Source organism: Hyperoodon ampullatus, assembly GCF_949752795.1.
Source record: "Hyperoodon ampullatus genome assembly, chromosome: X".
NCBI lineage: Eukaryota > Metazoa > Chordata > Mammalia > Artiodactyla > Ziphiidae > Hyperoodon > Hyperoodon ampullatus.
The window spans coordinates 68,430,499-68,570,299 of NC_136913.1; the positions used below are offsets into that span (position 1 = coordinate 68,430,499).

Here is a 139,801-nt window from a genome sequence, read left to right on the forward strand (position 1 = left end):
TGTTTGGAATTCCAAGAGTACCTGGTACTCTGTTTTAGCAAGCATGTCTGAAAACTTGTTCCCGCCTCTAGACAGTATCTATACCTGCCAGCTATGTTGTCCTACATAAATCTTTGCTGACTCAATTTATGGGGTAGAGGATAGATACAGAGCATGGTGAGCTAAGAGAAAAGGGCCCTCCAACCAAGGGACTCATCTATGACATGAAAGGGATTCTATGGTTCTATACACAACCATATATGCATACATATACAACATATACAACAAAAACTTCACAGAATAATTATTTTTTAAATGGCATGTCTTTTTATATTTCTTACTCCATTCTGTTCTACTTCATTTTATAAAAATACTGTTTGTGACCTGCTGACTTGATTTCACTACTTAATGGGCTATGATCTGCAGTTTCAAAAATATTCTTTTAGGGTAACTAAGATTTACTTTAAGAATGACATAATTTGGAAGTAGTCAGTCAGGTATTATGCCAAGTGTTTCACTGATCTATGCAAGGGAAATAGAATCATGTGGGATTGTTTTACACATTTGACTTTTCTCAGAGGATCAACAGATATTTGTGAGAGCATTAGCAATGACTCCGATTATTAAAAGAGAAAAGACCTTAGAACTAATTTGGACCTGGATTTTCTTTTGTTTTGTTTGCCAAGGGTGACTGAAGGCATTAAATCCACTGTGAAACTTCTGCATACTTCAAAAGATGTCCAAATTCGACAGCCTATCTGGAAACAATCCATAATGGCAAGCCATAGTATTAATGAACTAAGATATCTTGTTTTTAAAACCAGAGAGCAGAACTCGTAGGAACGGATTCCTGGAAACCAAATATTTTACTCATGATACCTAAAATTAAAGGGCTCTAATCATGGTTGCTTAGATTTCATGGAAGACCTGTTTCACTCTACATAAGATATTCTGCAAAATAGTCCAGGTGATGGGCACACAAAAATTCAGAACCACCCCATCATGACTCTCAGGAGATTCACAACTTAAAATATTTGATTACCTTGCTGTGAATGCCAGGAAATGGGGAGTGGTGGCAGATCAAAAGGGTTAAGAGCCAGACATGTCATTCTTAGCACTTGGCTACAAAGACTCTAAGAACAACGTCACTTTCTTTACCCTTCATTTTACATATTTAGCAGGTATCCTGATGTCCACAGATGACCAACTTAGAATGGGTGTTGAGGCTGGAAATTCAGTAAGCCTGACCTATCATGTAGATAGATAAAGTGAGCAAAAACAGGAAGTTACCAGATGAAACATTAATGTGGCTCACAACAGTGGTGGCAATGCTGAAGTGTGGTGCCAGGGACTCCAATATGGATGATGAGTACTGTTGTAGACTTTGGGCATCCTTGTCCAATATAAAATTAATTACAGGTGAATACTTATATCCCATCTAATGAGACTAAAGTTTGAAGCAACTACCTGTGTAAAAAGAGCTGGCAGAAAATGGGGTGTATACCCGAGGGTGGACAAATATGATCTATTGCCTAAGGATGAATTGGGGAAAGATAATTTTCTTCCATCTGTGAGCCCAGTGCTTGGAAACTAAGGCAATAATATGAAGCATCTGTTCTTTGTCTAGGAAAAGTTTAAAGTTGACTGTGTCTGATTTCCATGAGAAACAAAAGAAGCTAGGATAGAGAGTGGGTCAGAAAATGAGGTTGGAGTGGTTGCCTTTATAAGCTAGGGAATCAGTCTACTTACAACCATAGGTTTTCTAATGGGCAGTGTTTTTTGAGCATGTGGCTCCTCCAGGGAGGTCTCAGGAAGTTCCAGAAGACACAAAGAACCTGAGGGCCTACTCTCTAGGGTGGAAGGGATCAGAGATAGAAAGGAAAATGCTAATCTTTAAAAAGAGTATTAATTCACAGCAAAGGTAATTTATAATCTGCATTATAGCCCAGCTTTATACAATCACCTTGTTTTCTGCCAGGAGAGGATGTCACAAAGTCCAGGGCTGTTTAGTATGTGAGAATCTGGGCCTGTGAGCCAAGCTTAGAGTGCTTAGATAAAAAATTGATTACTCTGCTCCTGGGCCTCTCAGGGGCCACCCCCATGGACACATGCACTTGTGCTGCTCTTGCTCTGTGCTCCCTCCCTCTGCCTTTCACTTCCCAGCTGTCAAGATATTGGAAGCTTTGAAACTCAGCAAAGAAGGGATACTTATTTAGAACAGTCTGTTAAGTGTCAAGCAATATCCATCTATTACCTATACTATGCTTGTCCCCTGTCCGAAGCTGGGATTCTTCCACTGGGTGAGTGGTCCGTGCCCCACATTAGCATTACTCATTTGGTTGATGAGGACATATTTGATGAGGACAGTTGTTGCTGGTATCCCAGGACTGCCTGCTTGCTGAAACCCTCTGTAAAAGCTCTGTGCACCCTGCAGTTGAGTGCTCCAAAGAGGTAACAGTATTCAGAGAGGAAAAGTAGTGCTGCACAAAATTAAAATAGAAAGGCCATGGTTCTACCAATTTAAAGAAAAAAATAATACTTATAGTTAGAAGACCATGCTTGGGGCAGAGTCAAGATGGCAGAATAGGAGGACATAGAATTCGTCTCTCCTTAGAAGCACATCAAGAATACATCTACAAATGAAACAGTTCTCATGGAGCACCTGCTGAACACTACTGAAAGACCTCAGACACCTAAAAGGATGAGAAAAATCCCCACTCAAATGGGTAGGACGAAAGAAAGAAAAAAAGCAAAGAAGAAACTGGAAGGGACCAGCACCCCTGGTGGAGAGATGAAGTTTGCTCTCATTCAGATTTGATGGACAAATCTAAAGCTTTAAAGACAAGCAAAAGCTAAGAGAATTCAGCACTACCAAGCCAGCTTTACAACAAATGCTAAAGGGAACTTCTCTACGTGGGAAACAAAAGAGAATAAAAGAAGATTATGAAAACAAACTCAAAACAATAAAGAAAATGGAAATAGGAACATGCATATTGATGATTACCTTAAATGCAAATGGATTAAGTGCTCCAACCAAAAGATACAGACTGGCTGAATGGATAGAAAAACAAGATCCGTACATATGCTGTCTACAAGAAACCCACTTCAGATCTAGGGACACATACAAACTGAAAGTGAGAGGATGGAAAAACACATTCCAAACTAATGGAAATCAAAAGACAGCTGAAGTAGCAAAACCAATAACAGACAAAATAGACTTTAAAATAAAGACAGTTACAAGAGACGAGGAAGGACGCTACATAATGATCAAGGGAAAATCCAAGAAGATATAACAATTCTAAATATTTATGCACCCAATAGAGGAGCATCTCTATACATAAGACAAATTCTATAGCCATAAAAGAAGAAATCAACAGTAACACCATAATAGTGAGGGGTTTGAACACTCCGCTTACATCAATAGATGTAATAGATCATACAGACAGAAAAATTAATAAGGAAACACGAGCCTTAAGTGACACATTAGACCAGATAGACTTCACTGATATTTATAGAAAATTCCATCTGAAAGCAGCAGAATACACTTTCTTCTCAAGTGCACATGGAACATTCTGCAGGATAAATCACATTCTGGGTCACAAATCAGGCCTTGGTAAATTTGAGGACAAAATTGTGTCACACATCTTTTCTGAACACAATGCCATGAGATTAGTAATCTATTACAGGAAAGAATAGTAAACACCACAAACACATGGAGGCTAAATAAGGTGCTACTAAATAACCAATGGATTACTGAATAAATGAAAGAGGAAATCAAAAAATGCCTAGAAACAAATGAAAAAAAAAAACAAACAAACAAACATGAAATGACCCAAAACCTATGGGATGCAGAGAAAGCAGTTCTAAGAGGGAAGTTTATAGCAATAAAATCCTACCTCAAGAAGAAGAAAAATCTCAAAAAAAAACCCTAACCTTACACCAAAGCAACTAGAGAAAGAAGGACAAACAAAACTTAAACTTAGCAGAAGGAAAGAAATCATAAAGACCAGAGCAGAAATAAATGAAATAGAGATGAATAAAACCAGAGCAAAGATCAATGAAACTAAAAGCTAGTCCTTTGAGAAGTTAAACAAAATTGAAAAACCTTTAGCCAGACTCATCAAGAAAAAAAGGGAGAAGACTCAAAAGAACAGAATTAAAAATGAAAAAGGAGAAGTTACAACTGACACTGTAGAAATACAAAGGATCATGAGAGACTACTGCAAGCAACTCTATGCCAATGAAATGGACAACCTGGAAGAAATGGACAAATTCTTAGAAAAGTACAACCTTCCAAGCCTGAACCAGGAAGAAACATAAAATATAAACAGACCACTCATAAGCAATGAAATTGAAACTGTGATTAAAAATCTTCCAACAGGGCTTCACTGGTGGCACAGTGGTTGAGAGTCCACTTCGCGATACAGGGGACACGGGTTCATGCCCCGGTCCAGGAAGATCCCATGTGCCACGGAGTGGGTAGGCCAATGAGCCATGGCTGCTGAGCCTGTGCGTCTGGAGCCTGTGCTCCACAACAGGAGGGGTCACAACAGTGAGAGACCCCCGTATCACACACACACACACACACAAAATCTTCCAACAAACAAAAGTCCAGGAACAGATGGCTTCACAGAAGAATTCTATCAAACATTTAAAGAAGACTAACACCTATTCTTCTCAAACTCTTCCAAAATATTGTAGAGGGAGGAGCACCTCCAAGCTAATTCTATGAGGCCACCATCACCCTGATACCAAAACCAGACAAAGATATCATAAAGAAAGAAAATTACAGAACAATATCACCAATGAACATAGACACAAACTTCCTCAACAAAATAGTAAGAAATAGAATACATCAACACATTAAAAGGATCATACACCATGATCAAGTGGGATTTATCCCAGGGATGCAAGGATTCTTCAATATACCAAATCAGTCAATGTGATACACCATATTAAAAAAAACCCTGAAGAATAAAAACCATACGATCATCTCAATAGATGCAGGAAAACTTTTCAAAAAATTCACCACCACTTTACTATAAATACTTTCCAGAAGTGGGCACAGAGGAACCTACCTCAACCTAATAAAGGTCATATACGGCAAACCAACAGCAAACATCATTCTCAATGGCAAAAAACTGAAAGCATTTCCTCTAATATCAGGAAGAAGGCAAGGATGTCCACTCTCACTTCTTTTATTAAACATGATTTTGGAAGCCCTAGCCACAGCAATCAGAGAAGAAAAAGAAATAAAAGGAATCCAAATTGGAAAAAAGTAAAACTGTCACTGTTTGCAGATGACATGATACTATACATAGAAAAGACTAAAGATGACACCAGAGAACTATTAGAGCTAATTAATGAATTTGGTAAAGTCGCAGGATACAAAATTAATGCACAGAAATCTTTTGCATTCGTATACACTAATAAAAGATCAGAAAGAGAAATAAAGGAAATAATACCATTTACCATCGCAACAAAAAGAATAAAATACCTAGGAATAAAATTACCTAAGGAGTTAGCTTCAAGATGGTGGAAGAGTAACACATGGAGATCACCTTCCTCCCCATAAATACATCAGAAATACATCTGCATGTGGAATAACTCCTACAGAACAACTACTGAATGCTGGCAGAAGACCTCAGACCTCCCAAAAGGCAAAAACTCCCCACGTACCTGGGTAGGGCAAAAGAAAAAAAGTAAAAACAGAGACAAAGGAATATGGACGGGACCTGCACCAGTGGGAGGGAGCTGTGAAGGAAGAAAGATTTCCACAGACTAGGAAGCCCCTTTGCGGGCAGAGACTGCAGGTGGCAGAAGGAGGAAGCTTTGGGGCCACAGAGGAGAGCACAGCAACAGGGGTGTGGAGGGCAAAGCGGAGAGATTTCCGCACAGAGGATCGATGCCGACCAGCACTCACCAGCCCGAGATGCTTGTGTGCTCACACCCCAAGACAGGTGGCGGCTGGGAGCTGACACTTGGGCTTCGGTTGGATCCCAGGGAGAGGACTGGGGTTGGCTGCGTGAACACAGTCTGAAGGGGCTGGTGTGCCAAAGTTAGCCGGGAGGAAGTCCAGGAATATGTCTGGAGCTGCTGAAGAGGCAAGAGACATTTTCTTGCCTCTTTCTTTCCTGGTGCGCTAGGAGAGGGGATTAAGAGCACCGCTAAAAGAAGCTCCAGAGATGGGCATGAGCCATGGCTATCAGCACAGACCCCAGAGACGGGCATGAGATGCTAAGGCTGCTGCTGCTGCCACCAAGAAGTCTGTGTGAAAACACAGGTCACTATCTACAACTCACCTCCAGGGAGCCTGTGAAGCCCACGACTGCCAGGGTCCCGTGATCCAGGGACAACTTCCCCGGGAGAATGCACGGCACACCTCAATCTGGCACAATATCATGCCGGCCTCTGCTGCCACAGGCTCCTCTGCAATCCATATACACCCGCCCCCTGGCCTGAGTGAGCCAGAGCCCCCGAATCAGCTGCTCATTTAACCCCATCCTCTCTGAGTGAACAACAGATGCTCTCAGGCGACATACACGAAAAGGAGGGTCCAAATCCAAAGCTGAAACCCAGGAGCTGTGCGAAAAAAGAAAAGAAAGGGAAATCTCTCCCAGTAGCATGAGGAGCAGTGGATTAAATCTCCACAATCAACTTGATGTACCCTGAATCTCTGCAATACATGAATAGACAACAAATCATCTCAAATTGAGGAGGTGGACTTTGGGAGCAATGAGATATATATATATATATATTTTCCCCTTTTTCTCTTTTTGTGAGTGTGTATATGTATACTTCTGTGTGTGATTTTGTCTATAGCTTTGCTTCTACCATTTGTCCTAGGGTTCTGTCTATCTGTCATTTTTTAAGTATATTTTTAGCACTTCTTATCATTGGAGAATTTGTTTTTAGGTTTGGTTGCTCTCTTCTTTCTTTCTTTCTTTTTTTCATTACTTAAAAAATTTAATAGTTTTTTCTTTTGTATTTTAATAACTATTTAATTTTAATTTTAATTTAATTTAATTTTATCTTCTCTTTTCTTTCTTTCTTGCTATTTTTCCCTCTCTTTTATTCTGAGACATATGGAGGGTAGGCTCTTGGTGCTCCAGCCAGGCGGGAGAGAGGTGGGAGAGACAAGTTCAGGACACTAGTAAAAAGGAGACCTCCCAGCTCCATGTAATATCAAAAGGTGAAAATCTCCCACAGATCTCCATCTCAACGCCAAGACCCAGCTCCACTCAATGACCAACAAGCTACACTGCTGGACACCCTACGCCAAACAACTAGCAAGACAGGAACACATGCCCATCCATTAGCACAGAGGCTGCCTAAAATAATAATAGGGCCACTGACACCCCAAAACACACCACCAGAAGTGGACGTGCCTACCAGAAGGACAAAATGCAGCCCCATCCACCAGAACACAGGCACTAGTCCTCTCCACCAGGAAGACTACACAACCCATTGAACCAAACATAACCACTGGGGTCACACACGAAAAACAACGGGAACTACAAACGTGCAGCCTGCGAAAAGGAGACCTGAAACACAGTAAGTCATGCAAAATGAGAAGACAGAGAAACACACAGCAGATGAAGGAGCAAGGCAAAAACCCACCAGACCTAACAAATGAAGAGGAAATAGGCAGTCAACCTGAAAAAGAATTCAGAAAAATGATAGTAAAGATGATCCAAAATCATGGGAATAGAATGGACAAAATACAAGAAAGATTTAACAAGCACCTAGAAGAACTAAAGAGCAAATATACAGTGATGAACAACACAATAAATAAAATTAGAATTTCTCTAGAAGGGACCAATAGCAGAATAACTGAGGCAGAAGAACGGATAAGTGACTTGGAAGATAAAATAGTGGAAATAACTACTGCAGAGCAAAAAAAAGAAAAAAGAATGAAAAGAATTGAGGACAGTCTCAGATACCTCTGGGACAAAATTAGACACACCAACATTTTAATTATAGAGTAGGGGTCCCAGAAAAAGAAGAGAAAAAGAAAGGGACTGAGAAAATATTTGAAGAGATTATAGTTGTAAACTTCCCTATTATGGGAAAGGGAATAGTTAATCAGGTCCAGAAAGCACAGAGAGTCCTATACAGGATAAATCCAAGAAGAAACATGGGAGGACACATATTAATGAAATTATCAAAAGTTTAATACAAAGAAAAAAATATTAAAAGCAGCAAGGGAAAAACAACAAATAACACACAAGGGAATCCCCATAAGGTTAACAGCTGATCTTTCAGCAGAAACCCTGAAACCCAGAAGGGAGTGGCAGGACATATTTAAAGTGATGAAGGAGAAAAACCTGAAACCAAGATTCCTCTACCCAGCAAGGATCTTATTCAGATTCGACAGAGAAATTAAAACATTTAAAGACAAGCAAAAGCTAAGAGAATTCAGCACCACAAAACCAGCTTTACAACAAATGCTGAATGAACGTATCTAGACAGGAAACACAAGAGAAGGAAAACATGTACAATAGCAAATCCAAAACAATTAATAAAATGGTAATAGGAACATGCATCTTCATAATTACCTTAAACATAAGTGGATTAAATTCCCCAACCAAAAGACAAAGACTGGCGGAATGGATACAAAAACAAGACCCGTATATATGCTATCTACAAGAGACCCATTTCAGACCTAGGGACACATACAGACTGAAGGTGTGGGGATGGAAAAAGATAATCCATGCAAATGGAAATCAAAAGAAAGCTGGAGTAGCAATTCTCATGTCAGACAATATACACTTTACAGCAAAGACTGTTAAAAGAGACAAAGAAGGATGTTACATAATAATCAAGGGATCAATCTAAGAAGAAGATATAACAACTGTAAATATTTATGTACCCAACATAGGAGCACCTCACTACATAAGGCAAATATTAACAGCCGTAAAAGGGGAAATTGACAGTAACACACTCATAGTAAGGCACTTCAACACCCCACTTTCACCAATGGACAGATCATCCAAAATGAAAATAAATAAGGAAACACAAGCTTTAAATGATACATTAAACAACATGGACTTAATTGATATTTATACGACATTCCATGCAAAAAGAACAGAATACACTTTCCTCTCAAGTGTTCATGGAACATTCTCCAGGATAGATCATATCATGGGTCCCAAACCAAGCCTTGGTACATTTAAGAAAATTGAAATCATATGATGTATGGTTTCTGAAAACAATGCTATGAGACTAGATATCAATTACAGGAAAAACGCTGTAAAAATACAAACACATTGAGGCTAAACAATACATTACTTAATAACCAAGAGATCACTGAAGAAACCAAAGTGGAAATAAAAAAAAAATAACGAGAAAAAAATGACAATGAAAACACGATGACCTAAAATCTGTGGGATGTAGCAAAGGCAATTTTAAGAGGGAAGTTTACAGCAATACAATCCTACTGTAAGAAACAAGAAACATCTCAAATAAACAACTTAACCTTACACCTAAAGCAGTTAGATAAAGAAGAATAAAATACATCAAAAGTTAGCAGAAGGAAAGAAACCATAAGTTCAGGTCAGAAATAAATAAAAAAGAAATGAAGGAAACAATAGCAAACATTAATAAAATTAAAGCTGGTTCTTTGAGAAAATAAACAAAATTGATAAACCATTAGCCAGACTTATCAAGAAAAAAAGGGAGAAGACTCAAATCAATAGAAGTAGAAATGAAAAAGGAGAAGTAACAACTGACACTGCAGAAATACAAAGTAGCATGAGAGATTACTACAAGGAAGAATATGCCAATAAAATGGACAACCTGGAAGAAGTGGACAAATTCTTAGAAATGCACAACCTTCTGAGACTGAACCAGGAAGAAATAGAAAATATGAACAGACCAATCACAAGCACTGAAATTGAAACTGTGATTTAAAATCTTCCAACAAACAAAAGCCCAGGACCAGATGGCTTCACAGGCGAATTCTATCAAGCATTTAGAGAAGAGCTAACACCTATCCTTCTCAAACTCTTCCAAAATATAGCAGAGGGAGGAACACTCCCAGACTCATTCTATGAGGCCACCATCACTTTGATACCAAAACCTGACAAATATGTCACAACGAAAGAAAACTACCGGCCAGTATCACTGATGAACATAGATGCAAAAATCCTCAACAAAATACTAGCAAACAGAATCCAACGGCACATTGAAAGGATCATACACCATGATGAAGTGGGGTTTATTCCAGGAATGCAAGGATTCTTCAATATATGCAAATCATTCAACGTGATACACCATATTAACAAATTGAAGGAAAAAAACATATGATCATCTCAATAGATGCAGAGAAAGCTTTCGACAAAATTCAACACCAATTTATGATAAAAACCCTGCAGAAAGTAGGCATAGAGGGAACTTTCCTCAACATAATAAAAGCCATATATGACAAACCCACAGCCAACATCATCCTTATTGGTGAAAAGCTGAAACCGTTTCCAATAAGATCAGGAACAAGACAAGGATGCCCACTCTCACCACTATTATTCTACACAGTTTTGGAAATTTTAGCCATGGCAATCAGTGAAGAAAAAGAAATAAAAGGAATCCGAATCGGAAAAGAAGAAATAAAGCTGTCACTGTTCACACATGACATGATATTATACATAGAGAATCCTAAAGATGCTACCAGAAAACAAATAAAGCTAATCAATGAATTTGGTAAAGTAGAAGGATAGAAAATTAATGGACAGAAATCTCTTGCATTCCTATACATTAATGATGAAAAATGTGAAAGTGAAATTAAGAAAACACTCCCATTTACCACTGCAACAAAAATAATAATATATCTCGAAATAAACCTACCTAAGGAGACAAAAGAACTGTAGGCAGAAAACTATAAGACACTGATGAAAGAAATTAAAGATAATACAAATAGACGGGGATATATACCATGTTCTTGGATTGGAAGAATCAACATTGTGAAAATGACTATACTACACAAAGCAATCTACCGATTCAATGCAATCTCTATCAAACTACCACTGGCATTTTTCACAGAACTAGAACTAAAAAATTCACAATTTGTATGGAAACACAAAAGACTGCAAATAGTCAAAGCCACCTTGAGAAAGAAAAACAGAGCTGGAGAATTCAGGCTCCCTGACTTCAGACTATACTACAAAGCTACAGTAATCAAGACAGTATGGTACTGGCACAAAAACAGAAATATAAATCAATGGAATAGGATAGAAAGCCCAGAGTTAAATCCATGCACATATGGTCACCTTATCTTTGATAAAGGAGGCAGGAATATACAATGGAGAAAAGACAGCCCCTTCAATAAGTGTTGCTGGGAAAACTGGACAGCTACATGTAAAAGAATGAAATTAGAACACTCCCTAACACCATACACAAAAATAAATGCAAAATGGATTAAAGACCTTAAAGCAAGCCCAGACACTATCAAACTCTTAGAGGAAACATAGGCAGAATTTCTCTGATATAAATCACAGCAAGGTCTTTTTTGACCCACCTCCTAGAGAAATGGAAATAAAAACAAAATGAACAAATGGGACCTAATTAAACTTAAAAGGCTTTGCACAGCAAAGGAAACCATAAACAAGATGAAAAGAAAACCCTCAGAATGGGAGAAAATATTCTTAAATGAAGCAACTGACAAGCCATTAATGTCCAAAATTTACAAGCAGCTCAAGCAGCTCAATATCAAAAAAACAAACAACCCAATCCAAAATTGGGCCATAGTACCTAAATAGACATTTCTCCAAAAAAGATATACAGATTGCCAACAGACACATGAAAGAATGCTCAACATCATTAATTATTAGAGAAATAGAAGTCAAATCTACAATGAGATATCGTCTCTTACTGGTCAGAATGGCCATCATAAAATATATCTACAAACAATAAATGCTGGAGAGGGTGTGGAGTAAAGGAAATCATTTTGCACTGTTGGTGGGAATGTAAGTTCATACAGCTACCATGGAGAACAGTATGGTGGTTCCTTAAAAAACTAAAAATAGAACTACCATACAACCCAGCAATCCCACCTGTGGGCATATACCCTGAGAAAACCATAATTCAAAAAGAGTCATGTACCAAAATATTCATTGCAGCTCTATTTACAATAGCCAGAACATGGAAGCAACCTAAGTGTCCATCAACAGATGAATGAATAAAGAAGATGTGGCACATATATACAATGGAATATTACTCAGCATAAAAAGAAGCAAAATTGAGTTATTTGTAGTGAGGTGGATGGACCTAGAGTCTGTCATACAGAGTGAAGTAAGTCAGAAAGAGAAAAAAAAAATATCGTATGCTAACACATATATATATGGAATCTGGAAAAAAAAGAGGTCATGAAGAACCTAGGGGCAAGATGGGAATAGAGACAGAGACCTAATGGGGAATGGACTTGAAGATATGGGGAGGGAGATGGGTAAGCTGGGATAAAGCAAGAGAGTAGCATGGACATATATACACTACCAAGTGTAAAGTACATAGCTAGTGGGAAGCAGCTGCATAGCACAGGGTGATCAGCTGGGTGCTTTGTGACCACCTGGAGGTGTGGGATAGGGAGGGTGGGAGGGAGGGAGATGCAAGAGGGAAGAGACATGGGAACATATGTATATGTATAATGATTCACTTTGTTATAAAGCAGAAACTAGCACACCATTGTAAAGAAATTATACTCCAATTAAGATCTTTAAAAGAAAAACTTCCTAAGGAATTAAAGACCTGTACTCAGAAATCTGTAAGATACTGATGAAAGAAATAAAAGATGACACATACAGATGGAAAGATATACTGTGTTCTTGAACTGGAAGAATCAACATTGTCAAAATGACTATACTACCCAAAGCAATTTACAGTTTCAATGAAATCCCTATCAAATTACCAATGGCATTTTTCACAGAACTAGAAATAAAAAATTTACAATTTGTATGGAAACACAAAAGACCATGAATAACCAAAACAATCTCGAGAAAAAAAAATTGGAGCAGGAGGAATCAGGATCCCTGACTTCAGACTATGCTGCAAAGCTACAGTCATCAAGACAGTATGATACTGGCAAAATACCCCAGAAATATAGGTCAATGGAACAGGATAGCAAGCCCAGAGGTAAACCCATGCACCTATGGTCACTCAATCTATGACAAAGGAGGCAAGAATACAAAATGGAGAAAAGACAATCTCTTCAATAAGTGGTGTTGGGAAAACTGGACAGCTACATGTAAAAGAATGAAATTACACCAGTCCCTAACACCATACACAAAAATAAAGTCAAAATGGATTAAAGACCTAAATATAAGGTTGGACTCTATGAAACTCTTAGAGGAAAACATAGACAGAACACTCTTTGATATAAATTTCAGAAATATATTTTTTGACCCACCTCCTAGAGTAATGAAAATAAAAACAAAAATAAACAAATGGACCTAATTAAACTTAAAAGCTTTTGCACAGCAAAGGTAACTATAAATGAGACAAAAAGTCAACCCTCAGAATGGGAGAAAGTATTTACCAATGAAGCAACTGACAAGGGATTAATCTCCAAACTATACAAACAGCACATGCAGCTCAATATTAAAAAAAAAAAAAAAAACAACAACAACCCAGTCAAAAAATGGGCCAAAGACCTAAATAGACATTTCTCCAAAGAAGAGATACAGGTAGCCAACAAACATATGAAAAGATGCTCAACATCTCTAATTATTAGATAAATGAAAATCAAAACTACAATGACCTCATACCGGTCAGAATGGCCATCATCAAAATATCTACAAACAATAAATGCTTGAGAGGGTGTGGAGAAAAAGATATCCTGTTACACTGTCTGTGGGAATGGAAATTGATACAGCCACTATGGAGAACAGTATGGAGGTTCCTTAAAAAACTAAAAATAAGACTACCATATGACCCAGCAATACCACTCCTGGGCATATACTTGGAGAAAACTGTAATTCAAAAAGACACATGCACCCCAGTGTTCATTGCAGTACTATTTACAGTAGGCCAGACATGGAAGCAACCTAAAAGTCCATCAATAGAGGAATGGATAAAGAAGATGTGGTACATATATACAATGTAATATTACTCAGCCATAATTAGGAACAAATTGTGCCATTTGCAGAGACATGTATGGACATAGAGACTGTCATACAGAGTGAAGTAAGCCAGAAAGAGAAAAACAAATATTGTATAATATCACTTTTATGTGGAATCTGGAAAAATGATAAACTTATTTGCAAAGCAGAAACAGAGACACGGACCTAGAGAACAATCATTTGGATACCAAGCTGGGAATGGGGGTGGGGTGGGATGAACTGGGAGAGTAGGATTGACATAACTACACTACTATGTATAAAATAGATAACTAATGTGAACCTACTGTATAACACAGGGAACTCTACTCAATGTTCTGTGGTGACCTCAATGGAAAGGATATCCAAAAATGTCAGATATATTTATACAATTCACTTTGCTGTACAGCAGAAACTAACACAACATCGTAAATCAACTATACTCCCATACTAATTATTTAAAAATATAAAGAATTGATTATTTTTCCATTATTGCAAGAATTTATTCCTGAGTGAAGATAAAGGCTGTAGCATGTACTACAAAGTTTTTACTAGAAACAGAAAGTTGTAGGGTGTCTCAGTATGTACCCAAGTTTTAGGATCCATTTAGGATTTTGACATGTCTGGCTATACTTGGAGAACTGGTGGAAAAGCAGTTCCAGGGGCCAAGCTACCAGAGAGGCCAAAGAACCTCTCGGAATATAACTCATGCACAGGGAAAAGAAAGTCACAGAACTCAATATGAGTTCAAAGACAATGGGTCAGCCCCATTAGCAAAAGTGATTACAGTTACAGCACAGGTGTATATCACTCAGTTGGATTAGTCACTGACCCAGCTCCCTCAGAGGGACTCACATTTCAGTCCTAGTGGGATACCAAACATGAAAAAGAGTGAAAATTATAATGAGCTCTTTTACCTTATCACACAGCATGACACAGATGTTTTACCTTAGCTGTGCAATTTACATGGCACATTAAGTGTTTAATCCTTAACTCAAATTATCAGGACCATCAAAGTCAGCAACCTGACATAGAAGATGGCATCCTCAGTTCTTATATCCCTCCCAGACAATGGCAGTAGATATCACCAACCTTACTGTAAAAATGTCATCAGAGGCAAGAATCTTTAACAGTTAGCAGTAATTAGTGGTGCCTTCAGAGGCAATGGGTTCCATAGCTTTTGGGGACATAGTCAAGGACAGGAGACATTATTACAGCAAGGAGAGGAAGAAAGTGGGGGGCACCAAGTAGCAGCCAAGAGGACTGGTTCACACAGAATCTGAGAGTTGCCCTAAGGACTCTCAAACCTGTTTGTGATGCACTGGGGCCTGAGACAGTTGAAGTAGAGCAGGTACTAGGCTTTTTGTTGTTGTTGTTGTTGTTTTTGTTTTTTCTGTTTTTGAGGTACACGGGCCTCTCACTGTTGTGGCCTCTCCCATTGTGGAGCACAGGCTCTGGACGTGCAGGCTCAGCAGCCATGGCTCACGGGCCCAGCCACTCCGCGGCATGTGGGATCTTTCCGGACCGGGGCACGAACCCGTGTCCCCTGCATCGGCAGGCGGACTCCCAACCACTGCACCACCAGGGAAGCCCCGGTACTAGACTTTTTAAAGCAAATGAGTCCAGACTTATAGAAATACTTTTTGATGATTGTTAAAATAACTGTATCTTACATCCATGATGATGTGACCCAGGAAATGAAAGTCACTTATGGTTATATTACTATTGTAGTAAGAAAATAAATGTATAACAGAAAAAGAACTATGTTAAAAAACTGAAGAAAAATCAGGCAAAATCATTTTGTCTAGTGATGTTAATGGCTTAATTTATTAAACTAAAAGTGGATGAACTAGGGGCATAAAGAGTAAAATCAACAATCCCTCAAACACTATAAATGAGTGATTATCAATGAAATATATCAGTGATGAAATGTATCAATTATCAGTGAGAGATTATCAGCTAACTGGTAATATGTGTATACTGAGAAATGCTAATACATCTCAAATTCTCCAAATCTAACATTAAGAGTATATTAAATATCACAATACAACATCATAATTATATTGAGTATCTACAGTGTGCCAGATGCTTTATATAAACTAGTTCACTCAATCTTCACAGCAACTCTGAATGTTAGGTACTATTATTCCCATTAAGCAGATGAAAAAACTGAGACTCAGAGAGCCTGTGACTTGGCCAGATATACTACAAATATGTGGTGGAACTGGGATTGCAATCCTGTTTTGATTGACTTCAAACTTGATGTTTCCTCTGCTACAATATGCTGCCTTCCAAGAAGGTTGATTTTAAATATTGAAATGAGTATGGAAAAATGTATAGCACTGTCACAAGAATAGCACATTGTTATTGTGACTCAGGGGAATCTGCTTTTATTTAACATCTAATTTGTATTACAAGTAACAAGTCTCATTTGGTGAATATTAAGTGACTGACAAAGTGTGTTTTGGAGATCTGCTTATGAGGAAACTGGATTTTATAACTGAACCAACCAATGGTGATGAAACTGTAGCTTTCATCACAGAAAAAAACATGCATCTTATGTAAGTGGGAAGGGAAATGAATGACACTGAAGTAACATCTGAAAAGGTAATGACTGTACGATTTTTCTTTTTTCACAAGTATAATTTATTTTCTCTTCAGAAAGAAACTTTTGAACCCTGAATTCTTATATGTCAGGTAGCAGGTCAGTTCTAGTTCTGCATAAACTTTGGGAGCTGATGGAAATGTGAAGAGAAATGTAATGGCATGTTTCCAGTCTTGACAACATAATTTACTCAGTTTTGACTCACAGGTTGGTGGATGAGAGCCAGACAGCTTCACATTTCCTTGTAAAGTTTTTATGTGAGCTAGTTAATCAGCATACAAATATTCAGAATTTTCCTGAGCTGAAGATGTACAATTGAAAAATTAAAACTATTCAATGACTTCCCATTGTTCTCAGGATAAAAGCCAAAATCATTAATGGGCCTAGAAAGCCCTGCATGGTTTAGCATCTGCCTCTCTCTTTGCACTTCACCTCTAGTCACTCAAACCCTTGCTTACTACACTCTGCCCACATTGCTTCAGGGTCATTGTACATACTGTACCCAAATATGATACATTACTAAAATTATTTTGTCCTCCCATCAGAAAATATTTCAAATATAACAATAAGTATATAAAATGCTAACTGATAAATATGTTCACAAGGGAACTATTTGAGGAATTCTGGATTAATGAAATAAAGTTTACATTTATCAAAAAAAATTACTTTTTATGAATCACATGTCTTGATAAAATTAAACATGCTGGGCAAAGCTAAATGTTATTTGCTTTTTTAAATACAATATTATTTTTTTCTCCAAAGAATTTGAGGAAGCTCTAAAGCCAGTTTTAAAGAGCGACATTGTACTCTTCTCGTTCCCTTCTGTCTGCTACTTAAATGTATGTACATAACAGGGGGAAAAAGCAGGGAGATGTAGAATAAAACAAACTTAAGAGATCTAACAACCAAACGTGATGTGTGGAACTTATCTGGATACTGACAAGGAAAAAATAAATTAAAGTCATCTTTGTGGTAATCAGGAAAAATTTAATGTAGCCTGGGTATCAGATGGCTTTAAGGAATTACTGTTAATTTTGTTAGGTATGATAATGTCATGGTAGTTACATGAAAAAATAAGTTCTATCAGTTAGACATGCATACTGAAGTATTTAGGAGTGAACAGACATTATGTCTGGATTTGCTTTAAGATATTCCAATAAAAGGCAAAGGAAGAAACAGATACAAGGAGATTATACTAATGTACATTGAACACCCAGAATAAACTCTGAATGTTAGGAAAAAAAGAAGCTACAAAAAGACAAAAGGAAAACACCAGTGAATGTTTTTTTTTTTTTTTTTTTTTTTTTTTTTTATAATCGAGGTATAGGAAAGGACTTTTTAACTATGGCTTAAAATCCAGATTTTTTATAATCGAGGTATAGGAAAGGACTTTTTAACTATGGCTTAAAATCCAGAAGCCAAAAAAGAAAAGATTGATAATGTCAACTACTTAAAAAAATATCTTCTGGGGCCTCCCTGGTGGCGCAGTGGTTGGGAGTCCGCCTGCCGATGCAGGGGATGCGGGTTCATGCCCCGGTCTGGGAGGATCCCATATGCCGCGGAGCGGCTGGGCCCGTGAGCCATGGCTGCTGAGCCTGCGCGTCCGGAGCCTGTGCTCCGCGACGGGAGAGGCCACGACGGTGAGAGGCCCGCGTACCACAAAAAAAAAAAAAAAAAAAAAAAAAAAAAAAAAAAAAAAAAAAAAAAAAATATCTTCTGCATGACAGGGACAAAACCATGAAAGAATTTTCTTTTTCTCAAATGAGTAATGAAAGGCTGGAAAAATGCTTGCAACTGATATAACAGAAGAGAACTAATCTTCCTAGTTTATTAAGAAGCCTTAGAAATTGATATGAAAAAGACAAATAATCCATTAGAAAAAGGGGAAAAAGACATAAATGCACAGTTCAGGGAAAAAGGAATATGAATTCCCTATATATATATATATATATATATATATATATATATATATATATATAATGCTCAACCTCACTCATAATAAGAGAAATATACATTAAGATACAAATATAATTTTTACCAATCAGCTTTGGCAAGCAAGAATTCTCATATATTTCAGTAGGACAATTCCTATGGATAATTTGGTAATTATAAAAAATACAAATGAATTTATTCTTTGACTCAGTACTCCTAATGAGAATGTATGTCTACAGATATACTTGCATATGTATACAAGGATATTTATTGGTATACTGTTTATAATTAATAAAAGATTGGAAATAGCCCAAATGTCCATCATTAGTTTAATAAATTATGGGATACCAATACAATGGAATACTATGCATCTGTTTACAAAACAAAGGAACCTCTCTATATATACTGATATGGGAAGACCTCCAGGATACATAGTTAAGTGAAAAAAAGTAAGAAAAGGAATAATTCATACTTTTGAATAAATAAAGGATGGAAGTGATATGACATATATCTTCATTTTCTTGTATTTACATAAACACTGGAAGTATCCACAAGAGCTAATAAAAGTAGTTACTTGTAGGAAAGGGAAGAGTGGTGTAGATGAGGAGGGGATGGGACTTAATATAAACCTTGATTTATTGTTATATTTTTGAACCATTTGAGTATATTACATATTCAAAACAATATAAATAAATAAAATTTTAAAAGTTAACTCCTCAGCAAACCTTCCACATTTTATATCATACAGGATTAAGTCTTTTCCTTTACTGTGCTCCCACATTATTTTATATGCAGTTTTTTATAACACTCCACAGTTAGTACCATAATTTTTGTTTCTTTTCAGTCAATCCTACAAAGGTATGAACTTAAGTGTAGGAATCTTATGTTAATGCATCTCTGTCTGTTTCATAACGTGCACAGTGCCTGGCATGTGATAGTTGCCCAATAAATTGTCTTTTGAATGAATATAACCTTTTCAGGTACACCTTGTCTTAATGAATCTTTTCCTATAGCATCTTGCTTTTGCCTCTTTTATTGCATTTGTAACTCCATTGTAGTAGAATTATTTACTTAGATGTGTTTGTCTTTATGAGATTGTGAATCCCTGAAGTATAGTAGGTATTCAATTAGGATAGTGAACTTACAGACCTTGAAAAATTAGAAATAATTTTTCCATAATTCTTAACAAAAGATACCAATACTATCATAATATGTAGTGATATCTAAGATGAGCACTCTCCAGTAAAGTAATAGATTCTCGGTAGTGGAAAATAAGAATATAAACTTTAAGAAAATCTTTGTTCATTACACTGATGCCTTTATCCATGGAGACTTCACACATCCTACAGTCCTTTATTCAAGGGTATGCAGAAATCTATTAAGCTGTTTTAACAATCTCCTTTTGGTTTAATTTCCAGAATTTCAATGATTAATTTTGAAATACATTAGTGGCATTTAGTCGGACTTTATACAACAACATTACGTAGAACAACACTAATGAATTGGAATTGAAATTCCAAGAATGATAGGGATATTATCCTAGAGCACATAAAATACTTGAATGCATGAAAGCCCCTTGGCCTAGCTGAAATGTAGTTATTTATATATTCATTCATTCAGCAAATATTTTTTGAGCAACTACTATGCTAGGCATTCTGAAGTATCACAATATAATAAAATATGGTCTTTGTCCTCAAGGAGGCATTATAGCATAGTGGTTAAGAACACATTGACAAAAAAAAATCATAAATCACTATATTGTACTCCTGTAACTTATATAATATTGTACATCAACTATACATCAATCAATAAGAATGTGAAAAAAAACTGCACATGAAATCAAATAAACCTACTTTTGAAATATTGCTTCTCGCTTTACTAGTTACATTAACTTGAGCAAGTTACTTAAACACTGTGCTTAGTTTTCTGTCAAACAGGGACAATAATAGTTATTTCATAGGATTTTCATGAAGGTTTAAATGAAACAATGGACATACAGTGGTATACACAGTTGTTGGCACATAATAACTACTCCCAAAGTGTTTCTTTTCAGTCTTATCACCTAAAAATAGAAGTGTTATTGTCTGCAGTCAACATTTTCATAATATTAGAATTCATCTGCTTTATTATAGTATATCAACTCATTCCAAATACTTACAGGTAGACTTGGTATTCAAACATGGTATGCTTATCCTAATTCTCAGGCTCTATGAGGCATGGGGGAACAACTTCTTAGAGTAGTGAGGATGTTAGTGAATGAAATTGATGAATGATTATTAGTAATCTTAAGAAGAATAAAAGAGGTTCCATAAGACTGATGATGGGAGGATATCATGTTATTTATTTGAGTGAAACAATGGAATTCTAAGAAAGATTCTAAATGTACTAAAAGGTACTTTGAAAGGAAATGGTGATCACTAAAAGTCAGTATGGGTTCACTAAGAATATATTATATATATTATGTTAGTCCAGCAGACCACTGTTACCTAACTGATAACCCTCAGAACATTGAATGTTAATAGGATAGTGCTGCTAAAACAAACATACAATAAAAGCACACAAACACACACACACACACACACACCAAACTTTTCTATGACCAAATAAATTTAGGAAACATGAGATTAAGCAAAGTTAAACGTGCCTTCACATGTATCTACTGCAGGACTTTTCAGTGTTTTAATACACTAAAGTGTGTTATGTTTCCAATAGCATAACATATTACGTAGTCTTTCCCAAATGGTAACACAGAACTATTTTGTGGGGTTTGTGTGTGTGTGTGTGTGTGTGTGCGCGCGCACATTACTTATCAACATTACCCAAACTAATGTTTTTTGTTTTTTGTTTTTTGTTTTTTTCTGTATGCAGGCCTCTTACTGTTGTGGCCTCTCCTGTTGCAAAGCACAGACTCCGAATGTGCAGGCTCAGCAGCCATGGCTCACGGGCCCAGCTGCTCTGCAGCATGTGGGATCTTCCTGGACCGGGGAACGAACACATGTCCCCTGCATCAGCAGGTGGACTCTCAACCACTGCGCCACCAGGGAAGCCGCCAAACTAATATTTTATAAAATAGTTTTGGAAACACAGGTCTAGTTTGTTTCTTTATAGTTACTAGAGTAGTAGAAAGGATAATGAGCAGACATATTTCAGTTTTAGAGGGCTGAAAAAATTAATTTTATTAATCTAAGATGGAAAACTGTCTTCTAGCTGAGTCAGCTTTAAACATTTTTCTTGCATAACCCCTGAAAGAATTTTGAAAAAAAAATCCTCTCACACATTTTTAAGTTGACATCAAATGTTTTTCATCATAATTTAAAATTTAATTTTAGAAAAAGTTGGATCACAGGACATTCCTGGTGTTGCAGTGGTTAAGAATCCTCCTGCCAATGCAAGGGACACAGTTTCGAGCCCTGGCCCAGGAAGATCCCACATGCCGTGGAGCAACTAAGCTCGTGCACCACAACTAATGAGCCCACACGCCACAGCTACTGAAGCCTGCACGCCTAGAGCCTGTGCTCCGTAATAAGAGAAGCCACTGCAATGAGAAACCCGTGCACTGAAACGAAGGGTAGCCCCCGCTTACCACAACTAGAGAAAGCCCACGTGCAGCAACAAAGACCCAGTGCAGCCAAAAAAAAAAAAAAAAGTTGGATCACAGATGCTCAGAATTGCCTTCATTATAAACATTTTTAATGACATACTCTATTCATTGGTCTCATACATAGACTACTTTTAGTTATTTATTAGTAAATCAGTATTTATAATATAATAGCATGTACAAACCCAACACCCAAAAGGAAACATAAGTCTTGACAGTAATTTGACTTTTAACCATATATTTTCCCCGTGCTGTTCCATTCCCCTGTGTCACCTACCCTGAATCCTGTGTTCACTGTTCCCTGGCTTTCTTTTTTATTTAGCTTTATTGCATTTGTATGTATTGTGAAGATATATATCTTATATATTATATATGTTATATATAAATAATTTTAGATGTTTTAACTTTATAAAAAAGGCTTAATGCTATCTATAATCTTCTGGAACTTAATATTTTCATTCAACGTTATTTTTCTAAGGTTCATGCATATTTTTGGACATCTTTGTTTATTATTTTAAAAATATTTTATTGGGCTTCCCTGGTGGCGCAGTGGTTGAGAATCTGCCTGCCAATGCAGGGGACACAGGTTCGAGCCCTGGTCTGGGAAGATCCCACATGCCGCAGAGTGACTGGGCCCGTGAGCCACAACTACTGAGCCTGCGCATCTGGAGCCCGTGCTCTGCAACAGGAGAGGCCGCGACAGTGAGAGGCCCACGCAGCGCGATGAAGAGTGTCCCCCGCTCACCGCAACTAGAGAAAGCCCTCGCACAGAAACGAAGACCCAACGCAGCCAAATAAATAAATTAATTAAAAAAATATTTTATTCAAGTATATAACATATGTAAAACATATATACCCCCAAAAAGTGTGCAAATCATAGGTACAACTTGATGAATTGAAATAAACACACCTGTATAACTACTACCTACATCAAGAAATAGATTTATGTAGGTATTTGATATATTTTATATTATTTAAATTAATTTATTTATTTTTATGTTTTATTTTTGGCTGTGTTGGGTCTTTGTTTCTGTGTGAGGGCTTTCTCTAGTTGCGGCGAGCGGGGGCCGCTCTTCATCGTGGTGCGCGGGCCTCTCACTATCATGGCCTCTCGTTGCGGAGCACAGGCTCCAGACGCGCAGGCTCAGCAGTTGTGGCTCACGGGCCTAGCCGCTCTGCAGCATGTGGGATCTTCCCAGACCAGGGCTCGAACCCATGTCCCCTGCATTGGCAGGCAGACTCTCAACCACTGCGCTACCAGGGAAGCCCTATTTTTTATTATTTAAATGATGTTTCAAAAAGTTCAGACCCAAGTTTGTTGTTAATATGTTGGAATAGCGTTTTATTTATGTATTGATCTTGCAACCAGCTATTATGCTAAATAAATTCGTTTATTATTTAAAGTAGTTTATCCATAGACTTCTTGGATATTCTATATACATGTATATTATTTATAAATAATACATTTAGATTTCTTCCCTCCTATCATTTATGTCTTTTATTTTTAACACCTTTATTGGAGTATAATTGCTTAACAATGGTGTGTTAGTTTCTGCTTTATAACAAAGTGAATCAGATATACATATACATATATCCCCATATCTCTTCCCTCTTGCATCTCCCTCTCTCCCACCCGCCCTATCCCACCCCTCTAGATGGTAAGAAAGCACCGAGCTTATCTCCCTGTGCTATGTGGCTGCTTCCCACTAGCTATCAGTTTTAAATTTGGTAGTGTATATATGTCCATGCCACTCTCTCAGTTTGTCCCAGTTTATACTTCCCCCTCCCTGCATCCTCAAGTCCTTTCTCTAGTAGTTCTGAGTCCTTACTCCCATCATGCCCCTAGGTTTTTCACGACCATTTTTTTAAGAGTATATATATATGTGTGTGTGTTAGAATACGGAATTTGCTTTTCCCTTTCTGACTTATTTCACTCTGTATGACAGTCTCTAGGTCCATCCACCTCACTACAAATAACTCAGTTTCATTCCTTTTAATGGCTGAATAATATTCCATTGTATATTTGTGACACATCTTCTTTATCCATTCATCTCTTGATGGACACTTAGGTTGCTTCCATTTCCTGACTATTGTAAATAGAGCTGCAATGAACATTGTGGTACATGACCCTTTTGGAATTATGGTTTTCTCAGGGTATATGCCTAGTAGTGGGATTGCTGGGTCATATGGTAGTTCTATTATTAGTTTTTAAGAAAGGTCCATACTATTCTCCATAGTGGCTGTATGAACTTACATTCCTACCAGCAGTGCAAGAGGGTTCTCTTTTCTACACAACCTCTCCAGCATTTATTGTTTGTAGATATTTTGATGATGACCATTCTGACCGGTGTGAGATGATATCTCATTGTAGTTTTGATTTGTATTTCTCTAATGATTAATCATGCTGAGCATTCTTTCATGTGTCTGTTGGTAATCTGTATATCTTCTTTGGAGAAATGTCTATTTAGGACTTCTGCCCATTTTTGGATTGGGTTGTTTGTTTTTTTTAATATTGAGCTGCATGAGCTGCTTGTAAATTTCAGAGATTAATCCTTTGTCAGTTGCTTCATTTGCAAATATTTTCCCCCATTCTGAGGGTTGTCTTTTCATCTTGTTTATGGTTTCCTTTGTTTTGCAAAAACTTTTAAGTTTCATTAGGTCTCATTTGTTTATTTTTGTTTTTATTTCCATTTCTCTAGGAGGTGGGTCAAAAAGGATATTGCTTTGATTTATGTCATAGAGTGTCCTGCCTATGTTTTCGTCTAAGAGTTTGATGGTGTCTGGCCATACATTTAGGTCTTTAATCCATTTTGAGTTTATTTTTGAGTATGGTGTTAGGGAGTGTTCTAATTTCGTTCTTTTACATGTAGCTGTCCAGTTCTTGCACCACCACTTATTGAAGAGGCTGACTTTTCTCCACTGTATATTCTTGCACCCTTTATCAAAGATAAGATGACCATATGTGCATGGGTTTATCTCTGGGCTTTCTATCCTGTTCCATTGATCTATATATCTGTTCTTGTGCCAGTACCATACTTTCTTGATTACTGTAACTTTGTAGTATAGTGTGAAGTCAGGGAGCCTGATTTCTCCACTTCCCTTTTCCTTTCTCAAGATTGCTTTGACTATTCAGGGTCTTTTGTGTTTTGATACAAATTGTGAAATTTTTTGTTCAACTTCTGTGAAAAATGCCAGTGGTAGTTTGATAGGGATTGCATTGAATCTGTAGATTGCCTTGGGTAGTAGAGTCATTTTCACAATGTTGATTCTTCCAATCCAGGAGCATGGTATATCTCTCCATCTATTTGTATCATCTTTAATTTCTTTCATCAGTGTATTATAATTTTCTGCATACAGGTTTTCTGTCTCCTTAGGTAGGTATATTCTGAGATATTTTATTCTTTTTGTTGCAATGGTAAATGGGAGTGTTTTCTTAATTTCATTTTCAGATTTTTCACCAGTAGTGTATAGGAATGCAAGCAATGTCTATGAATTAATTTTTTATCAAGCTACTTTACCAAATTCATTGATTAGCTCTAGTAGTTTTCTGGTAGCATCTTTAGGATTCTCTATGCATAATATAATGTCATCTGCAAACAGTGACAGTTTTACTACTTCTTTGCCACTTTGGATTCCTTTTATTTCTTTTTCTTCTCTGATTGCTGTGGCTAAAACTTCCAAAACTATGTTGAATAATAGTGGTGAGAATGGGCAGACTTGTCTTGTTCCAGATCTTAGTGGAAATGGTTTCAGTTTTTCACCATTGAGGACGATGTTACATATGGGTTTCTCATATATGGTTTTTATTATGTTGAGGAAAGTTCCCTCTATGTTTACTTTCTTGAGGGTGTTGAATTTTATTGAAAGCTTTCTCTGCATCTACTGAGATGATCATATGGTTTTTTGCCTTCAATTTGTTAATATCATGTATCATGTTGATTGATTTGCATATATTGAAGAAGATTTACATTCCTGGGATAAGCCCCACTTGATCACGGTGTATGATCCTTTTAATGTGCTATTGGATTCTGTTTGCTAGTATTTGGTTGAGGATTTTTGCATCTATGCTCATGAGTGATATTGGCCTGTTGTTTTCTTTCTTTGTGACATCTTTGTCTGTTTTTGTTTTCAGAGTGATGGTGGCCTCATAGAATGAGTTTGGGAGTGTTCCTCCCTCTGCTATATTTTGGAAGAGTTTGAGAAGGATAGGTGTTAGCTCTTTTCTAAATGTTTGATAGAATTCACCTGTAAAGTCATCTGGTCCTGGGCTTGTGTTTGTTGGAAGATTTTTAATCACAGTTTCAATTTCAGTGCTTGTGATTCGTCTGTTCATACATTCTATTTCTTCCTCGTTCAGTCTCGGAAGGTTTTACATTTACATAAGAATTTGTCCATTTCTTCCAGGTTGTCCATTTTATTGGCATATAGTTGCTTGTAGTAATCTCTCAGGATCCTTTGTATTTCTGCAGTGTCTGTTGTTACTTCCCCTTTTTCATTTCTAATTCTATTGAGTTGAGTCTTCTGTCTTTTTTTCTTGATAAGTCTGGCTCACAGTTTATCATTTTTTTTATCTTTTCAAAGAACCAGCTTTTAGTTTTATTTATCTTTTCTAACGTTTCCTTCATTTCTTTTCTATTTATTTCTGATCTGATCTTTATTATTTCTTTCCTTCTGCCAACTTTGGGGATTTTTTGTTCTTCTTTCTCTAACTGCTTTATGTGTAAGGTTAGATTGTTTACTTGAGATGTATCTTGTTTCTTAAGGTAGTGATGTATTGCTATAAGCTTCCCTCTTAGAACTGCCTTTGCTGAATCCCATAGATTTTAGGTCATGGTGTTTTCATTGTCATTTGGTTCTACGTATTTTTTGATTTCCTCTTTGATTTTTTCAGTGATCTCTTGGTTATTAAGTAGTGTGTTGTTTTGCCTCCATGTGTTTGTATTTCTTACAGGTTTTTTCCTGTAATTGATATCTAGTCTCATAGTATTGTGGTCGGAAAAGATACTTGGTACAATTTCAATTTCTTAAATTTACCAAGGCTTGATTTGTGACCCAAGATATGATCTATCCTGGAGAATGTTCCATGAGTACTTGAGAATAAAGTGCATTCTGTTGTTTTTGGATGGAATGTCTTATAAGTATCAATTAAGTCCATCTTGTTTAATGTATCATTTAAAGCTTGTGTTTCCTTATTTATTTTCATTTGGGATGATCTGTCCATTTGTGTAAGTGGGATGTTGAAGTCCCCTACTATGATTGTGTTACTGTCGATATCCCCTTTTATGGCTGTTAGTATTTGCCTTATGTATTGAGGTGCTCCTATGTTGGGTGCATAAATAATTACAATTGTTATATCTTCTTCTTGGATCGATCCCTTGATCATTATGTAGTGTCCTTCCTTGTGTCTTTAATAGTCTTTGTTTTAAAGTCTATTTTGTCTGTTATGAGAATTGCTACTCCAACTTTCTTTTGGTTTCCATTTGCATGGAATATTTTTTACCATCCCCTCACTTTCAGTCTGTATGTGTCCCTAGGTCTGAAATGTGTCTCTTGTAGACAGCATATATACAGGTCTTGTTTTTGTATCCATTCAACCAATCTATGTCTTTTGGTTGGAGCATTCAATCCATTTACATTTAAGGTAATTATCTATATGTATGTTCCTATTACCATTTTCATAATTGTTTTGGGTTTATTATTGTACATCTTTTCCTTCTCTTGTGTTTCCTGTCTAGAGAACTTCCTTTAGCATTTGTTGTAAAGCTGGTTTTGTGGTGCTAAATTCTCTTAGCTTTTGATTGTCTGTAAAGTTTTTAATTTCTCCATCAAATCTGAATGAGTTCCTTGCTACGTAGAGTAATCTTGGTTGTCGATTTTTCTCCTTCATAACTTTAAATATGTCCTGCCACTCCCTTCTGGCTTGCAGGGTTTCTGCTGAAAGATCAGCTGCTAAACTTATGAGAATTCCCTTATGTGTTATTAGTTGTTTTTCCCTTGCTGCTTTTAATATTTCTTCTTTGTATTTAATTTCTGATAGTTTGATTAATATATTTTGGCATGTTTCTCCTTGGATTTATGCTGTATGGGACTCTCTGTGCTTCCTGGACTTGATTAACTATTTCCTTTCCCATATTACGGAAGTTTTCAACTATAATCTCTTCAAATATTTTCTTAGTCCCTTTCTTTTTCTCTTCTTCTTCTGGGACCCCTATAATTTGAATGTTGGTGTGTTTAATGTTATCCCAGAGGTCTCTGAGACAGTCCTCTATTTTTTTCTTTGTTTTTTCTTTATTCTGCTATGTAGTAGTTATTTCCACTATTTTATCTTCCAAGTCACTTATCCTTTCTTCTGCCTCAGTTATTCTGCTATTGGTCCCTTCTAGAGAATTTTTAATTTCATTTATTGTGTTGTTCATCACTGTTTGTTTGCTCTTTAGGTCTTCTAGGTCCTTGTTAAACGTTTCTTGTATTTTCTCCATTCTATTCCCAAGATTTTGGATCATCTTTTCTATCATTTTTCTGAATTATTTTTCAGGCAGACTGCCTGCTTCCTCTTCATTTGTTAGGTCTGGTGGGTTTTTGCCTTGCTCTTCCATCTGCTGTATGTTTCTCTGTCTTCTAATTTTGCTTAACTTGTTGTGCTTGTGGTCTCCTTTTCTCAGGCTGCAGGTTCATATTTTCCATTGTTTTTGGTGTCTGTCCCCAGTGGTAAGGTTTTTTCAGTGGGTTGTGTAGGCTTCCTGGTGAAGGGGACTAGTGCCTGTGTTCTCGTGGATGAGGCTGTATCTTGTCTTTCTGGTGGGCCATTCATGTCTGGTGATGTGTTTTGCAGTGTCAGTGGCCTTATTATGATTTTAGGCAGCCTCTGTGCTAATGGATGGCTTTGTGTTCCTGTCTTGCTAGTTGTTTGGCATAGGGTGTCCTGTACTCTAGCTTGCTGGTCATTGAGTGGAGCTAGGTCTTGGCGTTGAGATGGAGATCTGTGGGAGATTTTCACCTTTTGATATTACATGGAGCTGGGAGGTCATTTTTTTACTAGTGTGCTGAACTTGGCTCTCCGACCTCAGTGGCACAGCCCTGATGCCAATCTGGAGCACCAAGAGCCTGTCCTCCACACGGCTTAGAATAAAAGGGAGAAAGAAGAGAATGAAAGAAAGAAGAAAATAAAATAAAGTTATTAAAATAAAAAATAATTATTAAGAAATAAATTTTAGGTAATAAAAAAATAAAAATAACGGACAGACAGAACCCTAGGACAAATGGTTAAAGCAAAGCCATACAGACAAAATCCCACACAGAATCATACACATACACACTCACAAAAAGAGAAAAAGGGGAAAATATATATATATATATATCATTGCTCCCAAAGTCCACCTCCTTAATTTGCGATGATTTTTTGTCTATTCAGGTATTCCACAGATGCAGGGTAAATCAAGTTGATTGTGGAGATTTAATCCACTGCTCCTGAAGATGCTGGGAGAGACTTCCCTTTCTCTTCTTTGTTTGCACAGCTCCCAGTTTCAGCTTTGGATTTGGAACCCCTTTTGCTTGTAGGTCACCTGAGGGCGTCTGTTCTTCACTCAGACAGGGCGGTGTTAAAGGAGCAGGTGATTCGGGGGCTCTGGCTCATTCAGGCCGGGGGAAGAGAGTGGTACAGATGCAGGGCACATCTGCTGGGGCAGAAGCCAGCGTGTCATTGCACCAGCCTGAGGCGCACTGTGTGTTCTCCTGGGGAAGTTGTCCGTGGATCACTGGACACTGGCAGTGGCGTGCTGCACAGGCTCCCGGAAGGGGAGCTGTGGATGGTGACCTGTGCTTGCACGCAGGCTTCTTGGTGGCGGCAGCAGCAGCCTTAGCGTCTCTTGCCCGTCTCTGGAGTCCGCGCTGATAGCCGCGGCTCCCGCCCATCTCTGGAGCTCCTTTAAGCAACACTCTCAATCCCCTCTCCTCATGCACCAGGAAACAAAAAGGGAAGAAAAAGTGTCTTGCCTCTTTGGCAGTTCCAGACTTTTTCCCGGACTCCCTCCCGGCTAGCCGTGGTGCACTAGCCCCCTTCAGGCTGTGTTCATGCTGCCAACCCCAGTCCTCTCCCTGAGCTCCGACCGAAGCCTGAGCCTCAGCTCTCAGCCCACGCCCGCCCCGGTGGGTGAGCAGACAAGCCTCTCGGGCTGGTGAGTGCTGGTCGGCACTGATCCTCTGTGTGGGAATCTCTCCGCTTTGCCCTCTGCACCCCTGTTACTGCGCTCTTGTCTGTGGCTCCAAAGCTTCCCCCCCCCGCCACCCACATTCTCCGCCCGAGAAGTGGCTTCTAGTGTGTGGAAAGCTTTCCTCCTCACATCTCCCTCCCACTGGTGCAGGTCCCGTCCCTATTCTTTGTCTCTGTGTTTTCTTTTTCTTTTACCCTACCCAGGTACGTGGGGAGTTCCTTGTCTTTTGGGAGGTCTGAGGTCTTCTGCCAGCGTTCATTCTGTGTTCTGTAGGAGTTGTTCCACATGTAGATGTATTTCTGATGTATTTGGGGGAGGAAGGTGATCTCCATGTCTTACTCTTCTGCCATCTTGAAGCTCCTCCAATTGTGTTTTTATATTGCAGTTACAGACATTCTAACTTTTTAAAAGGAAATATAAATGACTACAAACAGACACTTAATGAAGGAGACCACAATAGGAGAACTTGCCTTACAAGTTTTCAAGATGCCCGTCTCTGAGGTCCGTGCCAGAGATGGGCATAGTAAAATTGATAGTAATTAAGATAGTGTGGTATTGACACAATGATATATAAATAGACAAGTGGAACAGAATAGAGATGCCAGAAGCAGACTCATGCATGTATGATCACTTGATCTTTGGCAAATGTGATACTGCAAAGTGATGCAAAAAGAATGTTTTTTTTTCAATTACTAGTGCTAGAATAATTTGATATCTGTTTGGAAAAAAATTAAATTTTATCTCTATCTCATACCTTACATGCAAATCAATTATGGGTGGATTGTAGCTCTAAAAGTAATTTAAAAACCACCACAATTAAGCTTTTTTAAATGAATATGAGAACATCTTCATGCCCTCAGTGTCTGGAAAGACTTCTTAAATAATTGACATAAAGCCAACTAACCATAAAGGGAAAGATTGATATATTTAAATAACAAAATTAAGAGCTATTGTTTATAATATGAAACTATTAAGTCAGGCTGGAAGACGTTATTTATAGTACAGATAAGGGACACAAAGCTGCTATTTGGGATAGAGACAAAGAAAGACAAACACATTTAAAATGGGCAAAAGTTCTGAACAGATATACTGCAAAATAAAATATCAAAAAGACAATAAATATATGAAAAGGTGCACAACTTCTTAGTATACAGGGAAATGCACAATAAGATTACCATTCCCCACTAATAGGAGAGCTAAAAGAGAAACACAGGGTCCAGAATGAGAATCCCATAGTACTCTACATGATGCTAGTCATACCGTGCTTGGAGCATGATATTCATTTCTGGGGATCACCCTTTGCAGAAGAGAGAAATTGACAAACCAGAGCATATTTAGAGGAGAGACCTCTAGACATCTATCACAGCATATGAACAATGGTTAGAAAGACTGGAAATATAAACTTGGAGGAGAGAAGTCTTCCTGTTATAAAGGCTTTCACAAGAATAGAGATGAGTTAATAACTGGAAATTATTAGTATCAAAGAAATATAAAAGAAAATAGTTCTCAGCTCAACCTCATAAATTATTTTCTAAAGTTTTGAGCTCACCCCAAAATGGAATGGGAATGCATCAGGAATTGTGAGTTCACTGTAACTGGAGGTTTTCACAAGAATTGTCTAGGCAACTACTTGATGGAGTTATTATTACTAGGGTGTGGAGGGAGCTAGGGGTTTAGACTGACTTCTGAGGCCCTTTTAATATTTATAATTACATAAATCGTGGTGTGTTTGCATGTGTATGTGTGTGTGTGTGTGTGTGTGAGACAGAGAAAGAGAGAGAGAGAGAGAGAGAGAGAGAGAGAGAGAGAGAGAGAGAGAGAGAGAGACCTTCAGAGCAGGCCACTCTTTGGAAGAAATAATACCTGAGAAATCATCCTCCACCCTAACTTCATCACATTTCTTCTAATGACAAATGAAGAGTCAACCTTCACAGGTTGACTCACTACTCTTCTGGAATCAATGATAACCAATGAAAGAATAAGGGTCCAGTGGCCCTAGGTATCAAAAGGTGTTTAGAAATAGTTGTTTCTCTTGCCAATGGAGTCCCATTGTTCCCTGAGATATTTTCTTGTTACTGTTCAGGGACAATGGATGAAATGACCTTCTAACTCTCTTCTGGAATTCTGTACAGTGCTAACAATGTTAAATCTTGCCTTTCCAAGCACAGAACATTTTTCCTATGGGTATGTGGCACCCTCTAGCGGCCACAATTATGGACATAATGTCTTGGGGGAAATCAGAATTCTAGACCCAACCAAGACAATTTGTGGCACCAAGTCCTAAAGTCGTGTCCTGCTGATGCACAACACCATGTAGCAGGTGACTGAGACAGGCTTAGAAATCCTAAGTACAACACTCTGTCATTGACTTACCCTATTTCCACTGCAGATATTGCCCTTGCTGCTGACACTTGGAAAGAACAACAGTAAGCCCTTCAGCTTGCAGGGGGGGTTTTTTTGGGGGGGTTTTTTTGGATTTAGATATTGTTGTAATAATGTGTTGTCTGCTAATAGAAGAAAAAAAAAGGTTATATTCCTAGTCTCCCATCTGCCAGAGCAGGCAGAGACGTGGGGACCAGGGAATCATTGAAAAACATTGTTGGTGGTTCCAGCTAACTATCAAGAATCTTTGAATACCATCAAGAACCCAGCCACTGGGACACCTTCAAGATGGCGAAGGACTAAGACGTGGAGATCAACTTCCTCTCCACAAATACATCAGAAATACATTTACATGTGGAACAACTCCTACAGAACACCTACTGAACACAGGAAGAAGACCTCAGATTTCCCAAAAGACGGGAAACTCCCCAAGTACCCGGTCAGGGCAAAAGAAAAAAGAAAAAGCAGAGACAAAAGAATAGGGACAGGACCTGCAGCTCTGGGAGGGAGCTGTGAAGGAGGAAATGTTTCCACACACTAGGAAGCCCCTTCACTGGCAGACATGGGGAGTTGCAGCGGGAAGCTTTGGAGCCACAGAGGAGAGTACAACAACAGGGTTGCAGAGAACAAAGTGGAGACATTCCCACACAGAAGATCAGTGTGGACCAGCACTCACCAGCCTCAGAGGCTTGCCTGTTCACCTGCTCACCTGCCGGGGCGGATGCGGCTTGGGAGCTGAGGCTCAGGCTTCAGAGGTCAGATCCCAGGGAGAGGACTGGGGTTGGCTGTGTGAACACAGCCTGAATGGGGCTAGTGCACCGCAGCTACTCTGGAGGGAGTCCGGGAAATAGTCTGTACCTGCCTAAGAGGCAAGAGACCATTGTTTCAGGGTGCGGGTTGAGAGAGGATTCAGAGCACTGCCTAAATGAGTTCCAGAGATGGGCACGAGCCACGGCTATCAGTGCGGACACCAGGGACGGGCATGGGAGGCTTAGGCTGCTGCTGCAGCCACCAAGAAGCCTGTGTGCAACCACACGTCACTATCCACACCTCCCTTCCCAGGAGCCTGGGTAGCCCGCCACTGCCACGGTCCCATGATCCAGGGACAACTTCCCCGGGAGAACACACAGCACGCTTCAGGCTGTGGCACCACAGGCTCGCCCCACATTCTGTACTCCTCCCTTCCCCCGGCCTGAGGGAGCCCGAGCCCCTATATCAGCTGCTACTTTAACCCTATCCTGTCTGAGCAAAGAAGAGACACCTTCGGGGGCCTAGCACACAGAGGCAGGACCAAATTCAAAGCTGAACCACAGGAGCTGTGTGAACACAGAAGAGAAAGGGAAATTTCTCCCAGGAGACTCAGGAGCAGTGGATTAAACCTCCACAATCAACTTGATGTACCCTGCATCCCTAGAATACCTGAATAGACAACAAATCCTTCCAAAATTGAGGTGGTGACTTTGGGAGCAACTGTAGACTTGGGGCTTGCTTTCTGCATGTAGCTTGTTTCTGGTTTTATGTTTATCTTAGTTTAGTATTTAGAGTTTACTACCATTGGTAGACTTTTTAATTGATTTGGTAGCTCTCTCCCTATATATATATTTTTTTCTTTTTTTTCTTTTTCTTTTTCTCTTTTTGTGAAGGGGCATGTGTGTATGCTTCTTTGTGTGACTTTGTCTGTACAGCTTTGCTTTTACCATTTGTCTTGGGGTTCTGTCTGTCCATTTATTTTCTTTTTTTAAATTACTTTTTAACATTTTAAAATTTTTGTTAATTTTTTTAATTTTTTGCTTTAATAACTTTTCTTTCTTTCTTTCTTTCTTTCTTTCTTTCTTTCTTTCTTTCTTTTTTCTCCTTTTTCAACTGAGCCATGTGGCTGAAAGGGTCTTGAGGTTCTGGCTGCACGTCAGGCCTGTGCCTCTGAGTTGGGAGAGCCATGTTTTGGACATTGGGCCACCAGAGACCTCCTGGTTCCATGTAATATCAAAGGGCAAAAGCTCTCCTAGAGATCTCCACCTCAGCGCTAAGACCCAGCTCCACTCAATGACCAGCAAGTTATACTGCTGGACACCCCACGTGAAACAACTAGCAAGACAGGAACACAACTCAACCCATTAGCAGAGAGCCTGCCTAAAATCATAATAAGGTCACAGATACCCCAAATCACACCACTGAACGTGGTCCTGCCCAACAGAAAACAAATCCATGCTCATCCATCAGAACACAGGCACCAGTCCCCTCCACCAGGAAGCTGACACAACCCACTGAACCAACCTTAGACACTGGGGACAGACACCAAACACAACGGGAAATATGAACCTGCAACCTGCGAAAAGGAGACCCCAAACACAGCAAGTTAAGCAAAATGGGAAGACAGAGAATCACACAGCCGATGAAGGAGTAAGGTAAAAACCCATCAGACCAAACAAATGAAGAGGAAATAGGCAGTCTACCTGAAAAAGAATTCAGAGCAATGATAGTAAAGATGATCCAAAATCTTAGAAATAGAAAGGAGAAAACACAAGAAACGTTTAAGGACCTGGAAGAAAAAAAGAGCAAGTAAACAATGATGAACAGCACAATAAATGAATTTTAAAATTCTCTAGAGGGAATCAATAGCAGAATAACTGAGTCAGAAGAATGGATAAGTGACTGAGAAGATAAAATATTAGTAATAACTACCACAGAGCAAAATAAAGAAAAAAGAATGAAAAGAATTGAGGACAGTCTGAGAGACCTCTGGGATAACATTAAATGCACCAACATATCAATTATAGGGATCCCAGAAGAAGAAGAGAAAAAGAAAGGGACTGAGAAAATATTTGAAGAGATTATAGTTGAAAACTTCCCAAATATGGGAGAGGAAATAGTGAATCACATCCAGGAAATGCAGAGACCCTCATACAGGGTAAATCCAAGGAGAAACATGCCAAGACACATATTAATCAAACTATAAAATTTAAATACAAAGAAAAAATATTAAAATCAACAAGGGAAAAACAGCAAATAACACACAAGGGAATCCCCATGAGGTTAACAGCTGATCTTTCAGCAGAAACCCTGCAAGCCAAAAGGGAGTGGCCGGACATAATAAAGCAATAAAAGGGAAAAACCTACAACCAAGATTACTCTACACAGCAAGGATCTCTTTCAGATTCGATGGAGAAATTAAAACCTATACAGACAATCAAAAGCTAAGAGAATTCAGTACCACAAAACCAGTTTCCAACAAATGCTAAATGAACTTCCCTAGGCAGGAAACTGAAGAGAATGAAAAGACCTACAATAAGAAACCGAAAGCAAATAGAAAATAGGAACATACATACAGATAATTAACTTAAATGTAAATGGATTAAATGCTCCAACCAAAAGACATAGACTGGATGAATGGATACAAAAACAAGACCTGTATATATGCCCTCTACAAGAGACCCACTTCAGACCTAGGGACACATACAGACTGAAAGTGAGGGGATGGAAAAAGATATTCCATGCAAATGGAAATCAAAATAAAGATGGAGTAGCAGATCTCATATCAGACAAAATAGATTTTAAACTAAAGACTATTACAAGAGACAAGGAATGACACTACATAATGATCAAGGGAACAAATCAAAAAGCAGATATAACAATTGTAAATATTTAAGCACCCAACATAGGAACACCTCAATATATAGGGCAAATGCAAACAGCCATAAAAGGAGAAATCAACAGTAATGCAGTCATAATCAGGGACTTTACACCCCACTTTCACCAATGGACAGGTCCTCCAAAATGAAAATAAATAAGGAAACACAGGCTTTAAATGATACATTATAAAAGATGGATTTAATTGATATTTATAGGACAATCCATCCAAAAACAGCAGATTACACTTTCTTCTCAAGTTCTCATGGAACGTTCTCCAGGATACATCATATTTTGGGTCACAAATTGAGCCTTGGTAAATTTAAGAAAATTGAAGTTGTATCAAGTATATTTTCAGACTGCAACATGATGAGACTAGATATCAATTACACGAACAAACCTGTAAAAAATAAAAACACATGGTGGCTAAACAATACACTACTAAATAACCATGAGATTACTGAAGAAATCAAAGAGTAAATTAAAAAATACCTAGAGACAAATGACAATGAATACGCAATGACCCAAAACCTATGGGATGCAGCAAAAGCAGTTCTAAGAGGGAAGTTTATAGCACTATAGTCCTACCTCAGGAAACAAGAAACATCTCAAATAAGCAATCAAAACTTACACCTAAAGCAACTAGAGAAAGAAGAAGAAAAAAAAAACAAAAAAAACAAAGTTAGCAGAAGGAAAGAAATCATAAATATCAGATCAGAAAGAAATGAAGGAAACAATAACAAAGATCAATAAATCTAAAAGCTAGTTCATTGAGAAGGTAAAGAATATTGATAAACCATTAGTCAGACTCATCAAGAAAAAAAGAGAGAACACTCAAATCAATAAAACTAGAAACGAAAAAGCGGAGGTAACAACTGACACTGCAGAAATGCAAAGGATCATGAGAGATTACTACAAGCTACTATATGCCAATAAAATGGACAACCTGGAAGAAATGGAAAAATTCTTAGAAAAGCACAACCTTCTGAGACTGAACCAGGAAGAAATAGAAAATATAAACAGACAAGTAACAAGCACTGAAATTGAAACTGTGATTAAAAATCTTCCAAAAAACAAAAGCCCAGGACCAGATGGATTCACAGGCGAATTCTATCAAACATGGAGCAAAGAGCTAACCTCTATCCTTTTCAAACACTTGCAAAATATAGCAAAGAGACAAACACTCCCAAGCTCATTCTACGAGGCCACTATCACACTGACACCAAAACAAGACAAAGATGTTACAAAGAAAGAAAGCTACAGGCTAATATCACTGATAAACATAGAAGCAAAAATCCTCAACAAAATACTAGCAAACAGAATCCAACAGCACATTAAAAGGATCATACACCATGATCACGTGGGCTTTATCCCAGGAATACAAGGATTCTTCAACATATGCAAATCAATCAATGTGATAAACCACATTAACATATTGAAGGAGAAAAACCATATGATCATCTCAATAGATGCAGATAAAGCTTTCGACAAAATTCAACACCCATTTATGATAGAAACCCTCCAGAAAGTAGGCATAGAGAGATCTTACCTCAACATAACAAAGGCCATATATGACAAACCCACAGCCAACATTGTTCACAATGGTGAAAAACTGAAACCATTTCCTCTTAGATCAGGAGTAAGAAAGTGTTGTCCACTTTCACCTCTATTAGTCAATATAGTCTTGGAAGTTTTAGCCACAGCAATCAGAGAAGAAAAAGAAATAAAAGAAATCAGAATTGGAAACGAAGAAGTAAAGCTGTCACTGTTTGCAGATGACATGATACTATACATAGAGAATCCTAAAGATGCTACCAGAAAAGTACTACAGCTAATCAATTAATGTGGTAAACTAGCAGGACACAAAATTAATGCACAGAAATCTCTTGCATTCCTATACACTACTGATGAAGAATCTGAAAGAGAAATTAAGGAAACTCTCACATGTACCACTGCAACAAAAAGAATAAAATACCTAGGAATAAACCTACCTAAGGAGACAAAAGACCTATATGCAGAAAACTATAAGACACTGATGAAAGAAATTAAAAGTGATACAAACAGATGGGGAGATATACCATGTTCTTGGGTTGGAAGAATCAACATTGGAAAATGTCTATACTACCCAAAGCTATCTACACATTCAGTGCAATCCCTATCAAACTACCACTGACATTTTTCACAGAAATAGAACAAAAATTTTTCACAATTTGTATGGAAACACAAAAAACCCTGAATAGCCAAAGCAATCTTGAGAAAGAAAAACAGAAGTGGAGGAATCAGGCTTCCTGACTTCAGACTATACTACAAAGTTACAGTAATCAAGACAGTATGGTACTGGCACAAAAAGAGAAATATAGATCAATGGAACAGTATAGAAAGCCCAGAGATAAACCCATGCACCTATGGTCACCTTATCTTTGATAAAGGAGGCAAATATATACAATGGAGAAAGGAGAGCCACTTCAATAAGTGGTGCTGTAAGAACTGGACAGCTACATGTAAAAGAATGTAGTTAGAACACTCCCTAACACCATACACAAAAATAAACACAAAATGGATTAAGCACCTAAATATAAGGCTAGACACTATAAAATTCTTAGAAGAAAACATAGGCAAAACACTCTATGACATAAATCACAGCAAGATCCTTTTTGACCCACTTCCTAGAGAACTGGAAATAAAAATAAAAATAAACAAATACGACCTAATGAAACTTAAGTACTTTTGCACATCAAAAGAAACCATAAACAAGATGAAAAGACAACCTTCAGAATGGGAGAAAATATTTGCAAATGAAGCAACTGACAAAGGATGAATCTCCAAAATTTGCAAGTGGCTCATGCAGCTTAATATCAAAAAAATAAACAGCCCAATCCAAAAATGGGCAGAAGACCTAAATAGACTTTTCTCCAAAGAAGATATACAGATTACCAACAAACCCATGAAAGGATGCTCAGCATGATTAATCATTAGAGAAATGCAAATCGAGACTACAATGGGGTATCACCTCACACCAGGCAGAATGACCATTATCAAAAAATCTACAAACAGTAAAAGCTGGAGAGGGTATGGAGAAAAGGGAACCCTCTTGCACTGTTGGTGGGAATGTAAATTGATACAGCCACTATGGAGAACAGTATGGAGGTTCCTTAAAAAACTAAAAATAGAATTGCTGTAAGACACAGCAATCCCATTACTGGGCATGTACCCTTAGAAAACCATAATTCAATTAGAGTCATGTATCACAATGTTCATTGCAGCTCTATTTACAACAGCCAGGACATGGAAGCAACCTAAGTGTCCATCAACAGATGAATGGATAAAGAAGATGTGGCACATATATACAATGGAATATTACTCAGGCATAAAAAGAAATGAAATTGAGTTATTTGTAATGAGGTAGATAGACCTAGATTCTGTCATACAGAGTGAAGTAAGTCAGAAAGAGAAAATCAAATACCGTATGCTAACACATATATATGGAATCTAAAAAAAAAAAAAATGATTCTGAAGAACCTAGGGTCAGGACAGGAATAAAGACACAGACGTAGAAAATGGACTTTAGGACACTGGGAGTGGGCATGTTAAGTTGGGACGACGTGAGAGAGTGGCATGGACATATATACACTACCAAATGTAAAATAGTGGGAAGCAGCCGTATAGCTCAGGGAGATCGGCTCAGTGCTTTGTGACTACCTAGAGTGGTGGGATAGGGAGGGTGGGAGGGAAGCGAAAGAGGGAGGGGATATGGGGATATATGTATACGTATAGCTGATTCACTTTGTTATAAAGCAGAAAGTAACACACCACTGTAAAGCAATTATACTCCAATAAAGATGTTAAAAAGTTATATAAAACAGGCACTCTCATTTTGGATACACTACTCCACAGTGTATCAAAATATAAAAATTCAAATGTACCTACCCTCTTACCTAGATATAAATATTTAAACAATTATTATTAAGAGATTATAGTTTGTTTTAATTTTAAAATCATTCAGCACCACACAATTAATTAAATTATGCTTGACAGTTATTCTCTGCAACTATTATATATACTTGGGAATTCTGCTGATGTAGAAAAAAATCTAAACTCCAAATTGTTTTCAAATGAAATGAAATTTTTATGAATACCAAATTTAATATTTACAGAAGTTGACATAGTAATATTTTGTAGATATTTCATTAAATATTTTCTAATTGTGATTTTATCATCTTCTTTCTGTGTTATAGGGTAAATAATATTTTTACTTTCTCACAGTTTAAAAATAGAGGAAATTTCTGTTCTGGCAATGGTGGACTGGGTAATCTGAACAACCCTCTTACTAAAGGTAATTTAGAATTTTAGAAGACACTTAACAAAGTCTTTTAAAAAAACTTCAAAGACCTTGACAAGAAAGTGAGGAATTACCAGTGTAAGAAAAGGGGATGAATTGTAACTTCAAAGAGCTCAGTGATGAGTTAGCACTGCTTTTGCCCAGAGTGGGCATTTGCTGAGCAAGATAATGAAGCTTCTAGGCAGACCTTCTCTTTCGGCATGCAGAATGAAAATAACCCACCTGGAGACAACTAACCCTGAGAGGGGTGTAAGAGCATAAGCAGTCTCCACTTGTGTAAGGAAAAAGCTGTCCTGAAGAAGTATCAGTTAAGGCAAGGAGATAGAAGGAAAATTTAGAGAAAAGGTTGATGTGGGAGAGTTTTCTCATCATAAAGCAGAACCTCTAATGAATACAACAAAAATGTTTCAGAGGAGTGAAGCATGGAGATTAAAACCTGAAGTAGAATTTCTGGATGAGAGACATCTTCTAGTTCTTATCCTATGTCATATGCACGACCCATATCTACCAGAAATTATTAGACACCTGTGTGGAACCGTTCCATGTGACAGATATCCTCAATTCTGTAACCTTCATATTCTATCTGTTCACCTATGCCCATGACATACACCCCAATTCTACCACTGTATGTACATCTCACTGAAACTGTCCTATGCCCTCCAGCTCAGCAGTTGGCCCAAAAATTCAGCACAGGGAACCAAAATGTATGTTTTTGGGTAGTGCTGTACTCATTCTGATGCCATTATCAGTATGAGTGCCTGGTGCATCAAAGGAGGTATGGGGCAGGGAAGTATATGTAGGAACTTACCTGCCACCTCAGAAAAGTTCCAAACGTTAGGGACTTATATCAGGAAAATCACTGAGGGAGAAGAGGAGAGTAAAACCTGCTAAGAACTGTCCTTAGATTCCATTCTCTACAACCATGGCTATAAAGCCTCTACTCAAACCTCCCCAACTGAATACTTGTTATTGGGAAAACATCAGCTAGTTTTTCAATGAAATCAACATTCTTTTCCTCTCAGATCAGGGCAATATTGGGTCCAAATTATAACATTATAACAATAGGCTGGTGTAACTATCCAGTTTGCTAGCAATTGCACATCTAGGAATTTACTTTGAAAAAAATTTTAGAGATGTGGGCAAAGATTTATTGATACATGCATACTGCAGTCCTAACTACATAGAATAATTGAAAACAAGCAATATGTTCAATAATACAGAAATATTTAAATACATTTGGTACATCTGTAAAATGGAATCATGTAAAGCCATTAAAATAATGTAGGATAATATTTTCCGTCCTGTGCTAAGTTTTTTTTTTTTTTTTTTTTTGTGGTACGCAGGCCTCTCACTGTTGTGGCCTCTCCCGTTGCGGAGCACAGGCTCCGGGACGCTCAGGCTCAGCGGCCATGGCTCACGGGCCCAGCCACTCCATGGCATGTGGGATCTTTCCGGGCCGGGGCACGAACCCGTGTCCCCTGCATCGGCAGGCGGACTCTCAACCACTGCGCCACCAGGGAAGCCCTGTGCTAAGTTTTAAAATATATTTTCTAAGTGACAAAGAGCCATTTACAAAATAGTAGGTATCTTGTAATAAATTTGAAAACTACATTCTCTCTCTCTGTTCCTCTTTACCACTTCTCTCAACCCCTCAACCCACCCTCTTCTATCTATCTTTGACTAGTTCAGAAAGGCTTACACCACCATATTAAAAGTAGTTATCTCCAGATACTGGGGGTGTGGGTGATTTTTTTCTTTTCAATGTTTGTTGTTTTCTGCACAAAGTATAAAATAATTTTATAATTTTTGAAAAATATTATTTCATTAAAAAATGAATAGATTTCCTGTGGCAATTGGTCACAAATACTGTTTGAAAACCCTTGATCCATCTTCTTTAGTCAGACCTTAACCTTTCCAGTTGAATTATATGAACTGATGGTTTTGGAGACTGCTCTATGAACTGTTAAAATGAAGCAAAGATGACCATTCTAAAATGTACATTCCAGAGATGATTAAATATAGTAAGGAACAAGTATGATATAACATACAATGTTATTTTCTAGGATAAAATCATTGGTAAAGCCCCCCTGCCCCTTGTATCCCAAGTATTGTTAATAAGGACCAATAGATTTTGTTTATATATGAATTTATGGGGAAATTTTTAACTTAGGTTAATACATCTGTATTTAAAAGAAATGAAACACCTGAAATTGTCTTCCCATTTCTCAAAGTTCCTGATAAGATCCACTGGACTCATTGCTAATCCTGTCTGCCACTCAGTTCTCTGGAGATATTAATTTTGTCATATGGGTATGTAGAATACATAGAAGAGTTTTTCTTTCTTTCTCTTTATTTATTTATTTTTTTCATCAATTCAAAATAAACTATAGGTCCAAATAGAATATATGTTGACCACTAAGAGGTGGTAGGTTAGATTATGTTATTTTATGGCAAATTATGCCCATTATGCCAAATCACAACCTGAGGGAAGATTTTCCTGTTCTGTGGTCTGGGAAGCCCAATAAGTCACCCTGACGTTGACCATGATGAGGGTGGCTAGGTCACCCTGACTTACTTCAGCCTGATCATTTGTATAAAGATTTTGATTTGCATCTAATAAAGGTAAGAGTTGGACAGATGGAGAAGGCAGAAAAGTATGACGATGTGGGGAAAAGGCAAAGAAAGGAACAGGAAGAGCAAAGGCATGGGAATGGTAATAATTATGGTTATTGCAGTGGGGAGTCAACAATGATTATTCAAGGAAGTTAGTTTGGGGGAGCAATGGGTAAGACTGTATGGATAGTGTAGAGCCAGATTATGGTGGGAGCTCCTTAGAAACATAATCTAGGATTGGTTTGATAGTCAATAGAAACCTTTTTTTTTTTTTTTTTTTTTTGTGGTACACGGGCCTCTCACTGTTGTGGCCTCTCTCGTTGTGGAGCACAGGCTCTGGACACGCAGGCTCAGCAGCCATGGCTCAGGGGCCCAGCCACTCCGCAGCATGTGGGATCTTCCCAGACCGGGGCACGAACCCGTGTCCCCTGCATCGGCAGGCAGACTCTCAACCACTGCGCCACCAGGTAAGCCCTGGAAACCTCTCTTAAGTATTTCAGCCTACATTGTCTTTAGTGACACATGAAACGATATTTTAGGAAGAAAAATAGCTAACAATTATTGAGTACTTTCCCTGTTACAGGCAGTGTATTAAAATGATATTCAAGAGGGTGGCCTTTGGAGTTGGTTGGACTTGAAGTCCAATCTTAACTCTGGAATTTACTAGCTAAATAACTTTAGGAAAATTATTTTCCTGGGTTTGCTTCTTCATCTGAAAAATTGATGTGATAATATCCACCTCTTGAGGTTGTTGTATGGATCACAGAGTTTGGAGAAGGGGGAATCTGGGAACAGGAAACAGTTAAGAAGCTGTTACAATTACTGAACCTAGACAAAGATGATAAACCACTAGAATGGAGAGGGAGGACAAACTTCAAAGTAAAGGCAAAGAAGTAGGGCAGGTGACTGACACCCTCTCTCCACTCTCATTCATCTTGCAAGTTCCTTATTTCTGTTCATTTGACATAATTTGGGAAGGTGAAATTACACTCTTGAAGTATATGGTCCCTCTTTGGGCATTATCAATTGTTTGCTCATTTCCCTAGAGCTACAAATAACCATTTGCACTCTCTGTTCACCATTTCCACATCTCCTGCAACATATGATCCAAACTCCCTTTCCACAGTCAGTTAGAAAGCAAACAAAACATAACAGAAATCATTCACATTCTTACACTGTATTTTCAGTTTTTTTGATTTGCAGTTTCTTCCTCCATTCTTGAGTTTGCCAGTCAATCAGGTTTTCTGCAAATTCTCACGGAAGCAGGATTCTGTAATCTAACAAAAAGCAAAACTCAAAAAGAAAACCAATCCTGCTGTTTCTGGGCTTTGGGAAACCTGACACTTTTCCTAAACCTTCCAAAGCAGCGCTCAGTGCTTCAAGGTCCAATTCCTGCCACCATCTAACATCAGAACAATCACTACGTAATAGGAGTCTTAAAATGCACAAGGCTTTGAGAACTTGGTCTTTATCACTAGTGTCTGGATTCAACGCAGAACTTCCTCTTTTAAAGAAGGCATCTTATTTGCATACATTTCTGAGCAGGAAGTTACACGCAGAAGTTTGAGTCTACGTGGGAAAAGACCCTTCATTGCAATCTAATTTAATTCAACGCTCCCTCTTTCTTTTTCTTTCTCCTTTCCCTCTTCTCAGGGAGGGAATAGTCAAAAATGAATGTTTCAACAGATCTCGCGGTGCTATTCGAGATTCCCAATTTAAAAAAAAAAAATTAGAAATGATGCAAACGAGCCTGTGCCTTCCGGGGTTTGGGGCTGGGACTGCCGCCCTCTGAGCCCAGTGAAAGCAGCCAAGAGAGGAGGCGGGGCTCTGGCGAGTTCCCCTTCCACCTTCCCCCACCCTTCTCTTCAAACCTCTGTAAGGCCCCTAGCTTGATTCCAGCCTTTGTTGCAGCTGCTCTCCAGGCGTTTGCAGGACTCAAACAACTACAGCCGCTGTTCCCAACCAAGATGGTGATCCGTGTGTATATTGCATCTTCCTCTGGCTCCACGGCGGTAAGGAGGGTGGGAAGCCCACCTTTGTTGTTTTTCTACACATCAGTCTCCTGCTGCCCCAGAACCGTTAAATTGCAGAAGCTAGTCTGGCAGATTCTCCTTCGGTAGACACCCGCATTTCCCACCCCACCCCCTTCTTCCCCTTCTTCTCTTTGTTGCATCGATTTCATTTTTCCATGGAGTTTAGCTTTGTTTGCCTAGTGATGTTAGTCCCACATTTCTTCTCTGAAGAAAAAAGAAAGCTACCGAGTTTTGGTAAATGGGAGATGGTGGTATAGGGTCTTTGGGGTTAGGTGAAGAAGTCAAGAAAGTCTCACACTGGTAAGTTTCAAGAGTGGGACATTTCACATATTTGCTGTAGGTACTGAGGCAGGGGCAGGAGTGCACATCTGTAAAGGATGTAAAACATGCTGTTACTGATGATGACTGAGTGGAGGCCTACTGAGGCACTGTGATTATACTTCACAGAGTGAGACCCTTGTAATCAGAGTTATATTTTGCCACTGTGTAGGAGGGAGTATTTAACTTCAGCCTAAAGAGTCTGTTAGAACTAGACAGAATGGGAGAGGACGTTGGGAACAATGATATAAAGTTGTGGTTTTTTTTAAAGCAATGTAACAAGGGACCTGTTTTTCCCTTCCATATTATCCCTTACTTTGACCTTTTCTTTTCTTTCAAAAGATGCTACTTCGAACAGTTTCTAACTGCTTCAAATACATTGAGAACTGGAAGGGAACTAACAAGTGCCTTCTTGTGTATTTGCAGATTCCAGTGGTGACTTCTTCAAATGATAGGGCAACCCTCTCTCATCCCCCGTGCTCTTAATTTTGAATAACAATTTTCAGCAGTTGTGGGGAGCAATAGGCTAAGCTGGGGTGAAAGCAGAGTGTATATCCATGGTAAATGAAAGTGTCTCTGTGTTTCACAGCTTAGGAGAAAAGCCAACAGTGGCAAGAGCAGATGTGTGGGATCAGAATGTAGAATGTATGAACCCCCTCCCTCTTCTGAGCTTCAGAGCAGCAGCTATCCCATGTTTTTTGTTGTTGTTGTGTTTTTGTTTTTCTTTTGCTTACCCCCTAAGAGGATTTGGAATAGAACTGAAAGGTGCGTGAAAGCACAAGGAGCTTGAACCTTCAACTTGTTTTCTCTGGCTACCACTTGTGGGTGTGTTTAGACAGTTTTGAAATAGAATACTTAAAGTTACACTTTTGGAGCAAGTTTAGGTTGAAAAAAAGAAAACTTTTTATATCGTCTTTGAACTTCACTTTATGAGTCTCTTGCCTTATTATTTTCCATATATATTATTCTACTTAAAATAATGTTCAAGCTGCCCAGAGTCTCAATTCCAATAAAATACTTGTAAAATTTAAAACATCAGCTTAATACCTTTAGTTAAATCCCTAATTAGGTTGGACAGATCAGGAAGCTAGTTTTGCTGGTTTCACTTTGGGGGACATGAAGTTCCAGTTCTGCTATTTATTCTTTGCTATCTTGCTCTTCTACTCCTCCCCGAAAAGCAGATTCAAGAAGAAACTCCTTTCAGAATTTCTATTCAAATAAGAACAACTATATCTCTCTCTTTGTTAAGACTTAAGTTTCTTAGGGCCTTAAAAATGACTACTGTCTCCTACTATGTACATTATTAGATTCCATTGTTGAAGACTATGCAAATAAGAAATATTTATGCTTTTTTTTTGTTTTGTTTCAATTGTTTTTCTTATGGGTAATTATAGATTTGTTTGTTGTTGCAGTAATTATAGTTCCTATGAACCTGTTATCAAAATTCTACTGCATATTGCCAAAATAAATTCTTATTTTATTATAATCTTATAGTACTTTTAAATAATATTAAAACAGGATAAAATGAGTATACTTCAGAAGAGCTCCTTTATAACATAAATGGGGACTCTTCGGTTTGCAATACTAAGGTTTTTCCTTTAAGAAAGTTGTCATGTTGTTTTTAACATACGGTTTAGAAATTTTGGGGCAAACATCCTAACACGAATCCAGCAATTGTACAAAGTGAGATGGTTCTATAAGTGACTAAGTGTAGTTTTCTGAAGAGCATTTAAAAGAAAGCTTTTGGTTTTGGATTGTGAATATTTGACTGTTTTCTTACTCCTGCTAGTGATTTTCATAAAAATAACCAGTATTAGATGTTTTATCAGGCAAGGGAGGCTCTATGATGATTGCAACTTAGTGTGACCTTAACTCAAGACTACCTTTCCTTCATAGACCAATTAAAAAAAAAAAAAACTTTTCAAACTTGTACTCAACTCTGCCCTAATACAGAGGTATAGCACTTGCTTCTCAAAAGTTTAGAAATGAGGGCTTCCCTGGTGGCTCAGTGGTTGACAGTCCGCCTGCCGATGCAGGGGACACGGGTTCGTGCCCCGGTCCGGGAGGATCTCACATGCTGCTGGGTCCGTGAGCCATGGCCGCTGAGCCTGCGCATCCGTAGCCTGTGCTCCACAACGGGAGAGGCCACAACAGTGAGAGGCCCGCGTACCACAAAAAAAAAAAAAATTTAGAAATGAAAGCAGGTATATTGGTTTTTGCAATGAATTTCTTGATAGTAGCCATAATAGTGTTAGTAAGTAGGAACACTTAAGTGTGTCGGGTACTATCCCATTTTTTCGTGGCAATTTCTAGTCCTATGAGTTAGATACTATGATTATCTCTATTTTCAAGATAAGGAAATACAAGTTCAGAGAGGTTAAACAACTTTCTCAAGGTCACACAACTAGTAAGCCACAGAGCTTGAATTCAACACAGGCTGTTTGAATCCAAATGGCATATGTTTAAAGAAATACATCCTCCCAGTGATGCATGACAGCTAGGAGGGATACAGAGATAAATGTGAACATGAGGTGAGAGGTACAGAAGGGAATAAGTCCTGTAAGTGGAATTGCTTGTGCATATACATACAGGAGAATAGAAAAAATGAGGAGCTAGTGTAGAGGAGGGATAGCATGTCTAAAGGTGAATGTCAGTAAATGGGCTAAATTCACTGAAGGCCAGGAAGATAGAGAAGACGCACATTTGGAACTGGTCTGGTATAGGTCAAGATGAAAATTCAGGTCTTAATACTTTTTTTTTTATGAAAACCATTTAGCAAAAATGCACCTCCCAAGTTGTCTGTCTGTAGGAAGTGATTTCTGCCTGTTCAGAACTGTTCGTGCATGTTTTGACCTATTGTAACACAATAATATATGCTGTACTTTTTTCCTTGAAATTGTAATGTCCTATAAGTTTGCAGTTAATGGAAAAAGAATAGTAAGCACAGAACCTATAATAAACTTAATAAATTTCAATAACTTTTAACAAAAATCAACATTGGCCTTTGATCAGGATTGCTAGAGAGGTGATAGCTTGGAGAATTATAACTGGTTTGGAGTTTTCTTCCCATACTTCTTTCTCTCAGATCCATAATAATCTGCATTTCACGGTCTCTATGCATTTTAGGTGTGCTTGGTGTAGAAATTTTAAGATTGTGGTAGATAGATAGATTGTAGATTTCTGAGGGTATTATTTATGGTCTAACTTTTGTAAAATGATCTCTTTTATGACTGCTAAAACATAAACTAGTTGTAGCTTGGATTGTCCCTATAGTAAATGAAATATATGCGATTTTCCTTTGTGGCATTATGCTGTGCACGAGTTATAGAAACAAGCAAATAAAATGAACACTTGTGATGGCCAAATCATTAGTCACTAGGCAGTATTTTCTTCATTGGGATAATATGGATATAGAACAACAAGCCACAGTTCTTCATCTATATGATTCAGAAGTAATTGCATTTAAGTGAAGAGTATTTTGCTCCTCTGTCTCTTTTTTTTTTTCATGAGAAGGCATTTTATTTTAAATATAGCAGTGTGTATATGTCAATCCCAAACTCCCAATCTATCACCTCCACATCCCCCCTGGTAGTCATAAGTTCATTCTCTAAGTCTGTGAGTCTGTTTCTCTTTTGTAAATAAGGTCATTTGTATCATTTTTTTTTGGATTCCACATACAAGCGATATCATATGATATTTGTATTTCTCTGTCTGACTTACTTCACTTAGTATGATAATCTCCAGGTGCATCCATGTTGCTGCAAATGGCATTATTTCATTCTTTTTAATGGCTGGGTGATATTCCATTATATATATGTACCACATCCTCTTTATCCATTAATCTGTCGATGGACATTTAGGTTGCTTCCCTGTCTTGGCTATTGTAACAGTGCTGCAGTGAACACTGGGGTGCATGTATACTTTCCAACCATAGTTTTCTCCAGATATATGCCCAGGAGTGTGATTGCTGAATCATATGGTAGCTCTATTTTTAGTTTTTTAATGAACCTCCATACTGCTCTCCATGCTCGCTGTACTAATTTACATTCCCACTAACAGTGTAGGAGATTTCCCTTTTCTCCACACCCTCTCCAGCATTTATTGGTTTCAGACTTTTTGAAGATGCCCATTCTAACTGGTGTGATGTGATATCTCAATGCAGTTTCGATTTGCATTTCTCTAATAATTAGCAACGTTGAGTGTCTTTACATGTGCCTCTTGGCCATCTGTATGTCTTCTTTGTAGAAATGTCTCTTTAGGTCTTCTGCCTATTTTTGATTGGGTTGTTTGCTTTTTTTGATATTGAGCTGCATGAGCTGTTTGTAAATTTTGGAGATTAATTCCTTGCCAGTTTCCTTGTTTGCAAATATTTTCTCCCATTCTGTGGGTTGTCTTTTCAGTTTGTTTATGGTTTCCTTTGCTGTGCAAAAGCTTTGGGGTTTAGTTAGGTCCCATTTGTTTATTTTTGTTTTTATTTCCATTACTCTGGGAGACAGATCAAAAAAGATCTTGCTGTGATTTATGTCAAAGAGTGTACTGCCTATGTTTTCCTCTAAGAGTTTTATAGTGTCTGGTCTTACATTTAGGTCTTTAATCCATTTTGAGTTTTTTTTTATGTGTGTCTGGTGTTAAAGAATATTCTAATTTCATTTTTTTTTATATGTAGCTGTTCAGTTTTCCCAGCACCATTTACTGAAAAGACTGTCTCTCTTCCACTTTATAGTCTTGTCTCCTTTGTCATAGATTAATTGGCCGTAGGTGTGTGGGTTTATTTCTGGGTTTTCTATCTTGTTCCACTGAGCTATATTTCTGTTTTTGTGCTAGTACCATATTGCTCTGATGATTATAGCTTTGTAGTATATAGTCTGAAGTCATGGAGCCTGATTCCTTCAGCTCTGTTTTTCTTTCTCAAGATTGCTTTGGGGCTTCCCTGGTGGTGAAGTGGTTGGGAGTCCGCCTGTCGATGCAGGGGACACGGGTTCATGTCCCAGTCCAGGAGGATCCCACATGCCGCGGAACTGCTAGGCCCGTGAGCCATGGCTGCTGAGCCTGCGTGTCCAGAGCCTGTGCTCTGCAACGGGAGAGGCCACAACAGTGAGAGGCCTGCATACTGCAAAAAAAACCAAAAAACAAAAAACAAAAAAGATTGCTTTGGTTACTTGGGTTCGTTCATGTCTCCATACAAATTTTAAGATTTTTTTTTGTTCTAGTTCTGTGAAAAATGCCATTGGTAATTTGATAGAGATTGCACTGAATCTGTAGATTGCCTTGTGTAGTATAGTCATTTTGACAATACTGATTCTTACAATCCAAGGACATGGTATATCTTTCCATCTGTCTGTGTTGTCTTTGATTTCTTTCATCAGCATCTTATAGTTTTTGGAGTACAGGTCTTTTGTCTGCTTAGGTAGGTATATTCCTAAGTTTGTATTATTATTATTTTTTGATGTGATGGTAAATGGTATTGTTTCTTTAATTTCTCTCTCTGATCTTTCATTGTTAGTGTATATAAATGCAACAGATGTCTGTGTATTAATTTTGTATCCTGCAACTTTACTGAATTCATTGATGAGCTCTAGAAATTTTCTGGTAGCATCTTTAGGATTTTCTGTGTACAGTATCATGTTGTCTGCAAACAATGACAGTTTTACTTCTTTTCCAATTTAAATTCCTTTTATTTCTTTCTCTTCTGTGATTGCCATAGCTAGGACTTCCAAAACTATGTTGAAAAAAGTGGATAGAGTGGACATCCTTGTCTTGTTCCTGATCTTAGAGGAAATGTTTTCAGCTTTTCACCATTGAGTTTGAAGTTAGCTGTAGGTTTGTCATATATGGTAGCTTCTCTGTCTTTGTATTTATAAATTGAACATCAGTTTGATGTATGCTATGGTCTTTGTCGTAGCTGCCAAGGTTTGTTTGAATGTTGTGTAAAGGTATTCGTAAACTAAGAGCAAAATTAGAAACTCTTCATGAGATGACTGTTTTGATATGCTTTTTGGATGCCCTGAACAATGGAAAATGGCAGCTCTCCCGTGGCAAATGCGGGAACTCAAGATCATTGCCTTCAGATTGGTGCCCTATATTTGGTGACTGATTTCCTTAAACTCACAGCAACAATGGCAAAACCTTTGGAATAATTTGGCCCAATTTAAAGAGGCTTGGGAAACACAGTTATCAATGATGGTGATTATTTGGTACTTGAAAGTAGAATGGTTATAAGAAAGAATATATTGCAGAAGTGTAGTAAAAGTTTCCTAATCTAGTAGGAGGAAAGGATAAAATAGATTCATTTTAGCTCAAAGACTAGTTACTCTATTGAGGAAAGGGTTTTGATCAATAAACCTTAAGGTCAACCCTCCCCGTGTGTTGAGCTGGAAAAAAAAAAAAAACATAAATTGAAGCCCCAGACACAATCAGATAGAATGTTCTAATTCTCTGTGGTTAACCTCTAAATTATTTTCTAAAATATATATTGTGCCATAAAACATATCTTTTACAGGAATATTTTCGCTTTAATTGTATTTTCAAGGGTGAATGTTGTGTTTCATTTCTTACCGATAAAATTAAACAGGTTGAGAATCTGTTGATGACTATCTGACCATCTGTTTGCTTTCAGCTGTAATTTGCAACCCACCAGGAAACCTTTTAAACCCAGTACTTAATTACTTCCTCTGATGCAGACCAAAATTAAACAAACATATGTTTAGAGAGAAGGGGCAGCTTATTTATGATGACTATTTTTATTGATATGAGAGCAAAGCTGACTTTTCACACTTGACCAATAGAGAAGAATTCTAAGCAGGGGGATTATTTTCTAGCTCAGTCCTTCACATTTTGGCTTTATTAGTTTGTTTGAGCTGTTTTAGGTTGCCAGAACATCAGGCAAAAGTTAAATATAAACTGTAAAATATCACGACAAATTAAAAATTATATATTTAAAATTATTCAGTATTAGCGCTGCTAGATTTTTGTTTCATTACTTTTCATTAATGTGACTAATCAAGATTTGACTTTAGTAATAGTAAAGCCTAACATTTATTTATGCATTGTGTATGTCAGGTACTGTACCCAGTGCTTTACATACTTTATCTCCATTAGTTTAGTACTTGTGATAACATTTTGAGGTAAGTACTAGTATTAGATCCATTTCATGTAAGTGGAAGGGATATCTCTAAGACCCAGAAACTAGGTACATTGCTCAAGATCAAACGGTTACAAATGGCAGAACTAGGATTAGAACCCAGGTTGTTCTGACTCCAGAACAGGCTCCTGAACACTGTGTTATTTATACTCCCTTTTAGAGTATAGATATTGGACAGAAATCGTGTCAATAATACATTAAAATCTTATCATGTGATTGGGAATCTATAACTGCCATTTAATAACTGGATGGTGCTTGAAAAGAAAGAGAAAGACTGGATGATGCCTAACTAGGCAAATGTGTCTTCATCCATAATCTGCATGTGAGAGTTATGTGGAAGTGAGGGAGATAGGTTAGTAGCAACATATTCATATACAATTTAGTTCTTTTTCAAATAAAATTGCCTAACCAAGGGCACATTTTTAAATAGCATTTGTGACACATATTGAACTTTTATGACTTTGGTTCTCTTCCCTGAAAAGTATCTTTGTGTGGTTATAGACCAACATAATTAAAATGTGGCTTTTTATGATTCTATGAATCTAAATTGATCAAGAAAGCCATACATCTATGACTTGTAAACTCTGATTCTGGACTCTAGTCTTTGAGTTCTGTCCTTTTGGCTTAGTCCTTTCTGGAAATAAGACCCTATCACAGAGTTGGAGCAGAGCCAAACAGTTTTGCTGAGAGAATTTCCATCAGTGGGTCAAGACAAAAAGAAATTCACCTTTTAAACACCAGAGAATGTTCATCCCAGTTAAGAGTTACAACATGGGAAAATTTTGTGTTTGTTTCACCACTACTCAGCCAATTGTTTCAACAGTAGTGCAGCATATTTCTCAACACTGAAATTAAAACAGTAAATATATATTTAATAATGGCTGTATTATATGAGAAACCATTCTATCCAGTGTGATTTGGAAGCAAGATGAGCGTAGACAAGTACTTAATATGTTAAAAATATGATAAAGCATTGCATTTTAATTTCTCATGCAAATAATTTGTCAGCTTTAGTTGATAATAATAAGAGCTATCATTCATTGAGCACTTAAAATGTGCCAGGCATAGTGATAAGAACTTTAAGTGTGTTATATCATTTAATTCTTGTGACAACCCAATGAAGTCAGTATTCCTATTATGCCCATTATTTTCTTCCTTTTTTCCTTCTTTTTTATTGTGATATAGTTGGTTTACAATATTATATGTTTCAGGTGTACAACTAGTGATTCACAGTTTTTAAAGGTTGTGCTCCATTTATAGTTAATATAAAATATTGGCTATATTCCATGTGCTGTACAATATATCCTTGTAGCTGATACATTTTACACATAGTAGTTTGCACCTCTTAATCCCCTGTTATTTCCCCTATTTTTAGGAAGAGGAAACAGGCTCAGAGAGCTAGCAATGTCAGAGAGCTAGCAAAGCACCCCTCGTGTCTGTCTGATTCCAGAGCCCATAATCTTAACCTTTATGCTGTTCTGCCTACTGAGTGTTATTTATTAACTAAGCAGTATGAATGTAGCTATGAAACTACTTTAAAAGTCATTGTAAAATTGCTTTTCTTCTGAACTTGGAAAATCATGAAAAGTACTCCTTAATTGGTCTATAGCAGTACCAAGAATAATTCTAGTGGCCTGTTACATCATGTAAAAAACTTAAAATTCTTTAGAGCAGAAAATTAAAGTCATAATAGCTTAGTGTATATGATTAGTTAGATTGCAGAACATATACTTTTATCCCAATATAAGAAAATTACCTTGTGTAAGACAGTCTAACTAAAAGTAAATAAGACACATTGTTTTGGGAAGGGAGTTTAAGATTTAGCTAGAGCATGTAGATTTAGGGTGAGGTATGTGTTATGGCCTGTTGTCTGTGAGATTTGAGTACGTCACTAAACCTTTTTTTGTTGCTCATCACCCTCACAAGTGAAATATAAGTGACATAAAATTAAGAGTATTATGGAAGAAAACTTCTGCAAGTATCATCATTGGAAATCTATTATTGAAAATTGTAGAATCTGACCTCATACTTTCAGAAACTTAAATGTAATTAATTGGTCTTGCACATCAACTAAATATTTTGAACTCATAAAAAGGAAGTGGTTTGAGTGAAGATATTTCAATGAGTTTCTACTTAAAAAATTTAGAAATAAAGGTCTTAAATTAAATCTTCAGAGCAATGTTGAGAGGGCACTCAGGCATGGTGGTGGTGATATAGAGACTGGGCCAGGCAATAAGACAAACACCTGGTGAGTTTTTTTAACATCTTTATTGGAGTATAATTGCTTTACAATAGTGTGTTAGATTCTGCTGTATAACAAAGTGAATCAGCTATACATATACATACAACCCCATATCTCCTCCCTCATGCATCTCCCTCACATCCTTCTTATCCACCCCTCTAGGTGGACAAAAAGCACCAAGCTGATGTCCCTGTGCTATGTGGCTGCTTCCCACTAGCTATCAATTTTACATTTGATAGTGTATATATGTCCCTGCCACTCTCTCACTTCGTCCCAACTTACACGTCCCCCTGCCCGTGTCCTCAAGTCCATTCTCTATCTCTGCGTATTTATTCCTGTCCTCCCCATAGGCTCTTCAGAACCATTTCTTTTTTTAGGTTCCATATATATGTGGTAGCATATGGTATTTGTTTTTCTCTTCCTGAATTACTTCACTCTGTATGACAGACTCTAGGTCCATCCACCTCACTACAAATAACTCAATTTTGTTTCCTTTTATGGCTGAGTAATATTCCATTGTATATATGTGGCACATCTCCCTTATCCATTCATCTGTTGATGGACACTTAGGTTGTTTCCGTGTCCTGGCTATTGTAAATAGAGCTGCAGTGAACATTGTGGTACATGACTCTTTTTTTTTTTTAAAAATAATTTATTTATTTATATTTTTTTGGCCGTGTTTGGTCTTTGTTTCTGTGTGAGGGTTTTCTCTAGTTGCGGCAGGTGGGGGCCACTCTTCATCGTGGTGTGTGGGCCTCTCATTGCTGCAGCCTCTTTTGTTGTGGAGCACAGGTTCCAGACGCGTAGGCTCAGTAGTTGTGGCTCACGGGCCCAGTTGCTCCACGGCATGTGGGATCTTCCCAGACCAGGGCTTGAATCCGTTTACTCTGCATTGGCAGGCAGATTCTCAAGCACTGTGCTACCAGGGAAGCCCTACATGACTATTTTTGAATTATGGTTTTCTCAGGGTATGTGCCCAGAAGTGAGATTACTGGGTCGTATGGTAGTTATATTTTTAGTTTTTTGAGGAACCTCCATACTGTTCTCCATAGTGGCTGTATCAATTTACATTCTCACTAACAGTGCAGGAGGGTTCCCTTTTCTCCATACACTCTCCAGCATTTATTCTTTGTAGATTTTTTGATGATGGCCATTCTTACCAGTGTGAGGTGATACCACATTGCAGTTTTGATTTGCATTTCTCTGACGATTAGTGATGATGAGCATCGTTTCATGGGTTTGTTGGTAATCTGTATATCTTCTTTTCAGAAATGTCTATTTAGGTCTTCTGCCCACTTTTGCATTGGGTTGTTTGTTTTTTTTGATATTGAGCTGCATGAGCTGCTTGTAAATTTTGGAGATTAATCCTTTGTCAGTTGCTTCATTTGCAAATATTTTCTCCATTCTGAGGGTTGTCTTTTTGTCTTGTTTATGGTTTCCTTTGCTGTGCAAAATGCTTTTAAGTTTGATTAGGTCCCAATTGTTTCTTTTTGTTTTTATTTCCATTTCTCTCAGAGGTGGGTCAAAAAGGATCTTGCTGTGATATGTCATGGAGTGTTCTACCTATGTTTTCCTCTAAGTGTTTATAGTGTCTGGCCTTACATTTAGGTTTTTAACCCATTTGAATTTATTTTTTGTGTATGGTATTAGGGAGTGTTCTAATTTCATTCCTTTACATGTAGCTATCCAGTTTTCCAAGCACCACTTATTGAAGAGGCTGTCTTTTCTCCATTGTATATTCTTGCCTCCTTTATAAAAGATAAGTTGACCATAGGTGTGTGGGTTTATCTCTGGGCTTTCTATCCTGTTCCATTGATCTATATTTCTGTTTTTGTGCCAGTACCATACTGTCTTGATTACTGTAACTTTGTAATAGAGTCTGAAATCAGGGAGACTGATTCCTCCACTTCCATTTTTCTTTCTCAAGATTGCTTTGGCTATTCGGGGTCTTTTGTGTTTCCATACAAATTGTGAAAATTTTTGTTCTGGTTCTGTGAAAAATGCCATTGGTAGCTTGATATGTATTGCATTGAATGTGTAGATTGCTTTGGGTAGTATAGACATTTTCACAATGTTGATTCTTCCAATCCAATAACATGGTATATCTCCCCATCTGTTTGTATCAGCTTTAATTTCTTGCATCTGTATCTTATAGTTTTCTGCATACAGGTCTTTGGTCTCCTTAGGTAGGTTTATTCCTAGGTATTTTATTCTTTTTGTTGCAGTGGTACATGGGAGTGTTTCCTTCATTTCTCTTTCAGATTTTTCATCATTAGTGTATAGGAATGCAAGCGGTTTCTGTGCATTAATTTTGTATCCTGCTACTTTACCAAATTCACTGATTATCCCTAGTAGTTTTCTGGTAGCATCTTTAGGATTCTCTATATATAGTATCATGTCATCTGCAAATAGTGACAGCTTTTCTTCTTCTTTTCCAATTTGGATTCCTTTTATTTCTTTTTCTTCTCTGATTGCTGTGGCTAAAACTTCCAAAATTATGTTGACTAATACTAGTGAGAGTGGACAACATTTTCTTGCTCCAGATCTTAGAGGAAATGGTTTCAGTTTTTCACCATTGAGAATTATATTGGCTGTGGGTTTGTCATATTTGGCCTTTATTTTGTTGAGGTAAGTTCCCTCTGTGCCTACTTTCTGAAGGGTTTTTATCATAAATGGGTGTTGAATTTTGTCAAAAGGTTTTTCTGCATCTGTTGAGAAGATCATATGGTTTTTCTCCTTCAATATGTTAATATGGCTTATCACATTGATTGATTTGCACATATTGAAGAATCCTTGCATTCCTGGGGTAAACCCCTCTTGATCATGGTGTATGATCCTTTTAATGTGCTGTTGGTTTCTGTTTGCTGGTATTTAGTGGAGGATTTTTGCATCTATATTCTTTATTGATATGGGCCTGTAGTTTTCTTTTTTTTGTGGCATCTTTGTCTGGTTTTGGTATCAGGATGATGGTGGCCTCGTAGAATGCATTTGGGAGTGTTCCTCCCTCTCCTATATTTTAGAAGAGTTTGAGAAGGATAGGGGTTAGTTGTTCCCTAAATGTTGATAGAATTCACCTGTGAAGCCATCTTGTCCTGGGCTTTTATTTGTTGGAAGGTTTTAAATCACTGTTTCAATTTCAGTGCTTGTGATTTGTCTGTTTATATTTTCTATTATTTCTTCCCTGTTCAGTCTGAGAAGGTTGTGCTTGTCTAAGAATGTTTCCATTTCTTCCAGGTTGTCCATTTTATTGGCATATAGTTGCTTGTAGTAATCTCTTATGATCCTTTTTATTTCTGCAGTGTCAGTTGTTACTTCTCCTTTTCATTTCTAATTCTATTGATTTGAATCTTCTCTCTTTTTTAATCAATGAGTCTGGCTAATGGTTTATCAATTTTGTTTATCTTCTCAAAGAACCAGCATTTAGTTTTATTGAGTTTTGCTATTGTTTCCTTCATTTATTTTTCATTTATTTCTAATCTGATCTTTTTGATTTCTTTTCTTCTGCTAACTTTGGGATTTTTGGTTCTTCTTTCTCTGATTTCTTTAGGTGTAAGGTTAGCTTGTTTATTTGAGATGTTTCTTGTTTCTTGAGGTAGGATTGTATTGCTATAAACTTCCCTTTTAGAACTACTTTTGCTGCATCCCTTAAGTTTTGTGTCATAATGTCTTCATTGTCATATGTTTCTAGGAATTTTTTGATTTCCTCTTTGATTTCTTCAGTGATCTCTTGGTTATTTAGTACTGTATTGTTTAGCCTCCTTGTGTTTGTATTTTTACAGATTTTTTTCCTCTAATTGATATATCGTCTCAGAGCATTGTGGTTGAAAATGATACTTGATACAATTTCAATTTTCTTACATTTACCAAGGGTTGATTTGTGACCCAAGGTATGATCTGTCCTGGAAAATATTTCATGAGCACTTGAGAAGAAAGTGTAATCTGCTGTTTCTGGTTAAAATGTCATATAAATATCAATTAAGTTCATCTTGTTTAATATATAATTTAAAGCTTGTGTTTCCTTACTTATTTTCATTTTGGATGATCTGTCCATTGTTGAAAGTGGGGTGTTAAAGTCCCCTACTATGATTCTGTTACTGTCGATTTCCCCTTTTATGGCTGTTAGCATTTGCCTTATATATTGATGTGCTCCTATGTTGGGTGCATAATATTTACAGTTGTTATATCTTCTTGTATTGATCCCTTGACCATTATGTAGTGTCCTACTTTTTCTCTTGTAATAGTCTTTATTTTAAAGTCTATTTTGTCTGATATGTGAACTGCTACTCTGTCTTTCTTTTGATTTCCATTTGCATACAATATCCTTTTTCCATCCCCTCACTTTCAATCTGTATGTGTACTTAAGTCTGAAGTGGGTTTCTTGTTTTTGTATCCTATCATCCAGTCTATGTCTTTTGTTGGGAGCTTTTAATCCATTTACATTTAAGGTCATTATCAATATGTATGTTTCTATTACTACTTTCTTAATTGTTTTGGATTTGTTATTTTAGATATTTTCCTCCTCTTTTGTTTCCTGCCTGGAGAAGTTCCTTTAGCATTTGTTGTAAAGCTTGTTTGGTGGTGCTGAATTCTCTTAGCTTTTGCTTGTCTGTAAAGATTTTAATTTCTCTGTCAAATCTGAATGAGATCCTTGCTGGGTAGAGTAGTCTTGGTTGTAGGTTTTTCCCTTTCATCACTTTAAATATGTCCTGCCACTCCCACTCCCTTTTTGCTTGCAGTGTTTCTGCTGAAGGATCAGCTGTTAACCTTATGGGGATTCCGTTGTATGTTTTTTGTTGTTTTTCCCTTGCTGTTTTTAATATTTTTTCTTTGTATTTAGTTTTTGATACTTTGAATAATATATGTCTTGGCATGTTTCTCCTTGGATTTATCCTGTATGGCACTCTCTGTGCCTCCTGGACTTGATTGACTATTTCCTCTCCCATATATTTTCCCATTTTCAACTATAATCTCTTCAAATATTTTCTCAGTCCCTTTCTTTTTCTCTTCTTCTTCTGGAACCCCTATAATTTGCATGTTGGTGCATTTAATGTTGTCCCAGAGGTCTCTGAGATTGTCCTTAGTTCTTTTCATTCTTTTTTCTTTTTTCTGCTCTGCAGTAGTTATTTCCACTATTTTTTCCTTCAGGTCACTTATCCGTTCTTCTGTCTCAGTCATTCTGCTATTGATTCCTCTAGATAATTTTTAATTTCATTTAGTGTGTTGTTCATCATTGTTTGTTTGCTCTTTAGTTATTTTAGGTCCGTGTTAAACGTTTCTTGTATTTTCTCCATTCTATTTTGGATCATCTTTACTATCATTACTCTGAATTCCTTTTCAAGTAGACTGCCTATTTCTTTTTTATGTGTTTGGTCTGGTGAGTTTTTACCTTGCTCCTTCGTCTGCTGTGTATTTTTCTGTCTTCTCAGTTTGCTTAAGTTACTGTTCTTGGGTTCTCCATTTCACAGGCTACAGGTTTGTAGTTCCTGTTGTTTTTGGTGTCTGCTCCCAGTGGGTTAGGTTGGTTCCGTGGGTTGCATAGGCTTCCTGGTGGAGGGGACTGGTGCCTGTGTTCTGGTGGATGAGGCTGGATCTTGTCTTTCTGGTGTGTAGGACCATGTCCAGTGGTGTGTTTGGGGGTGTCTTTGACACTATTATGATTTTAGGCAGCCTCTCTGCTAATGGGTGGGGTTGTGTTCCTGTCTTGTGAGTTGTTTGGCATAGGGTGTCCATCACTGTAGCTTGCTGGTCATTGAGTGGAGCTGGGTCTTAGCATTCAGGTGGAAATTTCTGGGAGAGCTTTTGCCCTTTGATATTACATGAAGCCAGGAGGTCTCTGGTGGACCAATGTCCTGATCTCGGCTCTTCCACCTCAGAGGGTCAGACCTGACACCTGGCCAGAACACCAAGACAGTTTTAGCCACATGGCTCAGAAGAAAAGTGAGAAAAAGAAAGAAAGAAACAGATAAATTAATAAAATAAAATATTATTAAAATAGAAAATATATTAAAAATTAAAAATAAAAAAGTAATAAGAAAAAAAGAAAGAGAGAAAGAAAAAAAGAGCAACCAAACCAAAAAACAAGTCCATCAATGATAACAAGCACTAAAAATCATACTACAAAAAAAAAATGAAAAGAAAAAAGGACAGTCGGAACCCTAGGACAAATGGCAAAAGCAAAGCTATACAGACAAAATCACACAAAGAAGCATACACATACACACTCACAAAAAGAGAAAAAAGGAAAAAAATATAGATAGATAGATAGATAAAAAAGGAAGAGAACAGCCAAATCTTTAAACAAATCTACCAATGATAATAAGCTCTATATGCTAAACTAAGATAAACATAAAACCAGAAGCAAATTAGATGAAGAATGCAAACGCCAAATCTACAGTTGCTCCCAGAGTCCACCACCTCAACTTTGGGATGATTCATTGTCTATTCAAGTATTCCACAGATGAAGAATACATCAAGTTAATTGTGGAGATTTAATCCACTACTCCTGAGGCTGCTGCAAAAAATTTCCCTTTCTCTTCTTTGTTCACATTGCCCCTGGGTTTCAGCTTTGGGTTTGGCCCCCCTCTGCATGTATGTCACCTGAGGGCATCTTTTGAGACGTCTGAGGTCTTCTGCCAGCATTCAGTAGGTGTTCTGTAGGTATTGTTCTATATGTAGATGTAGTTTTGATGTATTTGTGGGGAGGAAGGTGATCTCCATCTCTTACTCCTCTGCCATCTTGAAGGCGCCCCCACACCTGGTGAGTTTGAAAGGGTATAAGTAGGAAGTGTGACAAGATCCAGAATAAGGCCAATTCTATACCAGACTTGGAGTTTATGTGATTTTTTAAAAAAGAAGTCGTTGAAAGGCAAATATAAAAATATTGTAGGAGAATGTGACTGAACATTTACTTTTGTCCAGTTGCATTAGGACTTATCATTATAGTTTGAAGTTCAAATTGAAGAATGATTTTTGTTTGGTATGTATTTATATCCCTTTTATTGTATGGTTATGATCAGGGTCTGCATGGGGGCTTAAGAGAGGTGTATACATATATCTGTCTTGGCATTTAGTCTGACTCTACCAAAAAGGTGATCTTGAACTAAAGCTACACATCCCAGTGGATCCTTACACTGCCCAAATGTCAGGGACTGTGTGGGAGAGGTCCCACCAACCACACAGCATATGTATTCTTTCAGAAATTTGGTGGCTCTAGATTTCATGAAAAGTGATGTACCATGTGATGTTTTGAAATACAAAGCATCTAACACAATATTATCTAAATAATTCATGTCTGGATACCTAAGTAGATTTACTATAAATCAATGTCTAATTACTTTTTGCAAATCATTCATTTACAGAGATGGATTTTAGTTTTTCACTGCATAACGTGGTTGAATAGAGAAGTATTAGAATTGTACTTTCAGGTCAATGTATAAAACTAGGGTCACAGTGTGTAAACGTCTTATTGCTTGGAATATATAGAGAACATCTAAAAGGGGGCTATCATTATAAGAATTAACTACCATATTGTGCAACAGCTTATGTTAAGAGATTCTGTGGGAAGAAAATTGCATAACCTGAACTTTTGTGTTGTCAAAACATGTATTTCTCCAGTAAGCGATTAAAAGGAAAGGTAGTTAGACAATCTCCTAATGAGTGAGTTAATTATAACCTAATTCTATACCCATGTTTGCAAAAGGACCACCATTTGATGTCCTTATAAGGCTTCGTGAAAATATTTGAAGTTGCAATGGTGGAAATTAATTCACGTGTCCATTTTGTTTTAATAAAAATGTATACCACTTTTCATTTCATATGATTAGTTGTGAGCCTTTATTATATGTAAAAGAATATGATAAAATAGACAGATGCATGTTGCTGTATATAATAGCATTAATTGTTTTTTTCTAAATATTTTCTCAAGCTATAGAGATTGTTTCTACTATAGTAATTGTTTCAAGTTATGTAAGGCAGGTTTCTGTACATAAAATAACAGATATTAAAGCCAAGTCAAAACATTGAACAAACTTAATAGTATATGTATACATACATACTATATAAACACTTGGCAGAGATGCTCAAGTGCAGAGCCTTACATAGGGTAGACAGTTTGAATACATTATATGGGCAGGCCCTGCTAATGCTGGACCTATAGGCTGTGTTGGGAATTTTCTTCCTTTCACCCCCAAATTTATTAATTCATTGAGAAAACATTTATTGCCATCCACTGGGCTAGACTCTGGACCCACGTCCTCAAGGGAAAAAAGCCAGGAATAAAGATTCCTCAGCCTCTTCCCTGAGCCAGAGGAAGTGAGGTAGTAAGGAGATGTCAATTTTTGGGACTATGTTATACAGTCTACAAATAAGGAGTTGTATGTGAGGGGCTCAAAGGCAGAAGTACTTCAGGAACTACTTGCCTGAAAGTTGGTATTGCTATCTCACAGGAATCAATATTCTACCTCCCAACGAATGTCTCAAAGTACTTTGTCTACCTCTTCTAGTCACCCTGATGATGCTCTCCTCCTTGAATATCTATTCTGAAAACAGCAATAGTTTATTAGTTCAATTCAAGCTTTACTTATTTTTCCTGCCATTTCACTAGAGAAGTGTGTGGGAAGTAGATCCTAGGCACAATTTGCACTTTCTTCTTATATGTGAACATTTTTCACAGGCATGATTATTATACAGTTATGATTAAAGCCAAATGTAGCAGTGATGACAAATTAAAGATGTGTGGTATCACTGCCTAACTATTTCTATCAGTTGTCTTGGGATTCTGGAACAAAGCATGCTACGCCCTTTTTTCATTATCTGAAAAAATGCCTTTTAGACTTCTCTATAATCCCTTCACTTTGGGACCACCCTGACCTTGAGCTTTTGTGTAAACAATTATGCCTTACAAAAATCTGGGGTGTATTCATTAACTCTTTTATTTATAACACCCCAACCATTTTATGTTTGCTCTCCCTTCCTGTTTTCCTTGGCTGTTTCTTTTTTGTTTTCCAAGGATTATAGGATTAAACCAACAGTATGGTTTAATGTTTGGTTCAGGGTTCTACTTATCAATGCCCTCTATTTACTTTGGGTTTAACTCATGCCACTGCTATGTTAAATTTCATAAGGATCATCTCTTGAGCCAGACTTTCCAGTGTGGAGGCTATTCAGTGTTTGCCTTTGGTCAAGCATATAGCAAAGAGGCTAAGTGCTGAAATAATCAATATTTCTCCTTACATTTCCACCAAATCATTAGATAAATAAAGATAATTTTAGCTCCTCCTTCCCCCTCCCAAAATATTTCTAACTCTCCCCACCACAAGCATTTGAACTTGGTCAAAAATGGTTCCATCCATTACCAAGATTAATAAGCATCAAAATCCAGTTGGGCCTTATTGTTCTTGTGGATAAATTTTCTCCTAGTACCAGACTGCTCTTAAAATAGCATTATGGGGAATTCCCTGGAGGTCCAGTGGTTAGGACTCCACACTTTCACTGCAGAGGACACGGATTCTGTCCCTTGTTAGAGAACTAGGATCCTGCAGGCTGCATGTGGTGGCCAAAAAAAAAAATAGCATTATGGCTTTCAAATGTTTATAACAGTGCTTTAGTGGGCTAAAGCAACTATATCTAGATAGAAAGGGCATGGTAAAAATTAATCTATTTTTTGATTAATGTCACTTGTTATTAAGAAACCTAGAGTATAACACTGGAAGTCCCTTCTTCACTGTGGAAAAAAAAATGGCTTTCAGTCTTTTCCATTTTTCTCAGCATCAAACATGTTAAAAATAAAATATGAAAAGCATCTGGGTAGAAGGAATCATAGGAGGTCATCCAGTCTATACACATAAGGACTGCCTGTGAACTGTCCCAGAAAGATCGTAATCAATTTTCTCTTAAAAAACTCTCCAAAGAAGGAAATATACAACCTCCCTTGATAATATGCTGCAGCACTACTTTCTATTCCTTGTTGTTCTAGACTCTGGGACTAAGATTGTGGAAATCTGGGTGACCAATGAAGGTTATTTTTTACCTCTTTTTGTATAGTGAAGAGAAAGATTAGATTCTTGAAGCCATGGAAGCAAAGGAAGTAAAGCACTGTACAATACATAGAGATCCACCAGTAATCAATTCAACACATATTTCCTGAATACCTGCTGATAAAAATATTCAGCTCTGTGAGGGACAAGGTGTTCATCCTGAAAGAGTTTACAACCTACCTTGTTTTGGAAAGCTTAAAATAGGTCTGATTTTTTTTTTTCCTCTTCTCTTCTGCCCCTCTTCTTTTTTAGGAAGCATTCTGGGCCTTGTTCATGCCTGTAGATTAGTACACTCTAAGATCATGCCATAAGAGAATGTTCCCTTATATTGGTTATTTTGTGAGATGTAATTTATTGAATTTATACTAATCTCAAAATAAGCATGAGAGTAAAAAAAATTCATGAAAAATAACATTTTAAAATCAATAATCTCCTAAGTCCAAGTACTTGGCATTGTTCATTCATAATAGTTGAATGTGTTATTAATGAAAAAAAATCATACGGCATGGCTAATGTAAGACCTAATGTGATGCCTTTAAAAGGTTCAATTTTGAGAAAAATATTTTGTTATAAAATTATGGATTATACTACTTACTGTTGTAGAGAGAACACAGCTGTTTTAGAACTCTGAACTGAAGGCTGTGACTTTTTAATGATGTTTAATAGTAATTTGTTTGGAATCCTTCTGATCATTAGTGTACTAATCAACAAGGGAGCCTTGGATCAAGGAGTAAAGGCGTTAGGATAATGATTAATCTCTATGCTTTTTTCCCCCCTGTAAAATAGAAGAAATGACCTTATATCCACTTCCCATGAATGTTAGATTTTTTAAAATGTGATGAATAGCAAGTACTTTGAGTTTCTTTGAAAGGAAATAATTTTTCTTTAGCAGCCTGAAACATTTTGGTAAAACTCGTAAGGCAGAATGGTCTTTTCTATTTTTCTTTTATAAGTTGGCATTTTGCATTTTGTTTTTAGTAGTCCAAGATTAGGCTTCAAGAGAACCTCAACTCCTTGTTTTCTTTTGAAATCCTAAAATATTAGGATGTGCAATACACATGAGAGAGTTTTACCTATCATTCCTTTTTCCATCGAAAATTAACTAACCCGTTAAGGAGAAATACTATAGACTTTTATGTTGTCTCTCTCCTTCTCTCTCTCTCTCTTTTCTTTCCTCCACTTCCCCCCTTCCTCTCTCCCTCTCTCTCTGATTCTTTTCTATGCCCTTGTAAGAATGCACAGTGATATGCAGTTAGTTGAATGTGATGTTTAATAGCAAAGTTGCGACCTGAAGAAGTTATATTTTAAGCTAGGAAAAAGGTACTAAGAAAAGATTATACAGGACCTTCAACTCAACTCTAGAAAATAGGCTAATAATGCTGTTTGTGACATTCACATTTCTGAATTGGAATTGACACATATAAAACCTTATAAATGTATAATATTATTGTGTTCTAGAAAGATAATTTTATGCTATTGAAAATGATCACATTATTTTCATTGATAATCACTCTTTTTGGATGATTTCCTCCCTACCCTTCATTTCTTCTGAATCTATGTCAGTAGCTCTTATGCTTACTTGTAAAATATTAAAAATCTACTCCCTTTGGGTATTTTTCAGCTATTTCAGGCAAATTTACAATAGGTTCCAGTCTCAAGACCTTGCTAAAATTTAAACAAATTTTGTGAAACCGTATTATATATACCCCAAATATAGCTTCTCTTTTTTTTTTTTTTTTTTTTTTTTTTTGCGGTACATGGGCGTCTCACTGCTGCGGCCCCTCCTGCTGCGGAGCACAGGCTCCAGATGTGCAGGCCCAGCAGCCATGGCTCACTGGCCCAGCCGCTCCACGGCATGTGGGATCCTCCCAAACCGGGGCACGAACCCTCGTCCCTTGCATCGGCAGACGGACTCTCAAACACTGCGCCACCAGGGAAGCCCAAAATATGGCTTCTTTAAAGTAAAATTTATGAACCAAGAAGACAACCTGAGGCACAGGTTATGTGCTTAACCCCAAAGTACATAGTTCGAAGCAAAACTGTGAGTGCATCAAGAATAGACACTAAAAGGCATTTTTTGGGGTCACAATCTGTGAGATTAAGATGGTTTGTATATACTAACTTAATTTTATACAAAAGCTTATTTTAAGTCTCCCTTATGATTCCACTGCATTTGTCTTAAACTCCATTTTTTGACACAGTGTAATAAAAGGACCACTAATCATCCTTTGTTCAGCTGTTTTGTTTTGTTTTTGTTTTTGTTTTTGTTTTTGTCAACAGTCTTTTTCCCCAACTCTGGGACTGGAAACACAGTTTTGTTTTGTTTTTTGTGTTTTTTTTTAATTTTTTTGGCTGCGCCTCATGGCATGTAGGATCTTAGTTTCCTGACCAGGGATCAAACCTTTACCCCCTGAATTGGAAGCATGGATTCTTAACCACTGGACTGCCAGGGAAGTCCCCAGTATTTTTCTTTTTTTAAACAAAGTCATTACAGAAACCATGAGGGGGTGGTGGTGTTAGTTTCTTCTTGGAGATTGCTGCTTAAAGCTGACTCACTTTATGTCTTTTCCAAAGAAGATAATAGATCAGATAATGACCTGATGAGTGAAATGTAGAGTTAAGTAAACCTGGCATCCTCATAAAGACCCTGCAAAAATGGAGACTATCTTTCACTCAACACCCATGCCTTTCTTCAAGCCTTTCGAGCCTGAAGAAAGTTCTGCCACCCCCAATACCAGTTCTATTAATTTTATATAATTAAGAGTAAGGAAACATAATGATCCTAGTTGGACTGTTAACCAAAATTTGGGCCACTACCAATTATATTGTAAATAAAGTCAAGGCCTCAGAAAGATTGCTGTACCTTAACCTAAGTATGGGCAGTAATTTAATTTTTCTTCGGAAAAAAAATGAAGTTTCTTTTTAAAATTAGGCCTTTGTCACATTTTTAGGCATCTGCATTCAGCCCAAGGTTCTTTTGGATATTCTTTGGTGAAACCTATGTATTTATAAATATTAGCTGAGCTTTTGCTCGTATAAAGTTTTTTTTTCCCATAATGAGTGAGGTTATGTTGATAATATTAATCTTGAGAAATAGGAGGACATGAATTAGGAATCTTAGCATCCATTTGATAATGTATATATTTCTGAGAACTACAGGGTAAAATGCCAGCTGACTTAAATTGATACTTTATCATTTATTGGGAGAAAAATCATTGCCCCTCCCTCTGCAATCCATTCCACACAGGATCCTCATATTAACCTTCCTAAATATACTTTAATCTTTTCCAGAAGACACCCTCAACTTAGGTTATGTGTCTTTTTATAATCTAGTAGCACCTTGTGCATATTTTTATATCATGGCATTTTGGATTGGCCAAAAAGCTCGTTTGGGTTTTTCATATGAAAGCCGAACGAACTTTTCGGCCAACCCAGTATTATAATTTTCTGTTTATATCTGTCTTTCCCACTAGGGTGTGAACTCCTGGGGCTCAGGGTCTTTGTTTTGTGCACCTCTGTTGTATTCTTAGTCTGTAGCACAGTGCCCAGTCCCCAGAACTATGTAATGAATACATGCTTATGGACTTAGTGGATGTATAAATGAATGCATGTGTGAATAAAGCACTTGATTTATCCCAAACAATGATTTCAGTAAAATCATGGATTTAATGTGCTAATTACCTATTTTTTATATTACACATTAGCATAAACACATACAAGTAAAGAAACATCTTTAATCAGGTACTAAAAATCACCGTGTGTACAATCAATGGAAAGCGCTGCACTAGAGTCACTGTTTGGTCCAGACATCTGAGTTTACTACTTCATGTATGTGCCAGGTATATCATCACCTCTGTGCCTCTACTTCCAGTGTTTCCTCCACCTGAGTTATCATTCTTTTCCCATTCCACAGGCCTTGGTCTTACCCATCTTTACCCCTCCTCTCTAATGAAGTCTTTTCTGGCTACTTAAAGTAAGGCAGTTCTCTCTACCTCTAAACTCCTTTAGCATTCATTTTCTATATGTTTCATAGGGGGCACTCATCATATTGTTAGCTATGTTCTGATTACTCCATTAAACTCTCTGAGGATAGAGACTATATCATATATTTCTTCAGTCCCTAGCCCAGAAGAGATGTTCAGTAAATGCTTGTTGCTCAATTACTTTTCTCAGTGATGTTATTGCCTTAATAAAATAAGCAACATTAGTGTAAGATTTTATGTGGAAGGAATTGTATTTATCAGTGAAGTCTAATTCAAGACCCATATAATTTTTTAGGTGAACTGGACCTATAGCCCAATCTGTCTAACATTTTACCTAATGCAAACATGTTTTTTTAACAGCCTTTTAAATATTGACCTTCTCCATGGATACTTCTAGTAATTCTTCAAATAGATTGTTCCATTGTCAGAAAACTCTGGTTAATGTATACTAATAACTACTACTATTAACTCCTAAGTTAGTAAATAGAACTTCTAGAAGATATCCAAGTCCTAATTTCTGGAACCTGTGAAGATTACCTTAAAAAGGGTAAACTTCACAGGTTCCAGAAAAAGGGACTTTGCTGCTATGATTCAGTTAAGGATCTTGAGATGGGGAGATTATTCTGGATTATCTAGGTGGGCACTAAATGTAAATATAAGGGTCCTTATAAGAGGGTAGCAGAGGAAGATTTGATGACAGAAGGGAAAATAGGAGATATGATGATGGAAATAGGTTGAGAGTGATGCAAGGAAGGCGTCATAAGCCAAGAAATGCAGGTGGCCTCTAGAAACTAAAAGAGGCAAGGAAAACAGAATCCCTCCCAGAGCCCTCAGAAGGAACCAGCACTGCCACCATCTTGATTTTAGTTCCATGAAGCTAATTTCAAACTCTGACCTCCAGAACTGTAAGTGAATAAATCTGCACTGTTTTAACCTACTAAACTTGTGTTAATTTCTTTTTATGACAATAAGGAACTAATGGAACTCCCAGCTCTGCCATTGATAAGTCATATATTCTTGGCCAAGTCACTTAACTCTGTCACTGTTTTTGTTTCTCTTAGGAAAAGAGAATGGATTTAACATTGCCTATATTACAGATCATTCAAGCCTGTTGTGAGGAAATTCATAAAGTTGTACCTGAAATAAATGCTTTGGGCTTTTACAACAGAGATATCATCATGAAAAATGGAGGGCCAAAGACCAAATGAGAAATTGGTTGTTAGACCCCCAACACCAGTTAAAAACGTGGTGCAAATTTTTAGATACTTCATGGATTTTAAACTGCCACATTCCATTTTGATCTGAAGGAAATTCCAGAGCTATTACTAAGGCAATCAATTAGTCTCTCATTTAAGAGTTCTATTTTATTTTTCTGCTTAAAAGCAACCGAAATGTTCTCTTCTGTACATTTCCCACCACCATATGCCCTTACTCTGCTGATCTATTTCAGAACAGAGAGCCTGTCTCATTGCTTACAAAATCCTTGGGGCTCGAATCTATGTGAAGAATGCACAATAATTCCTGAACAAACTATCAGATGGGACTGTTGACAGCTTCCTAGTTTGAAGGAAACCAGTTGTCTTATGTTTTCACTTTTGCTTTAGAAATGAGTTATTTTTTACTTGCTGTTTTGATAAGTCTCTGTAAGGCACAATGATTTCATTTGCTTTTTAAGCTTTTAGTAATAATAACCTTTTACTTGCAAATATCCTTTAAATCATAGGTTTTTGAAAATCTGTTGTTGTTTTTCAGTTATTGTAAGCTGGGTGTGCTATTAAATCGCCTAAACCAAGAGTGGGCTGAGTACAATGAATGGTGAACTAATGCTTGGAGTATTAACCCACATGATAACATATTTCACTCATTTCATGGATTTGCACTCTCTTGCAATTCACAGAAGTTATTACAAAATAAACTGTGACCATGTTCATGTTCTCTCATATATTTCACTAAGCAGGCAATTTTAGATACTAGGGCTCTAGAAAATACGATTACAGTGACTGCACATAAATATGTATAGACCTTTCTTTGTGATAGTTAATGTGTTTACAAGAACAGTCCATTTTAACAGTCCAGAGTATATAGCTAATCCACTTTGTTTATATGTTTTGTATATATAACTCTAAATTTCTTTTTTCAACAAAATGACATGAAGTGTGACACATGAGGTATAGCTTGTGAATTACATATAGAACTTAGAGGTTTTAAGATTAGCCCCACTGAAGTTTGGGGATCCTGAGTGGCCTGGATGGAATGGTGGTCCTCTTTTGAAAAGAACATAGATAATTGGTTAACTCTTTTTTGGGAAGTCTGTGATGCATATTAATCTCGGCTGCCTAGAATTCATTTTCTAGGAGGCTACAGAGGAGATATCAATGATTAAATTATATGGGGTTACTAGTAATTAGAGCGTTTCTGGCCATGTGGTATAGTGGAAAATATACTGGATTTGGAGTAGAAAGTTCAGAGGTTGAGTTTTAGTTCCACCATTCATAGCTATCTTATAGTTTCCCTAGTTTCTGTGAACCTCGGTGACCTCAACTAAAAAATGAATATACTAATACTTGTTATACCTATTCCATTAGGTTATCGTAATGAATGAGTGAATATATATTCATTTATCAAGCATATTTTGAACATTTTCTATGTGCTGGGTTCTGTACTAGGCCCCAGGGATTCAGCAGTGAACATGATTGACATAACTCCTACTTTCATTAAGCTTACATTCTGATGGAAAAAAGTAGTAAACACATAAATAAATATGTAATTACAACTTGTGATAAGTACCATGTAGGAAGAAGACAGGGTTTAGCATGAGAGCATAACAAGAGACTTACTTTAGGTAGTGTGATAATTAAGCTTAGTCCTGAAGGAAAAAAGGAAGAACCTGGTAGATGACATGCAAGAAAAAAAACATTTCAGGCAGAGGAATAGCAACTGCAAAGGCCAAGAGGAGGAAATGAGCTTGGCATACTTGAGGAATACAGACAATCCCTGGTGTAGCTGAAACAAATTGAAAAATTTGAAATAAAAATGGAGTAGAAGTCAGAAGATAGAACAAATAGAGCCTTGATAGTACAATGGCAAACTTTATGAACTCTAAAATCTTCTGTAAGTTTAAAGTGGTGATAGTGTTGGTGGCACCACTATTATCAACATAATATCCCTGAGTTCTTTCATCCCTGTAATGTGTGGTATTAAGTGACTTGACATGTGAAGATAAGCCTGTGGATTCCTGTATTTGTACTTAGAGCTAAATGGGATGAAAACCAGATTTCTCTCACTTGCCTTAAGATCAAAATTATGCTAGGTGTCTTCCGTGGTTACTTTCCCCCAAATGAAATTATTGGTTCCTTGGAGTTCCTAATTAGTCCATACTAGGTTGAAGAGTTTTAGCTGTTTGTAACATCAACAGTTTCATTCATGTAAAATGAGTAGAGAATTCTTCTATCGAGAGTGGCCACTAGAAAGTATACGTCTTTACATAACACTTTTCAAGTAAAGCAAGGGCTTACTTTTCCAACTAATTTCTGGAGGAGACAGATTCAGGGAGAACTGCACATCCCTTTCCCTACCTGGATTATCTGGTTGTTAAAATGGAAGACTTCTTGGAACAACAACATAGCAGAGTAGGAAGTGTCCTTAGAAATTAGCTATTTCATATTCCTTGTTATATATATATAAAAGAACTGTAGCTCAGGGACTAGACTCCAGGTCACCAGAATCCCAGGTCAGTGCTCTTTAGAACAATGTGTTCATATGTTGAAGTAAGGCAAATATGTTCGCTATTTGGTGGTCTGTGGCTCTTCAGGGAGAGAAGCCAGAAAAAGCATGTTGAATTGCCCTTGGAAAATTTTCATGTAGAAATAGGTTTAAATATTGTTTTAGTAGAAGCCTGTGAACACAAGCATTGTTCACTCTTAATCTTTTAGGAAAATAGTTTTCTGCCAACAAGAATAATACATTTCACCAGACATATCTAAAGAGATGGACTTGCAGATGAAGTTTTATTTGTAAATTCAGAGTCAAGCAAATACTTATCACTCCTAACTCCTTTTGTCATTTAAAACAGCTGTGAAGAACAGTGTCTTTTTTTTTTTTTTAAGTGAGGAGAATTGAATTTCATTTTGTGTATATTATTAGCCTTTGAAGGTATCAGTATCTATCGTTTGTCATTTTTAGAACAGAAAAATTAGGTTATAGTTTTGGACACTTCCTTTTATTAAGCTTTTCTATCTGAACCTAAGGATCTAAACAAAGTAGTAAACTGTATTATGGGATTTTTTCCTCTGTTAGAAAGCAGTCAACTTGTTGGTATAGCTGATTAGAGGAGGATTCCTAACTTAATAACTGCTAGTAGTTACCAATTTAACTGAATTGCTGTTAAATGGTGATTGTGTTGTCAGTTTTTGTGAAGAACTAGTCAAATTTTTGCTGAAAAGTTAAGTATAGTTAAGTTCAAAAGAGATTATCCAATATGTGTAAGATTAAGGTGTGCTAGCAGTTTGCAAAATGACTCTTCATTTAAGTATTTGAATAACATTGGGATATTATATATATATGTATATGTGTGTATATATATATATATATATATATATATATATATATACACACATATACATATACATATATATATATATGTATGCTATATATCTATTTGGTCTGTCTCTGGTTCCTGGCACAGAACTCCTAAAACCTTTGGAGTATCTTTAGAGATAGGAGTGCCTTTTGTTATTCATAATGACACCTTTCAACCACACCTGAGTTTATTCTAATGCGGTGGCTCTTGGCAGGCTGGGGCCTCTAGATAGCTTCCAGGATTGGGGGGCTGGTCTCCAGAGACACCAACCAATAGATTAGAGGGTTGGAACATTTATCCCTCCAACCCCGGGGAGGGGAGAAGGGCTGGAGATTGAATTCAGTCACCAATGGTCAATGATTTAATCAATCACGCCTACATAAAACCTCCATTAAAAACTCCTAAATGACAGGGTCTGGGGAGCTTCCAAGTTTGTGAACACTATATTCACATTCCAGGGGGTGGTTCACCTTGACTCCACAGGGACAGAGGCTTCTGTGCATGGGACCCTTCCAACCCTCGCCCTATTTACCTATTCAACTGGTTGCTTATTTGTATCCTTTATAATAAACTATAATAGGAAGTAGGGCACATTCCTGAGTTCTATGGGTTGTTCTAGTGAATTATTGATGCTGAAGGGGGCTTGTGGGAGCTTGAATTTGTAGTTGGCCAGGCAGAAGTGTGAGTCGCCTGGGAACTCTACTTGTGGCTGGCATATGAATTGAGGGCAGTCTTGTGGGACTGAGCCCTCTAAATTGTGGTATCTGATCTAACTACAGGTAGTGTCAGAACTGTATTGATGGACACCCAGTTGGTGTTGGAGAATTGGTTGTTGGTATAGAAAAATGACATGTAGTTGTCAGAAAAACCACACAGTCATGTTGGTCAGTTTGTTTTGAGATTAGAATGTGAATATTTGCCATTTAAATTACAAGAGTCTTTTTTGATTCTGGTTTCATAACCTTATTAGCTTCCGTAGGTTATAGCAGTAATATCTCTATGAGAACCTTTTGGAGTCTTATACTATATGGAACTCAGTCAGATAAAGACTAATGCCACGTTGATAGAAGGACCCCAGTTGTAAAAATGGCTGCTTTTGGTACAAGACTGCAGTGGCAGTATTCTCTGCGCATGAGCAAATGAAATTAAATGAGACAATGTGTGTGGTACTTAGCATAATAATCTGCTACAAAGTAGATGCTAAATATATTACATATATGTTCATATATATGTGTACATATATGTGTGTATATATATATATATATATATATATGGTTAAAAATGATTAGATAAAACAATTTAGGAGATACAAACTTTAACACTTCATGAAGCAGGCAGTCTCTATTCAGAGAACTGCAAAATGGAACAGAGGGCAGGAAATTTGTATAGAATGAAGAATAATGAACAAGGAAGAGAAAAATAGAAAATACTTAATTGGTTGGGACCACATAGTCAACCTTGTTTGGGGTAAGAAGGCCCAGGGTTGGCTTGGCGTTTGGGGATTGGCTGACTGGATATACTGCGTTTCGGTCAAATGGAATATTTACAGGGACATGAAAATGGTCCAAGTTTGGGTTTGCTGGCACGGCACCCTGGGCAGGAGGAGCTCCATCTTGTGTCTAGAAATTTATTTCAACTATACAGTTGACCCTTGAACAACAAGTTTTGGAACAGCACAGACCCATTTATAGGTGGATTTTTTCAATAAATATAGTATCTGTTTTTTTCATTTTACAGATCTTTAAGTTAACTAAGTTTGGGAAAACTTAGTGTTTAATTAGAGATCACAGTATGTGGAATCACAAGAGCTAGGGTTTGAGTCCTGATTCTATCCAAACTGTTTCAGCTTCCTGCCCGTGGGTGAGTCATTTATCAATCAATTTTTTTTTGAGGCAGAGATTTCCCCTGTTGTACGGGGATTTTTGACTGTGTCAGGGGGCAACACCCCTAACTCCTACCTTGTGCAAGGGTCAACTGTGTGTGTGTGTGCACATGTGCATGCACACAAACACACAGACACATACAGAGTAAAAACAGTGATAGTATTACCTAACTTCCTTGGCTGCTATAAAGTTTAAGTGAGATAAAATGTTTAGCACAGTGCCTAAAACAGTAACTGTTCAGTGTTATTTGATATTATTATTTTTATTATTTTTTAAATTATTATTATTATTTTATTAGTTATTATTTACTTTTGTTTTTATTATTTTTATTGTTGTTATTATTATTATTTTAGGTATACCTGGATATATTCATATTGTCCGTAAACTTCTTTACTAGGTTCAACACTGTATACAAGTCATTTAATTCCCTCTGAAACTCAGTTAATAAAATGGGGGGTAATAGTACATATACATCACAGAATCATTGTGATGACTAAACAGGATGAAGATCTTAATGTAGTGTTTTGCACACTGTTAAGTATTCAGCAAATAGTAGTGATGATGATGATGATGATAAAGAAGATGGTGTCTCCTGCCCTCTGGAAAATAAGTGTAGGCTAGCTGTCACCTTTCTGAACAGTAAGACTTTTACTGCTTCACTGATACTCTCCCAGAACTGTTTTTCCTATTACTAAATTCAGACTTTCAACATGCATACCCATCTCTCTCTGTTCTCATGCCTTCCCCAGAGCTCTCATACTTGCAGTGGTTTTTGCATGCCAACGTCAACTTTTTATTTGTGAAAGCACTCTCGGCATGGATTAGCTTACTCTTTTGGAGATCCAGCTAAAAACTGTAATGAACACTACATATTGTAAAATAATGACCCAGTATTTCATTCTTCGTTAGACATTCAGGGTCAAATCCTCAAAATTCCTATGAACCAGAATCTGACCCTGCACTTGTCTGACTCATCTCATATACCTCCCCACAATCCTGGCCCTGTCAGATCATGTCTTATTTAAAACTTTGATATTTTGTTCATTATCTATATTTGCATTAATTTATATTTTAAAAATTTCTTTAACATGTTATCTATCTTGATTACTGAGCTTTTATGTGCCCCTCAAATTTTCAGTTGAAGTGAGTGCCTCACTTCCTTCAACCTAGTCCAGGCTTGCTCGAAACAACTGGAGAATGTCATACAACAATAGAAACACGTGATAGTGGGAGTCAGCTTTTTCAGAGTATAAATATGGAAATCTACCATAATATTAGTTACATTTTTACTATCCTTTGGCTAAGAAAATAAATAATAACAAAAACTACTATACCACTTTCTATGGGGATATATATATATATATATATGTATAGCTGATTCACTTTGTTATAAAGCAGAAACTAACATACCATTGTAAAGCAATTATACTCCAATAAAGATGTTAAGATTTCAAAAAAAAAAACTACCATAAATTTGATAACACTTTGAAATGAATTCGTATTTTAATTTACACAACAGTATCTATACATATTAGAAAAGAGTTGTATGTTTTAGTGCAAAACTTATTCTTTTAGTCTCTAGAAAATGCTTTGTGTACTTAGAGATTTGTCAGCTTTTTGCAATAACTGTTCTTCCCTCTCCCTCCCCCTCCCCACAGTGATCTCTGGACCACAGATCAGAAACTACTGCTATAAGAATTCAGATCTAAGAAAAATCAGTGCACCTAAAATATATTCTAGGGAAGGTAAGGCTTGAGTTTGAAGAATGAGTAGGACAAAAGGAGGAGATGGGTGTGGAAAGACTTTCTATTTATTGAGTGCCTTTGGGGATCCAGGCTCAAAGCCAGGCACTTTACATTCCTCTTCCCATTTAGCCCTTACATCTCTAGGAAGTAGGTGTATTATGCCCATTTTACATATAGGAAAACTGAGTCTCAAATTGCTTGAATAACTTGGCCTATAGCCAGTAAATTTGCAGAGCCAGTATCCATACCCAGGATTTTACGTTATCATTAATCTAATAAGAAGGGCAGAAGTCAGCTACTGTTAATGCTGGTAAAGAAAGTGTGAATTTGAACTGGTAAGCCTGGAGTCCATAGAAATTATAGCAGTTGTACTTTCTCACTTGGCAGGCCCATCTTAATTACCTCAATGTTTTTGAATATCCTGTAGAGAAAGCTTATGTTGTTTCTAGACTATCATTCAACAGATTATTTCATCTTTGACTTTACTATTAATGTTTAAATCTACTGCCTGGACTCATTCTATGGTCCAGAATAATCTATTTTCAACAGGCCATCTGAAGCAGGGCATAAAAACATCAGTGGCCCTGTGATTGACTCTCTAAATTCCTCAAGTTGCACGTAAAGAAGTAGCTTCCCATTACAAATAGGTTGTGCCAAAGTAGAAATACCTTAACTTGCTCACTTGCTGAAAATAATAAAGCAAGAAGTATAAAATTAATTCTGCATTATTCATGAGGAAATGGTTTTCCTTATTTTTTCTTTAGTTGTCTTTGATTAATTTTGCAAAGTGCATTTATGAATAGTTCACTGAAACTTTTATTTTTAAGATTTCAATAATTCTTTTCTTCCAATGTTGTTCTGATTATTTTACATCCAAAGATAGCCAGTAGATGTGATTGTTGATTACATTATTTTAAGATTTATGTTACAGCAAAGTGTTCTTCACTGAGTTTTTTTTTTTCCCCTATAACATGGAAGAACTTTCTTCTATTGTCAGAGGATACAGGACATTTAACATAGTAATAGACTTTATGGAAATTTCAAAATTTTTAGATGAGACGTAATTGGAATTACTCATCTTTTTATCTCCCCAATCCTGTCTCCCTCTAAAATTATTAAACCTTTGTGGATCTTGAGGCACACAAATACTTGATCATGACTGTAAAACTTGGTGGTAGAGGTTTACCAGGCATGTTTTAATATCATGAAGGATTTTAATTCTGGGCTTTAGACTGTGTCCGTTTTTCCTACTTTTAAAATTTGTGCATCAGTGTCTTTGCCTCATGCCAGTAGTTACTGCAGATATTTATGAGCTGGCAAGTAGTCATGAAACACCTGGGTTTCCACAGGCTGCATAAGTTCAAATCCCATGTAGTAGTTTAAACCACCATTTACCGGCGGTTGTCTTGAGTAGGTTACTCAACTTTTCCCTCTCAGAGACTCTGTTCCTTTATCTGTCAAATAAATATAATAATATCAATCTTACAGATTTCTTTTGAAGATTAAGAGAACATGTGATATGCTTCACACTGTGCCTAGTGCATAGTGGGCACTTGATAAAATGTAAGGGATGATGATGATGTTTAACTTTAGCAAAGTAAACATGTGTTTATGAGCTTAAGGGTTTGGGATCCAGTATGCCTTTCAGAGACCACCTACCAAGCTGTCTCAGAAACGTAGTTGTCCTTATCCTTTGGGAAGTTTAAATGAGTTTCTTCCCATTTAGGTCACCACAGAGCATTGAGTAGAGTTCCCTGTGCTGTACAGTCAGCTCTCACTAGTTATCTATTTTATTCATGGTATCAATAGTGTATATATGTCGACCTCAATCTCCCAATCCATCGAACCCCCTCCTTCCCCCCTTGGTACCCATACCTTTGTTCTTTATGTCTGTGTCTCTATTTCTGCAAAAAAAAGGAGTTTCTAATTTTAAAAACCCAGATCTTGGAAGAATTGGGCAAAGAGGACAGAGGGAAAGAGGTCAGATAATTTATCTTTTTAATGCTTGGGGTTCCTAGGTAGTTGGGTATCTCTGAAAGGCTGAAGTGGAAATAGGGAGAAGGAGAGAAAGAGTGCCTCAAGCAAACTGAGAAGCAGTAGTTCAGTTTCTTATATATGATTTACACACTGCCCACTTGCACCTAGAGGGGTGTTTTTTAATGCAGATCCCTGGGACATGTCTAGAACTCCTGAATTATATTCCAAGTCACATTAAGGTTTGAAAATCCATTAGTACAGAGAAATCAGATTGATCTGGGTTCAGATCTCTATTTTGCCACTTATTAACTGTACTCATGGCTTCCATCCTTCTCAAGTGTCCCTACCATCTCTGCTCTTAGCTCCCTCTTTCCCTTCTTTTCTCCTTGTTATTTTATAACCTACACCAACCACACAAACTCACTTAGGCAGTTGTGTACTAGCCATCTTTTCCCCTGAGACCATTGAGATGTTATCACTTGACTAATCCTTAACTGAACTTGTACAATTTTCTAGCTGACAACTATTTTTTATTTGTTTATTTCTCATTCTCAATTGTTGGTCCTGACATGGCTGCCAGTCCTCCTTTCTAGTTTCTATGTGGTTTGAGTTACTACCCTGACCAATAAGATGCTAAGTATTTTTTACTTTTCTATTAGTCTACCCAGTTTACAGGCTTTATAGCAAACTTAACTCAAGGGCACAGACTCAGATGTAAAACTTCAGTTTATAAAAGCTAAAGACCCTATCATCACTCAATACTTCTTTGTACCCCAATGCTGCTAATGTCCCATAGCTTGTTCAGTAGAAAAGAGCACATCTGCTGGGCATGGGGGAGATGGACTAGGAGGCTGCATTTGAGCTGGATCTCAAAAACTAAGCAATATTTTCATTATCAGAGAAAGGGAAAGATCATTCCTGAGAGAGGCAACAGTAAGAGCAAAGATATGACTAGGGTACTGGTGAGTGACTCAATGTTAGGTATTCAATAAACATTTCATTGTTCCTCACAGTGTAGTATGGGGATCACCTGCTTCAGAAATCTCACAGGATGCTTGTTCAAAATTTCATTCATGGATGCTGTAAACCTATTGAATTAGGATCTATGGGAATATGACTCAAGAAGCTGTATTTTGAGCAACAGGTACAGTGTCAAAAAGCAACAAGTAGCTATGTATAACTAAGACTACAGAGCTGAGGACCTGGGAAGACAAACCCAGGTCTTTTTTAAAGGGCTAAAAACTACATAATTTGGAGAGTGAATACTGACTTTCTAAAAGAAGTGGCAGTGTTTGAAATTAGTCTCAGTCCATGGAACCGACCGAGATATAATACATAGGATTTTAGGAGAAAAGGAAGGAAACTGATCTGAAGTCCAGTAAGTTTTGGGGTTGTGTGTGTGTGTGTGTGTGTGTGTGTGTGTGTGTGTGTGTGAGAGAGAGAGAGAGACAGAGAGAGACAGAGAGAGACAGAGAGAGACAGAGAGAGACAGAGAGAGAATAGGATAATAGTACAAAGAATTACTGATATGGCTTTGAAGTACAAGGGAACTTATAGTAAGAAAGAAGACACAGCCTGGAGACTTTGAGACCATGGGGATTAGATAGACTTAAGTGAGGAGTATGATAGTGAAAGAAAACTCGGATGATTATATTGAGTTACATCTTTATTTGATTATATTTACAAATTTCTTTCACATGCATTTGCAGTAATACTCATGATAACTTATAAGTGTAAGCACCCATGTTACTCTATTGGACATTAGGAAGCAGAGGCCCAGAAATTTAAGTGACTTGCTTATGATTACATATCTAGTAGGTAGAATAGACAAATTTTTAAGCAAGCTTTCTGACTCAAAGTCCAGTATTATTGCCAATACACCAATACTGCCTCTCTCACCTCTGGATATAATAATAACTTCAGTAATAACAACAATTAACATTAATTGAATCCTATGTGTCAGACATTGTTTAAAGCACTTTATATATATTAATTCATTTTGATCCTTCTTTATTGAGTGCTTTTTGTCTGTCAAAGATTGGTTTCCCATCCTGACTTCTAAAATCTTTATATTTAACATATGTGCCTTTCCTATATAGACCCTCATAACTCTATGAAACAGACCAAAAGAAAAAAAAAGTGTGAGAAAAGCCAAGAAAAAGGAGTGGTGGAAGGACACATAAATTACAGGACTGGACAGGTCATGTTTACTTGAGCTATGTTCATGAAGCCATCTCTGCCAATCAGTTGTGAGACAGTAGGTAAGTAGTAAGGCACCACCTAATTTTAAAGTGTTGATCAACATGAAAATTTTAACTGAGCCTCATCTTTTATGAACCTTGAGGTATTATGACTATATGCAGCACATAATTTCATGCCTGTAGCCCAAAGGTATACTTTTCACCTTTGAATCGTTTCCCTTCTCAAAATAGACAGGCAGAGAGCAAAAACCACTTGCGTATATATAGTAATCTTTGAACTTTAACCAATTCTAGATAGCTCTTCTAGTGGCTCATACATCAAGTATTTGGTTAACAGCTTTAAGAAAGAGTCTTTACTGTCCACAAACAGAGGGCATTTTAGGAGTTGGGGAGAGGAAAATAAAATCCTAGGAGTAGTCAGAGATGCTAGCAAAGCATTTTTACTTACTTCACTCCTTTGCCTGCCTCTTTTCTGGCTTAGTTCTTGGGCCTGAAAGTTCGTATATTCTGCTTTTTTTGTGTTCCTTTTCTTCTTATTTAGAATTAGACCAAAACAAGCTTTGATTAAAAAATGAAAATACTGCTTACAGTGGTAACAGTGCCAATAGAATAAATCCAGTTAGTATTCTCAGGACGGGAGAACCATCAAAGTGATGCACTGTGTTTTAAAAAAGATCTTGAAGGGGTCTTTACTTAAAAGTATTTATTGAGTACTAGCAATGTATAAAGCATTCTGTTTGCTATTCTGAGGGACACAAACATAAATTAGGTATGTAACCTGCCCTTGAGGAGATTGTAATCTAGTAAGGATAACAAGACGTATATGTTAATATGTGTATATATTTTTTTCAGAACTTTTTTTTCCACACAAGGACTAATAGGATGAGCAAGCGTGCTTTTTCTCAACAGTTAACTGTGAGAGTAGAAAGCAAAAGAGAAGCACAATGCATTGATTTACCAATTCTTCATTCTCTACTGTGAATAGCCATTATATGTTTATAATAAACTAAAACCTCTTCACTTGTAAACATAGCATTTATTGAATATATCATCTTGTTTTGCTGTACCAAGGTAGTTTTTTAAAAATTCTGATAGTACATTTGTTATCATACTCATGGGTTGTTTTCTCCTGAAAATAGAAGTCTTCTAGCTCAATTTATTTAAAACTTAACTCATCGTCTTTACTCTCTGCCACTCCCCTCACCATTCTTCCCTTCTTAGATATACTGCCCCCCCAACATATACAATACACATACATATTGAAGGTCTGCCTTCACAATGTCCTGTGTTTGCCAGTGGTTCCATGTTATTGTAAGTATCATATTTTAATTAAATGAGATAATTTGTCTTAAAAAGCCTAGTCCAGGGCTTCCCTCGTGGCGCAGTGGTTGAGAGTCCACCTGCTGATGCAGGGGACATGGGTTCGTGCCCCAGTCCAGGAAGATCCCACATGCTGCAGAGCGGCTAGGCCCGTGAGCCATGGCCGCTGAGCCTGCGTGTCCGGAGCCTGTGCTCCGCAACGGGAGAGGCCACAACACTGAGAGGCCCGCGTACTGCAAAAAAAAAAAAAAAAAAAAAAAAAAAAAGCCTAGTCCATTAATTAGTACATATTTAGTCCCCTTGCACTTGTCCCTTTGTATCCTGGAAGTCATCTTTCATACTGATACTTTGATAACTTATAGAATTTATCAGTTAATCACTGTCTGAAATTATTTTGTCTATTAATTTGTTTTCCTGTTATTAGATTATAAACTGTTTCCTCTCATTAGATTATAAACTCTGTGGGGACAGGAGCCTTCCTTGTCTGTCTTGTTTATTGCTCTTTCTCTGATGCCTAGAACGAGTGCCAGGAACCTAATAGGCTCGGCTCAATAAATACATGTTAAATGATTGATTGATTAAATAAATCTTATTCCTTAAACTTTCCCAACGTATCCATCAGTGAAGCCTATCAATTTTTCATTTAATAATGTCTCTTAGATTCTCCTCTGCACTTTTACAGCTCATACCTTCCAATTGACCCTGGACCCTTTAAACCTAAACAATAACTTCTTACCCATAGTCTGTTTTCAACTCATCCATTTCAACCCATCCATCCTGCATACTACTGCTCTTCTAATTTTCCTCAAACACTGTTTCCCTCATCTCATTTCATGGCTTAAGAACCTTCTCCAAATGCTTCTTGGTTCAAATGAAAGTAATGGTTGTAAAAGCTTAAAGTGCTATGTGGAGGTTGTCTTTCTCTTGCTTATTGGATTGTAAGATTTACCAGCAATCATTTCCATCCTGCCTCTTCCATTGTTATTTCCTTTCTAAAACACCTATGGATCTTTCACTCTAGTCAACATGATAACCTGATGGAAGCTCTGGAGCTTCTACCCAAAGACATACACATACACATTTTAGGGGAGTCACAGACCCTAAGTTCTAAGTTAAGAATACCTTTCATAATCTCACAATTAAGCATTCCATTAAATAAGTCTTGTACTGCTGTAAAGTTTCACATGCCTATGAGCTCCCTTCTTATGTAGTATTTTTATCTTCCCTTGTAGTCCCCAGACAATGTAGTGCAATGCTGGACCCAGAACAAGCGTTTCATAAATACTTGCTGACCTGACATACAGACCCTTATCCATTTGTTTCTGTGAAAAAGCTAATAATAAGAATTCAGCAAAAGGGTTGAGAGAAACCGAGTAACCAGTAAGTAACTAGTAGTTAAGAAGAATATCTGTGAACTGAAATTTTAATTATAAAAACTAATGCTGCAAGGAGGTAGCACAAGGGAATTTGGGGGGGGGGGAGTCAGAGAATTGTTCTGATTGTGGTGGTGGTTACATGACTCTATGCATTTTTGAAAATCCATAGAAATGCATACCAAGTGAGTAAATTTCACCGTGTATAAGTAAAAATAAATTAAAAATATTTTTAATATAGTAGAGGTTTTTGTTTTTGGCCACACCATGTGGCTTGTGGGATCTTAGTTCCCCAACCAGGGATTGAACCTGGGCCCTCAGCAGTGAGAGCCTGGAGTCCTAACCACTGGACCACCAGGGAATTCCCTATAGTAGAGGTTTTAACTTTTAAAATTCAGTCTACTAAGCAGCATTCTGGTCTCCATGTTTTAGAATTATGGACTTGTGATTATTCTAATCTAAGTCATAATACCTTCTATAATGCAAATTTGGTGTTGTACTTCCTCTTCCTCATCTCTTTTTTCCTCCTCCTCCTTTAAAATTTATTTTTTGGTATGGTTGGTGAAAGTTTGCATTCATTGGTATACAGTAACCTAATTTATATAAAGTTTACAAACTTCAGCTAAATTTTTTTCCTTTAAAGAACAAATTTTCAGGGCCAAATTGTGGTTCTTCATAAGGGGAGCCATATGTGCATTAAAAATGCAGAATTTAGACGTTAATTTAAGCTTTTTTTCCCTCTCACTAAATGGTGTTCACAAACAGGCATGTCTTTTTTTCAGTTGACTAGTAGATTTATTAGAATCATGTATTGAATGTATCCAAATGTGTTCCTTCCCTCTGCTGGATGGAAGAGCTAGAGACCTTCATTCTGTGTCCTGCTGCCCCGCTGAATAAACAGAAATTATGGGTATCCCCTTTCTAGACCAGGCCATGCCATATAAATCAGTTCTCTTGCCGTGAGGGAGGGTTTGGTGAGGGGCCTACTCTGTGCTAAGTTAGAGGGAAAATTACTCCTATAAACCAGATATCTTGATAGAAAAGGGTGAAATAATTGCAGCTGTCCTTTCAATGGAAAACTTTAACATTGCAAATAAATTCCATGTGTCTGCACGTGTAGTAGTTACAAAAAAATATGCCACCCTTAACTTTTGGTCAAACGACTTCACAGTGGTTCGATAAGAAAGACCAGAATTTCCAGACCTTCACTAAACACACCTTCATCTAGATGAATGTCACAGATCATACTGATCAGAAGTTGTAATGAGAATTGTTCTCTGAACTGGTCAGCAGCTGTGTTGATTTAGAAATGAATGTATTCAGTACAGCCTCAAGGGAAATATATTCGATAACATACCATCTGGTGGAGAGTAGAAACGAAATACAGTTTTAACTTATACCATAGATCTTACTCTAAATTTCTGATATTTCAAAAAAAAACCTGTTGTTTTAAATGAATACTACATAATTAAAGAAATTTTCAAGGACTTTCCCAAAGCAGGGAACACCTAGCTCTCTCCTTTTTATCATAAACTAAGTTGGGCAATCTAATAAATTGTATGATTATTGCTTGCTTTTTATACATTTTAAATCCATTTTTAATTTTAGTTCTAGTTTTGAAAAGAAAGTAATGCTGGGAAAATGTATTAGACAAAAATATGTACTAAAATGGAGAAAACTGCTTAAAGTATGTTTCTGTAAGTCTTAAAAGAAAGTAATTTTATATTTTAATCTTATACTTTTCTAAAGTCATTGGTTTTTTCATTGACTACTGGTTACCTTACTCCTTTTCAATCCTTAGAATGAAAACTTTCCTAATTATTTCAAATATACTAGCATTATTTTCTTATTTATACCTCAATTACTTAACTTCCATTTGTATAATGCGGTGGATTCAAGCAGCTGGAGTCAAGCTGCTTACTTTGAATCTCCATTCCACCATTATCTCACTGTGTCTTCTTGGGAAACTTTAACGTCTCTAAGAGCTGTATTCTCATCTATCAAAATGAGATAATGCATGTAAAGTGCTTAGTGTAATATTTAGCACATGACATAAATATTTTAAAATATTTACCTATCACAAATATTTTACTGAAGTGTAGCAAATTGAATTTAGTGTCCTACTAAATTTTAAACTTTTCTAAAACAGGAATGGTGTTTTCTCCTTTTATGTTCCCTGAAGAGCTAGGTTGTGGAACAAGAACTTATCTACAAGATTTCGGGGTTGGGGGGGAGATTTCATGGACTGAAGAAAATAGAAAAAAAAATAAAATTATTTTAAAATTAAGTACAGTATAGCAGCAAATCTCTTTAAACTATGTTCAACACTTTCACTTGTTTTTACACTAAGAAAAGTATGTTTTGTGATTTTTCCCTGTTCCGCTACAAGACTAGTCACCGAAGTGTTTATGTGTATCAAACCTAATGTTAAAAATTTTCAGGATACTATGATGAAGAATCATTAACAACTACTTCTCATGTAGATCTTTTAAAAAATCCATTAATGCTTAAGGAAACTGCATATCTGCCAGTCAACAAACAGGTATTATGAGATTTTATTGCTTTGGTAGATTGCACAGAGTTAATAAGTAACATTTAAATTTTAGAAAGGCCATGATAGGCATGGATTCAATACTTGTTTTCTGTTAATTATACCTGTGATTCTTTACTATAGAATGAGTGAGTCAGATGCTTAGGGAAATTAGATATATGTCAGTAAATTATCTACTATCAGATCATGAGGTGATTCCTTGGAATAATTCATTCCCCTGTGTGTATAAATTTTAATGAAGAGAATATATCTTATTGGCTTCCCATGGACAATGTCCTATAATCTGTTGTAAGCAGTGAAACACTTTAAAAATCATAAGGTAAAATGAGTATTTTAATTTCTGCAATTTACATTCCTTACAATTTATGCTTCCTTTTAATATTGATTAAAATAAAAACAGAACAAAATAAAAAGCAATTATCCTTACATAGCATTTTAGTAGTAACACCAGACATTAAAATCCTTCTTTCATATACTTTACTTTTAATAGGAATTCTGTAAAGATAACTGCCAGTTTTTGTTCTTTTTTTCTTTTTTAAACTTGACTAGTATTAGATTTATTTCAACAAATCATTTCCTGAATCAGGAACAAAATCCTTAGGGTAAAAACATGTTTACAGAGAGAATAAATGCTTTGCAGCTTGTCTAGACTTTAAAATGAGATCATGATTTAGTTTCTGTCTTTTGGCACACATATGGATATTTGGGTTTAGAGTGAGAGAAGTTAAAGATGTAACATTGGTCACAAGAATTGATTTTACAAATAAACAACCCATATTATGAGGGACTGCTGAATGTATGTGTTATCCCTGGATGTAGAAGAGTTCAGTCTTACAGAATCCATGATTTCTATTTTTAATTGAATTGCTATACAACTTTACTCCTACAATTTTCTATTCAGCCAGGTGGTGAAACTACAGGATTTCATCACCCAAAACTGCATTTGATGTTGATATTAGCTTCCCCTTCAGAAATGTATAAGACAAGAGCTGAGGACTCTATAATAGCCAAATAGGTTGTACATGGTAGATGCTGGCAGACAGTTTTCCATTCATCTCTTGTATTTGCGTACATCTTGTAAGCAGAGGCAATGACTTTTTGTTCTGTATTATCTTTTCAAGGATGCAAACAGCCTTGAAAAAATGAGATAGTGTCTCTCTCTAAAGCAAAGGGAAGATTTGCTTACTGCTCATTATGAAAGATCCAGGTTCCCTAACCTGGCACCCTGTGTCACCCTATAAGAATTGAGGGTCAGGGAATAGGTACAAGAAAATGCTGATACTCTGGCTACTGCTGTTGCTATGACCCAGAAATCTCATATTTTCTGCCACTATCCTTAAAACTGTGGCAGGTTTACTTATTAGTTTGCAAGTGGAGTAAAAATAGCAGACATTTCACCGTCTTTGACAGCAGTTCTTATTTCTGGGCATGCTGTTGTTCTCGATGGTCATAGTCCAAATAACAAGGGTAGCAATTAAATTGCACCAAAAAGTCACTGATGAGCCACAGAACTACCTGACTCAGGCCTCTTTTGTTTTAGCAGCCTTAGCTTGCTAGTTGGTTAATTTCTTAGACCATTTGATCCTGGTCTTATTTAACTAATTAGGTAATACATGGCAATTGTTCTCAGCTGGATAGTTTGGAATATGCTTTATGGCTTGAGTCTGGGAGTACATTCATATTGCTCTCTGGAATGTTCATGTGAGGCACATTGTTCAGGCTTCAGACTAATTTTTTCTCCTATGGCAAATGCATTTGTTTGGGCCAGGATACAGAATTCTCTGAGTTGCCATGCTCCCTTGAAAGGAAAGTGTTTAATTTCCTTTGTTATGAAATATTAATCACCTCACCAACTATAGAGGAAAAAAATCAGTACTACAGCGAAGTTAGTGTGAAATGGTAGTATTTGTGGTTTTTTTGTTTGTTTTTGTGTTTTCTGAAATCACAGGCAGCCCTTTAGGTGTAAGGATTATGCTATGGACCCACCATTAGCTGGATGTGGTTAGCAATTATTTTCCCAGAAGGGTCTAGAGAGAGTGACCAGGGACATGCAGTTTTTTGTGTATGTGAAGGTAACCAGACCAAGAATTATATACTAACTGAGCCTACAACCCTGAAGAAGCATTCATATAAAAAACTTTTAGATTGTTAAACATTTAGTAATATACATTTCCTTGTGGATATTCTCACAAATTCCATAAAAAAAGCAAAAAAAAAAACATGTAATCATCATATGTTTGTGTAAGGCCACTTAAAGTCCTTTACCTTAAATAGACTGTAACTGAGGGTTAGCTTTAAATTGGGTGGCTATATTTGTTTTCAGTATGAAAAAAAGTGAAGTCATACCTATTTGTCTTACTATATGACAGTAATAAAGCATGCTATTTAGTTAGATAAGGTTTTAATTATTTGGAAAGCTGACCCTGTGATCTAAAATCTGACAATTATTTGTGAAAATTGCCCGATTAGATAATGTATACAAAGATTCACTATCTCTTGTTATTACAGATTTGATAAAATAGTAATTTTAAGGGTAAATAAATTGAATTTAAGGAAGATGAACTGGAGCATTTTGTGCCATTTCCATGAATTTGATCAATGTGAAAAGATTATGGTTCTTTTCTGCATTTGATGCTTTGCTTCATGGTGGGTGTTAGACTGAGATTCTCTGCCTGCTTTGAGTGATGCCATTAGCAATAGGTCAGACCTCCCTAAAACAGTCTTTATGTTTTGTTCCCCTTCTGTCTATTGCTACAGTAATATGACTCTTGAATTTGAAAAAGTAATTGCCTTAAAATATTTTTATCGTACTGAGGGAGAATTTGGTCATAGCAAAGAGATGTCTTTGGGTTGAAAATTCAGTAGGAAATATGTAAATACAGCTTCCTTTCCCTCTGAAAAAGTAAAAGGAAGTGGAGAAATCATTTTCTTTCAACCTAGAGTGATTAGAAATTGCATTTCTGAGAATGTGAATGTGTCTTTGTCTGTGTGAGTATTATTGTTTTTCTTCACAAAATGATTTGGGGGACTTTCAGAGATTGAGTCAATGACTTCCTTACTCATTGTTCACCAATATTTTTAGTCTTCCCTTTTTCACAGAAACAAATATTGGTGGATTTTTACAGTGAATACTAGCTGAGTGTTGTGAGTATAGGTTTTGTGATTCAAATTGACTTAACTTTGGAATTTTTTCTACTGCTTCAGATTTATTTATCAATTGGAAGCCTTTTAATAGATGCCAGAAAAAGAAGCCAATCTATTAAAAGGAGCAATTTTACAATATGGCAGGATGTTTTTAATGGAAATTGACTAAGTCTCAAGGAATGTATTGCTTGACAATATTTACCTGCCAGTCAATTTTCTATTAGATTCCCTTATATTAGAAGTACTTTTTAATGGATTGTTATCAGAGTAAATTTTTTTTACTTTGGTAGACACTTTTTCTGAGCACAATGCTGGAATTTTGCTGTAACGCAATAAATAGTTGCATCTTTCTGAGGTTTCTCATGGAGAATTTTACAGTCTCTGAGTGGTCCCTCAAACATTTCCTGGAGGTGCTAAATAGCCCACTTTACTTCTCAAAAGCCCCATGAAGTGACTGAGGAAAACTGTTAGACTTTACAAATGTTCAGGCATCAGTCTAGCATTTTACAAACCACTCATTGTGACTATCTAGTGACTACGTTGCTTGATTTAAATACCTCTTTTATAATCTTCATATAAGTATATTTTCTATTGATACTGATAGCAGTTTATCAAAAGATTACATTGAATTGTGCAGATACAATTTTCTTATGTTTGATTCCAGAGTCTGGCTCCTTATCTGCATATCCTCACTATCATACTGCTCCAGAAAGGATGTCCTATATTGTGATTGATGCACTGTGGTGTAAAATTCATTGTTTTTAATACCTTGAAGGCAGGGGTTCTCTTTCAATTATGTATAACTACAGTTCCTTATGTATATTTAAAGTAGCTACATTCCCTTGAGAGCTTATCTTCATTTATTTATTGATTTGGTGCATATTTATAGAACACCTGCTATGGGTCAGATATGATTATAGACACTGTATAGAATGATGAGCAAGATAGATGAGGTTTCAGCCTTGAGAGACCTTATAATTTACAATCTAGCGTATTTTGTGGCAGTCAGTGTTAAAGGCACATTGCTTCTGTTGTCTGTAATTTTCTGTACAACAGTTCTGTGAGGCGAGTATTATTACTCTCAATTAATAAATGAGGAATTTGAGAGTCAGAGAGATTAATCAATTTGCTCTGTCACACAGATAATAAGTGAAGGATCTGAGATTCAAACCCAAGTCATTCGGGTTCTGTATTAGTTTTCTTTTCTGTTTAACAAATTACTATAAATTTAGTGGCTTAAAATAATACACATCTCTTAGATCACAGTGCCTGTAGGTCAGGAGTTCTGGTATAGCTTAGCTGGGTCCTACAAGGCTGTAATCAAGGTGTCAACCAGGACAGGTTTCTCATCTGGAGACTCTACTATAAAAGAATCCATCTCAAACTCATGTGATCTTTGGCAGAATTCATTTCCTTGAAGCTGTTATACTCTTGGCAGTTGCTTCTTTGTATCCAGCAAAGGAGAGAGAGACTCTAGTGTGAGTCAACTAGAAAGATAAAGCCTTGTGTAATAACATCATCAATAGAGTGACATCCCAACACTTTTGCCATATTCTACTGATTGGAAGCAAGTAACAGCTCCTGCCCACACTCTAGGGGAAGGAATTCTATAAAGAAGTAAATGCCAGGAGGTGAGGATTGTTGGGGCCATAGTCAGTGGTCTTTCCAATATATTGTATTGCCTCTACTATAAGCTCAATATACATGAATTGATTTTTTTGAAATATTTTTTTTTAAATTATGTAAAGCTATATAAAACCACTGGAAAAGTTTGGCAGGGGGAATTCCCATAATCTCATAATCCCAACACAGCTTAATTAGTCATCTGAACAAGGTGCTAAGCCCTCAGTCCTGTTCTAAGAGGTTGTAATAATTGTGTTTGAATTCCTGTCTAGTCTTTTAAAAACATACATAGTTCTCCTTTTCACAGTTGGAATCACAGCAAAAACATGATTCTGTAGACTTCTTTTTTCACTCTTTATATCATAACTATTTTTCCTTGTTGCTACATAATTGTACAGTGGTCAGTTTTAATGTGTTCATAGCAATCTTTTGAATGATCACATCACTGTTTATTTAACTAAGTACAAATTGTTGGACATGCAGGCAACTTTCAATTCTCCACCACTAAAAAACAAACAAATTAATTAAAACAAGAAAAACATACCAAAACATTGCATAACCTCTTCAGGCACACAATTTCTACCCTCTTTTGGATTATTTACTTAGACGAGGAATCCAGAAGAGAAATTACTGGATCAAGGAACATGAAGGTTTCCATGGCTCTTGATGCACCATCTCAGAATACTTTTGGTTTTATTTGACTTTGACTGAATTAGCAGCTTTCAGAATTACCAAGGCTTATTGATAATGCTAATTAGAATTCTATGATCATTGGAAAAAAGGACAGTATCTTACCTGCTGTTAATCATGGGTTTTGGTAGTGAGAAGTAGGGGAAATTATCTCTTCTTTATGTTGTTCTATTCTTGAATTTAAATGAGGACAAGGATCCCGCAGGACTTATCCTTAGTATCAAATCATATCACTTATATGGATATTTTTCTTAGTCATAGTGTAGGACAGTGCCTTCCTTACAATGGGGCAGACACTATTCTCATGGAGCTCTTGGGAAATCTGTATTTCTTTCTGTAGGCAGATTGGACTAGTTTATTTAAATGTAATACCCTGTTGCCCACTTCAGCTGCACATTTCACAGTAGCCTTTCCTACCACAGAAAAGGAAAATATGAAAAGGCAGAGCTGGTGTAATATACGGTAGACTGAATCATATTTGTCATCCAGTCAGCACTAATAAAAATAGATTAATTGCTTATTACTTTACTTGTGATTCAAGAACTTGGACTTCATGGTTACAGGTTTTTTTTTTTTTAAGTATCTGTTGTGAGCTGGAGAATTTAACTACCATATTTGGTTCTCATGTGCCTGCCCTGTGACCTTACATCAGCCTGTTGGAGGATTTCTGTGTTTTTGCTTACCCTTATATGGCTGCCTGGAGAATCTGTCTGACTGGAATTCGAAGCCCTGTAGCATTTGCAGGAAGTGTGGCTTTAGGAGAAAGCTGTGGTTTTTGTAATTAAGTTTCCTCGCTGCCAGAATTTGTTTCATAGAGAGGTGATGAGTTGGAGAATATCTTTGCTGACTGTAAAGTCACCAGCGTTTTATACCTCTTCATTTTATATCTCTTCATATACCAAATTCCCTTCCTTCTATTATGACAAAATTCTCCTAAAGAGGAATGAAGTCTGTATAGTAACTCACTGTACTGAGTTGATAATGATAGTGATTAAGGCAGGGAGGTGGAAGCTGAAATGAATTGGTCCATTTATTTTTAAATTCTTACTGCAATCTGAAATTTTATGGAACATAAAATCCACTTACGTTAGACTAGTACTTGTCACAAATATTTAGCTTTGATGTTTGATTGTATTGTAACAGTGTGATTTGTTTCAAGGAAGGCTTTTGCTTTAAGGACACTCCTAAAGCTGCCAGAACAGCCTCAAGCACCTGTTACCCTATTTCCCCCTCAGCACTCATTTCCCATAGGCACCTTTGGTCACAAGTCACTGATACTTCTGTGGAAACACTTTGGACTGTTCTCAACTTCATATTTTATTTGTCCAAACAATTGGACTGTTCTCAACGTCATATTTTATTTGGCCAAACATATGACAGTTTTAAATGAAGATAATTTTTCTTCTTTTGGTATAAGCAATGGAATTAATATGAATCATTGATTCTTCATGGTAACTTTTTCTTACCAAGTCTTAAAGTTCCAGGAGGCTTTTATTGCTTTTGGCATGTTTCTTTGTTTCATTATCACAGTACTTCAGAGTGGGAAAGGACTGAAGGGGTCATATAGGAAAATCTATCCTGTGTATTAAACCTTTAAAATAATCAACAGGTTTTCTTACCCTTACTTTAGACCAAGCTTTGGAATTAAGAAGGATACAAAAGAATTATGAGCCATTTCCGCACTCACGGAGACGTCATTAAGTTGACAGACAGTCTAATTAGCATGAGATACAAGTATGGTAATATTTTGTTATTCATTATGCTTAGTGTTTAAGTGGTGCCTTTTACTTTGACAGATCGTGGGCAAGTGTGTGCTTAGGAGAAAGTTTCTAATACATTTGAATAATAGTTTCTTCATCTGTGAATCTGGAATGAAAATAATAGCAGCTCATAAGATTTTTGTGATAATTAAATAATGTAAGCATGTATAGTGCCTGGCCCATAAAAAACACTTAGTCAATAATATTATTATACTATAATCTAGAGTAAGAGTAAATTTGGTGCAAAGCAGAGAGGACTTGCTACATATAAAATTATGCGGTCCACTGTTAACACATCCTAAATCGGGGTCTGTGTCCCTTTGTTTCCCTTTTTCAGCCCGCTCCTAATCCACACATTTCCCTGCAGCAGAAAGAGACCAGTCTTTGATTAAGGGATGGCTATATTCCATTGCTTAAATCGCCTGCTAGTATGGAATTTATAATCTTAGAGTTTATAAATTCCTTGAGCCCATAAATAACATCTCTATTTTATTTTATTTTTACTGATATTAAGGTAAGAACACTGGCCTTAAGGCCCAGTGTGTACTTAGGAACTGCATTCTTTCTTTTACTCTTTTTTCACAGAAAGATGCAACTTTATTTTTTATCCAGTACTACTGAGATATAATTGACATACAACACTGTATAAGTTTAAGGTGTACAATATAATGTTTGACTTACATAATCATGAAATTATTACTACAATAAATGTAGTGAATATCCATCATGTCATATGAATACAAATTTAATGAAATAGGAAAAAATATTTTCCTTGTGATGAGAACTCTTGGGATTTACTGTCTTTAACAACTTTCATATATAGTATATAGCTGTTTTAATTATATTTCTTAATTGTACATTACATCCCTAGCACTCATTTATCTTATAACTGGAAATTTATACTTTTTGACTACCTTCATCCAGTTTCCCCTCCCTCCAACCTCTGCCTCTGGTAAACACAAATATAATCTCTTTTTCTATGAGTTTGTTGTACTGTTTAGTTTTGAAGTATAATTGACCTATGACACTATGTTAGTTCTTAGTACACAACACAGTAATTCAATATTGCTATATGTTTCAAAATGATCACCATGATAAGTCTAGATACCCTCTGTCACTTTACAAAGATATTACATAATAATTGACTATATTCCCCACACTGTACGTTTCATAACCTTAACTCATTTATTTTGTAAGTGGAACTTTCTATCTCTTAATCTCCCTCACCTATTTCTCTCCTCCCCAGCTTTCCCTTCCCTCTGCCAACTACCTGTTTGTTCTCCTTATCTATGACACTATTTCTCTTTTGTTATGATTGTTCATTTGTTTTGTTTTTTAGATTTGACATATAAGTGAAATCATATAGTATTTGACTTTTTGTCTGAATTATTTCATTTGTATAACACCCTCTAGGGCCATCCATGTTGTCACATATGGCAAGATTTCATTCTTTCTTATGACTGAGTAATATTTCAGAGTGTAGGGACATCCCTGGTGGTGCAGTAGTTAAGAATCTGCTTGCCAATGCAGGGCACACGGGTTCAGTCCCTGGTCTGGGAAGATCCCACATGCTACAGGGCAACTAAGCCTGTGTGCCACAACTACTGAGCCTGCACCCTAGAGCCCGTGAGCCACAACTACTAAGTCCCTGTGCTGCAACTACTGAAGCCCAAGTGCCCAGAGCCCATGCTCTGCAACAAGAGAAGACACAACAGTGAGAAGCCCTCTCACCACAACGAAGAGTAGCCCCGGCTTGCCGCAACTGGAGAAAGCCTGTGTGCAGCAATGAAGACCCAACGCAGCCAAAAAATTAATAATAAATAAATAAATAAATAAAATACACAATATAAATTTTTTTTTATTATTCCAGTGTGTATATATATCACATTTTCTTTATCCATTCATGTATTGATGGGCACTTAGGTTGTGTCCATATCTTGGCTATTGTAAATAATGCTGCAATGAATATAAGGGTGCATGTATCTTTTCAAATTAGTGTTTTCATTTTTTTTTGGCTAAACACGCAGGAATGGAATTGCTGGATTGTATGGTAGTTCTATTTTTAATATTTTTGGAAAACTCAGTATTGTTTTTAAATAGTGGCTGCACCAATTTATATTCCCAGTGTTACTGCATGAGGTTTCCCTTTTCTCCATATCCTTGCCAACACTGGTTATTTGTTGTCTTTTGGATAATAGCCATTCTGACAGGTATGAGGTGATATCTCATTTTGGTTTTGATTTCCCTGATGATTAGTGATGTTGAGCTTCTTTTCATGTGCCTGTCCATCTGTATGTCTTCTTTAGAAAAAAATGTCTATTCAGGTCCTCTGCCCACTTTTTAATCAGCTTGTTTTTTTGATGTTAGTTGTTTGAGTTTGTTGTATATTTTAGATATTAACACCTAATTGGATATATTCTTTGTAATCTCCCATTAAGTAGGCAGCCTTTTCATTTTGTTTAGTTTCCTTCACTGTGCAAGAAGCTTTTTAGTTTAATGTAGTCTCATTTGTTTATTTTTATTTTGTTTCCCTTGCCTGAAGAGACATATCCAAAAAGTATTGCTGAGATTTATGTCAAAGAGCATACTGCCCATGCTTTCTCCTAGAAGTTTTATGGTTTCAGGTCTTACATTTAAATCTTTTATCCACTTTGAGTTTATTTTTGTATATGGTGTGAAAAAGTAGATTTGTTTGCTTCTTTTACATGTAGCTGTACAGTTATACCAGCACCATTTATTGAAGAGGCTTTCTTTTCCCCACTGTATATTCTTGCCTCCTTTGTCATAGATTAATAGGCCATATAATGGGTGCACTTCTGCGCTCTCAATTCAGTCCCAGTAATCTGTGTCTGTTTTTGTTCTGGTACCATACTGTTTTGATTACTGTAGCTTTTTAGTATAGTTTGAAATCAGGAACTTTGATACCTTCAGTTTTGTTCCTCTTTCTCAAGATTGTTTTGGCTATTTGGGGTCTTTTGAGTTTCCATAGAAATTATAGAATTATTTGTTTTAGTTCTGTGAAAAATGCCATTGGTGTTTTGGTAGGTATTGCACTGAATCTGTAGATCACCTTGGATAGTATGTTAATTTTAACAATATTAATTCTTCCACTCTATGAACACAGTATATCTTTCCATCTGTTAGTGTCATCTTCAATTTCTTTTATCAGTCTCTTATAGTTTTTCGAGTACAGATCTTTTATCTCCTTACTTAGATTTATTCCTAGACATTGTATTCTTTTTTTTTTTTTTTTTTTTTTTTGCGTTACGCGGGCCTCTCACTGTTGTGGCCTCTCCCGTTGCGGAGCACAGGCTCTGGACGCGCAGGCTCAGCGGCCATGGCTCACGGGCCCAGCCGCTCCGCAGCATGTGGGATCTTCCCGGACTGGGGCACGAACCCGTGTCCCCTGCATCGGCAGGCGGACTCTCAACCACTGCGCCACCAGGGAAGCCCTCTTTTTTTTTTTTTTTACATCTTTACTGGAGTATAATTGCTTTACATTGGTGTGATAGTTTCTGCTTTATAACAAAGTGAATCAGTTATACATATACATATGTTCCCATATCTATTCCCTCTTGTGTCGCCCTCCCTCCCAACCTCCCTATCCCACCCCTCTAGGTGGTCACAAAGGACTGAGCTGATCTCCCTGTGCTATGTGGCTGCTTCCCACTAACTATCTATTTTATGTTTGGTAGTATATATATGTCCATGCCTCTCTCTTGCTTTGTCACAGCTTATCCTTCCCCCTCCCCATATCCTCAAGTGCATTCTCTAGTAGGTCTGTGTCTTTATTCCTGTCTTACCCCTAGGTTCTTCATGACATTTTTTTTCTTAAATTCCATATATATGTGTTAGCATACGGTATTTGTCTTTCTCTTTCTGACTTACTTCACTCTGTATGACAGACTCTAGGTCTATCCACCTCAATACAAATAACTCAATTTCGTTTCTTTTTATGGCTGAGTAATATTCCATTGTATATATGCGCCACATCTTCTTTAGCCATTCATCCGATGATGGACACTTAGGTTGTTTCCATCTCCAGGCTATTGTAAATAGAGCTGTAATGAATATTTTGTTACATGACTCTTTTTGAATGTTGTGACAGTAAATAGGGTTGTTTTCTTAATTTTTCTTTCTGATAGTTTGTTTATAACATATAGAAATATAACAGATTCCTGTGTATTAATTTTGTATCCTACAACTTTACCAACTTCATTGACAAGTTCTAATAGTTTTATTGTGGCATCTGTAGAATTTTCTATATGTAGTATCGTGATCTTCCAATAGTGACAGTTTTACTTCTTCTTTTCCAATGTGGACTCCTTTTATTTCTTTTTTTTTCTGTCTGATTGCTGTGGCTAGGATTGCTAATACTGTGTTGAATAATAGTGGTGAGAGTGGGCATCCTTGTATTGTTCCTGATCTAGGAGGAGGTGATTTCAGCTTTTTGCCATTGAGTATAATGTTAGCTGTGGACTTGTCATATATGGTCTTTATTATGTTGAGGTGTGTTCCCTCTATGCCCACATTCTGGAGAGTTTTTATCATAACTGGATGTTGAATTTTATCAAAAGCTTTTTCTGCATCTATTTAGATGATCATATGGGTTTTTTCCTTCCATTTGTTAATGTGGTGTATCACATCGATTGATTTGCTGATATTGAAAAATCCTTGCATCCCTGGGATAAATCCCACTTAATCATGGTGTATGATCCTTTTAATATATTGTTGGAGTTGCTGTGCTAATATCTTGTTGAAGATTGTTGCATATATGTTCATCAGTGATATTGACCTGTAATTTTCTTCTTTTGTGTGATATATTTGTCTGGTTTTGGTATCAGAGTGATGCTGGCCTCATAGAATGAGTTTGGAAGTTCCTTCCTCTGCAGTTTTTTGGAATAATTTGAGAAGGATAGGTTTTATCTCTTCTACATATGTTTGTTAGAATTCACCTGTTAAGCCATATGGTCCTGGAGTTTTGTTTGTTGAGAGTATTTTAAATTATTGATTCAATTTCATTACCGGTAATCTTTCTGTTCATATTTTCTATTTCTTCCTGATTGAGTCTTGGGAGATTGTACATTTCTAGGCTGTTGTCCATTTCTTCTAGGTTGTCCATTTTATTAATGTATAATAGTTCATAGCAATCTCTTATGATCCTTTGTATTTCTGTTGTGTTGGTTGTAACTTTTACCCTTTAATTTCTGATTTGTTGATTTGGGCCCGCTCTCTTTTTCTTCTTGATGAGTCCGGCTAAAGGTTTATCATTTTGTTATGTTTTCAAAGAACCAGCTCTTAGTTTCATTGTTTCTTTTTCTATTGTTATTTTTTTCAGTATTTCATTTATTTCTGCTCTGCTCTTTATTATTTATTTTCTTCTACTAACTTTGTTCTTCTCTTTCTAGTTCCTTTAGATGTAAGTTTAGACTGTTATTTGAAATTTTTCTTGTTTTCTGAGATAAGCTTGTATTACTATAAACTTCTCTGTTAAAACAACTTTCACTGCATCCCATAGTTTTAGGACCATTGTGTTTTCATTTTTATTTGTCTCCAGGTATTTTTTTATTTCCTCTTTGATTTCTTCAGTGATTCATTGTTTAGTAACATAATGTGTAGCCTCCATGTGTTTGTCTTTTATTTTTTGCAGCTCTTTTTTTAAATTGGGGTATAGTCTCTTTACCATATTGTGTTAGTTTCTGCTGTACAATGAAGCGAGTCAACTATATGTATACATATATCCCCTCCCTCTTGGACCTCCCTCCCCCATATCCCATCTATCTAGGTCACCACAGAGCAGCAAGCTGGGCTCCCTGTGCTATACAACAGGTTCCTATAGCTATCTGTTTTACACAGGGTAGTGTATTTATGTCAATCCTGATCTCCCAATTGGGGAAAGAGGGGCAGGAGAAATTGGGAGATTGGGATTGACATATATACACTATTGATACCATGTATAAAATAGGTAACTAATGAGGGCATACAGTGTAGCACAGGGAACTCAACTTATGCACTGTGGTAACCTAAATGGCAAGTAAATCCAAAAAAGAGGGGATATATGTATATGTATAGCTGATTCATTTTGTTGTACAGTAGAAACTAACACAACTTTGTAAAGCAACTCTACTACAATAAAAATTAATCAAAAAAAAAAAAAAAAGAAAAGAAAATAGGGGGCTTCCCTGGTGGCGCAGTGGTTGAGAGTCCACCTGCTGATGCAGGGAACACGGGTTCGTGCCCCGGTCCGGGAAGATCCCATATGCCACGGAGTGGCTGGGCCTGTGAGCCATGGCCACTGAGCCTGTGCATCCAGAGCCTGTGCTCCACAACGGGAGAGGCCACAACAGTGAGAGGCCTGCATACCACAAATAATAATAATAATAATAATAATAATAATAATAATGCAGCTTTTTATCTTATATTTTATTTCTTGTCTCATAGCACTATGGTCAGAAAAATGCTTGATATGATTTCAGTCTTTTAAAATTTACTGAGTTGTTCTGTGGCCTAGCATGTGATCTATCCTGGAGAATGTTCCATGTGCACTTTAAAAGAATGTGTATTCTGTTGCTTTTGGATGGAATGTTCTATATATGTCTATTAAACCCATTTGGTCTATTGTATCCTTTAAGGCCCGTGTTTCCTTATTGATTTTCAGTCTGAATGATCTGTCCATTGATGTAAGTTGGCTGTTGAAGTCTCCTACTATGATTGTGTTACTGTCAGTTTCTCCCTTTATGTCTGTTAATATTTGCTTTATGTATTTAGGAGCTCCTATATTGGGTGCATATATATTTACAATAGTTATATCTTCCAATTCTGTGTTTTAAACTCTATTTTTTTCTGTGTACAAAGGAACTCATGTACACTGTTGGTGAAAATGTAAATTGGTGCAGCCACTATGGAAAACAGTATGGATGTCTCTCAATAAACTAAAAGTAGAACTACTATATGACCCGGCATGTCCACTCCTGGGTATATATCCAGAAAATCCCAAAACACTAATTCAAAATGATACCACACCCTGATGTTCATAACAGCATTATTTACAATAGCCAAGATATGGAAGCAACCTAAGTGTTTATCAACAGATGAATGGATAAAAATATGTGGTATATATATATATATATTCCACTTACATGTGGAATCTAAAAAATAAAAGTGACTATAACAACAACAAAAAAGAAGCAGACTCACAGATATAGAAAACAAACTAGTGGTTAGCAGTGGGGTGGGGGCAAGGGCAATGCAGTGGTGGGTGAGTGGGAAGTACAATATGGGTGAATATAGCCAATATTTTGTAGTAACTGTAAATAGAAAATAATCTTTAAAATTTGTATACAAAATTAAAAAAAAATTAAGAGATGGAGACACAAAAAATAAGAATTTACCGGCACCATTGTCCTTGAAGTAGAATGAGCTCATAGAAATGGCTACTGCCAGAGTCTGTGTCCCAGGGTGGTTCCTAGTTGCCTCCTGCCTCTCGAGGAGGCTCTCCAAGATCAGAAAGTTGGTTTGACCCAGGCTTCTTTCAAATAACTGCTTCTGCCCTGTGTCTCGGAGTGTGTGAGCTTCTGTGTACCCCTTTAAAGAGTGGAGTGTCTGTTTCCTACAGCATTCTGGTTCTTCCGAAAGTAAGCCCCACTGGCCTTCAAAGCCAAATGTTCTGGAGGGTCATCTTCCTGGTGCAGGACCCTGGGGCTGGGGAGCCTGCTGTGTATCTTGGATCCCTCACTCCTTGGGAGGAACCTCTGCAAGTGTATTTATCCTCCCGTTTGTGGGTCACCTACCCGGGGGTATGGGTCTTTTGACTGTACCTCATCTCTATCCCTCCTACCTGTCTCTGTGGTTTCTCCTTTATATCTTTAGTTGTTGAAGACCTTTTCTGCTAGTCTTCAGGTTGTTCTCATTGAGAGTTGCTCTGTAAATCGTTGTAATTTTGGTGTGCCTGAGGGAGGAGGTGAACTCAGAGTCTTCCTACTCTGTCATCTTGGTCAGTCCATGAACTGCATTCCTGACTGAATGGTAGTGTCTAACATCACTTAGGCAGGAGTCTGACACTAATCCTTTCCTAGAAGCAGAGGATCCTAGAGATAGAATTGGGTATTCCAGTCACTTTTTGCTAATAATAATTTGAAGATTGATTAGATTGTATGCATACTCATTTGGATGATAATGGGAACAAAATCATGGTCTGGTAAGTAGAATTTAGAATTAAATTATATAGTAAGAACACATCAAAAAGTGGTATTACTCGGGCTTCCCTGGTGGCACAGTGGTTGAGAGTCCGCCTGCCGATGCAGGGGACATGGGTTCATGCCCCGGTCTGGGAGGATCCCACATGCCACGGAGTGGCTGGGCCCGTGAGCCATGGCCACTGGGCCTGCGTGTCCGGAGCCTGTGCTCCGCAGCGGGAGAGGCCACAACGGTGAGAGGCCCGCGAACTGCAAAAAAAAAAAAAAAAAAAAAAAAGTGGTATTACTCTTTGTAAGAGCTTGTTGACCTTATATAAAAATCTATTAAGAAAAAAAATCCCATGCAGAATATCTTGAAGCTACACAGGGCAATGTATTGGAACAAACTTAATCATTGGAATTAGAGACATTTAGGTTTGAATGCCAGCTCTGCCACTGAATAACTTTGTGACTTTGGGTAAATTTACTTAACCTTTTTCAGCCTCAATATTCTAATCTGTAAAATGAGGGTAATAATATTTACCTTACAGAGTTATTATGAATATTAAGTTAAATAATGTATCAAAACACCTGCTTTAGCATCTGTCACTTAATTGGCCTTCAATAACTGGTATGAATAATAAGACAATATCTGTCTCCCAGTCTTGTCTGAACTCAAAATTCCTGTGAATTTGGGAATAATTCCTGAATACCTTCTGATACCCCAACGTATGCTGGATGAACCCATAGCTTCTGTGAGTCCAAAAGCTCTAAATCTTGTGAAACTTTTGAGCTTTAATTCTTCTAAGCTTTGCTTAGAGCAGCTGCTATCTCCTTACCATGGAATGTGCTAGCAATGAGGTGCTCTGTTTGGGTCTGGAGATTTCTGAAGGCTGTATTTTATAATCAGCTTTGTTCTTGGATTGCCAAGTGGTAATTTGGAGAATAAAGACTTACTTCGCTAGTTAGGGATGAACGAGAGTCTATGTGCAAATAGTAATAACCAACAATATTTCCCTGCACTCAAATCCTAGGTAATTGTAATTTATATTGTCATATTGTACATTCCAGTCATTAGTACTTCAAGGGAGCAGGAAATATCTGATATTGAAAACAGTGGCTAAAACATAACTAAAACCCACCATTAAATGGCATTTTCTCCAATCCCTTTTGGAGAACCCATCAATCTAATATGATGCATGAAATGTTTAATCCTGGGAATTTTTTTGAAGACATATTTCCAGATAACTTTTAATCTGTGAGAAATCCAGCCCAGGCAGCCACAAAGACTAATGTGTATTACTTTAGAATAGGCTCTTATAGGTTTCAGATTATAGATAGCTACCTACTTTTCTCAAACTTCCCTGACTCTTTTGAAACTTTCTTAGAGAGTATTTTCAGATTCACAGTATGCTGTAAGAGCTTTAAAGAGAGAGCTTTTCTTGCCTTATATAGCTGGAGTTATTTTTTTCCAGATTTATTGATGTATAATTGATTTATTGAGTTGCTTCCAAAACATAGAGTGTGGAAATATAATCATCCAAAAAACATCAGACAAACCTGAATTGAGGGGCATTTTACAAAATACCTGACCAATACTCCTCTGAACTGTCAAGATCATGGGGAACAAGAAAAGTCTGAGAAACTGTCACAGGCCAGAGGAGAATAAAGAGACATGACTAAATGTAACGTGGTATCCTGGAAGGGATCTTGAAACAAACAAATAGACATTAGTGGAAAAACTGGTGAAATCCAAATAGTCTGGAGTTTAGCTAATAGTACTATACCAATGTATCAGTGTTGGTTTCTTAGCTGTGACAAATGTGCCACTGTGAGTTAAGGTGTTACAATAGGGGAAACAGAGTGAGAGTTATATGGGAACTCTCTATATTATATCGGCAAATTTTCTGTAAATCTAAAATTATTCCAAAATTGAAGTTTATTAAAATAAAAAAATACTAAAAACAAGCATTTTGGAGGTCCTGGATTTAAAACAAAGTTGTTAGATCAATCAGTATTAACTACTTTGTGTCCAGCCTATGAGGTGAGCACTATGTAGGAAAGCTTAAGCAAAAGGCATGGCCCCTACCTTCAGGTGTTTTAGCAACTAATTGAAGAGATGAGACTTTGACATGTGAAAAGATTAGCGATCATTGGTACTATTTGATTAAGCTCCAAACTGGGTGATCCTGACTGTAGGAGGTCAGAGGGAGAAGGCTGGAGTGGCCACCAAGGCTTTCACAGAGGGAGTGTTCCTGGATGAATCAGTTAGAATTGAATCAGTGGAGAGAGGGGAGACTTGCAGTAGAAGGTAATAAAGAGAAAAGCACTAGGGTCTTGGGCACAGCAAACTCAGGGAAAAATAAAGGCAGCTTGATATGTTGTGGGGTGCCCTGGGAGTGCATATTTTGAGAAGATAGAACATTATGCAGAACCTTGAAAGTTAAGCAGTAGGGGGTGAGGTTGAAATTGGCCACAGGGGAACCAGTGTAGCAGCAGTAGGATTACAGTATATGTTTTGATTCTGTGGCTTTCAGCCTTTTGCCAAATTTGTCTATTATTTATTAATCTGCCAACACTTCACTCAGCATGTACATTTGATAAGACTATATGGGGATGAAATTCACCTGCAAGAGATGAAAGTACAGTCATGCTCATTTTCCGAATTAAAAGAGCTTTTCTTGACTAAATGAAATTTCAGTTCTGAATAATCTCATCTTTATAAGATAATGAGAATTTGGGAATAATTATTTGGGAATGATTCCTGAATACCTTTCTTACCTGGCACTTTTCTCTGTCTATACTGTTTCCCAGAGTCAGAAGGAACTTTAGTCCCGCTGTTACTGACTCAGTAAAAGCTTGTTTTTACTTTTAAAAAAAATTATTTATTTATTTATTTTGGCTGCATTGGGTCTTCATTGCTGTGCACGGGCTTTTTCTTGTTGCGGCGAATGGGGGCTACTCTTCATTGTGGTGCACGGGCTTCTCATTGTGGTGGCTTCTCTTGTTGTGGAGCATGGGCTCTAGGCGCACAGGCTTCAGTAGTTGTGGCACACAGGCTCAGTAGTGGTGGCTCGCAGGCTCTAGAGCGTAGGTTCTGTAGTTGTGGTGCACGGGCTTAGTTGCTCCATGGCATGTGGGATCTTCCCGGACCAGGGCTCAAACCCATGTCTTCTGCATTGGCAAGCAGATTATTAACCACTGCTCCACCAGGGAAGTCCCTGTTTTTACTTTCAAGTGAGTAGTGCATTGTGTTCAGATCATTTTGCTCTTTGAAAAGGTTGTTGGAGGTTTGTTTTTTTTTTTTAAGTGATGTGTACATTGCTTATTTTTAAAAAAGTAAAGAATGGGAGGAGTCTGATGCCCTTACACTTTCTCATCTGTTTCTCTGTAAATTTAAAGTACAGAAATATGCCTCTATACCAGCTTTGCCCATTCAGAACTATTAAGTGACCGAGATCTTGACAAAGGGGAGACATGGACTACATTGTTCTCAGTGTAGTCAACAAGAAAGCAGAGGCCTCATGACATTCCATTCAGTTCTTCTGTGTGTATGCTTCCCATGTGCAAGCAAGCCCACAAGTTGGTGGGCTTAGGAATTCAGTGGGGTCAGTTTAGACTGGTCAAGGGGAAAGAGGCCATAATAACTAGGAAATCAAATTCAGTAAATGAGGCTATTTGGAAGAGAACATAAGATATCTCAGCTTTTGTTGTCTTTCTATTTTGTATCACATAGTTTAGAAGAACTCTTTCATATATTTCCATCTTATTTCCCCAGCAAGATTGGGAATTCTAATATGTACTGCATGTAGTGAAAAAGAACAGGGTTTTGCAGTCAGATAGCTTTATATTTGTAATTTAGTACAGGCAATTAATAGATCATTCTTCTTGGGCAGGTATCTTAACCTATCTAAGCCTCAATTTCCTTTGTTTTAAAATGGGGATAATCATACTAACCTTTCAGAATTGTTGTGAGGATTTCAGGGGATATATGTACATAGGCTCGCAAAGAGTTTGGTATTCAGCAAGCACTCAACAAGTCTTAGTCTCCCTTTCTCCTTAAAGGTCTTTATCTGGTACAAATCTTAACCCAGTACTAGCATATAATAAGGCTTGGAAATTTCCTCTTGGGATTATCTTGGGAGGCCATTCCTGCAGCTTTTTTGTGTACCCCTCTTTTAGAGTTATATAGGGACAACTCTAGCAAAATTCAAAGGCAGACAAAGAAACTTCACTGCTTCCTTGACTACTTCTCTCCAGGCAGTCCCTCCCTCCACTCCAAATATGCACACTGCCTGCCCTTTTTATGAAGACCAAACTAGTAAACCGGTCATGGTAGAGTTTCAAGCATCAGAAGAATTGAATTCTAGGGTAGATGGTACTCCCAGTGCTCCTTATTTCACAGCCTCCTGGGTTTACACATACAGCCATGTCTGAAGGAATTGGAGAGAGACTGCAGTTCCTTCTGACTCTGGAAAAAGCTCCAGATAAGAAAGGGCTGGATCCTCTTTAGTAAGTGGTGCTGTGAAAACTGGACAGCTACATGTAAAAGAATGAAATTAGATCACTCCCTAACACTGTACACATAAATAAACTCAAAATGGATTAAAGACCTAAATGAAGGGCCAGACACTATAAAACTCTTAGCAGAAAACATAGGCAGAACACTCTATAACATAAATCACAGCAAGATCCTTTTTGACCCATCTCCTAGAGAAATGGAAATAAAAACAAAAATAAACAAATGGGACCTAATCAAACTTAAAAGCATTTTGCACAGCAAAGGAAACCATAAATGAGGAAAAGACAACCCTTAGAATGGGAGAAAATATTTGTAAATGAAGCAACTGACAAATGATTAATCTCCAAAATATGCAAGCAGCTCATGCACTTCAATATCAAAAAAACAAACAAACAACCCAATCCAAAAATGGGCAGGAGACCTAAATAGACATTTCTCCAAAAAATAGAAACAGATGGCCAACAAACATATGAAAAGATGCTCAACATCACTAATTATTAGAGAAATGCAAATCAAAACTATAGTGAGGTATCACCTCACACCAGTCAGAATGGCCATCATCAAAAAATCTACAAACAATAAATGCTGGAGAGGGTGAGGAGAAAAGGGAACCCTCTTGCAATGTTGGTGGGAATGTAAATTGATACAGCTGCTATGGAGAACAGTATGGAGTTTCCTCAAAAAACTAAAAGTAGAACTACCATACAACCCAGCAATCCCACTCCTATGCATGTATCCAGAGGAAACCATACTTCAAAAGGATACATGCACTCTGATGTTCATTACACTATTTATAATAGCCAGGAAATGGAAGCAATGTAAATGTCCATCGACAGATGAATGGATAAAGAAGATGTGGCACATATATACAGTGGAATATTACTCAGCCATAGAAAGGAACAAAATTGAGTTATTGGTAATGAGGTGGATGGACCTAAAGTCTGTCATACAGAGTGAAGTAAGTCAGAAAGAGAAAAACAAATACCATACACTAACGCATATATATGGAATCTAAAAAAACGGTACTGATGAACCTAGTGGCAGGGCAGGAATAAAGACGCAGATGTAGAGAACGGACTTGTGGACACGGAGGGCAAGGGGAAGCTAGTACGAAGTGAGAGAGTGGCATGGGCATATATACACTACCAAATGTAAAATGGATGGCTAGTGGGAAGCTGCTGCACAGCACACGGAGATCAGCTTTATGCTCTGTGACGACCTAAAGGGGTGGGATAGAGAGGGTGAGAGGGAGGCTCAAGAGAGAGGGGATATGGTGATATATGTATAAATATAGCTGATTCACTGTGTTGTACAGCAGAAACTAACACAACATCGTAAAGCAATTATACTCCAATAAAGATAAAATTTTAAAAGAAAGGGCTGGATAGGTGAGATTTTTCAGAACTGATAAAGTCTTTTTAACCCAGAAAATTAGGCATGACTGTACTTTCTTTACTGTGACCACCTTAAGACATAGCTGTTTTTGAGAAACTACCTTTAAATGTCTACATTCTCCTCATTTCACACAAGTCTCTATTGAACTTACTTGAGCCTTAACATCTCTCTAGACATAATGTGGTAGAATTGCAACTGAAAAAGAAAATAATAACAGTATTTGGGGAGGCAGACAGCAGTAAAATAGCAAACCTTACATTATGCCTTATGCTGCCACATCTCGGAACATCTGTCAGGAGAACTCCAGGGAGCTAGGGGTAGAGATGGGAGATCAACAAGAATTCTTAATAGTCTTACCCTAGATTTGTTGTAGACTTGTTGGTGAATTACAAGTTTTACATGGCTGATTGTGACCAAAGCATTTTTTTTAAATATTTAAAAACAATCAAGCTGAAAACAAGTGTCTCTTGCTGTGGTTATACCATTAGATTAAGCAGTAGGAAGCCAGGGGCTTAAGGACTCATGACAGTATTCATTTAAAATGCACACACATCTCTTTGTTTACCAAATGACTACACAGTGGCAACACTGCATAGTCTAGTGCCAAACAGACTAACTGGGGATTCAGACTTGATTTTCCTTTTGGGTGTATTTTGTAAGTAGATTAGTAAAAGACTGAAAAGGCAGCTTTAAATTCTATTTGTTCATGCTTCCTTCACCCCACTCTTAAATCGATAGGCACTGGCTAGGCAAAGACAGTCTTATTATTTAACTACAAATTAGCGTAGCCCTCTTGTGGCAGCATTTGAAACAAACAGAACCAATTGGAAAGAATTTATATATCTGAATTTCTCTTTGCAGAAGTTGACTGGGTCACAAATTATAACCTGTTTAAAAGACAAAATACACACCCACACAAGTGTTTATTCAATTAGAGACTTCAATTATGTGTGAGAATTTAGTCATAGAAATTATAAGCATCCATTTAGAAAGTTTCCAAGTTTATTTTGTAATACTGTACCTTTATTGTTCTAGTTCAATATGCTGTAATATTTGTGAGCTCATTTTTCACAGCTAGACAATTATATTAAGCTTTACTAAGTACATCATGCTTTCACTAAAACCACAGACTGCATGCAATATAGATGGATGTAGTATGCAGCATGTGTGCTGTCATTATTAAGCTTAGTCTAAGTGGCATCACTCATAGCAATAAGCACTTGCTCTCTCTTTTAAGTCCCTTGCACTCTTGGCTTTGTCATTCACTTGACTCCTCTCACCTGACCACCTTAGCTTCATATTTAAATACCATGTTATAATTGAAATTTTTAATATATCTTTGTCTAATACCTCCCTCTAGATTCTAATTTTAGGAGGGAATCTGCTATTTTTCTTTAGACATTTTAAATAACCTGATAAATTTCTTACACACTTAAGAGGCACCAAAGAAATATTGTTGAATAGCTATTAAATACAGTTTTGGACAATCATTTTAGATTTTAGTGCATCACACTTGGAACCTCTGTTGATCTTCAATAAAGTGTTAGCTGAGAAAATTTGACAGGTTGATTATAAAACAAGACAAAATCCCATCTTGATTAAATGTGTTGTTGTAGCTCGGCACTTTCATGAAAACGACTCTTGTTTTCTTGTTCAGTTTCTGTTCCAAATGATGAAAATTGACACATAGAGTCTTGTAACATTCTCAAGGAATGATTCATTTCTGTTAACTGTATGACGCTTATTAAGACAGGAAGTAGACTCAGGTCATTTGGAATGACTTTCAACAAAGGCTAAAATTAAGAGAGGCTTGTAGATAATCGGAAAACACACCTTCCCACTACTCAAACTTTTGAGTTAATTGCACTTAAGGTTATTGATATGCATCAGCTAGCTTTTCTTCTTCATGATTAGATGTGAGCATTTCAGTGAAAAAAAGAAAAAGTTGGGTTGATAAAAGGATCTGTGAACTGAAAGCTCTTCAATCCACTTGTGAGACAACATTAACAACAAAATAATAGAGGGAAAACTATATATCTTCTGTTAAACCACAAATCTTGATCCATGTCTGAATTCATTTCTGCTAGTTCATTAACACTTTTCTGTTGAATATGATAAACAAAAATAATAAAAGCTTTTTGTTCAACAATATAACTTTTTGTCCTTTGGGCCCTAGATTAAGAAGAAACAGCAAGATGTGCTTGGTTTCTTAGAAGCTAACAAAATAGGATTTGAAGAAAAAGATATTGCAGCCAATGAAGAGAATCGGAAATGGATGAGAGAAAATGTACCTGAAAACAGTCGACCAGCCACAGGGTACCCCCTGCCACCTCAGATTTTCAATGAAAGCCAGTACCGTGGGGTAAGGAACCAATTAAAATTATTGTTTTCTTTTTTTAAGTGGATTGCCTCAAACCCATCCTCTTTCTTTTACTCCCACCCCAAATCTACACACAGTCATTTCTCCTGTTCATCCTCTACATCCATCCTAGGCATCTGGGGTATTTTGCCTTCTACTAGAAGGCAAATGGATGAGTCATTCACCAAAAAATTATCTGTGAATGTATAAGTACAGACGAGAGCATTTATGTTATTTCTGGTATGTCCATGAAGAAGCCACTGAAAAGAGGTGAGCTGTTTTACTTATTTAGATTAAAATTAGTTTAAAAAGAGGAATATCTTAGTTTCTGCTTCAAGGTAGTAAAACTTTTATTTGGGTATTATTAATGAATTTTCTTAAAATTTTTAGTTAGCTAATTGAACTAATGTATGGATGAGGGAAACAAGAGTAGAGTTTTTACTTTGTGACTGGTGCTTTCAAGTTTGTCATCTTGGTTAGCCTTCATTTAAACCATGAAGTAGTTCCCTTCAATGTTCATTCACTGTGTATTTAAGTAACATTTGTAGCCTGTGGCCATTCTAGGTACCATGGCAAGTACAAGTATGTATAAAACAAAGCCTCTTTTCTAAAAGAGCTGATTGGGAGTGTTGTGTGGGTAGAATCAAACACACCTGAAACAGAGAGAGTGGTTATGAGGCCACATCCGTGTGATGACATGGTACAGAAAGCATATGTAAGGGCTATAGGAATTTCCAGTAAAGAACTGTTTGCTTTGCTGTGTCCTCAGAATTAGCATAATTGAGGAACAAATGTTTTTAGAGCCAGCAATCCAAATCTTCTAACTCATGTGTTTATATGGGAGTGAGAAGGAGAACACCTAGAGGAGGGTATGGCAAAATTGAGAAGTCCATTAGCATAAAGTATTTTCTCTGTGAATTGAATTTGTCACTTCTGAGGAGGGGCCAGAAGATTTCTTCTGCTGCTGCAAACAGGGCCAATGTGTAAAGACATACTATGTAGATAAGGAAAAGAAAATTAGGCTATTCATTTAGAAGGTGAAACCTCAGTGCCTCTATATTTGAAATTTCTGCAAATTGTCGACTCTCAGGGCCTGAAAGAGGCCTCAGAGTTCATCCAGTCCAATCTAAGCCAGCATATATTGTCTTATCCTCTCCTTTTTGAAGCAGGAATTTCAGTTTGTCTGACTTTTAAAACGAAACACATTTTGGGTTATAAGGGTGATGTTTGAGAAGCCAAATTTACCTGGTTTATTTCTCCCTCGGAAGCCACACTATAAGGGAATGGAGTATGTTATGGAAAAAAAGGCAAGTATCACTGAGAAATGGGAAGATGAAAAGGAAGGTGCAAGAAGTGAGACACAAATCAAACAAATATTTGTTAATGGAAAAGGAATCCATTTTCTATTGAGTGCCTGCTGTGTGCCAGGCACTGAGTTAGGAGTTTCATAACAATAATTAAGATTTGTCCCTATACAGACGTTAGGGACAAAAGTGTATAGCAACCATTCATAGAAAGCATATTATATGTCAGCTATTGTGCTACATACTTTATGTGTATTATATTAGTCAGTTCTCATACTAATCTCATGAGGTGTAGATATTGTTATTCCTGTTTCATAGATGAAGATATTGAGGCCTAGAAGAGGTTAACTAACTTCCTAAATCATACAATTATTAAGTGATGCAGCTAGAATTTTAACCTAGATCTCTCATATTCTGAAGTTCTTACTCTTTCTGTTAAACCACTGTGTTGTTAATTTTCCTGTTTACACAAAGATCCCATCTTCGTTCTTTCCTTGTTTCATTCTGTATTGTGGGAGGCTGACCTCAGCAAATTATATTTCCCAGTGTCCATTGCCAACTGGCTGCCTATTAGGTTTGGCCGATAATAGGAGGCACTGGTTGGATGAGTGGAGGGCAGGAGGAGAGGAAAAGCCAAGGTATCCCCCTTTTTTTGGAGGTGTCCATGACAGTGGCTACATCTCCTTTGTGGTACCAGCTCTGTAATACTACCTTCTCCACTTTTCCCTTCAGCAGTAGCTGTGGTAGCAGCTTCCTGCTATTTCTAGTCTCTGGGCTGCCTCACCGTCTCCTGTCTGCCTTTCAGCTCTTTAATCTTTTGTAAGTGGTTCTTCATATTAAATTCCCTTGTTTAAACTATCTCAAGGTTTCTCAACCTTGGCACTACTGATATGTTTGGTTTATGGGGGCTCCCTTGTGCATTGTAGAATGTTTAGCAGCATCCCTGGCTTCGATCCATGAGTGCTAGTAGCACCCGCCCAGTTGTGAAAAAACAAAAATGTTCCCAGATTTTGCAAGACGTCCCTGGGGGAAAATTACCTCCTTTATAGAATCACTGAGCTATAGCTTAGGTTCTATTTCCATATTAGGATGTGACTGAAACAATTACCCTGCCAACATAAATGAAGCTCTGCTATAGACGATACAAAAATTTTAAGGGTAATCTTTGTTCTGAAAGAGCTTCTGCTGTGTATATGAATAACGAAAGCATATTTTCATGAAATAATTAATATGATACAAATATATGGTAGAATACATTCTGGATTAATGTTACTGGAATCCTAAAGATGTAAATAAAGTATATTTTTCCTCAAGAGAATTCCTATAGAAGAAGCAGACTATGTTTTGTTTACTCTTGTATTCTTAACACCAGGAACAGTGATTGGCATGCAGTATGTGCTCAATACATATTTGCACAATAAATTAATTAATCCTGCTTAATTGAGAAGCTGATGTTCTTTTCTCTCAGAGCTACAAATCTGTTTGTGTGTGCTAAGTTCAGGGCCGACAAATAATGTACTGTGGTCCCCAAACACCTGAAACAGAGATAACTAGATTGCCCTACAGAGTATTTTATGATCAGATTTCAATGTATTTGAAGATCTGCTTTCTTTCACATGAGTTTAAAGGTTGACACAGACTGTTTTTTATTGATTTGATGATAATAAGAAATGTCTCTTGTATAACTGTTAGGTTCTTTTAACTAGCATTTTGAGGTTACTTCCAAGTGGTTGAGTATAGATATGATGTATATTGCTTATTTACTTTGAGTAAATTATAGGTCATGTGTCTCAGTATGGATTTTGTATCAAGATCCAGTTAGTTTCACTTTTGAATAGTGAGTTCAAAGAGTATAGGAGGCTGGTCATAAATGCCTGTTGTTTATGATTTATTCCTTTGTCAACATCTAGGGTACACAAAAAGATGCTTTGAGACAATCCTTGAGAAGATCTCTGTGGCTCTAAACAATACTGACTGGGTTAAAATAGTCCCTAAATGAGAGAAATTCTGATGTTTCTTGAGTTAGGGGTCAGATTTAGGGTCATCAATGGCTTGAGAGGCGGTAAACTTTATACCTCCAGATCCTCCAAGTACCAGGAACTATATATGCTAGAAAAGAACCTTGTAATTGGTGATCTGTTGGTGAGGCAATCTCTAGAGAAGCCAGCAAATTATGAGTGTATTTTACCTCTAATAACTCAGCCAAAATGCCAAGCTTATCTCTGTGTTTTGGGGTTTTTTTAGAGAAATTTTGAAACACATTTTTTTAAATTTTTAATTGTTTTTTTATTTTTTGGCCATGCCATGAGGCGTTTGGGATCCCCGACCAGGGATAGAAACTGTGCCCCCTGCATTGGAAGGGCAGAGTCTTAACCACTGGACCGCCAGGGAAGTCCCTCTCTGTGTGTTTTAAGTCAAACAAACTAAGGCCAGGTATAGACAATGGCTGTGTTTTCTAAGTATATTTGCTATTGATTATATGTCATAGTCAAATGTAGGCAGTTCGGTTGTTACTTTTGGAGCATGCATGGTGGTTTAGAGGATGACAATGGGAAGCCCAACTGAATTTAGTCATGTGAAGCTTTTATTGGATCCCCAGATTGTTTGCTCTTCCAGTCATATTTCATGAAAGTCTCATACCCTTCCTCTGAACACAGCACAGATTTACTATTCTTATGGCCATGGGATAGCTAAAATCTGGTCTGCTGTAGGTTCTGAGGGCATCTCTACCTTAATAAATAATGCAAGAGAAATAATGGCAAACTGGAACAATAGCCTCCTCCCAAAAGTAAGCAACCTCTTACTGGCAAATAGTTGGCTGCTTTGGGCTATGGAGAAAGCTGCTTGCCCTGGGGCAGATTTAAGTTCTATGCAGTACGAAATAAGTCCTTTTGCTATTTCTGTCTCACAGATCAGCATATCTTCTAACCCACATTAATTGGGATCCAATAAGCCTTGCCTCTTTACTACTCTTTCCAGAATTCTAGCATTATTGAAGTTAGCTAGCCTGTTTGACTTCAAAGATATTGACCAGTCAGATAATTTTGAATTAATGTCCCCTTTTCTTTCCTTTGTTGGTTGCATATTGCTAATTCTTGTTGCCTTCTTTTATCAAGGACTATGATGCCTTCTTTGAAGCCAGAGAAAATAATGCAGTGTATGCCTTTTTAGGCTTGACAGCCCCACCTGGTTCAAAGGTATGATTCATTTTTCCCCTTCTTTATAGGCCATTTTATTGCTGCTGGGTTTTTTTAATCAGTAAGATTTCCACTTTATTAAGTACTCAGATTAAGCCAGAGGCAGTGCAACATAGCTAAAAGGAAATGTCCCTGCTCCGCATGCACTTAATCCCTAGTAGGGCAGACAGATGTGCATAATTAAATACAAAAAGTATGTGGATAGAAAGTAGGCCAAGTGACTTCCCTTCAAGCTGCCCAAGGTAGCAAATTTCTCATTGACCCATTCGCAAATAAGTGGCTAACAAGTTTAAAGACGCCATTATTCCAGTTGTCATGTATGGTATTACGTGGAAAGAAAGCACTTAGTTCATAGTAATCTTCTTGTCAGTATCTATTGTCCTTGTGTGACAGCAAATGCTAGAGTCACCTATTCAAATTAACTAAGAGCATTTGAGTATCAAAACTCGTCACTAAATTGCTGGCTGAATTTGGTGCTTTTCTCCTGCCAACAATAAATTAATTTTTCAAGTGGTGGTGTTCCCAGGGAAGATCATACAAAGAAAAATATTAAAAAATTAAGTTGCCTGTTTAAAAAATGTCTCAGAGCTATGGACTTTAAATATATGTTTGCCTTTTACCATATTTCTTCTCCACAAAGGCTGATTTAATCAAAGTGTATGTCCCCTGCTCTATCATTTTACATTTTGCTCTCAGAAGCTAATTTTTGTTAAACAGATTCTTCAAACTCCAGCTCCTTCTCCAGTTTTGAGGGTCTGTGTTATTTTCTGTATTTTCACTAGAGACTGTTTAGAGGCATTGTTGTCTGAGTCACTATGAAATTCTGTTTTCTTGCCAAACTTTCTTTTCCCATGGATAAAATGGCTTATTTTAGGCTTTGTATAATTTAAGTTGTAGGAAATCTTAGGTAAGGCATTTTTCTTTAAACAAGTTAGTAAAACCCAAGTTAAGTCATTGATTTCAGTGCATATTAGAGGAAGTATAAAAGGAAGGATAGTCTGTTTTCTGTGACTGATGACTCTCTTTCCTTCAGTGAAAAGTAGGATCCATTCATTCAATAAATATTTACTGAGTGTCAAACATTGACTTGACATTGATGGTAGGGCAAATACGGAGAATAAACATAATCTCTACCTTCAAAGTGTTTATAACCTAGTGAGGGACATGTATATGAATAATTATACAATAAATATGTCTACAAATACTTATGATATAGTATGGTAAATTCTGTATGGTTGGTATGAATAAAGTACAGTAAGCATCCAAAGGAAATAATCATAAATTACTACTAAGGAGTTTGGGGAAGGTTCCACAGAGGAATTGGCATTTGAGCTGTTAGGGATTCTAAACTGAAGTAACACTAGGTGTCTTTCACAGTGGCTGCAATAGGAACCACTGCATTGGGATGTACCTGCACCCAATGTTATGTTCAGGGAGCAGAGTGTAATGCAACATGAATCTACTATAGGACATATTAAATAAGGGAGATGCATTAGGAGGTAAGATTGGCTAGGTAGGATGGGGCCAGATTATGAATACTGTGCTAGATACTTTCAGCTTTATTCTCTAGGCATCTAAAAGCCATGGTAGGGAATGAGGGAAGACAATGATGTGATTATCTTTGTATTTTAAGATGTGATTTGATCTATGTCTCAAGAAAATAAAATTGGCAGATGTGTGGATTGTGAAACATTGGAGAAATGAGATATTAGAGATGGGCTGACCCATTAGAGGGTTCCTTAAGAGTCCAGAAAAGCAATGGAGAAGGCCTAAAGTGGGACTGCAGTTACAGAAAGGAAAAGATGGATTTAGGAGACACAGAAAAATCACTTGTGATAGGATTTGGCAATTTATGAGATGCTTATGTATGCAAAGAACTGGGAAGGATTGAAGCTATCTCTGAGGCTTCTAACTGGGTGATAGGGAAATGAAGCAAAAGTCATGGAGGAAACAGAAAAGTGAGTGATCCAAGGGAGGAGTTAGTCTTGGAAAAGAGAGGGCATGCAGTTTTCTTCTGAGACTGGATAGAATGCAGAGAGAAGGATAAAAATAGAAATTTTAATGTGTGGGGAGGTTAGGGAAGTTCACATTTGAAAATGTCTTATCTTTAGTATGAGGTAAGAAGAATGATCATCTGCTAGGAATGATGGGAAATTTGAGAATTGTAAAAATTCATTTGCTGTAAATAAGCTAAAGAGTAGGCGAAGATCATGAATGGAAGGATGGCTGAGCAAGATGAAAGTCCCTGTTGAAGTTAGAGTTCATGAGCCCACAGTGGAGCCAGTCAGCTTGTTTACAGTTTTTTTTTTCATCCTTGTCTAACCCTAGAAGTAGGAATAGAGTAAAAGAACAGCAGATGTTATCAAGGATTGAACTAGAGGGAGCTGATAGATTGGGATAAAGCAAAGAGGTCTGGAATTGACAGTGGAGTTGAAGGGTGGATTGGTAATAGGGAGATTTTGAATGTTAGTATTTAATAGGCTTTTCCCAAGATTAAAAGTGATAAATTTGATATCAGAAGGATGATTTTTCTATCCTTCAGCTCAGTTTTCAGAGTTTTCCCCTTTAATTTAACAGAACAATAAGTCTTCCAGAAAGAACTGGCTGAAAATAAAGTATACGCAATAAGAAATACAACTAATTAACCCGCATTGGAAAAGTGCATTCATAATAAAAAGAAATGTGATAAAATGAGATACAATATTCATCTGTGAAGTTAACAAAGCTAAAACAAAGTGATAATGCTCAGTGCTGAGAAGTGTGCATTAAACATATTCTCTCATATATTACTGGTGATGATATAAATTGGTACTACTGTTTGAAAACCAAAATAGCAAACATATATCAAGGACCTCAAAATGTTTATAGTTCTTCATCCAGTAATTTTACTGGGTAGTAAGGCCTAATGAAATAATTCTATACATGGAAAAGTCTTTATGGATAAAAAAGTAAATCAAAATGTTATTTATAATCTTAAAAAATTTGAAAAAAAGTTAGATGTCTAAAAATAGGGTCAACAAAAATAATTTATCCACTGAGTGAACTCATGCTCTCATTAAAAAATGAGAGTTTGTGAAAAGATACATTATAATGAGCTACAGAATTGTTTTTACTGTGTAATTAACATTCTATTGATAATTACATTTAAAATCTATGTATAGGACAAAAAGAGACTGAAGGGAACCATAGCTAATAATATGAATGTTTTTCTTTTTTCTCCATTTATTTACTTTCCAAATAATTAGAATACATTCTCTTTACATTTAAAAATTATTGAGGGATTCCTTGGTGTCGCAGTGGTTGAGAGTCTGCCTGCCGATGCAGGGGACACGGGTTCATGCTCCGGTCTGGGAAGATCCCACATGCAATGGAGCGGCTAGGCCCGTGAGCCATGGCCGCTGAGCCTGTGCGTCCGGAGACTGTGCTACGCAATGGGAGAGGCCACAATAGTGAGAGGCCCGCGTACCAAAATAAATAAATAATTAATTAATTTAAAAAATAAAAATTATATTAAAAAAATTATTGAAAGCCAGTGCACTGGAAAGCTTGATATTTAAAAGTACCCAATGGCAAATATTTCCAGAAGACAAGGTATCCTCTGTAAGACAATTTTTTTTTTATTCTTTTGTATACTTGATGCAGTTAAACCTGGTATATAAATATTTGCTCTTTACTCTTCTATTAATACAGAAGATAATTTCATAGCACTAGCATTTCTTACATTGCAGTATAGTTAATAGTTTTGATATGGTATAAAATAACTGATCTATTTTTACTAAAAAAATAAAAATCCAGTGATGCTCATGTTGAGAGGAATACCACTCCTCTGGAAAAGCCATGTTCACTAGTAGGTTGAGGGTATAGAACATGCTGGTTAAAGAAGTGTTCTCATTGGCTTTGGTTAAACCACCTAGCTCTAGTGAGGGGCCATGAAAATCTGCTTCTGCTGTGAGATTTGAAGCATTCCTATTTCCACTAAGCCCATCCCATTTTATTGCATCTCCAAGAGAAGCTGTATGTTAATAACACTTAGCTGTGGTGTTGGTCTTAGTGACTAGGAAGAAAGTGGAAAGGAAAACGGCAGGAAAGAAGTCTGGATACCTGCAATGGACTAAGCATTGAGCTACACAGTTCACATTCATCTCATTTTATCTTTACTCCATCCTTATGAGCTAGGTGTACTCAATACCATTTTATAGAGGAGGAAACTGATGCTTAGATAATTTGAGTAATTTGTCCAAGGCTACATAATAATTGAGTAGCAGATATGGAATTTGAACCCGGGATTATCTAACTCAAAACCAATGCATTTATAGAATGATGTATATAGTGGGAGTAGAGGGTGAGAACACATCATATGCCTGTTTCTAAAGCTCTCTGGTTGATTAAATAACTCATGATACTATAAATACTGGCTACTTACTTTTAGATAATAATAAAGCTTGTAGCACAATTTACATATTTGATGAATAAAACATAATTTAAAAAGTACATAATTTAAATATGATGTATTCTTAAAGACAAATTACAAAGAAGTTTGAATTGCCTTTTGTTTTGGATTTTTGTGCTAGTAATTTCTTCCATTAAAAAGGATAAGTGAGAGCTAAGGAATTTATGACAAATTACAACAAAGATTGATAAGTGTGACTTTAGGGAACTAGGCTGTTTCCAAAATACTAGTTACTCAGAGTCATTACGTGCTCATAAGAAGAAGGACTTCACATTAGCATGTATTCACATTTTTATACCACTGCTTCCCCACCTATATATAGTATGCCATTCAGGGGTTTTATTTATTTTTATTTTTTTACATTAATTTCTTAATTTATTTTTTGCTGCGTTGGGTCTTCGTTTTGGTGCACAGACTTCTCACTGTTGTGGCTTCTCTGTGGAGCATGGGCTCTAGGAGTGTGGACTTCAGTAGTTGTGGCACGCGGGCTCAGTAGTTGTGGCTTGCGGGCTCCAGAGAGCAGGCTCAGTAGTTGTTGTACACGGGCTTAGTTGCTCCGCGGCATGTGGGATCTTCCTGGACCAGGACTCGGACCCATATCCCCTGCATTAGTAGGCGGATTCTTAACCACTGTGCCACCAGGGAAGCCCAATTGAGGGGTTTTAGTATAAAATTCATTGTGTTGTGTGAGGAAGTTTTTGGAAGCTTGTTCTATAAAATGAAACAAAATACATAATGTGGGTCTAAGATATATTCATTTAGATAGCCAAACACCATGTTAGAAATTTCAAAAGAGCTTAGGGACGTTTGTTTTTCATTTTTGACTAAGAGTTTTGGAAGGTGAGTCAGTAGTGTATTACATATGTTTTGTTAAGGATGTATTAAGAATGAATTACACTGTCCTCTGGTTTCCTTCTTTCTATCATTTCTACCTCTCTCTCTCTTTTCTTTTTTTTTTGGTAAAAATATAGCATCTTTTTTTGTTTGTTTTTTCCCCTTCTTCTGGGGTTAGCATCAGAGGCTCATTTTGGAATATGCAGCTGCTGTCACTCCTCCTGAGACTGTCAAGTACTCAATTAGTGACAGATGTTTAGAGTGACATTGTCTAGCATACATGATTTCTACAGCTCAAGTCTGAGGTTTTTTCACCAGAGTCACTCTTGCCACCCATCCTTATTTCCAGAAATTTTCCTTGAAGTGTATTTTGTGTCGAGTACTATGTTAAGTGCCAGAGCGCACCTATAGGTCAGAGTTCCTATGTTAGAAGTACTCACCATCCACAGGAATAGAAAGACAACCTTACCTCTTCGAGCCTACTGCCATGAAATTTAAAAGCAACAATATTTTAGCAAATAACACATTTTCTAATTAGCTTAATCCTTAAACAAAACTCGCGTGACTGTAAACTGTAGGTGACAATGTTTTTGAACACTCAATTTTTGTGAAAAATCATTCAAAACAGAACTTAGCTACTTTTAAATAAAATGTCAACTATAATTGTAAATCACTTGCTTTTATGGAATTATAGACAGTTCTCTATGACATCTGTTTCTAGGCAGAAATTTCTATTTTTTTTAAATTTTTCTATTAAGAATTTTTAAGCAGTCTTTTCTGGGGACTATTTTTCTGATTTTGAATATTCTTAGCAATTTAAGGTAATATAGTCTAACCAAAATACACACGGATGCCTGCTTTGTGATATTTAAATCTGTGTTGTTTGTTTTTCGTTTCAGGAAGCAGAAGCTCAGGCAAAGCAGCAAGCATGAACCTTAAACATTCTGCCTTAAGCATCCTGACAAAGGAGTCTCCACTGCTTTTTATAAAATAACAAAATTATCTTGGCTTCAAAAGAAATAGGCTTAATGTTGAAATAATAGATAGTTGTTGTTTTCACATGCAAACAATCAAAATGCATACATAATTAAAATGTGAACATTATGATGAGGAGAATGGGAGATGAACTTAAAATTTTAAGTAGGTGTCATGGAATAGTATTGTTGTCTGCTAAGGCATTTTATGTACTTCAGTGATTTTAAAAAGCAAACACCTGTTCCCTTTTTTGATATTATTATTGCAGCTTAAGTATATCTGTAGCTCTACATTGAGTAACTTTAAAAGATGAGTGACAAAGAAAGAATCTGTCTCTTGTTCCCAAATTGCCTCAATTTTACTCAACAAAAATATGTACTTTTTTGATGTGAAATTATTGTGATTAAAAAGTAGTTGCAGATAATGTTTATGATATGTCAGACATTGTAATTTCTGATGGTAATTATAACATTTACATTCTTTTGTAGTTAAAACTTCTATGTACTGAACCACAGGTTTTCTAGGCTTCTAAATGTAGCCTTTCATTTCATGTTTCAGTGATCAGAACAGATGACCTCCCACCAAAATAAGGATGTATTCAGTTGACAGATTTCTTGCTTAACTACACAGCTATGATGCAATCATGCTACTAAGTTGTTTGCCCCAGTGAAATATGCATATGTATGCTATGGAAGTGGGATGGCAAATAAGTTAAAAACGGCATCCTTTTGCAAAGAACTCAGACTTTTAATTAAATATTTTAAAATAGGTTGGAACTCATTTTTCCCCTTTTAAAACAACTTGTGATCACGAATGCCACTATCTCTCAGATATTTGAACTTTTTGTTTCAGCTTAGGCATATATTGTATGAGTACATTAATCTAAGCAGGGAAAATCATTTCTATGACTCTATTCCAGTGAATAACATAAGTATCAGATAAAAGGATCAATTTAAAAAATGTTAATTTTGAAAACTTCTAAGAAGACAAGAAACATTATTGCCTAAATCACCCAGAAGACACATATATTGTACTTTAGTTCCACATTACTATTGTACTTTAGTTTCACATTACTAAAAACAAACACCTTTTACTTTAAATTACTTTATCATATCATTTGATGTATGCAAGTCTGTGCTCTTTGCCAAAATCAACATACAATGAAGACATGGCTTTGTTTACTGAGATTCAAACATGATTCAATGCTTTAAAATAAACTCAGTACTGTCAGAAACATAATTTTTGTGTTTGTGTTCATGGAGTTTCTAAATAATGTAATAATAATTTTAGATGGGTAATATATTTTTTAGATGGTGGGGAAGGAGAAAAGAGAAAATAATAGAAAGAAAACAATTTGAATAAACTTTCTAAATTTCCTATTTAGGACTCTGAATTTTGCAATACACACTAGAGTCAAACAAGTATGCCATTGTTTTGTGTACAAAAATATGCTATGGAGAACTCTAAAGTAAACAAGGTATCTTGTAATAAATTCTGGAAAATGCTAAAACATTTTTCAATATTTTCTCCTGAGCTTTATCAAATGCAGATGATGACACTTGCAATATTTTATGTGGGCATTTTTACTTTTAGTATCAAATAAATTAACACTGTCAAAAAAATAGACATTCTTTAAAAATAGATGACCTTTTTGAGATGTGTATGTCTACTAGACTATACCTTACAATTAGCATATATGTATATTTAAAGTAAAATGTTTTATTGAGTCTTGCCAAATTGAAATCTTTCTTTCTGTCAGCTGAGTACTATATGTCCTGTAGATACAAGAAAAGCAAGTGAAATTCTGAATATTAGGGAGCTGCCTTCAAGGCTATGCTGAGGCCACCCCTACTTTTTTAAATTTTTATTTTATTTATTCATTTTTTGTCTGTGTTGGGTCTTCGTTGCTGCACATGGGCTTTCTCTAGTTGCGGTGAGCGGGGGCTACTCTTTGTTGCAGTGCACGGTCTTCTCATTGCAGTGGCTTCTCTTGTTGCAGAGCACAGGCTCTAGGTACGTGGGTTTCAGTAGTTGTGGCTCACGGGCTCTGGAGAGCAGGCTCAGTAGTTGTGGCGCGTGGGCTTAGTTGCTCTGCAGCATGTGGGATCTTCCCGGACTAGGGATCGAACCCGTGTCCCCTGCATTGGCAGGTAGATTCTTATCCACTGTGCCACCAGAGAAGCCCCTGAGGCCTCTTTTAAGAAGGACTAAAGATGTCACACTGTCCTAAAGACACACTAAACTCCAAGAGATAGTAGGAAGCTGCAATAACTAAGCCAGTGAAACCAGTACACAAGCCTGAAAGCAAAGCAGAAGAAAGGTGGGGTTTGGGTCTCTGGTATTTCATGAGCAACTGAGCCCCTGTTTTCCTAGATTGCTCTTGATTCACCTTTCTGAGGTTGGGAGTGTGTACTCATTTTCTGAGATACCTACTCCCCAAAGTCTCCACCTCCATCGGTGTGCTGGTCTGCTCTGTTCCCTCCAATTCCCAAGCAACACACTAAGCAAGGTAGTAGCATGGTTCTCCAATGTTAAAGCTCTCTTGGTTTCCAGAACCAAGAAACAAGAAGCTTTAGAAACAGCTTCATTAGTAGTAGTAGTAGTAGTAGTATTTAGGGAACAATATATAACCATCTACTTGTATGTATGAAATTAAACCAATATAGATACAGATGTGTGTGTGTGTGTGTATATATATTTGTATATGTGTATATATATGTATATGTGTATATATGTATATATATGTATATGTGTGTGTATATATATATATATATAGATAGATATAGATATAGATATAGATATTCACACAGCACCATCTACTATGACTCTTGGGGTATCTCAGGGAGTTAAGCAGGATTGCAAAATTATTTTTGCTCTACTAAGGTTTTCCAGAAATGACTATAAGGGAAGAGGTTTTCGGAAGCAGTGAGAAGAATTCCTAACTTCCTCCTGACAGGCAGGAACCTGAGGATCGAATGGAATTCCTTGTATCATGTGACTATTCTAGCTGCTGTGGGAAATGCCTGCATTTCCTAATGGCTTATTCAAGCTTCCAGATTATGGAAACTAATGGTGATCATGCAAGAGGTATCTGGAGAACAGGAGCAGGCATCTTACTCTGCTAGGCAGAATTTTAAATTAAGATCATTTTCAGCATAAGATGACAGACCACTAAGCATTTCTCCCATCCCACCTCTGTCACCTGTACTAGAAGAAGAGCTCTTCAGTCCCCTTGTATGACACCCCATAACCTTTCTGCTTCATTTTTTAAAACCACTATATGAAATATAAAGGGAATTCCTCTGGACAAAAAAAAAAAATCTAAAAACCCTGTAATTGAGGGGCCTTATATGCAAAGGGATACATTTTATTACCCCAAGGAAGAGGACTGTATAAATACAGAGGGGTTTTATATGCATATTAACCTTAGTTATCATTTTGGGTCTCTTTATTTCTTCCTGTGGAATTAAGTTAACATCTGGTGTCATTTCTTATTCCAGTATAGTTATATGCCCTTAGGACAACTTCCAGAACTTTCAGTTACTTTTGAATTTTCTTCAGTAAAATTGCTATTTTGAAGGGGGAATTTCTGCCATACTCTTTACCACACCATTACAAAAGCACAGCATGATTGTCTTTCATGATAAAATATATCTCATTTCCTCCACAAGTTAAAACATTTTAACATTAGTTTTCTTTGGCTCTAACATGCTTGGAATGTACATGGAAATATAGTATGCCTTCAGTCCCTCCAACCTATCATGCCATGGGATTTATGAGAAAAATAAGTTTCCTCAAAGTTTTATCAAAATGACACAGCCGTAAAAGTAGGTGATCTTCCTAGGTATCTTATTAAAATATACTGTGGGAAGGTTAACCTAATGACCAAAGTTAAAAATGAAAGGACAAAGAAAAGGTCTCAATTTCAGAAATTGTTCAAATCATTGAGATTCTTGAAGACCTTGAGTTATTAATTTGTATTACTACTGGAGTAATTAATTTGCATTACTGCTGAATTAATGTAGGAAAAGAGGCAGAGAGACAGTAGTGGATACTTGTTTTGGCAACTTAATTTCTACTCTCCCACTTTTAAGTAAAGAAAAAATAGCTACAGAGCATATAGGGCACCTTTTCCTTCTTCATTTTTTTCTTCACTCGAATCCTAATTATTTAGATTGTGACTGGGCATAGTGAAGGCTGTGCATCAACTCTGGGCACTCTGCTAGGTCATATACCTACATAATTTTACTTAATCTTCACAACAGTCATGAGAAGTAGGTGTAATAGTTAAATTTATATGTTAATTTGGCTAGGCTAAAATTCCCAGATATTTGGTCAAACACCAGTCTAGATGTTGCTGTGAAAGTATTTTTTAGATGTGGTCAATGTTTAAGTCAACAGACTGAGTAAAACAGGTCACCCTCTATACTGTGGGCAGACCTTTTCCAATTAGTTGAAGGCTTTAAGGGAAAAAGATCTAGACCTCCTGAGGGAGAAGGAATTATGCCTCCTGACTGCCTTTGGACTCAAAACTGCAACGTCAACTGTTGCTGGAATTTCCAGCCTGCTGTCCTGCTTTGCAAATTTCAAACTTTCAGACTTGCCAACCACTACAATCACATGAACCAATTATTTTAAATGGATGTATGTGTTTTTTCTATTGTTTCTTTTTCTCTGGAGCACCCTAACTAATACAGTAGATATTATTATCTCCATATTTTTGATGGAAAAACTGAAGTTCTGTAACTTGCTTGGGTCACACAGCTGGGAAATGGCAGTTACCTAAGTCTTAGTAACTCTAACATCTGTGGTTTTTCGTCACCCTAAAAATTATCATGAAAGGAATCTTCATTTTCTGCCCATCTCTACTCTTTGGGCCCATATATGAAATAAATACATTTCTGAAAAATTGACTATAAAGTCAAATTCTGGGGCTTGAATACTTTGTAAAATTTGCTTACATTTAAAAATTAAATCCTGGTCCTACTGAATATTGCTGTTGCTATGACAGCATAAAGTCTGAGCTGTGAAATGGAATTCTGAGGCAAATACATGCAAGCAATTTAGAAAAACAAAGAGGAAGTAGAGATTTTACTTCAATGATTTTTCTTGTCCAATTTAAATCTGTCTCTTCACTCACAAAGCATTTTGATTCTTATGCTGACTTTATCAGCTCACTCAGGGGAAAAAGTCAAATGAGGTATTGGATTGACAGCTTCTGGCCTGACTTCAATTGATTAAGTCAGTCAAAACAAGCAGGTTTGTTCATGTAGATGGAGCTTGGGATAAATTATGGATAATTCCATTTCTTTTCACTTTTCCTCTCAATAGAGGAAACATATGCAAATCACATGTGGTTTTAGCTATTTCTAAGTATTAGTAAAATATTAAGTGAAAGCATTGGAGAAGACTGTGCATTAAATTTATAATAACTAGCTTGAAGTCGAGGTGGGAAAAACCACAAAGTAAGCACCTGGTATAGTGACTGACACCTCAGCAAGTTGTACATCGGTCTACATAGCTGATGGCTAATAGGCTTTACAACTCCATTCTACATTTTTTGTTTCCTACAATGGATTTGATATGCTCTGAGGAAATAAAAAGAAAAAATGCATTCCTGGTCGTCAAAGAACTTTGTTTTAAAACTCTTTTTCTCTACATTTCATAATGTCTAAATTTTAAGGTGCTACAATGAGGGGTAATTATAATTAATCATTCAACCCATATTTTTAGTCACATACTGTATGTTGATAGCAGGCACATTTTTTAGGGCTGAGAATACTGCCATGAACAATACATTATCTCTACTTTTAAGAAACTAATAGTGTAGTGTGGGATGATGTACAAATTGCTAGGCATTTCTAATACAGAAAGGTAAGTGGTGCTAAGAGAAGACTTAGGAGAGATACCTCATTATGTGTTGTATGTAGGAGGTAATCAGGCATACTTTCCTATAGGAAGTGATATATAATCCAAGACATAGAGGCTAAGAAGGAATTAGTCAGGTAAAAGAGTAAGGGGAGTACAGCAGTATGTTCCCCGGCTTGGATGCAGGAGACATCATGGAGCATTAAAGAAACTATAAGTACTTCAGCATGGCTAAGGTAGAGACTCTCCGTGGTCAGCACACATATTACAAATGTGGGGTTGCTTGTGATAATATAAGAAGCTAGGGTGGTAGGCAAGTCTATATATATATATATATATATATATATATATATATATATATATATATATATAGTTTGTTTGTTTGTTTTGGCTGCGGTGGGTCTTAGTTGCAGCATGTGGGATATTTCATTGCAGCGTGCAGGCTCCAGACCACGTGGGCTGTGTAGTTTGCTGCACACAGGCTCTCTAGTTGAGGAACGTGGGCTCAGTAGTTGTGGTGCGCGGGCTTAGTTGCTCTGTGGCGGCATGTGGGATATTAGTTCCGGGACCAGGGATCAAACCCGTGTCCCCTGAATTGGAAGGCAGATTCTTTACCACTGGACCACCAAGGAAGTCCCTTTAATATATTTTTATTCTTCTTTGAAACGTCCTACTGCCATTATTTGGCAGTCTGCTTTTGTAATGAGTGGACCATGTAATTTTTTTCAGTTTAAAAGTTAATTAATAGATTACTTTTTAGAGCAGTTTTAGGTTTAAAGAAAAATTGAGCAGAAAGCACAGAGTGTTCTCATACATTCCTCTCCATCTCCCAGTTTCCAGTATTATTAACATCTTGCATTATTGGAGTATATTTTGTTATGATTGATGAACCAATATTGATAAATTATTATTTACTTAAGTTCATAGCTTACATTAGGCTTTACTCTGTGTTTTACAGTTCTATGGGTTTTGACAAATGTGTAATGTCATATCCATTAGAGTATTATAATGTTATATTACATTACAGTAACATAATAATTTCATTGCCTTAAGAGTCCCTTCTCTTCCACCTATTCATCCCTCCCTGCCTGCCCCATTCAAGTCATTTGATTTTCTATCTGCTCAGAAATTTATTGCATTTTGTCATTTACTCATATGATTTACATTTTACTTGATGTACTTTTTTACTTTTTTTAAAAAAAAGTTACATTCCTTAAGATTGGAAAGGATTTTAAGAGATCATGTAGCCCAGGGTTGTTAAATAAATTGTCCAAAAGCTTTCCTTACCCATTCCATTGTCCATGGAAGATATTGTTAAAGGATCATAATGCTCTTTCCTACTGTGCCTCAGAATCCTTCTAAACACATTACTTTAGAAAGGCAATAACAATCACCAGATTTGGCACAAGAGTTAAAACCTATTTGCTACTTTAATCTTGTCTAAACCAACCTCATTTTACCAAAAAGGAAATTGAAATCTGGAAAACTCAATTGATTTACCCTAGGACACAAAGCTGGTAACTTGCAAAATAAGAATAATTTGCGAGTTACTTATTCAAGAGTCTAGGGTTTCTTACTCAATCCAGTGATGTTTCTACTATGCCTCTCTTAGGGTCATCTTGAAAGAGAAGTTGGTGAAGTGACAAAAAAATCATTATAAAGTGCATACTACAAGATTTTTTTTTTCAAAAACATGCATTTCTATTTCCAATACTGATCACTTCTGATTACGAAGCAATCACCAGTTAGTGCTTTTTAAACCTGATCGGTACAACTTTTTCTTCAAGGTAAATATGAAATAGGTGCCCGGTATGGAAGACATGCACGTGGAGTTTTTCTGATTAAAATAGGTGTGTGTGCATATGTGTATTTGGGGGAGTATGAGTCAGGCTGGCTCTATTTTCTCCCCCCGTACTCTGCCAAACATCAAATAATTCTAGGGAACTCCTAAGACTCTAACAAGAATAGTTTGAAAGCCCTTGCACTAGAGGAACAAGTATTTATGCCTAAGGAATTATTAACTGTATATATTCATACTTTACAATATATTTCCCCATCTCAGGTACCATATATCTTTTATTAACACAAAGGCTCATAAACTAATGTATCGATTATCTACCCAAATTATGCCAACAAACTATTAATGACTCATCTTTATAATGTGCTTGATTTAAGAAACAGACTTCATATTAGATAATTAAATCAGGTCAATGATGCTATAGGAGACTATCTCTGTATAAGTAAGGTAAGATTACTGAAATATACCTTGCTTACTTATGCTATGTTATACACAATATTTCTGTTTTTTAAAAACTAACTTGAAATATATTCTAATCTCATTATTACACCCCTGTCATAGAAGGAATGGACTCAGAACAATCCAAATGTTCTTTAGCCAGCTGTGTCTTCTTTCTTACTATAAGTTCCCTTGTACTTCAAAGCCATATCAGTAATTCTTTGCACTATCATCGTATTCTCACCCCCCCCTCTCTCACACACACACACACACACACACAGTCTGAAAAAATGTATATTTTAAAAAAATAATAATGTAAAAAAGCCTTAATTTTAGGTTTGGGTCATCTGTTTCAACCCATTACAATAATGGCTTTCCAACTTTGTTGGTTATGATCTCCAGTGACACACACATCCTAAATCATGATAATAAATGAATACACGTCTATATGTGTATGCACCTCTGTCTACACCTATTTCTCTATATACACATTTATATACACATAATCAATTTCTCCATATATGTTTATAACTGGAAAATAAATTTTACAAAAGAGTATTTTTTTCCTTTTCCCACTTTCTCTAATGCAATTAGGAAGAGTCTACCAATCTCATTATATTTGTGAGTTTGACGAAAATGTTCTAAGGCATCAAATACATGGTCACCCAGAACATTGTCTTTTATAAGTATTTTATTAGAAGTTCCAATGGCGATATTTTGCATTTCTCTATTAACACATAATTCCTGGACTATTGATTCCCTTTCTACCATTGGAAATAGAGTTATTAATTCATTTAAATCTGATAAGATTAGAGAAACAATTGCAGAAACCTCAGAACCAAAAGAGAAAAAACTCAATCTTTAAGATTCTGTTCCTGTAAAACCACTCTAGGTACCAAAATCTCTATCAGTGAGGGTTCTTCAGAGGAACAGAACAGAAGAACAAATAGGATATATATGCATATCTAGGATATATATATATATATATATATGTATATATATATATATGTCCTATATATAAGTAGGAATTATTTTATATCTGAATTATAAATATATATGAATTATTTTAAGGAATTGACTCACACGATAATGGTGACTGGAAAGTCTGGAATTTGTATAGCAGATTGGCAATCTAGAAACTCAGACAGGAGGTAATGCTGCAGCTTTTTGTTTGTTTGCTTATTTGTTTATTTTACGAAATTAAACTTCCTTGTTCATTAAGCAGTTTCTTCCCATTCCAACTCCCCCAAGCACCAGGCAACCAACAATCTGCATTCTGTTTTTATAGATTTGTCTATTCTTGACATTTCATATAAATGGAATCGTACAATATGTGACCTTTTGTGCCTGGCTTCTTTCACTTAGCGTAATGTTTTGGAGATTTATTCATGATATAGCATGTATCAGTACTTTAATCTTTTATGACTGAATAACATTCTATTGTTTGTATATACCAATTTAACTACTCATCTGTGAATGGACATTTGGGCTGTGTTCACCTTAGGCTATTATGATTAGGGTTACAATGAACATGTGTGTACATGTATATATATCTAGGAGTATATGTTTGGGATCATATGATAATTCTATGTTATATTTGAGGGACTGATCAACTGTTTTCCAACATGGCTACACAATTTTGCATTTCCACCAGCAGTGCACAGAGTCCCAATTTTTCTGCGTCCTCTCCAACACTTGTTAATATCTGTTTGTTTGATTTTTTTGTTTAGATAATAGCCATCCTAAGGGGTGTGGGGTGGTATCTTATTGTGGTTTTGATTTACATTTCCCAAATGACTAATGATGTTGAACATCTTTACGTGTGTGTTCGCCATTTGTATATTTTCTTTGGAAACATGTCTATTCAAGTCCTTGCCCAGTTTTTAATTGGATTGTTTGTCTCTTTGTTTTTGAGTTATGAGTTCTTTATATACTCTAGATACTCCACTCTTACCAGATACATGATTTACAAATATTCTATCCCATTCTGTATGCTGTTTCTTCACTTTCTTGATAGTCTTCTTTGAGGCACAAATATTTTTAATTTTGATGAAATCCAATTATCTCTTTTTATGTTTGGTTGCTTGTGTTTTGGTGCAAGAAACTACTACCTAATCCAAAGACACAAAGGTTTAACTCTATGCTTATTTCTGAGAGGTTTATAGCTTCTGCTCTTACATTTATGTCTTTAATCCATTTTCAGTTAATTTCTGTACCTGTATATGGTTTGAGATAGAGGTCCATATTAATTATTTTCCATGTAGATAGCCAGGTGTACCTGCATAATTTCTTTAAAAGACTATTCTTTCCCCAGTGAATAGTCATGGTACCATCATCAAAAATTAATTGATCATAGATATATAGGTTTTATTTCTGGGCCCTCAATTCAATTACATTTGTCTATATGTCTACCCTTATGCCAGTGTCACACTGTTTTGATTACTGTAACTTTGTAGTAAGTTTTGAAATTGAGAATTGTGAGTTTCCAACTTTGTTCTTCTTTTTCAAGATTGTTTTGGCTATTTGGGACGACTTGCAGATCCATATGAATTTGAGGATCAATTTGCCCATTTCTGCAAGAAAAGGCTGTTGGAATTTTGGTATGGATTGAATTGAATCTGTAGATTGATTTGGGCACAGTACTGCCATTTTAATATTAAGTATTCCATTCCATGAATGCAGGATGTCTTTCCATTTATTCAGGTCTTCGATTTCCTTCCTGAGTAATTGGCAGTTTTCAGTGTATAAGTCTTTCATCTCCTTGGTTACATTTCTGCTTAGTTATTTTATTCTTTTGGATGCTATTGTAAATGGAATTGTTGTCTTAAAATTTTTTCATATTTTTCATTGCTCTTGTATAGAGACACAAGTGCCTTTTTGTGTGTTAATCTTTTACCCTGCAACTTTGCTGAATTAATATAAGCTCTTGTTGCTTCTTTGTGGATTCCTTGAGATTTTCTATATATAAGATCATGTTATCTGTGAATAATAATAGTTTTGCTTCATCTTTTCCAAATTTGATGTCTTTTATTTCTTTTTCTTATCTAATTTTTATGGATGGAACTTCCAGTAAATTGTTGAATAGCAGTGGAGAAAGCAGACATCTTTGTCTTGTTTCTGATCTTAGGGAGAAATGTTTCAGTCTCTACCAATTTAGAATGATGTTAGCAATGTGTTGTTGTTGTTGTTGTTTTTAATAAATTCCCTTTATCATGTTGGAGAATTTCCCTTCTAGTCCTAGTTTTCTGAGAGTTTTTTTTTATATCATGAAATGGTATTGGATTTTGTCAAATGCTTTTTTTGCATCAATTGAGATGATTATGTGTTTTTTTAATTCCTTCTGAATGTGGTATATTGCAATAATTGATTTTCTTATGTTGAACCACTCACATTCATAGGATAAGTCTCTCTTGTGGTGTATAATCATTTTAATATGCTGTTGCAATCAGTTTACAAGTAATTTTGTGAATATCTACACCTATATTCATAAAAAGATATTGGGCTGTAATTGTCCTTTCTTGTGATGTCTTTATCTGGCTTTGGTTTGAGAGTATGCTGGCTTCATAGAATGAGTTAGAAAGCATTACATTGTTTTCTATTTTTCAGAGCAGTTTGAGAAAGATTGGTGTTAATTCTTTTTCAAAAGTTTGGCAGAAATTACCATTAAATTTTTCTGTTGTAAGACTTTTCTTTGTTTGTAAAATTTTGATGACAGATTTAATCCCTTTACTTTATATAGTTCTCTCCAGATTTTCAATTCCTTCTTGAGTCAGTTTTGGTAGTTTGCATGTTTCTCATATTTTTGCCCATTTCATTTAGGTTATCTAATTTGTTGTTCTACAATCATTAATAGTATTATCTTATAATTCTTTCAACTTCTCTAAAATTAATAGTAATGTCTCCATCTTCTTTCCTTATTTTAATATTTTGAGGCTTTTCTCTTTTTTCTTTGTCAGTCTAGCTATAGTTTTATAAATTTTTTTGATCTTTTCAAAGAACCAAACTTTGGTTCCATTGATGCGCTCTTGTCTTTCTATTCTTCCTATCTGGTCTATCCTAGAGAATAGCCCATATACTCTTGAAAAGAAGGTGTACTCTGCTGCCATTGGGTGGAGTCCTTTATATGCTTAGGTTATATTGTTATTCAAGTCCCCTTTTTCCTTATTGACCTTCTATATTTCTAATTGATATCACCTTATCTGAAATAACATATAAAAAATTTGCTCTTATACAGCTTTTTCCAAACACCCCTATATGTTGTTTTTATCACAAATTGCATCTTTATTATGTAACCAATAACACAGATTTTTATGCATTATCTTTTAATTCACATAGGAAATAAACAGAGGAGTTACAAACAAAAATAAAATAATACTGGCTTTTATATTTATCTGTGTAGTTACCAATGCTGGGATCCTTTACTTCTTTGTATGGCTTTGAATTATTGTCTAGTGTCCTTTCATTTTATTATGAATAAACCCCTTTAGCATTACTTGTATGGTACGTCTACTGGTAACAAAATCCCTCATCATTTGTTTATCTGGTGAAGGTGGTTTTTCTTTTTTTACAATTTTCTGGCTTCTTTTTAAATTGAGATGTAGTTGATGTACAATACTATGTAAGTTACAGGAGTACAATATAGTGATTCACTATTTTAAAGGTTATACTCCATTTATAGCTATTATAAAATAGTGGCTATATTTCCTGTGCTGTACAATATATCCTTGTATAGTATTTATTTTATACATAATTGTTTTACCACTTAATCCCCTACTCCAAAATTTCCCCTCCCCCCTCCCCCTCCACACTGGTAACCACTAATTTGTTCTCTATCTCTAAGTCTGTTTCTGTTTTGTTATATTCACTAGTTTGTTTCTTTTCTAATATTCCACATATAAGTGATATTATACAGTACTTGTATTTCTCTGACTTATTTCACTTAGCACAATACCCTCCAAGTCCATCCATGTTGTTGCAAATGGAAAAATTTCATTCTTTTTTCTGGCTGAGTAATATTCCATTGTATCTATATCTATCTATCTATCTATCTATCTATATATATATATATATATACCACATCTTCTTTAACCGTTCCTCTGTTGATGAACACTTAGGTTGTTTCAATATCTTGGCAATCATAAATAATTCTGCTATGAACATTGGGGTGCATGTATCTTTTAGAATTCTTTTTTTTTTTCAGATGTATACCCAGAAGTGGAATTGCTGGGTCATATTTTAGTTCTATTTTTAGTTTTTGGAGGAACCGCCATACTGTTTTCCATAGTGGTAGTACCAATTAACAATTAACAGTGTATGAGAGTTCCCTTTTCTCCACATCCTCACCAACATTTGTTATTTGTGGTCTTTTTGGTGACAGCCATTTTGACAGGTGTGAGGTGATATCTCACTGTGGTTTTAATTTGCATTTCCCTGATGATTCACAATGATGAACATCTTTTCATGTGTTTATTGTCAATCTGTATGGTTTCTTTAGAAAAAGGACTATTCAGGTCTTCTGCCCATTTTTTGATTGGGTGTTTATTTATTTATTTATTTATTTGATGTTGAGTCTTATGAGCTGTTTATATATTTTGGATATTAACCCATTATTGGTCATATCATTAACAAATATTTTCTTCCATTTGATAGGTTTTCTTTTCATTTTGTCTATGGATTCCTTAGCTATGCAAAAGATTTTAAGTTTAGTTAGGTCCCATTTGTTTATTTTTATTTTCATTTATTTTGCTTTAGGAGACAGATCCCAAAAAATATTGCTACAATTTATGTCAAAGTGTTCCGCATATGTTTTCTTCTAGGAGTTTTATGGTTTCTGGTCTAACATTTATGTCTTTAATCCACTTGACTTTAGTTTTGTATATGGTATGAGAAAATGTTCCAATCTCATTCTTTTACATGTAGCTGTCCAGTTTTCCCAGCATCACTTATTGAAGAGTCTGTCTTTCCTCCATTGTATAACCTGCCTCTTTTGTCATTGATCAATTGAGTATAAGTGTATGGGTTTATTTTGGGCTCTCTATTCTGTTCCATTTATCCATGTGTCTATTTTTGTGCCAGTACCATACTGTTTTGATTACTGGAGCTTTGCATTTTTAGTCTGAAGTCAGGGAGTATGATTCCTCCAGCTCTGTTCTTCTTTCTCAAAATTGTTTTGGCTATTTGGGGTCTTTGTGTTTCCATACAAATTTTAGAATTATTTGTTCTAGTTCTGTGAAAATTGCTCTTCTTATTTTGATAGGGGTTGCATTGAATCTGTAGATTGCCTTGGGTAGTATGGGAGAATTAACAATATTAATACTTCCAGTCCATGAACACAGTAAAACTTTCCATCTGTTTGTCCTTAGCATTGTTTGCCTTTCTAAATTAACTAGTATACATGGGTACTTTTGAATGCTGTAATTCCCCAAAGAAACTCATTCCTCAGATATTCCTCTGAAGCTTTAGGCAATGTATTCTAGGTCTTAATTATAATTTTTGCCCCAGATGGCTATGTGTTTTTAATTCACTTTGCAATGTTTTCAAGCAATACCCACTGCTTTTCTATCCTGAGTGAGTTCTGAGTTAAAAACTTTTTAAAAATATGTGTCATGTACTATAGTATTTTCTAGTGTTTTATTTCATTTTTAAGAAATGCTGGTGGCATACAGCTATGTTAATTTCATTGTGTAGCCACTTGCCTTTTCAAAATACCTACATTGAAGAATTTATAAAAGTTACTTGGGACTTCACAGTGACTCTTGCTTTATTCCACTAGCTTTATCATTTGTATTGTGAACTTAGTGGCATCCGTGTATTCATCCTCTAATGGTGTAAGGGGAAACCTCTTCCTCTTTTGACTTCACCCATGACCCTAGATGGTTTTATTCCCTTTTATCTTAATTTTGGGAAATTGCACATGGGGCATAATATTAGTTTCCTGTGACTTCCATCACAAATTACCACAAAATGTGTGGTTTAGAAAAACAGATATTTATTTCTCACTACCCTGGAGGCCAGAAGTTTGAAATCAATGTGTTAACACGTCTGCATTCCCTCTGGAGGCTCTAGGGGAGAATCCATTCTTTGCCTCTTTCAGCTTCTGTTGTTTCCAGAAATTCCTTGGCAAGAGGTCATATCACTCCAATCTCTCCCTTATTGGTCATGGTACCTTCTCTTCTTTCTATAATGTCACTCTAATAAGGATTATTGTCATTACATTTAGGACTCACCTGGATAATTCAGGATGATTTCCTCCTCTCAAGATCCTTACATTTACAAAGACCCTTTTTCCAAATAAGCTAATATTCATAGGTTGCAAGGAATAGGATGTGGACATATCTTTTCAGGGGCCATAATTCAATCCATTACAGGGGATTTAGAAGGGGACATGAGAAAAATGTCTTCTCAGGGGATGGATATTAGAGTGTTGTATCTGCAAAATCAGTGCACTTTTTATGCTATCCAGATTAATAGTCCTTTGGGCAGCTCCAGTTAATGTTGTTATGCTGAATGACAATCCTTCTCAGTTTTCTTAGTCTCTGCCTGAAAGCTGGAGGAATAAGGTGTTAAAGGAGAGAAAATTTTGCACATAATAGACATTTTCTCTATTTTAAAGAATAAACTGATTTTAAACTGCAGATGTTATGCTTATATCCCTCTATTCTCTGGCCACCAGGTTCATAACATCTCTCATCATCCATTTCCTGAATTTGAAGGTTTCTATATCTGCTGGCTCACACTCAGCCACCTTTGATCCTCTCTTAGAGTGGAGTGTGAAACTGAATACACAAACAGACAAAGGCCAGTCCTCATATAAAAATAGAACTGAAACACATAACCTGCAACAGCTAACTCAGGAAGCCAAACCCCAACCTCTGCAGTAAACTGTGCAGGAAGTCAAACAACCTCCTGTAACAATCAGTCCAAAAAGACCAGAACATGATAAACAACTGCCAGCTTGCCTAATTTTTGGTCCTGCTTACAAATTGGAAGTAAGTGGAGGAAACCAAATATGCCCCACTAACAGATTTAATCTAGGATGCCCTGCTTCTAGTTAGCCTGTTTTCAGCTTCCCCAAGGTGAACAGCTTCCAATCAGGACACATCTGAAGCCTTCCCATTTTTCCATTATAAAGCTTTCCCACTCCTTTGCCTGCCTTTGAGCTTCTGAAAAATGTAAGTGATGGTGGCTGACTCTTAGTTATAGCAATCTCTGAATAACCTTTAATTGTTCTCATTTGGTTGGTCTTTGTTTATTCCCATAAGAGGTGTGGGGAAGTTTGGGGTGCTCTTTCACTCACTGTAATGGAGATGTGAGGCTTTATAAGGCTGCCCTCAATCCCATTATCTTAGACCCTCACTTAAGAATTGCAACTTCACAGTTGTGGTGCAGTGAGAGGCTGTGAGAATTCTCTGGCTCAACTTTAGAAATAAGAGGTACCACTCTTTTCTGTTTTCTGGTTCCCCTAAAACTAGCTGGGAGTTTTAAGGACTCTATCTCCCATCTCTCTGGGGGTTTTGACCATAAGAAGGGCCAATCTGTGGGACTTATTTTATAGGGACCCACACCATTGACTCACTTTTTTGCTGCCTTCTCTTCTTTCAGATCCTCTTCTTATTAAGAGCCTTTTACTTCGTCTATGCAATGGCTCCAAAATCTAGGTTTATCACTTATTAGCTGTGTAGCTTTTTGAAAATTACTATTTGGCAACTCATTTTCCTCATCCATAGAATGAGGATGATTATAGAACCCATCTCATAGAGTTGTAAGGATTAAATAAGGTAAGTTCATACAAAGCGCTTTAGAACAGTGTCTGGAACATTGTGAGCACTGAAGAATTATTGACAATTATAACTTTCAAGGGAGGCGAAAGTTCTAAACTGTTACTAGTGCTGCAGTAAAATAGGTAGTAGGTCATCTAGGTCATAAAGAAGACTAGTGTTTCATTCTCTAAGGGAGAAAGAGGTCACAAAAGGCATCTTAGAGGAGTTTTACTTGAAATATCTGTAATTATTTGTCAAGCAGATGGCGGGATGATGTAAGCCTGCAAGTGTGTACAAAAAAAAAAAATAGCAAGATAATGCAAAGCTGATACATCCAGGAAACTACAAACAGGTAAGTAGGGTTAATGGTGAAGAGAGTTGGATGTAACTAAAAAGTGTGAAAATAATGATCTACAGAAGTTTGTTTCAGAGAATGAATATGGAGTTTAGATTTTAACCTATAGATAAGCACTTCTCAAAAATTAGTGTGGTATCTGAAGCTACTCATATAAAATCCAAATATCTTTGCCCAGCTTTAGAGGTCTGGGGAAAAGTCCAGGAATCTACATATTTATTATGTTATCCAGATGATTCTGAGTAATGTGGTTTTCTTACACCACACTATGAGAAACATTTTGCTGCAGGCTACATAAACTTGACTAAACTTATGTTTTGAAAGGTCTCTCTAATTCTATTGTTCACAACTTTAGGTGCACATTGAAATCATTAAAGGTGGGATACAGACATGGTTTTACAAGTTCTTCAGGTAATTCCAAAGTTCAGTAAAGGTTGAAAAGTCCTGACTTAGCAGCAATGTAAAGGGCAGATATTAGAATATTAAAACTGGAAGTAGGGAGTTAAGATATTACTGCAATGGCATGGCAAGAGTGATGAGGACAGGAACAAGGGCAATAGCTGGACAGCTGGAGAAGTAACTGAGGTATTAAGACTAGCTCATCTAGAGTCTGGTCATTGATTGCATACAGGGGTGAGGGAGTGAGCGATATTAAGAATGACTCAGGGCTTCCCTGGTGGTGCAGTGGTTGAGAGTCCGCCTGCCGATGCAAGGGACACGGTTTCGTGCCCTGGTCCGGGAAAATCCCACATGCCACGGAGCGGCTAGGCCCGTGAGCCATGGCCACTGAGCCTGTGCGTCTGGAGCCTGTGCTCCGCAACGGGAGAGGCCACAACAGTGAGAGGCCCACGTACCGCAAAATAAATAAATAAATAAATAAAAATAAAAATAAAGAATGACTCAGGATTCGGAGTTGGGGTTTGAGTGAATGGAGGTGTCATTCAGCAAGATAGAAACCAGAGGAGGAGAAACAGATTTGGAGGAAGACTACCTTATAGCACAGGTGGAAGTCAAGGGAGGGGTGACCTAAAATTTTTGTTATTCTTTGGTATTGGTTCCCAGAGTTTAGTGTACCAAAACAAAACAAAACAAAGTCACCTGGGGAGTTTGTTAACAATACAAATTCTTATTCCCTCCTTATTTCCATTTGGGAGGATTTGGAATGGAGTCCAGTGAGCTCCTTTTTTTTTTTTCTTTTCTTTTTTTGAACAGCCCCAGTACAGTATGTAGGCCTTTGTTAAATATACTGAGAAACATTTAAAAAATAATACTGAAAGTAAATTGAAAATTACATTAAAAGTATATTTCATGACTATAAATTGACAGCTGCTAGTGATTTAAAGAAAGTTTGATGTTGATAGATATTTAACAGTTTTTCTTTTCACACAGCTTTATAAATGTTCATCA

General features: G+C 36.7%; 1 protein-coding gene across 1 annotated transcript; it reads left to right on the forward strand.

The window, feature by feature from the left end:
• Nucleotides 1-45,336: 45,336 nt before the first annotated feature.
• On the forward strand, nucleotides 45,337-121,685 carry SH3BGRL (SH3 domain binding glutamate rich protein like; the record flags this gene model as incomplete). The annotated part of the gene is made up of 4 exons (XM_079727757.1): nucleotides 45,337-45,381; nucleotides 110,234-110,419; nucleotides 114,837-114,917; nucleotides 121,101-121,685. 4 exons carry the CDS (start codon nucleotides 45,337-45,339, stop codon nucleotides 121,131-121,133), a joined length of 345 nt encoding a protein of 114 aa, XP_079583883.1. The 3' UTR covers nucleotides 121,134-121,685.
• Between the last annotated feature and the right edge of the window lie 18,116 nt (nucleotides 121,686-139,801).